General features: G+C 39.0%; 1 protein-coding gene across 2 annotated transcripts; it reads left to right on the plus strand.

Moving 5' to 3' along the window:
- The first annotated feature begins 19839 nt into the window (after positions 1 to 19839).
- Tmem65 (transmembrane protein 65) lies at positions 19840 to 70098 on the plus strand. 2 transcript variants are annotated; one of them, XM_077800950.1, is made up of 8 exons: positions 19842 to 20625; positions 36106 to 36186; positions 49743 to 49787; positions 52750 to 52817; positions 57307 to 57361; positions 58225 to 58267; positions 63248 to 63353; positions 66649 to 70098. In XM_077800950.1, exons 1-8 carry the CDS (start codon positions 20334 to 20336, stop codon positions 66757 to 66759), a joined length of 801 nt encoding a protein of 266 aa, XP_077657076.1. In that variant the 5' UTR covers positions 19842 to 20333; the 3' UTR covers positions 66760 to 70098. The 2 variants fall into 2 exon arrangements, with proteins under 2 accessions (XP_026263229.2, XP_077657076.1); XM_026407444.2 differs by lacking the exon at positions 36106 to 36186 and having other exon boundaries at positions 19840 to 20625.
- The last annotated feature ends 74081 nt before the right edge of the window (positions 70099 to 144179 follow it).

The raw sequence follows: 144179 nt of genomic DNA on the forward strand, positions 1-144179 counted from the left end.
GGGGCTGGAGAACAGAGTGTGTGGAGCTTAGCACAGGAGGAAGGCGAGGCTGGAGAGGCAGCGGGCTAGGAAGGCATATTCGTGTGTGTTAGGGAAAATGTGGAGTGTCCTGTCTGGAGAGCAATGGAAGCCATCGATGAGTTTTAGGGAACTGAATGACATCCTTCCATGTGCCTTTTAAGAGTGATCGTGGCAGCTGTGAAGAACAGGTCCAAACGCTGGGAGAGGGTTAGGAAACGGTTGTGTGGCAGGTAGGAGATGATTGTCTGGACTGGAGGTGTGGCAGTATGGTGAAGAGAAAGGGACCTGAACAAGAATTGCTTTGGCTTTGGGAAGCAAGAGCTCCCCAAATTTCAGGGAAATTTTACAGACAAACTGGCTTGAGCAGGGAATGGCAATAATGCAGCTCAACAAGCCAGAAAACAGGAAAAGAGGAAGTGTGAGAGAAAGAGTGCCTAGCAAGGTGCCCTTCCTTTATTTATCATTGCAATGTGGGCATCTTCTTGAAGCCTAAAGTTGATTTGAAGATTATTTTAATTAAAGACATTTGAGAGTCAACCAGATGCAAGAAGAAGACTTCTCTGAGCTTTCCTTACCTCATCAAAAGCAGGAATTCTTGGTATGAGGCCGCCATGAATCCCTTCTCCAGGAGAGTTTTATGATCATGTATGAAAAATAAAAATAAAAAAAACAACACAAGAGAAGACTACTCACACCGGCATAACCCACATTATTACAGACATTCTTATCATCCATTTGTTCTCCTAGAAACTCACTTAGATAAGCCCTTTCTGCCCTCAACATCCACCTTCAGCTGTTTAGAGAGCCACTTCTGTTTTCTCTCCATCTGCACATCAATAAAATTTGTTTTTCTCCTTTTAATTTCCCTCTGCAGTCCCCAAATGCCGCACCTACAAGGGTAGAGAGAAAGGTTTTCCTTCCTAACACAACTAACCTGAATGAACAGATATGACTTTGAAGATTTTAAAGGGGAGGCTTAGAAAGAAGGGCCCAGAAGGATTTAGTAACTCACTTAAGGTCACACCAAGAGTAAGTGGTAGAGTTAGGATTTGAAATTTTGTTTTGCTACCAAGTCTCATTTTTTAAAAATATATATGACAGCGGAATGTATTACAATTCTTATTACATATATGGAGCACAATTTTTCATATCTCTGGTTGTATACAATGTACATTCACACCAATTCATGTCCCCATACATGTATTTTGAATAATAATGATCCTCACATTTCACCATCATTTCTAACCCCATGCCCCCTCCCTTCCCCTCCAACCTCTCTGTACTATTTAGAGTTCATCTATTCCTCTCATAGTCCCTCTCCCTATTCCATTATGAATCAGCCTCCTTATATCAGAGAAAACATTCAGCATTTGGTTTTTTGGGATTGGCTAGCTTCACTTAGCATTATCTTCTCTAACTCCATCCATTTACCTGCAAATGCCATGATTTTATTATCTTGTATTGCTGAGAAATATTTCCTTGTATATATATATGCCCCATTTTTAAAATCCATTCATCTATTGAAGGGCATCTAGGTTGGTTCTACAGTTTAGCTATTGTGAATTGTGCTGCTATAAACATTGCTGTGGCTGTGTGACACCCTGTAGTATGCTGTTTTTAAGTCCTTTGGGTAGAGACCGAAGAGAGGGATAGCTGGATTAAATGGTGGTTCCATTCCCAGTTTTCCAAGTAATCTCCATACTGCTTTCCATATTGGCTGCACCAATGTGCAGTCCCACCAGCAGTGTATGAGTGTACCTCTTCCCCCACATCCTCACCAACACTTATTGTTGTTTGAATTTATAATAACTGTCATTCTGTCTGGTGTGAGATGAAATCTTAGAGTGGTTTTGATTTGCATTTCTCTAATTGCTAGCGATGATGAACATTTTTTTCATATATTTGTTGATTGATTGTATTTACCTTCTGATAAGTGTCTGTTCAATTCCTTGGACCGATTATTGATTGGGTTATTTTCTGGGTGTGTGTTAAGATTTTTGAGTTCCTTATATACCCTAGAGATTAGTGCTCTATCTGATGTGTCAAGAGTAAAGATTTGTTCCCAAGATGTAGGCTCTCTATTTACCTCACTGATTGTTTCTTTTGCTGAGAAGAAACTTTTTAGTTTGATTCTATCCCATTTATTGATTCTTGATTTTAATTCTTGTGCCAAAGGAGTCTTATTAAGGAAGTTGGGGCCTAATCCGACATGATGGAGATTAGGGCCTACTTTTTCTTCTATTAGAAGCAGGGTCTCTGGTATTATTCCTAAGTCCTTGATCCATTTTGAGTTGAGTTTTGTTCATGGTGAGAGATAGGAGTTTAATTTCATTTTGTTGCATATGGATTTCCAGTTTTCCCAGCACCATTTGTTGAAAAGGCTCTCTTTTTCTCCAGTGAATGTTTTTTGTACCTTTGTCTAATATAAGATAATTATAATTTTGTGGGTTAGTTTCTGTGTCCTCTATTCTGTACCATTGGTCTACCAGTCTGTTTTGGTGCCAATACCATGCTGTTTTTGTTTCTATTGCTCTGTAGCATAGTTTAAGGTCTGGAATAGTGATGCCTCCTGCTTCGTTCTTCCTGCTAAGGATTGCTTTAGCTATTCTGGGTCTCTTATTTTTCCAGATGAATTTCATGATTGCCTTTTCTATTTCTATGAGGAATGCCATTGGTATTTTGATCAGAATTGCATTAAATCGGTATAGTGCTTTTGGAAGTATGGTCATTTTGATAATATTAATTCTGCCTATCCAAGAGCAAGGTAGGTCTTTCCATTTTCTAAGGTCTTCTTTGTCTTTTTTCTTTAGGGTTTTGTAATTTTCATCATATAGATCTTTCACCTCTTTCATGAAGTTGATTCCCAAGTATTTTATTTATTTTTTTTGAGGCTATTGTAAATGGGACAGTTTTCCTCGTTTCCCTTTCTGAGGATTTGTCACTGGTATACAGAAATGCCTTTGATTTATGGGTGTTGATTTCATATCCTGCTATTTTGCTGAATTCATTTACTAGTTCTAGAAGTTTTCTGGTGGAACTTTTAGGGTTTTGTAGGTATAAAATCATATTATCAGCTAATAGTGCCAATTTGAGTTCTTCTTTTCCTATGTGTACCCCTTTAATTTCTTTCATCTATCTAATTGCTCTGGCCAGTGTTTCAAGAACTATGTTAAATAGAAGTGGTAAAAGAGGGCATCTCTGTTTTGTTCCAGTTTTTAGAGGGAATGCCTTCAATTTTTCTTTATTTAGAATGATGTTGGCCTGGGGCTTAGCATAGATAGCCTTTATGATGTTGAGATTTGTTCCTATTATCCCTAATTTTTCTAGTGTTTTGAACATAAAGGGGTGCTGTATTTTGTCAAATGCTTTTTCTGTGTCTATTGAGATGATCATATGATTTTTATCTTTGAGTCTATTGATGTGATGAATTACATTTATTGATTTCCATATGTTGAACCAAGCTTGCATCCCTGGGATGAATCCCAGTTGATCATGGTGCACGATCTTTTTGATATGTTTTTGTATTCGATTTGAGAATTTTATTGAGAATTTTTTCATCTATGTTCATTAGAGATATTAGTCTGAAGTTTTCTTTTTTTGATATGTCTTGCTTGTTTTTGGAATCAGGGTGATATTGGCCTCATAGAATGAGTTTGGAAGTGCTGCCTCTTTTTCTATTTCCTGAAATAAATTGAAGAGTATAGGTATTAGTTCTTTAAAGGTCTTGTAGAACTTGGCTCTGTATCCATCCAGTCCTGGGCTTTTCTTGCTTGGTAGACTTTTGATGGCGTCTTCTATTTTGTCACTTGAAATTGATCTGTTTAAATTGTGTATATCATCCTGATTCAATTTGAGAAAATCATATGACTCTAGAAATTTGTCAATTCCTTCAATATTTTCTATTTTATTGGAGTATTAGTTTTCAAAAGAATTTCTAATTATCTTCTGTATTTCTGTAGTGTCTGTCATGATATTTCCTTTTTCATCATGTATGTTATTAATTTGAGTTTCTCTCTCCTCTTCATTAGCATGGCTAAGGGTCTGTCAATTTTATTTATTTTTTTCAAAGAACCAAATTTTTGTTCTGTCAAATTTTTTAATTGTTTTTTTTTATTTCAATTTTACTGATTTCAGGTCTGATTTTAATCCTTTCCTGTTTTCTACTGCTTTTCGTGTTGATTTGTTCTTTTTCTAAGGCTTTGAGATGTAATGTTAAGTCATTTATTTGTTGAATTTTTCTTCTTTTAATGAATGAACTCCATGCAATGAACTTTCCTCTTAGAACTGCTTTCATAGTGTCCTAGAGAATTCAATATGTTGTATCTGTGTTCTCATTCACTTCTAAAATTTTTAAATCTCCTCCTTGATGTTTTCTGCAACCCATTATTCATTCAGTAGCATATTATTTAGTCTCCAGGTGTTGGAGTGGATTTTATTTCTTATTTTATCATTGACTTCTAATTTATTCCATTATGATCTGATAGAATGCAGGATAGTATCTCTACATTTTTATATTTGCAAAGAGTTGCTTTGTGGCGTAGTATATGGTCTATTTTAGAGAAGGATCCATGTGCTGCTGAGAAGAAAATGTATTCTCTCATTGAAGGATTAAATATTCTATATATGTCAGTTAAGTCTAAGTTACTGATTATATTATTGAGTTGTATGGTTTCTTTGTTTAGCTTTTGTTTGGAAGATCTATCTAGTGATAAAAGAGGTGTGTTAAAGTCATCCAAAATTACTGTGTTGTAGTCTTTTGACTTGAACTTGAGAAGAGTTCGTTTGATGAATGTAGATGTTCCATTGTTTGGGGCATATATATTTATAATTGTTAAGTCTTGTTGGAATATGGTTTCCTTGAGCAGTATGTAGTGTCCTTCTTTATCCTTTTTGATTGACTTTAGTTTGAAGTCTACTTTATTTGATTTGAGAATGGAAAAGCTTGCTTGCTTCCACAGTCTATGTGAGTGGTATGATTTTTCCCAACCTTTCACCTTCAGTCTGTGGATGTCTTTTCCTATGAAATGAGTCTCTTGGAGGCAGCATATTGTTGGGTATTTTTTTTATCCAATCTGCTAGTCTATGTTTTTTGATTGATGAGTTTAGGCCATTAACATTTAGGGTTATTTTTGAGACATGATTTGTATTCCCAGCCAATTTTTGTTTATTTTTGGTATTTAATGTGACTTGATTTCTCTTCTGATTAGATTTTCCTTTAGTGTAATACCTCCATCTGCTGATTTTCATCATTGTTTTTCATTTCCTCTTCTTGGAATATTTTGCTGAAGATGTTCTATAGTGCAAGCTTTCTAGTTGTAAATTCTTTTAACTTTTGTTTATCATGGAAGTTTTTATTTCATCATTAAATCTAAAGCTTAGTTTTGCTGGATATAAGATTCTTGGTTGGAATCCATTTTCTTTTTTATCTTAATAACTTATATAATAACTTTTATCTTAATTAACTAATTAATTTTTATGTGGTGCTGAGGCTCAAACCCAGTGCCTTGCATGTGCTAAGCAAGCTCTCTACCGCTGAGCCACAACCCCAGCCTGGCATTCATTTTCTTTCAGAGCTTGGTATGTGTTGTTCCGTGATCTCCTGGCTTTGAGGTTCTAGGTCAAAAAATCTGCTGAGATACGAATTGGTCTCCCCCTATATGTGATCTGATTCCTCTCTCTTGCAGCTTTTAAGATTCTATCCTTATTCTGTATGCTAGACATTTTCATTATGATGTGCCTTGGTGTAAATCTGTTGTACTTTTGTACATTTGGTGTCCTGTAAGCCTCTTGTGTTTGGTTTTCCAATTCGTTCTTCATGCTTGGGAAATTTTCTGATATTATCTCATTGAAGGGATTATGCATTCCTTTGGTTTGAAACTCTGTGCTTTCCTCTATCCCAATAACTCAGATTTGTTTTTTTTTTTTTTTTGATGCTATCCCATAATTCTTGGATGTTCTGTTCATGATTTCTTACTATCTTCACCATGTGATCAACTTTATTTTCCAGATTGTATACTTGGTCTTCATTATCTGATGTTCTTTCTTCCAAGTGTTCTAGTCTGTTGGTGATGCTTTCTATTGAGTTTTTCATTTGCTTTATTGTTTCCTTCATTTCAAGGATTTCTGACTTTTTTTTTTCAGAGTCTCTATCTCTTTCTTGAAGTAACATTGTTACCTGTATTTGCTCTCTTATCTGTTTGTTGGAGTGATCAATTTTTGCCTGTATTTGCTCATTTAGGTCATTCTTTAATTCACAGATCATTTTAATTATGGACCTTCTGAACTCTTTCTCTGACATTTCATCAACTTTGTTGTTCATGGGTTCTGTTATTATAGTATTGTGGTTTGTTTGAGGCACTTTCCTCCCTTGTTTTTTCATGTTGTCTATGTGTCTTCCTTTCTTGCAAAGTGGATCTGAGATATTACAGTTTCTTCCCTATATTCTTGTAGTACACATGAAGATTGTCTGCACCTCACCTTGATGTTGGGCTTCCAGACCCTGCTGGTGTCCCTAAATGGATGCTACTGCATCTAAAGGTGGTGGCGACAATAGTGAGGTAACTCGAGATAATAGTTAAGGTGCCTCAAGATGGAAGCAAAGTCTTATAGAGATTGGGTTGAAAGGGTGGGCTCACACTCCTTTTGGGATGCCTGCTCTGAGATTCAGCTGCTTCTAGGAGCTGTTGTCAAAAAGTTAGGGGCTCCTGTGTGGGGAGGCTATGGCGATGACCGCAGAATCCCAAGATGTTAGTGGGTTAGGCTTAAGTTCCCAGGTGTGTTGATGGGGGTGCGAACTTGGACCTACCGTGGACGTGGGTCCTGCACAAGTTGGTGTGGATGGATCTGAGCTGGGCCTGGGCTCCTGGGGTAGTCTGCTAGTGGGAAGAGGTGGTCCTATGCCAGAGGCTGGGCTCTGGAGGTTGTCTTCTGGTGGAGGGGTGGACCCGGCCTATTGTGAGCCTGGGTCCCACACAGCTGGTGTGGGTGGATCTGGGCTGCCAGGCTTGACCTCCTGGGGTAGTCTGCTGGTTGGAAAAGGCTCGTGTTTTCCTTTTAAATTATACCACATCTTTGTTCATCATGATGTCAATTTTCTGAATTCCCTGTTGTGGAGAGTGAATTCAGGGGAAATGGTGTGTGTGTCTGTGTGTGTGTGTTGCGGAGGGGAGTTGTGTGGGAGATAAGAGTTGGAAAGAAATTCCTTGCTCCAGGATTCAGAAGCAAGGTCAGTCATGCTTGTAGTGGGAATTGGGCCAATTCAGAAAACATTTCAACGTGCTGCAAAGGCCCAAAATGCTGGGTCAGAGGCACACACTGAACCTGTGGTTCAGAGATGGGAACCTGATAGCCAAAAACAACAGGGCTGAGGAACATGTGTTGTGAATAAATGGAACTTGGTCTGGGGATACTGCCTGAGAAGTCAATGGCTCTCTGAGTTTGCTTTTCTGTTCCAGCAGAGGTCATCAAAGTTCATGAGTGCCTGTACAATTAGGGGCTTCACAACTGCCTTTGGTCATTCCAGATGGCAAACAAGTGTAGTCTCTAGAGCAAATGTATTCCCTAGGAGCTTCTCTCTGTGGAATGGCCTTTGGGTTTGTTCTGACTCTTCCATTTGCACACTGGCGTTTTTTATCCTGTCTCCCATCCCAGTCCTGTCTTTTACCATCGTGGAAATACATACTTTCAATGGACTACAAACTTCTTTAAGGAAAGAATGCTGTATATTTTATTGATATTCTTCATTTATTCATGTGTGTTATATTTATCGAGGTCAGAATTGAGACATGTTCTGGGGGCATAGCTCAAAGACTTTGGGGGGCATTTATATATAAGAATAAAAAAAGGAGTGGGTTAAAAGGTAACTCCTTGGCTTTTTTTCCCCCCAGTGCTGGAGATTGAACCCAGGGCTTTGTGCATTTTTATCAACTGAGCTATATCCCTAGCCCCGTAGGTTTTATTTTTAATAGCTTTGTTGATGTATACTTCATATACCTTAAAATCCACTCATGCAGTATTCAATTCATTGTTGTAGGAGTGGGGATTTAGCTGTGAGCAAGACAGAGAGGATTTCTGCTCTCACAACACATCTCAGGAAGAGGAAGGAGTCCACAAGAATGTACCAATAAGTAAACAAGATAATTCTGATGATGAAAATTGCTATTAAGAATGAAATGACATGATTGAGAATAAAGTGGAAGGGGCAATGAAGGTGGTTTGAAAAGGTGTGAAGAACAAAACAGCTGTGGGGAGGCGGCAGAAGCAGTGGGCAAGGCCTGGGACAGGACTATGTCTGAGGGGAGTGGCCGTGGGTGTGTGTGACTGAGGAGCAGAGTCACGGGGAGGTCCTAAGGAGATGGGGCCTCAGCTGTGGACAGGGCCAGGTAGTCATATGAAGCCAGTAGGACTTTATGAGGAGTTTGGATTTTATTGAAAGTGTGGAGGAATATAAGTCTGAATGAGGCTCTAGTGGAAGTAAAGAGAACAGCTAGGCTGTCGTGACTGTGTGGACAAGACAGACATTTGTGCACCAAGATGTTTCAATGCCCAGCACAATGACAAAAACAAACAAACAAACAAACAACAACAACAAAAAACCACAACACAAAAGACCATGTATTCTGTAACCCCATTAATATAAAATGTCTGGAATAGGGAATCCAACAGAACCAGGAAGCAGGTTGGTAGTGGGGGGGGAGGCAGCTGAGGTCACCAGAGTGGCAGAGCAGCAGTCAGAATTGAGACATGTTCTGGAGGACAGCTCAAAGACTTTGGGGGGGATTTATATATAACAATTTAAAAAAAAAAAGAGTCAGTTAAAAGGTAATTCCTGGGTTTTATTTTTAATGGCTTTGTTGACATACTTTATATACCTTAAAATTCATTCATGCAGTATTCATTGACTTCTAGTATATTTAAAGATTTGTGTCCCTATCAATGTGATCTAAGTCTTAGAACATTTTACCACCTCAAAGAAACCTCCTACCTATTGCAGTCATCCCATCCTAACCTAGGGCTTCCATAACAAATTACCACACATTTTGTGGCATAAAACAACAGAAATATATTCTCTCAGATTTGGAGGCCAGAGCCTGAAATTGAGGTGTTGGCAGGGCCTCACTTTTTCAGAAGCCTCCAGGGGAGATTCCTCCTCCTCTTCCAGCTTCTAGTGACTCCCATAACTCCTGGGCTTGTGGCTAAATAGGTCTAATCTCTGCTTCCACCTTTTCATGGACGCCTTCTCTTCTCCTGTGTCTCCTCTGAGTATCTCTGATGAGGACACTTGTTACTGGATCTAGGGCCCACCTGGGTAAATGGGATGACCTCATCTCCAGAACCTTAACCCAATCTCATCTTCAAATTCCCTTTCTCCAAATAAGATCATAGTCATGGATTCCCGGGGTTAGGATATGGCCATATTTTGAGGGGGGCATGATTTAGCCCTGTACACCTATGCAGTTACTAATCTATTTTCTATCTCTGTTGGTTGATCTGTTCTAGGACAGGTCACCTCTGGGATTTTGACCACGAACTTGAGTGGATGTTAGTACCACTAACCTAGGGTTGGACTGAAGGTGACTGGTGCAGAATCAGGAGTTCTTCGCCAGTGTCATATTTGAAATGCATATTGGACATCCAAGTGGAGATGTCAAGTAAATAGCTGGAGATGTGAATATGGACACATTAGCCTGGAGATGAAAATTCAGGAATCATTGGCACAGAGATGATATCTATAGCTGTGGGGCTGAACGGAATCACCTAACGTGAAAGTGTAAATAGGAAGAGAAGCTGGCTGAGCATCAGCTCCTGGAACCCCAGGATGATGCAGAAGAACATTTAAACAAGACTTGGGAGAAGGAGCCATCAATGAGACAGTAGGGAAGCTAGAAGACTGTTTTCTTAGATGTCAACAAACAAAAAAGAGCATTTCCAGAATGAGGAATAATTCACTATTTGAAAACTACATCTTATACCTTTGAGACTTGGAGGAAAATCATAAAAGATAAATAAATACTGTGTTTGGCAATTGTATTAGTCAGGCTTCTCTAGAGAAACAAAGCCAATGGGACCAAATTTATTATGAGAACTGGATCATGTAGAGACCAAGTCCCACAGTATGCTGGCTGCAAGATGGAGGATCAGGAGAACCACTGGTTTAATTCAGCTGAGTCGAGTTGACAGGTAACATTAACCATTTCAGCATCATAGCCCTCACTAACAGCCTGATAATAACAATTCCTGGAGAGGTTGGAGTAGAAGCCCAACTCAGTGGGTTATAGAGTATTGGGAGAAGAGGAAGTAGAAATGCTGATATTAAACCTGAAGGTTTTGCCCTGAAGACAAATAGAAAAATGAGGTGTTAGCTGTATGAGATTTTTTTTTAAGGTGGAAGACAATGGAAAATACTTTTATGCTTATGGGGATGTTCAATAGAGAGATCTTGAAGAAGCAAGAAACAGGGTTATTAGGAGGGATCTCCTGAGCAGACAAGATTGAAAGAGGGAGGATTTGGTATCAAGCTGTTGTAAAAGGAGAGAAAACCCACAGGGGTACAGAAAGTTGAGCTAAAGCGATTGAGATGTTCTCCAGCCATAATTCATTGCTCAGAAGCAAGTCCATGAATATTCAAATTTAATCAGAGTTGATATTTTGCCAAACAGGATGGAGAGAGGGGGGGGAGGGAGGGAGGGAGGAGGACAAATAAGTTAATATGTTTCAAAGGGAGGAATTATGAGATCATGGGATTTGAGTTGAGTTTAACAAGGCCTAATGGATAAAGAGAAAGTGGTGGTCAATGGATTAGAGGTTATGATAGGGAAAACAATTATAGGTGATAAGGCTTAGGATAAGTGATCCAGAGGGGAAGGAAGTGATGGTCAGAGTGGATAAAAACTGAAGGTGTTGAAATGATTTGTGATGATCTGGCCATGTATGACCTCAGTAGCTGAGGCGAGAGAGAAAGATGAGTGCACCCAGAACCAGACCAGGCAGAGGGAAGGTCCCCAGTAGACAGTCACAAGATACGAAGATCAAGATCCATTAATCCTTTTTAATACTTATTGTGTTTTGGTTGATCTTAATGAAACCTCTATTTGCTGTATTATCTTTATCTTATTTTTTTTTTCCTAAAAATTATTGTCTAATGCTTCAGGGACAATATTACATGAAGAAATCATTTGAAATAGTTAAAAAGGGCAATGATTAGGGGAAATCCAAACTGGAGATTAATCAAGTTTTAAATATGAAGCTAGTCAGGCAACAGAAAAGTTATTGAGTTGCCACTGGTGCTTTCAAAAGGAAAATTAGTCTTTTAAATTTGAGAGGCCTTGAAACTCATCCAAAGACAAGGTCACGGTAACTATGTCTCCCAGCTTTAAGGTCAAGGTGTCTGAGCCTGAACTTGGCTGGGCTTTTGAGGGGGAAAACATGAACTCTGGAGCCACAGAGACCAAAGGTTTGAATTTTCTCCATCATTTATTAGCTGTGTGACCTTGGGCAAGTTAGTTAACCTGTGTGCACCTCTAGTTTCTCATCAAAAAATGGAGGTTAAAAAAATTCCAACCTAATAAGGTTATACATGAAGATAAAGAGAGGTAATTTATATTAGGGATAGAGTACAGTAGCTGCAATGATAAGCACACAATAATGGTGAGCTATTATTATCACCATTGTTATTATCTATAAACTGGAGATAACAAAAGGTACTTTGCAAGCTTCAAGAGGATTAAATGAGATGAATTATGCAAAGTACCTCGAGGTGGTATCTGTCATGCCTTGAATACTAAACAATGGTTAGCTATTACTTGTGACTGGATCAGCAGACTTAATCATCTAACTCTTGCTAGTAACTAAGAAGTGATGGAGGGAGAAGGCAAAGCTCTCCCTTTCTTGAACCCCTGGTAAATACTTGTCTTTGATGGGCTTTCCAAAGATAGAACAGAGACTCATGGTGATAGAATCAGGAAATGGTGGTCCTGATTGGGTGTGAGAAGGTGACGAAGACTGAAGCAAGCCTACCTTCATTTAGCCACATTCTGTTTGGGATTCTACAACTGCTGTCTGCTTGTGGTCAAGATATGGACCTTTACCCAAATAACCTTTTTTTTTTTTAAATAATAAGCACTCACTCCCTAGCTAATTTTCTTGTTCTTACTTGATTTTGTTGCTGCACTTGAAACTTTAGACCATTAGACCATTCTAGAAACTTTATCATCCTTGGCTTCTGTGGCCACAGTATTTTTTTTCCCCTCTTGCCATATCATTTAACATTCTTTCCCTGGTTCTTTCTTCCTCTGTGGCTGTGTGTCTTTTAAATGTTGTTATTTTCCAGTTCTCTCTCTTAAGTTCTCTTTTGCTTCTATTTACATATTTTCCACAGGCAATGTCACCCACTTGCATGGATTGGACCCCTTCCTTAGTGATGTCAACTCCCCATCTATGTCTGTGGCTCCATACTTACATAAAGCTGAGAAAGCAGACAGAGGAAAGAGGACCCTGCCTTTCTATACTTCAATCAGGCAGCAAAAACATTTTGAAACCAAAACAGGTTGCCTTTTATATTAAGGATATGGCAAGAAAGAAGGAAAGCATTCAACTTGAAAGTAACAAAGGGAGCCCTGCAGGACCTGTGTCAATCATGATAGGTGAAGTTTAGCTACAGTAACAAGCATTCCCAAACAAAAATCCAACAACATTGAGTTTATTTCTCTCAGAGAGAATCTGCTGTTGATGAGCCAACTTGCCAGGTAGTTGTTTTTCTGTATTGGATCACCATTCAAGGTGTCTTCAATTTCATGGAACTTGAATTTCAACACAGGTTGTGAATCTCACCATGGTTGAAGAGGAGAGAGCCACAAAATTGAGCATAAGCACCCAGAGGGACAAAATTCAGGTCTCTGTTCATTATCCACATTTTGGGCCCTGAGAATTGAATACCATTGGATAGCAGTAATTTATAGCATCAACAATATTTGCCCTTAAATAGAAAATTTGACCCTGAACACAGTATCTTTTAATTTTTGTACTCCCAGTACTTGCTTGATGACTGTTTCAGAGTGGGCATCAATATGTGGAATTAAGATATATGTTAGGAGATGATTTAACAAGTCTCTTTGAAAAGCTGTTCAGAGAAGTCTGAATTGGTATCTTACTTTCCTTTTCAAACAAGCAGAAACATTCAAAAACCTTCTTATGACCTTTCTTCTGGGCCAAAAGATAGAATCATTTTTCAAAAATGTTCTTATGGTATCTAAATATTTGGAGCCCAAGACTTTGAGCTTAAAGTTTGAAGAGAAGGCATTTCTTAGCCTTCTTGTTTATATTTACCTGGATCAAAATCCCTCCCCAGCTTCAAACTTGAAGGGCAGACTGGATGGGGGAAAAAGTTACAAAATATTGTGCTGAAAAAGTCAGGGAGGGCTGGGTGTAGTGGTGCTCATCTGTAATCCCACCAATGAAATTCAGGAGGCTGAGGCAGGAGGATTCCAAGTTCAAGGTCAGCCTTGGCAATTTAGTGAGACCCTGTCTCAGCACTTCTGGGTTCAATTCCTGGTACCCGCCCCCAACCAAAAAAGATAAAAGTCAGGAAGGTAGGTATGTTTGTTTGTCTGTCTGTGTCTTTGTGTGAATGTGTGCTTTTTTTTTTTCCTTTTGTTCAGGGGATTGAACTCAAGGTCTCATTGAGTTGTTGGTGCCTCATCTTTGCTGAGTCTGGCTTTGAACTTGTGATACTCCCGTCTTAGCCTCCCAAGCCACTGGGATTATAGGCATGCACCACAGCACCCAGGGTGAATGAGTGCTTTTTATGTTTGGTCATGGGTTAGTCACAGTCTTGTTTATTTACAGGCAGACAAATATGACCCCGTGAAGTATGAAATGGGGCATGATAGATCTGAGCTCCAGTTGATAGCCCATTTCTTATATTTTTCATCTTACTTCCATGAGATACTATTTCTAGCCCTGTGATTGGCACTTTCCAACATGCAGATTAAATCTTTAGAAACATAGTGCCACAGAGGTAGTGGTATTACCACAGAATCAATACTGAGTGATTGATGTAGAGGAAATTCAAGTTCAAGATTCATTTAGGATTCTCAGGTTCACACACTAAAAGCATTCCATAATGCCTTTCTTTAGAGTAAAGGTTTTGTTCAAATCATAAACACTATGAACAATCCAAGCCAGGGAGATAAGTGCAAAGGAGGAAGCTGTAAAAATCATTTAATATCCCCACTATAAAATGAGCTGAGTTACACAAGGTGAGTTACACATCACTCCAACACATGAACAAAGAGGACAGTGAGCACTGCTCTCCTCTGATTCCCCCTACCTTGCTGCCTCTTCTGTCTCTTGAAACTTCTCCTTGGTGAAAAGTACCAGAGTCAGACCCAGAACCTCCCATCAGCTCCTCTTTAATGATACATTTAAATGATATCTGGATGCTGATGATAGTCAGGTCTACATAGCAGGTCTCATTTCTGGATAAACTGGTCAGCTTAATTGCAAGGAGTTGGATCTCAGTTGGTTTCTCTTAGCTTTGAAGTTATAAGAATTTCTGACACTTCTAGATATACTGTTCACTGCTAATACTAATTCCTTAATCTTAATGACTTTTAATTTTACCTATCATTTGGTTAGCATGTACTACGTGTTAGGTAGCACATCGTGTTTTATATACATTGTCTTATTCTATCCTCATGTGGGATAGATTTTAAGAAAACCAAACAATCCAAATAACCAGGGCTTAGCTCAATAAGCAACTTGTCCAAATTGATACAGCTGCCAGGTGCAGTGGCACATGCCTGTAATCCCAGTGGCTCTGGAGGCTGAGGCAGGAGGATTGCAAGTGTAAAGTCAGCCTCAGCAATAGCAAATGCACTAAGCAACTCAGTGAGACACTGTCTCTAAATAAAATACAAAATGGGTTGGGGATGTGGCTCAGTGGTTGAGTGCCCCAAGTTCAGTCCCTGGTAATTACCACCCCCCGAAAAAAACGCAACCAAATTGATACAGCTAGTAGAGGTCAGAGTTAGGATTTGAACTCTGGGGTCTGTGCTCTTTCTGATGTGCTTCATCCATTGGCATCTCAATATGAATTTTAGTATTAGTTTGACAATTTACATGCACACAGAAACACACACACCCAGCTGCTTTGATTGTTATTGCCCTGACTTTATACATTTTTTGGAATGATAGCTAATTTTAATGTGTCAGCCTTATTGGGCACATCATTCCTGATTCTCAGGAACTTTGGACTTGGGCTTGGAACAATGTCATTAGTTTTTGAGGGCTTCCAGCTTGCAAACCACAGAGAGTGGGACTTCTCAGCCTCCATAAATCACTGTAATCCCAGTGGCTCTGGAGGCTGAGGCAGGAGGATTGCAAGTTTAAAGCCAGCCTCAGTCAATCCCTCACAGTACATCTTTCTATATATCCTGTTCTGTTTCTCAGGAGAACACTGACTAATATATTTGGGGAGAATTGACATCTTATACTATTGAGTTTTCCAAACTATTTCCTTCCAATTACCAAAATCTTCTTTAATTTCTATAATAAAATTTCATCATTTTCATTGTGAAGCAGTGGTTTATTCACCACAACTCTAATGGGTTAGGGGCCTTCTGGGCCAGACATAGTGGGGCAAGAACTTACTTCGAGGTGGAATGAAGAAGCTGAAATCAGAAGTGATGAAGGATTCCACTAAGTAAAGTTACAGTTTCAAGAGTTTTACAGTGGGCAGCAATAGTCTGGTGCATAGCATCATAAGTGATAGACAGTAGCCTTGTGCCCAGCAGCAGGGATGCCAGGGATCTCCAGAGTGATGCTGTGCTGCAGCCTACCATGTGACCATTATTCAGCAGCAATTGTTCATGAGGTCCTCCTCACGTGACTATTACTAAAGCATGATGCTGTCATCTTTAAATGTGAAAAGCTGAACCCAGGCCAAGTTCACCTTCTAGGCCCTCCCTCTTTTCCTCTCTCTTCTATTTCTGGAAACTTCTCCAGCCTGCTAGCATGCCTTTTCAGCACCTTCACAATTAGTCAGAACCTTCTCTTGCCATCCACATCTAGACCTGCCTTATCCTATACTTCTCCACAGTACCATAAAAGAACCTCAAATCCTCCTCCTTCCCATTTCCCTCCTTTATTCTTACTTAGAATATTTAGGTGTTCGGAAGAAGTGGATAGAGGATTCAGTCCATATCAATAGCTAGGTAAGTATTTCTCAAATTAGGGGTGAAACATATAATCCTAGAGGTTTGAGAGGTCTATGGGAATTATATAATGATTGTTGATATTTATTGAGCACTTACTATGTGTCAGGTGCTATTTGGAAAGTTTTACTCATTGCCTTCACTATAAGCCTATAAAGCAGATGCCCCAATCTCCATTTAACAGATTAGTAAACTGAGCAACGTGTCCCTATCCCTATCAAACAGCTGAGCAATCACAGAAATAATGATTTATTGGCCCAATATTGGACAGTTAATAAATGATAGTGTAAGGAACCCTATCCAGGCAGGCTGTGTCTAGAGTTAATGCTTTCAATTACTTTGTCATGCTGTCATTTGAGGCTTGATTGGAGATAGATGGTTTCAAGGTGATCTCGTGCATATATCTGGCAGTTACTGGAAGATGTGATATGGGACCTCCTCCTCCAAGTGGTCTTTCCAGCAGGCTATTTCAGATTTTTATATGGCAGCTGGATTCCAAGAGGGTAAATGTTATGTGGAAAAGTATCTTGATGCAATGGCAGCCTCTAACTGTACCACCAGTCTGGCTGTCACAAAGGCCACAGAACAGATAGGTACATAGACCTAATTAAGATGCTTGAATCATATTATCTATACAGCAATTTTAAAACATGCCTTCACATTATTTGACATTGTTCCCATTGAGAAGTAGGACTATATTCCCTTTCCTTGAGTCTGGGCTGGCCTTAGTGGCTTGCTTTGTAGCCAACAGAATACAATGAAAAGTAATGCTGAATTTCCAAGGATAGGTCAGAAAAGTCCATGAGCCTGGTTCTTTTCAGACTCTGGGGAGAAGCCAGTTGTCAGGTAAGAAATTTGCCATGCTAAAGGGGCTATGTGAAAGAACTTTGTATTTCCAGCCAGTTCATATGTCAGACACATGAGTGAGCCTTTGTATATGTCCAGCCCAGTTGAACCTCAGTTAATGTCTGATTGCCACTATATGAGAGACTTCAGTAAAGAACTGCCCAAACAAGCCCTTCCCATATTTCTGAGCCACAAAATCATGAGCAAAATAAACTGGTTATTTAATCTGCAAAATGTTGTTGTAATATGTTCAGAGCAGTAATAGAAATCAGAACAGTTCACCAACCAGTGTGTAAGAAGAAGTGCAGATTAACAAATTTAGGACAGGCTGCAAGGACTATAATACCTAAATTATGTTTTATGCAGAGATAATATGTCTTGTCCTTCTCTGGTCTTCCAGCAAGTTGGGTTTTTTTTTTTTCTGGAGAGTCGGAGAGTGGGCAAGGAGGTTCAGCAGACTGAAGGGCCTGGACCCAACATACATCTGCCCTGTGGAAGAGATGAGCAAGTGTGTCTGGCCATAACCGTAGCTGACCATTAGCTCAACTGTTTCTCTGTCTTTTTTTTTTTTTTTTTGGTACTCACTGGCACTTAACTACAGAGCCACATCACCAACCCTTTTTATATTTTATTTAGAGACACGATCTCACTGAGCTGCTTAGTGAGACTTGAGCTTAGCCTCACTTTTGCTGAGGCTGGCTTTGAACTCGGGATCCTCCTGTCTCAGCCTCCCAAGCCACTAGGATTACAGGTGTGCGTCACCGTGCCTGACAGTTTGTGCCTTCTTAATAATTAAAGACCACTCACCTTTCTACCCCTTTCTGTAAAGCAGCACTCTCATCTGCTCCATTCTTTTTATCTATGCTCAACACATATTCATTTATTCTAGGTAAAACATCTCATAAATGACTTGCTTCTACATTTTAGTTTTCTCACTGCTTTACAATAGAATGGAATATTCTTAAATTATGCAACAAAGGCATTGGAGTAAGCACATGCTTATCAGATAAGGTTCATGATGTCTCATTTATTGGTCAAAGCAAGTCACGACATTGACAGTTAATGTGGAAATGGACTACACAAGGGAGTTGATAACAGCAGGTGGAATTCATTAATTCATCAGGAATTACTATTGTTAACAATCTTCTATTAACACATGGCTAGGCAATGGTTGTTCCAAGGATCAAATTTTCAGCAATCTGTCTCTGGACTCCACACCCTAACCCGAAGTCCTACAGGCTGCTGGGAATGAGTTCTCACAGAGAAGCTTTTTCAAGCCTTACTCTCCAGGCCCCAACCCAAGTCCAATGAATCAGAATCTCTTAGGCATACGGGGTATTTTTAGGTTGGATGAGGTGATAATCTCAGGTACCTGAGACAAAAATAACAGCAGAAGATCCAGTAAACATGGAGGGGGATTTCAAAGACAAAGAGTTCTTGTACTCAAAAATCCATCCTTTTCTATAAAGTGCATTCATAATTATCATTATTACATAATGGAAGTGAAATTTTTAAAATTTGCTTTGCATGGTTTAGAGCAGTTCTCAAACTAGTGTGCATCAGTTTTACCTCAAGCATTTGTTAAAATACAGTGACTGAACTAGCCTACATACTTCAGATCATCTCTAGATTATACATAATACCAAATATGTGTAAATAGTTGTTATGCTGTATTGTTAAGGAAATGACAAGAATAAAAGTCTATATACATGCTCAGTGCAGATGCATCTCTTTCCCATTTTTTTTTTCTGAGGTTGGTTGAATCTACAGATTCAGAACCCCAGATAGAGGCTGGCTGTATTGCACCTACATATTTATAGCACATCTACTACACATATGGGCTGGGAGCTTAGTGGATAAGGATGGGATTTAGATCTACATTACACTTGAGCAGATTTATTGTCTAAGTGGATTTATTCTTTAAGACAGGGTGCCTAAGTATCATTAGAAGCGATCTTCTTTCCCTGTAAGAGATAAGGCAAAGCTCCATGGAGCAGGAGACCCTTTGAAACAGGCCTTGAAGTTGCCTAGGAGTCGTGGAAATCACAGAGAATCACAGAATTCTTTCTGTCCCGGCATGGAGAGAAGGAAAAATCACAATCAACCACCCAAAAAAGGTCTGTGACATTCTTGCCCCAGGCTCCAGCATCGGCAATCCTCAAGCGGCCCGCTGTCGTCAGACCAGCGAAGAGCGTTCTTCGCCTCAAGGTCTCTGGGCTCAAGCCCTCCCAGGGAACGGGTAGAACCGGCCTTGCCTTCTCTAGGGAGCACTCGGCAGTTGCCTCAGCGCCCTGCTGTCTGGCCGCGATGGGCGCTGACCCGAAGAAGGGCGCGGCTCGGGCGCTTCATTTCCCAAAGGCCTAAGCCGGGCGCTGTGACCTCACCAGGCTCCGAGTGGCCAGTGCCAGGAGAGTCAGGCCGCACGCTGGGGCACCGCTCAAAAGGCTTCCACATTTAGGATGGTGGTGGGGTGGTCCAGGCGGCAGTTGCACAACCGGCTGGCAAGGGGCCCCAACTCTTTTTCCTTGCGGGTGGGTTTAAACGTGGCGGCTGCCAGCACACAGTGCAAGCCCGCCTTCTTCCACCTCCACGCACCGAGAAGGTAGGGACGCGAGTGCGCATTCCCCGGCCCCCCCTCCCCCGCCAAGGCTTTCGAGCCTGCGCTGCGCCTGCGCGGCCCCGCCCACGTCCTGCCCCTTTCGCTTCGTCCCGCCCTGTTACCCCCTGTACCACCACTAGGGGTAGCGGCGGCGGCTGCGGCCTGAGAGCGCGGCTGCTTTGAGGGCGCCGGAGCCGCACAGAGTCGGGACAAGGGAAGGCAAGAGGGTGGGAAAGCCGCCGGGAGAGGAGGGCGGTGCCCGAGGAGGGCGGCGCGTGGCTGACTCATCCCTCTGGAAGAGCAGACTGACAGACACACTAGCCGAGCCCGCCCGCGCCGCTCCTCCTCAGCCGGGAGGCGCCCGCCCGCACCACCCGCCCGCCCTCTCCGGGAGCTCTCCGGGCCCGGCCGCCTCGGAGAAAGTTTTTCTCTTCGGAGAGGCCGGAACCGTCGCGTGCCTTTTGGAAGGAACGGGGGGACGGAAAGGGAGGCGACCGCCGCGCCGGCCCGCGGAGTGCATGGTGCCCGGCGCCTCGGCTGCCTGTCAGGAGGACCTCGGGGCGGGGTCGGGCTGAGCCAGCTCCCTGCTCTCGACCCAGCCTGGTCAGAAGTCGCCCTCCGGGACTGCCGCGGGGGTCCCCGCTCCTCAGCCCGCCATGTCCCGGTTGCTGCCGCTGCTGAGGAGCCGGACCGCGCGCAGCTTGAGGCCGGGCCCGGCAGCCGCCACCGCGCCCCGCCCGCCGTCCTGGTGCTGCTGCGGGCGGGGGCTGCTGGCGCTCGCGGCCCCCGGAGGCCCCCGGAGGCTGGGCACCCACCCCAAGAAGGAGCCCATGGAGGCGCTGAACACGGCGCAGGGCGCGCGCGACTTCATCTATAGCCTGCACTCCACCGAGAGGAGCTGCCTGCTCAAGGAGCTGCACCGCTTTGAGTCCATTGCCATCGCCCAAGGTAAGGGGGCGCTTGGGGGACGGGCCTGGGCCGGGCACCCTCCCTCCTCGGCCCCCCCCCCCCGGGAGCCCATCCCTGCCTGCCACCCTGGCCCGCCTGGCCTCGCGCCTGGGACGGTCGAGTGGGGGGGCACTTTCCACCTCCCGAGTGTCCCCAAGGCAGGTAGGACGCGCGCGGATGGTGCCAGGCAGCTGGGGCCAAGTCTGACTGGTTTCTCCCAAGCCTCAGAATCTAGAGCTTCAGCCTAGAATGCCAGCCCCACACCATTTTGTTTTGATTTGTCCTGTGCCACCCCTCCCCAGCCCTCCTGCCTAAGGCCCTTGCTGCCTTCTTGGCGAACGTGCACCTATGCAGGTGGCATGCCCTGCCTGCCCGAGAAAGTGCTGCAAAAGACAGGCAGGAAGAAACTTTGCTAAACGGTTAGCAAAGAAGATGTATGGGCTCTCCCCCTACCCCCCAAAGAGGTGTAGCTTCCCAAGGCAGTGATGCTCTCAGCTGCTTGTTTCCACATGCATCTGGTTGTATTAATCAATGTCAGCAGACGAAGGAAACATGTTTCTGGGAAATGGAAAGAATGGATCAAATCAGCAACTGCAGTTGAATTAGAATCCCTGGGAGGTTCAAGTTTAACTCTGGGTTTTGTTTCGCCAGAGTTCAAATGACATAAATAAGGTATTTAGGAGGGGGAGAAAATCTGAAGTTCTACAATAAAAAGCAGATTTCTGCTTTAAAATATTTTGGAAGGGTGAAAGCAAAGCTATTTTTAAGCAGACATGTTAAAATAGGATATTTTTAAAACAAGTGCAGCAGTGGTAGGTCAGAATTTGAGTCTAGGTGAAAAGGCTAAAAGTTCAGAAAAGCTAAAAGCTGAGAAAGTACCAAAGGGTCAAAATGGATTCAGACTTAAAATACTTTGGCCACTTGAATACTCTTATGTACACAGCAGCTTGCTGTTATTTTCTGTTACATTCTGATGTGTTTGAAAGCTTTTAGAAGTTCTTTAAAAAACTTTTTTATATGATAGGCATATAAACATTCCATAGATTCTTAAGTTTAGAGCACATTGAATTGGAACATGGCATTTGATTTGCTAGAGGTACTTCCAAGTGTATCCTCGGCTGATGTGCATGACTTATCTTTACTACTACAGAAACTTTTTATTGTACCTTTTAACCACTTTTTTTTTGCAGGGGGAGGGGCTTAGTTTGTGGTATTGTGGACCCATGTAAAGTATCCGATAGGCAAGACTATTTGAACACACATTTTGCCTTTTCTTTTTTTTTTGAAAGGTCAAGTATTTTATTTTTAAAATTTTTAAAATTCTAATTTGTTATTATGACAGCAGAATGCATTACAATTCATAGTACACACATAGAACACAACTTTTCATATCTATGGTTGCACACAAAGCAGAGTCACACCATTTGTGTCTTCATACATGTACTTAGGGTATTTATGTCCATCTCATTACACTGACCTTCCTACCCTCATTCCCCCTCCCTTCCCCTCCCTCACCTTTGCTCTATCTAGAGTTTGTCTAATCCTCCCATGCCCCCAACCCCAACCAGCCCCATTATGAATCAGCATCCATATATCAGAGAAAACATTCATCATTTTGCCTTTTCTAAGAAATTTCTTGGAAATTCTGTATTGTCAATATGTTGCTGAATTGAAATGCCCTATGAATATAATCTTTTGACAGTTATTAAAAAGCATATCCCACAATATGACTGGTTACATTTTTATCTCATTATTGTTTTTGCACATGCTTGCATTCTACATTCTCATAGGCATTCTACATTTTCCAGTGAAGATAATATTTTAAGATTTAACATAGTATAAAATATTCTAGAAAGAATCCCCAAACTTCAGTCAGTGGAGACCATTAGCATAAATTAGACTGTGTGTAGTTATATGGGAAAAAATTGGTAATTCAAATTGTTTTTGTTCAGGAGAAACAAGCAACTTCATAGGAAACAATGTAGTGGCCTAATGCTCTTCTTCTGTTTAGAAGCTGAAGAACTTCAAAAGTTAAATCGGCTATTTTCCTTATGTTACTGACTAAATTATTACCTTTTGAATTAAGTGACACTTAGAGATGTGGCTGCTTTAGTTTTTAGTGCAGTCTTGGTGTTCACTTATTATTTTCAGTATCAAGACATGTAGTAATTATGGAGATAAGTAGAATCATCATTTAGTAAATTACCTTATTCATTAATTATGTAAGGTTAAAAGGATTTTACTGTGTTGGGAATGCATATCATTCATTTTATTGCTGAAATCAACATTTTTTTTTTCTCCAGCAGACAAAAATTCCCATATTTCTTTTGTTTTTGCTTTTTGAATAATGTTTTTAAATACCCAACTAATATACTAAATGTATGTGTACTAAGTACATTTTCTAATGAAGTACACTATTTGTTAAAAGGACTGTTTTTTATCATAGGAAATTTTATGTCCTTGGAAAAGGTGCTTGTGTGATCTAATGAAGTGTTTTGACTTAGGTATGGAAAAAGAAAAAATCATCTATGCTGTGACATGGTCAATAAAATCTGCTGCAATTTGGTACATTTACTCTTATCTTTTTACATGTTTATCAGTAAGCATTTGGTATAGTTGGTGACAAAATAAAGCTTTAGAATCAATTTGTAGTATATTAGGCAGACTCTGTGGGATGTCTTATAGTTAAATAGGATATTGTGATTTTCAAATTACAGACTGATTCTCTTCCCAATTAAAACAAAAAGTGTATGTTGCCCTCTTACTTTTCCTGCTCAACTTAATTTCTTTCCTTCCAGAAACAGGCCATATTCTGCTGAACGTCCTTGGTTCATTGTTACTACAAGTAGGACTGGCAAACTAAGATTTTCAGAGCTGCCTTTCAATATTAACCAAGATTTTTAAAACACATTTCCTAATTTTTGTAATTAATAGTTCAAAAATTAAAAAAACGATTAAAATACAACATTTTGGTTCTGAAAAATGGTAGTGCACATTGTATTAATAGTTATCCATTGCTGTGTAACAAATTATCCCTAAACACAACAGCTTAAAACAAGCATGTATCATCTCACAATTTCTGATGTTAAGGAATTCTAGAGCAGCTTGGTTGGGTATTTCTGGCTCCTAATCTCTCATGAAATTGAAATACAGCTTTCTGCTGGGGCTGTATCATATGAAATCTTGACTAGGGCTGGAGGATCCATTTCGAAGCAAATCTACATGGCTATTGGCTGAAAGTGTCATCTCTTTGCTCGTGGGCCTTTCTACAGGGATATCTGAGTATTTTCTAGCCATGGCTGCTGTTTATCTAGAATAAGTGAGAGAGATCCTAAGCTAGGAATTATCTTTTTTAACACAGTCTTAGAAGTAACAAAGCTTCTCTTTCACTGTGGCACATGGTGGGAAGGTACTGCACAGTGTGTGAATGCCAAAGGGGTGGGAATCCTTAGGGGCTGACTTGGACATTGGCTCCCACAGTTACATGAGATTTGTAATTAATGCTTACCTAGAGTTTCCCAGAGAGACAAGAGTTGCTGATTGGGGTGATACAATGAGAGATACGATTTGAAAGAAGTCTCTTAGCGAATATTTTTGTTAGATGTGCACTAAGATGTCTTAATAAAGATTATTTTTACATATAGCAATATAAAAGATGTATTGAAGTGAATAGAGCAGTTTTTCCACCAATAATAGAGTTAGATTTTTTTTTGTTTCTCTGTGTAAGTCGTAATTTTGTACTTAATTTTTAAAATTATGTCTGTATCCATATACATTAACCATAGAATTCTGAACTTCAATCTTGTAGTTCCCATTTCTTGTGATTGTTTATTTAAAGATGGGATGGGAAACTTTATAACTTAAATTTTTCATGGAGTTCTGATCCATTAGGAATGTTGACCCTTTAACAGTGGTGTTGTTATTTTTTCAGCCAGGATTATGTGAGAAAGAAGCAATTCTTTTAATCTGTTAGCCTGTGTAATGGATTGGGCATTATCTTGACTTTTGCTCAAAGAGAAAAATATATCATAGTCCAAATTGAGATATATGAATGAAGATATTTTAGTATTTTCATTGAGACAATACAAGAGGAATAAAGGAGATATAGCCCCAACTAGGCCTACCAAGAGGGGAAGAACTAGGATGGGCTGGTCAGAGGATCCAAGATGGATTTACCACATATGGCTGGGCTCAGTTGGTACTGTGGACCCAAGCAGATGTGGTCTCACCAGCATGACAATCTCAGAATAGCTGTAACACTTTGATGATATGTCTGGACTCCAACAGAAAATGTTCTAAGAGGGCTAGGTAGAAGCTTTAAGACTTTGTATTAGTTTCCTGTTGCTGCTATAACAAATCACATATTTAGTAGCTTAAAACAATGCAAACTATTCTCTTTATGGTTTGGCTGCCCAGAGTCCAAAATACGGCCTAAAGGACTAAAACCAGTGTCAGCAAGGTTGTGTTCTTCTGGATGATTCAGAAAGAATCTGTGCTTTTTGTCTTCCAGCTTTTAGCACTTCTTGGTTCCTGGCCATATCATTTGAATCTCTGCTTCAGCTGTTGCTTTATCTTCTTTCTCATTGACCTTTTTGCTTCCCTCTTACAAGGAATCTTATGATGGCATTTAGTGCTCAACTGGATAATCAAGGGAACTCTGAAAATCTTTAATCACACCTGGAAAGTCACTTTGCTATATAAGGTAACATTCACAGGTTGGGGAATTAGTATGTGCACATCTTTGGGATCCATTATTCAGCTTATCACAGATTTGTTATGGCCCAGTCTTGGAAGTCCCCAGAATGTCATTTCTGCTACATGCTATTAGTCAAGAAAGTCACTAAGGCCAGTCCAGGTTCAAGGGAAGGGAAATTAGGAGATGTGGCATTTCATGTACGTAATCATAGTTTGTTCCATTTTATCAGTACAATAAAAATAATTTCTGTTGGAAATTTTCTATTATATTTTATTAATGCAGGTCATTAAGATTCTTTTTTAAATTTTTTAGGATAATGGCCCTCAATTTGAACATTTGTTCCTGTACTGGGTGCTAGTGCAGTGATTCCTTATGGTTATTGAGATGTATAGCGATCTTTCTTCTATGTCAGGATTTCTTACCTTCAGCAATATGGATATTTTGGACTGTGATTCTTTGTTGTGGGGGTTATCCCCCACACAGAATATTTAGCAACATCCCTATCCTGCTTGCTAAATGCTGGTAGCACCCTTTCACCCTTTCCATCTAGTGCTAACCAAAAATATCTCCAGACAAAGCCAAATGTCCCTTGGAGGGGACAGGAATGTGGCCTATTGGGGAAGAGGCTTAACATAATCACCCTGGTTGAGAGCCATTGCTCTATATGAAATATTATAAGCTGTTTCTTTAGTTGCTCTTCCCTGTCTCCTCTTTTGTTATGTATCAGTTTGCTATTATCAGTATATTGTCTTTGCTTCTAACTCATTGCTTTGTTGTACATATATTTATCTCTGGATAAAGACAGATAATTCTTTGCCTGTCTACTGGACTTCTCACCTCTCTAGTGAATAAATGAATTTTGCGATGACTATTTTCCTTCACTTCTTTACTAAATTCTGAATATTAGAATCTTAGAAAATGTGGCTTTCAGATAAGCCAAACACTGCTTTAGTTTAATTTACCAATGTAATTAATTTCGTGTTTTCCGCCGCAGTAGTCACTTATTACTTGTTTGTTCTAGCAGTTATGACAAGTTTTTTTAAAACAAATTTGTGGCTAAGAAAGTTTTTTTTTTTTTTTTTTTTTTTTTTTTAAAGAGAGAGTGAGAGAGGAGAGAGAGAGAGAGAGAGAATTTTTAATATTTATTTATTTTTTAGTTCTCGGCGGACACAACATCTTTGTTGGTATGTGGTGCTGAGGATCGAACCCGGGCCGCACGCATGCTAGGCGAGCGCGCTACCGCTTGAGCCACATCCCCAGCCCAAGAAAGTTGAAATAATATAAAGTCAGTAATTTATAAGGTTATCCAGAGATCTCATGGAACTAAAAGATAATAGATGATCCTGAATGTTGAGGATGATGTGATAATGAACCATTATTAGTAGGCATTGTTTTAGTTTTTCTAAAAATGATGATTTGTTTGCATAACTACACTGCTGTTTGGTTTTCTTTGTTATGTCCATGTATAAAATAACTGGAACAACTGGGGACTAAATCCCTGAGTGCAGATTTTATTAGCATCTTGCTCATGTCAGCTGAATTAATTAATATGTAGCTTTATAGGATTCTAACCTTGTCTTTGATTCCTAAGTTTATGTCTGCTTTAAGTTATTGAGAATGATCAAGTAAAACAAGTAGTTACATGTTAAAATTACCTCAAAGGATCTGATTAATAAGAAATTCTTATAGGCACAAGATTTTATAGGGAAACTCTGAAATATGTATTTAGATGGCTTTTGATGGCAATATATTTGAACATATTGCACTTTTTCTCTGCCTTAATTAAAGGATTTTGAGAATGAGCACAATCTCGTCTGTACCAGATGTCAAAATCCTTATATACTGTATTTTAATGCAGTAATTTCCTTTGGGGCTACTTCTGTTTGTAGACATACTAGTCATTATACCAAATGCCTCCTGAACACTGCTGTTTCACTTGGCTTGCTTTTTAGATTCTATCAGAGTGATAGTGAAATGTGTTTGGTTTAGTTTGTGTGTGTGTGTGTGTGTGTGTGTGTTGCGCGCGCATGCGCCCCTCTTGCCCCCATCATTCCCATTGCTTTCAGACTATTTTCTATTCTCATTCATTCCTTGTGGTTGTGGTAAACTCTCTTTTCTGCTGTGTAAGGAGGTCTGCTTCCTGGCATTCTGTTACTGTTTCTAATGTATGCCCTTCTGCTATTTGTCACTCTTCATAGTGTTTTTAATTTTCTTTTTCTTTTGTTTTCTTTCTTGCTTTTTCAAAAACATTATTTCTCTTCACTCTCCACTTCTTAGTAGGGTCTAATCTTGAAAGACACTTCAAGGACCATTACTTCTTTGTCTTTCCAGCAAACTGTGGCATCTATTACATTGTTATCGATCTTCAGTTCTTACAGTGAAGATATTCCTTGTATATTTGCTAATATCTGGATTATGGATGTTCAAAGTATTATTGTTCTAAGCATCTAAAAAGTAGTTGGCTGAGGCTGCTATTTATGAATTAAAATTTTAGGGGAATTTTAGTGTTTTAGTCAGCTTTTTCACCACTGTGACCAGAAGACCTGAACAAGAACAATTTTAGAGGAGGAAAAGTTTATTTAGTTTCAGAGGTCTCAGGCTGTAGATGACCAACTCCATTGCTCTGGGTTGGAGGTGGGGCAGATCATCAGGGCAGAAGGGTGTGGTGGGGTAAAGAGCTTAGGACATGACAACAAGGAAGCAGAAGAGCTCTGCTACCCTGGACAAAATGTAGGACCCAAGGGCATGCCCCCCTTGACCTGTCTCCTCGAGCCACACTCTACCTGCCTGTAGTTATCACTCAGTTAATCCATTTAGCTGGCTTAATGCAGTGATTAGGTTTAGGCTTTTGTATTCCCTTTTTGATATGCCCAGTCTCAAATTCTTTTCTGCATATCATACAATATGCTCTGTTTTGGATATTTTCCTCCTAAATCTGGTAATATGTGTTCTTCCATTAGCCATTAAAATAACACAATTAATTAAGCTTCTGTTTCAGTGCTATCCAGGTCATGCTGATGTCTGTAATTTTTATTTGATTATCTAATTGTATAGAAATCATGGTCACAATGTTGGAAGATAAAGCAGTACTATTTTAATACATAGCAACAGTCCACAACCAAAGTCAGAGACTTTGTTAATGTTAATTATTGATAATGTTCATTATTATAATGTACTTAAGTTATTACTTAAGTAATATTAGTAGAAGTGATGTAACATTATTAGGAGTGATGTTCTATAACTGTGAACTGTCAGTTATTGTTATTGACATTAGTGGCTAAGAAGGGAAGAAAAGATCAGTGGTTCCAACTAAGGAAGGGAGATAATCTATTCTAGATCCATTTCATACTAGAAAAAGTATTGATTTTAGCCCCGATTTTGGGGGCTGTTATATGGGTTGTATACTTTCCTCAACCTTCTTTACCTATCACTAAAAAGAGACTTTTTGTATCCCACAGAAAGATTTTTTTGGATGTAGATTCTTAGCACTGAAGCAGCCCCTGGAAACTGGATGGCTGGTCCAGTTTCTGTCCCCTAAGGGTGACAACATTTTTGCCCTTCTTTTGCAGATTACAGATTTTGATTCATCAGAGAAATTGAGAAAAGGAACGAGGTAGAATTTCATGTCTTTCTGTGCAGCTGCCATTTCCTTCCTCTAGGTCTCGCTAAGATGGACATTTTCTTAAGGCCTTTTTTTTTGTTTAAAAAAATCTTTCTTTGTGTATCTGGTAAGACTTGGGGTAAAAACCCGCAAGAAGTTATGGACACCTCTAATTAAGTGTTTTCTAGTGGCTACATTAGCCCTCTGACTTATCCTGTTCTACTGTTTAGCTGCATTCTTCTTATGGTGCAGTACAGTTGCATCTATTCCAGGAAGGCAATGCTAACATCTCTTCTATCTTTGCAGGTACCTGCCTCTCTTTTGATTGAGGGCGAGTTGTTTTCTCTTGACTTCTATTCTCTTATGGGTTCAAAATGTCTTGAATTTGAATTGAATTTGACTTTGTTTTATAGTAAAGGTTGTTTACTGATCCTTGTAGCTCTCCACATCTCAGTGGAAACTTGGTTTCACAAAGTTTAATGTGCATACATAGTCTGGGAATCTTATAGAAATGCAAATTGTTTCATTAGGTTTGAGGGGAACCAGAGATTCTATATTTCTAATAAGTTCCCAAGGATTTCAGTGCTAGAGGTCCATGGACCATATTTTTGAGTAGCAGTGTTATAAAAGGTTATTTTTTTGAGGGGGGGACGATGGGAGAGAATTGCAGTAATATGCATCTTAAACTCAGGCTTCCTTGAGTTGAGGAAGGAAATATGTAAACAAACATGATTTTAATATTATAAGATGTGGTATATTTTGTGAACTGGTACAATTTTTGTGTATGAGGAAGATTATGATTTAGAAATATTATCCTAGAAATTTTTTTTCTTGCACACAAAGAGGCTTGTTAAAAATATTAGAAAAAGGTGAATTGTTATTACTTATTTTATAGCTATACATAATTATCTTTGAAAAATAAATGCTGTGTAACAAATGTCTGGTCATTTGACACATAACAGTGTTTTAGTTAATGAGTCTATTAGTCAGCTTTGGGTTACTACAACACAATACCGGAAGCAGCTAATTTCATGAAGGGAAAAAGATTTTTATTTAGTTCACAGTTTTGGAGGCTGAAAGTCCAAATAGCACAGCTCAGGATCGGCAGCCTCCTCTTGGCTGCATCACCGCATGGTGCAGATAGTGATGGTGGGAGTGCATGTCAGAGTGAGTAATCACATCATGGTGGAGGTGCATTTGCATGGAAGAGCTTATGTCTTCAAACAGGGAGTCAGCAAGAGAGAGACTGGAGTCCCATAATCTCTTTTGGGGGCATACCCTCAGTGAACTAAGGACTTTCACAAGACCTCAGCTTGCAAAAGTTCCATCACCTCACAATAGCACCACCCTGGGACCAATCCTCTAATTATAGTGGACCTTTGGGGTCACTGAGACCATATCCATACCATAGCATTGATGAACTTAATGGTGATCTTTAGATGTAAGATTATGTTGCCTGGTGACATCATAACTCTTTGTTTAAATACACTTCACGTCTTTTGCATAACAGTATCGCCTAACAATGCTTTTTGAAGATGTAACTCTCTTAAGTAATGTGTGACTGTATTCCTTTTTGTACATCACTTTTCCTTCCCATTATGACCTAGAACATATTCTCCAGTGAAGTCTTATTTCTTTAGTAAACCATGCCCCAGTCGTACTTTTTTTTTCAGGTTATTCTCTTTTGTGCTTTCCCTACTTTTTAGTATTTTTAAAATTTTGAAACAATTTCAACCTCACAGAAAACTTCCTAGTAAACTTTTTTTTTCCTTTTTCTGAATTGTTAGAAAATAAATTTTGACTCAGTTCTTTGGGAAGCAGTCTCTGAGATAAAGACTGATTTATAAGAAACTTATTGGGTAGTGCTCTTGGAATCCTCACTTTAGGAAGGGAAAGGAAGGAAACAAATTTGGGCAGAGGTAGAAATTCAGTTATTCTGGTTTGGATGTGAGGTGTACCCCAGAAGTTCCTGTGTTAATGCAGGGATGGTCATAGATGAAATGATTAAATTATGGGAGCTGTAACCTCATCAGTTCATCCTAGTTTGAATGGATTAATTGGGTCAAATTGCAGGCAGGTGGGGTAGGCAGGAAGGTGGGACATGCTCTAGGAGGTGGGTCACTTCTTCCAGGTGTGCCCTGGAAGGGTTTGTTTTTCCTGTGGCCACTTTTCCTTTTTCTCTCTGCTTTCCTACTGCACTATGGGCTGAGCATCTCTCCTCCTCCAGGCCCTTCAACCGTGATGCTCAACTATGCCTTACCATGGGCCTGGGCAGTGGACTTGGGTGACCCTGGATTGAACCTCTGGAACTATGGGCCAAATGAACTTCCCCTTCTTTAAGTTGTTCTTGTGTCAGGTTTTATGGTCACAACAATGTAAAGATAACACTGTTGTCACACAGTTTCAACAGAAGACTCAGCTGACCCTGCAAGGAGTTCTAGAGTTAGATGACCCTTCCTATTGTTGTGAGCTGGGTGAGATTACTGTACCTCTCCTCTGTGAAAACAAGCTATTAGAGCTTGATTGCCCTGGACAGGGTGCGGGGGCTTGGACCAAGCATTCTTCAGCTGAGGTAGTTCCCCCAGATAATTGGCCACTGAGAGCTGTGTCTTAGAAAGACTTCTACCAACTAAGAGATTGTGCACCATGATGTTCATTACAACTGGAGTTAGTTGTTACATATCTTTAATTTCTTGCCAGCTGAAACAGTTCCTTAGTTTTTCCTTTTAGTATATTGTGACATGTCCTTCAATTTAAATTTGTTTCATGGCTCATGAACAGATTTCAGTAGTACATCTTTAGCAGGAATATCACAGCACTGTTATGTTCTTTTTAGTCATGTCAGTTGACCTGTGATTTCAGATTTTCCCTGGTGATTTTATCTTTGAACATTTGACTAAAAGCTGTTTGATTTATCCACTGTGAAGTTATTATTTTCCTTTCTGTAATTTTTAAGTATTTTGTGAAGTAATACTTCGAGTCTATGAAATATTCCATTTTTCATCAATTTTCACTATATTAATTTACATCAATATATAATAATGGATTTTTATTTTATTTAGTGGGTTGTGGTTTATTATTTGATCTTCTATCTGTTCCATATTTGACTAGTGGAAACCCCTTCAAGTTAGCTCTGTGTCTTTTTGACATGACTCCTTACCCATTACTTGTTGAGCATGTCCCTTCTTTCAGGTTTGGACTTAAAAGCATTTCAGGATTTAAATAACTCTGTGGAGAGAGGTTACTTTCCTTTTCCTTCCCATAAAAATTCAGTCCAAAAACCACAGATGGAATTGAGGTAGATGTCTGTGTAGGGGGCAGGGAAGTCACAGTAGCCACAGGGATTCCAGGTTTGTCTTGCACTTTTTCTGCCTCAACCCTGAATCAGCTATTTCTATAGAGAGCCTAGGTTTCTTTCAGTGTAGAATGGTATTTAGAAACCAAGATTTGGGTATTAGGTGTGCTCATAACTGGTAGGGTATGGCTGTTCCCAGGCCCTCACAGTTAATAGAGCTTGTGAACCAAGGATTGTAAGTATTTATGTACATAATTGTTTTAGTCAGCTTTTGCATTGCTGTGACCAAATTATCCAACAAGAACAACTTAAAGGAGGAAAAGTTTTTTTGGGGCTCACAGTTTCTGAGGTTTCAATCCATAGTTGACTGACTCCATAACTCAGGGCCTAAGGTGAGCCAGCACATCATGGGGAAAGGGCCCAATGGAGGAAAATTGCTCAGCTCATGGCCAGTGGGGAAGCAGAGAGGGCAGGGAAGGATCCCCAGGGAATATGCACCCCTCCAGGGTATACCTACAATGATTCACCTCCTCTAGCCACGGCTACCTGTCTGTAGTTATAACTCAGTCCATCCATTCAAACCAATATGGACTGATTAGGTTATAGCTATCACAGTCCAATCCTTTCATCTCTAAATATTCTTGCATTCATAAGAGCTTTTGGGGGATCCCTTGTGGCCAAATCATAACAATAATTTATGTCATTTCTATGTATCTGTCCCCCCTCTTTCTCTACAATACTATATATTATAAGAGTTTATAACAATTTCTCCACTACTAATTCAATACCACAAGGTACATTTTAGTTTTTTCACTTTGTATTTCTGTATTTATTCTCCGATGGAGAAATACCTGCCTCCTGTTACACTTAATATATTTCTTTTTTGGATCACTACTTTAGTGTGTCACTAATACCCCATCTCCACTACTGCTAAAGTACTCCTATCCAGATGCTCTTCTTACTGAAACTTGGACACTGACACCCTGTACCACAATCCTCTCCCCTCTACTATGGAATCCTTTCTCATTCCAATTGGGTTTTGACACTTTGTGCCAGATGGACCCTCCTATGCCTAAACACCCTCACCCTGCTTGAACTTTGGACCCTGCTTAGGCCACTGTGGCTTCCCTCTCTCCGGAACAGATACCTACTTGACTCCATTCTACCTCACAGATTTTTGATTGCATTTTATGGGAAAGAGGGGTTCTCTCCATCCACTTATTTAAATTTAAATTGGTTAAGGCCAAACACAAAGCCTTTCTCTTCTCCTCTTCTTCGGGATGTAATTTCTTTCTTCTGGAAATTTATATTTTTTTTGTTAGGGTCTATAAACAAGTCAGGATGGCGCTTGGCATTTTGCCAGAGGGAGTGGTTTGTGAAGTAATGCCAGCAAGCCATTAAGTGTGGAGATTCCTTATTGGTTGACTGCTGTATCTAGTTTATGTTAATTAAGATAAGCTGTGTGGAATGTATATATACCCCTCCTGTCCTACAATAAACGGCTCCCACTCCTGCTGCATCAATGTACACAGGTCGTTCGTCGTCACCCCCCCCACCCCCCCCCACCCCCCACCCCCCACCCCGGTTATTTTGCTGCAGCCGGACTGGGGCATTTTTTCTTTATTCATCTTATATCTGTTTATACATGCTACCAATTCTGTGTAACTCTGAGATCAGTGTTGATTTTGTGCAAGTTTTTTTTTAAACCCTTTAAGTATATATATATTTTTGTTTAGCAATGAATACAGAGGCAGTTAAAAAAACCTGAGTTGATCTATGGAAAGGTTTCTCTTATTTTTAAGCACAAGATGTTTTATAATTGAATCCTACTTCATTATAGAGCAGTAAATCTTTGGCTGATAGTTGAATAATAATAAATTCAAGTAAGTAAAATGGAAAACATTTTGCTTCTAAGTAAAAGAACATTATTCTCTTTTATTTTTTATTAATTTGTATATGTAGAAAATAGTGTGTATTAAAATCTAATGCCCTGTTTTGTTGATTTATTATGAACATTTCATTAAGTAATTATGGAAGGCAGTTCTTGTGTTGCATGTTTCCCTGTGCATGAATTTTAATAACCATGTTTTAGTTAAATAACAATTTTCAATAACACAGTTTAAAATTTATTTTATCTCAGTATATTAACTTTGAGTACGCATAAAGTGCAAACTTAACTGTAAACTTTGCTTCCATTTCCTGAGTCCACAAATCACTATTTTAAAAAAAGCTGTGTATCATGATTATGACCAATCCATCTCTTCTTTCACAGCCTGTTGTTATTTGTCGGTGTGTATCTATTCAGTTGACTCACAGAAAAGTATTGATAAACCCATGTAGTGTTTTACAAGAAATGGACCAAATGGAAAATAAAGGCCAGGCATGGTGATACATGCCTATGGTCCCAGCTACATGGGAGGTAGAGGCAGGAAGATCATTCAAACACAGAAGTTTGAATCCAGCCTGGGCAACATACTTAGACCCCATTTTAATAACAACAACAATAAAAAAGGGAAAGTATTTCATTATAATAATGCAAAAAATAAAGACTATTATTTTTTGCATTATTATAATGAAATACTTAAGACTGTGTAACTTTATATTAAAAAAAGGGTTTGCTTAGCTCATAGTTCTGGAGACTCATATAGATCTGGTGATGGCCTTCTTGCTGGCAGAGTCCCAATACAGTGCAGAGCCTCACATGGCAAGACATTTGGGAGTGTGTGTCTGTCTTTACTCTGGTGTTTTTCTTTTCTCTCCGTATAAAGTTACTAGTATTCAGTCATTCAGTCTCCTTATAAAGCTGCTAGGCTCCACCCTCATGACTTTATTGGATTCTAATTTCCTCCCAAAGGCCCCACTTCTAAACACCATAGTTGATTAATTTTTCCCTCAGTACCTCATAATGGGGATTAGCTTTCAACACATGCTGTGTTGGGGGACACACTCAAACAATATCCAAACTATAGCATTGATAATACTATAGTGAGATTTCATTCAGATATAAATGCAATACAGAAGAAATAGCTGAATGTGAGAATGTCAACACTGGCACTGAGCTGCCGCCATTTAAGACTTGAAGTCTGCTGCCAGAAGAGCTCAGGGGAGGCAAATTTATGAATGTAAATGAGGAAAGTGGGAGGTTGTGATGAAAAGATGATGTTCTAGAGGAAGTGACCCTGGCAAAAAAGTTCATTTTATTAAAGGAACTCTCAGAGATATTTCAAGACATTGAAAATACAAAGGATAAATTTGTGTGTGTGTGTGTGTGTGTGTGTGTGTGTGTGTGTGTTTCTAATCTAAGACTTAGAAAAGAATGTGATAATTCAAGGTACAGGAAGGATGCTTTATATTGTTAAGTTATATGATGAGGAAATAGTGTGAAAAGAAGAGGACTCAGACTGTTCAAGTTGCTTTACTTAAGTACAAAGAAATAAAACATTTTAATTGTCTGTGTTTCTGTTTTAAAATACAGTATACTGAATTAACATTAATTTTACTATTTTCAAGATTTCCCTTTGCATTTATACCTGTGAGAGACGTTTTTAGTGTTTTGACAAATTCTTGAAGGTCACAGAATTGAATTTTCCCCACTGCTTATATATTTATTTGACAGTGCTAGGGATTTAACCCAGGGCCTCAAGCATGCTAGGCAGGTGCTCTACCACTGAGCTACCCTCCTACCCCCACTGGTTATTAAGACTGACTGTACAGTTGAAGCTTGCAGTGTCAATTGTACAGCCCTATACTATTGAATAAATCAAAGACTGCCTTCAAACTAACATGTGACACTTAAAAACTTCATATACATTCATGAACTTTAAAAAATATTTACACATTGTAATTACTTTATTGTTTAAATACATTTTAATTTTAAAATATTTTTAGCATGCAGATATCCCAAACCTGAGATTGTCATTGTGAATCGTGCAAAGGAGATATCATCAGCAGAGACCCCTGATAATTTTGGTATAGTATAGTACATTCTTATGGTGTTGATTGCTTGTCACATGTTCATTGCAAGTAGCAAAGCATCTACTTGATGGAACTTCTTGCTTGTTTGAAATAGAACTAATTAAATTTTTTATATTAGTATTTTAGACTGTCAGCAGTATTTATTTCTGTCATCTAACCCTGGGATTTGTGGATATGATTGAATAATAATTGCATGATTAACTAAACTGAAGTATTACATTTATGACCTTAAGACAAAATCACTTTTATTTAATTATATTTAATAATGTATTTAAAAAATATAAAATAACCATAGCAAGTAAAATATAAGAAGCAACAAAGGCTATGAATTTTTTTAAGACTACGTAGGAAAAAAGGACCACATACAGACATTTCGAATATTTCAGAGACAAGCTGACAAGCTGTATTTAAGTAACTGAACTTCAGGAACTATTCAGTGTATGTATACATGCATACATAAATATGTAATACATATACAAAGATTAATGCCTGCATGAATATATATGTGTGTGCATGTATACATATTTTTTTTTCAGCACTAGGGATTGAACCCAGGGTTTTATGCATGCTAGGCAAGTAAGTATGCTTTCACTGAGTTACAACGCACCTCACCCTCAGTATTTTAAAGATATCATCTTGACTGGTTTGAAAGCTTTATATACGTTTATTCAAGGCCCTTAATGATATATATATTTTTTAGATTTATCTGCCATACAGCTTGCTGTCTAATTTTAGTTGCATGCTGTGGTGGTAATGGAATTCTGTGTGTATGAGAGAACGAGAGATAAAGACTAAAATACATATATCTCTGTCCTTATTTATTATTTAATTTAAATATGTTGTCTAAGAAATATAATGTGGTGTCTAAAAAGGAATCTGAAGTATTTTGTGGTTTATGAACATTGAAATTATGTTTGGTTAATGGTTAAATATGATGTCAAGGGCAAAAACCATGTCATAAGAACTTAAGAGAAATGTCTTATGCGTGTAATATATGTACACACATATTAATGTCATTACATTGTAAGAATTCTTCAGTATACTCTACCAGTTCTTAGGTAATTCTAAAATTAAAAAATTTAAATCTAGTAGGTATAAACATTTAATGCTAATATCTTTTGAAGAATAGTTTGATTTTGAATTACTTTGAAGATTGATTTTTTTATCTCTCATTTTTGGAATGATATAGGGAAAAGAAATGATAGTAGATTACGGTAATCAATATCACTAGGAGGTGCAGTGCTGATGAATGATTGTAGGGTTTACCTGTAAGTGCTCACCTTCTGAGAATCAGTTTTTAGTTATATCTTTAGTCATTATAATGTTCTTTCTCATGAATTTTAGGTGGCACCCCTCTATATTTAAAATATACTGGTATGCTGTAAAGAAGAAATATAAAATTAAAGCCTTAAAGGGAATGAGGGAACTGAACCTCTCATTTAATTTGTAACATGAAAAATGTGTTTAGGATTTGGTGACTAATTACATATTAGGGTAGGGACTTGTGTCAAGTCCTTTGGGGTTTTAGTTTAGTGCTCTTTCACAATAATGGATTTCTTCAGGGTTAACAGTAGAGATTAGTCCTAGACTACAAGTATCTAGTTATGAAACCATCAGAAATCATGTAATACCTCTATTCAAGAAATGTTTTAACTGGTAGCCATGATGAATCATTTGTTTTATTTCTCTTTCTCTAACTTTGATGGGTTTAAAAAAATGATGTGTCTGAACTAGAATTATTTCTTGGCAAAGAAGGGGAAAAAGGAATTTGAAGAGGATATTAGTATTCAAGTTAATTGCAGTTTTACTTCAGTTTCAAATATTAATGCAGTAGTTTGTTTGATGGTTTGATGGATGGTTGATTGGCACTGAGAATTAGACCCAATTACATACTACAAATGAGCTACATTCCCAGCCTTTCTAAGGTTTTTTTTTTTTTTGAGAAAGGTTCTCACTCAGTTGCTTAGGCTGGTCTTGAACTTGCCATCCTCCTGCTTTATCCTTTCAAGTCACTTGGATTATAGTTATGCCCAGCTTTGACAGTATTTTATATATTCACATATGATTGATATTAGTTACTTTTAATTTTAATTGAGAACTTATTAAATGAAAGAGAATTGGAAGCTAGAATATGGGTTCTGGACCTACCTATGCGTTATTAAGTCACTTTTAACATCTGAGTCTCCATCTTCAAAGTGAATTAAGTCAGTATTTCTCAGTAGGCATGCTACTGACATTTAAGCTGGATGAGTTTTTCTTATGAAGGATTATTTATTGTACTGTAGAAAGTTTAGATTCCATAATGCTAGTGGCATTTCCCAGTATTATTATATGTAAAACAACCATACATTTCTAAACTTCCTCTGGGAGAGGTCCCATATTGAGAGCCACTGGCAGTTTGTTTCTAAGACTCCTTAAAGCTCTTACATTCTATGAAAAAATTCTTATTTGGGAAATAATTGAAAGAGAAAAGGTAACACATCAACTGAAAAATCTCTGTTGCTTCTTATATGTTAAGCAATGTTACTTTAAAATGAATATCTTTTGGGTATCTGTGTAGCTATACTCATAGACATTTAAGCTATTCTATGATTATTTTTTCTAATTCACTTGAATATATATATAAATATATATATAATATGTATATTATGTATATGCATATATATATTTGTATGATTTTTCAAAACTAAATATATCTTTATACCAAATAAATGAAAGTAACAAGATCTATCTTTAGCTGGGCATGGTGACATAGGCCTGTAATTCCAGTGGCTCGGGAGGCTGAGGCAGGAGAATCCTGAATTCAAAGCCAACTTTAGCTCTTGCTTAGTGCCTTGCCACTAAGCAACTCAGTGAGACCTAAGCAACTCAGTGAGACCCAAGCAACTCAATGAGACCCTGTCTCTAAATAAAATACAAAATAGAGCTGGTTATGTGACTTAGTGGTTGAGTGCCCCTGAATTCAATCCCCAGTACCAAAAAAAAAAAACAAAAACAAAAACCCAAAACCTATCTTTAAAAGGTACTCTATTGTTTCAATATCTTAGCCTCTTAAAAAGGAATATTATTGTACATAGTAATTATTTTCTTTGCCTTTCATAGGCATAATGAAAGGGAAGTCTGTGTTAAGTAATATATATAATTGTTCCAAGTATACAAATTTGGCATGTGGAAGCAACCACAAATCAATATGTTGATTTGGTTTTCCTAAAAATAAATGTTTGGTCATCCTAAAAAGAAACCTACCATGAAATAAAGGAAGAAAAATTATTGTATCTCTAGTATTTACTTTCACTTAAGCCACAGTTAATTAATGGGTTTTGTACATATGAGTGATTAATTGAGTGGTACAGCTATGCTATCATTACCATTGGCCAACTCTTGTCTAACTGTTACACTACTGGCCTGCACCTGCCCAGAAATCTGTTAGTTTCTTCTTGTTACCCACCTGGATTGCAGTAAGGCCCCAGGAGGCACATTAGTTCACAGGAAGTTAATGAGGTGACACTGTTAGTTCTTGTGATCTAAGTAGAAATTTATTTTTTATATAATGCATATGTTATATAAAACACTTTTAAATGCTAAACAGAATTATAAGATCACACTCAAATGCTTTTATGGGTTTTACCTATGACATTTACTTTAAAAATAATTATAAATCCTTTTACAATTAAAATATTTATTTACAAATACTTGTTAATTAAAACCTACTAAATTCTTTGCTGTTTATAAAGTGTTCATTTTCAATTTTGAATGTCATTTTTTGAGAGTCTATTACTGACCTGTATTTACTTGTTTGTGTAGCTTTTAACCCCCTTTTGGTGCATGACTTTTTGGCATTTTATATGATTTACTTAAATTATTTTGCATACAGCATTGTTGCATTTTAAGTTCTTATTCTTTATTGTATATTTATTGTAAATTTCACCTTACCCATTTGATTTTGTTTCTATTAGAAAACTAAGCACTTATTTATAATGTTCAGAAATATGGGCATCTGAGACTGGATACCTAAATTATTGTTTAAATGCACTAGTTTTATCTTTGTTCTTTTAAATAATCTCTTATTAGGCCAGACTTTGCCTGCTTCCTTTACTTTCTTGGGGAAGATGCTGTGGTGGGTTTGGAGGAGATTTTAGGTGTTCAGAAATTCAGAAACTGGATAATTGGGCCCTTAAGGATTATTGAGTTATTTATCATAAAGGAATACTAGGTGTTTTATATCACCTTAGAGTGAAGTTGTTTTAATGCTTTTCCTAAGTTTATTGTAAATTATTTTTAATTTTCTCCTTAGTTTGAGATATTATTTTGGTATTTCTATACATGGTAATAGGCCATGTTATTGCCATGTTTGAAGTGGAATTATTTCTTGGGAAAGGAAGGGGAAAAAACAATTTGAAGAGGATATTAGCATAATAGAAAATGGACAAGATAAAAACTCTTCTTTTTGTTTTTCAGAATTTATTTTGTTTCACTTTGGAATTACACCTTGTAAAGTAGGATTAATTTAATGGATTGCTTAACAGTGAAAATGACATTATAGTTTCAATTAGATATTATAATAGAGTGCTGTAATGAGTTCTAGTTCTGTTTTCATTCACCATCATTGTTGTAAATATGTTTTGTGATTTGATAATGGAAACGAAAACATAGACTGTTCCACTTATACTTCTTTTATCAAAGTGTTTTGATTTTCAATTTAAGATGTGTATCTTAGTAGAGTATTTTATTTAAAAAAGAAATGTATTAGGCAGCATAAATTACCCTAAAACTTTTGTTAATATTGGACTAATGGTCTAATGATTTTTAATAAAAAGTTAATCTTAAAGGGATTTATAATAAAGAAGAGATACATAGTTAAAATCTTACAATAAACTTCTCAGACTTGTCTTACCTAATTTTTTGTGTGTTGAAATCTAGTTGTCAGTTAAAATTGGCAATTACAGCTTGAAGTTTTCTCTGGAATTTGTTTTAATGTTATTTTGCTTATATCCTGAAAACATTTCTTACATTAAAAAATAAAAATGAAGCAAGGTGGGTTTTTTTTTAAATGACATACTTGTTTCAAGAGACATTATGCAAAATTTTTAAAGTTCTATAAATACATGTTTTGTTTTATTTTTCAATTCATTGTAATTATAGGAATCTACCCTAAGGAACTTACTGAGGAACTCAAAAGATTTCAGTACAAATTAGTATTATTTCTAAATATGAAAAAGAATAAGTACTTTAAATACTTAGTAGTGGGGGGTTCATTAAGCTACTATACATCATATGATGAAATAAAATTCCTTCAAAATTTTGAAGGTTTGGGAAAATATTCATCATTTGATGCTTTTTGAAAAAGGAAAAATTAATTTTGTGTGAACATCTTTATAGGAAATAGTCAAAGGGTAATATAGCAAAGTTTTTATTTCTGATAAGTAATGGATGATCTTCTTTTCATTTTCTTCTTTTTCTCAATCTCATTAACTTCCTTGAACTTATTTGTACAATCTTCATAGTGGAGAAGTGTGACATTCTTTTAGATAAACCAAAGGAATTTACTATTTTAAATGTTACTTTTTAATTTTTATTTAAAAATTCCTCTTAAGTTAAAAAATATACTTAATAGCTTCATCTTTTTAATGTAGGTAAACACAAATGTATAAATATGTGCTATTTATATATATATATATATATATATATATATATATATTGTGTGTGTGTATGGCTTAATGTAAGATATTTTCAGTAAATCCTATTATAGAAATCAGTTTTGACTGAACAGAATGAAAGGGCACATAGGTTTTGTTAACTTCTTCAAAGTGGGTGTTTTATTCAGATTTGTTAGTATTTGATTGTGCTCTCTAGTTTTTTAACTCCCCAGTGTTTTAGTTTCACCTGTTCAAGCTAATAGAAAGAAGAGTTCATATTCAAAATTGGTGAATTTTATAATAAAAGATAAATTTGGCAAAGGAAGATAGGAAATAAACAGGTATTGCTTTCTCTGTTTTTCAGTTAACATTATCAGAGGTGGCTATATTTTATATTTTAATGTTACCATGCTTTTACTCTGTATTTATTTTACTAAAACTTTGCTGTGAGTATAGACTTATATACTTTATTCATTTTTGAAAGCAACAAAGCACATGGTCTTTCTACTACTTTTGAATAAATTATTTTGGATCTGCTTTCAGAAAATTGTTTATTCAAATAAGGTAAGGATTTGGTAGTTTCATAAACACAATTAATTTTTAAAATTTATTCTAATTTGTTTTATATGATAGCAGGATGCATTTCAATTCATATTACACATATAGAGCACAATTTTTCATATCTCTGGTTGTACACAATGTAGAGTCATGCCATTCATGACTTTATACATGTACTTAGAGTAATGATGTCCATCTCATTTCACTGCCTTTCCTACCTCCATGTCCCCTCCCTTCCTCTCCCTCCCCTTTGACCTGTCTATAGTTCATCTATTCCTCCCATGCCTCTTCATCCCTATTATGAATAAGCATCCTTATATCAGAGAAAACATTTGGCATTCGGTTTTTTGGGATTGGCTAACTAGCATTATATTCTCCAACTCTGTCCATTTACCTGCAAATGCCATGATTTTATTCTCTTTTATTGCTGAGTAATATTCCATTGTGTATATATACCACGTTATCTTTATCCATTCATCTACTGAATGGCAGCTAGGTTGGTTCCACAGTTTAGCTATTGTGAATTGTGCTGCATTGATGTGGCTGTGTCCCTGTGGTATGCTATTTTTAAGTCCTTTGGGTATAGATCAAGGAGTGGGATACTGGGTCAAATGGTGGTTCTATTTCCAGTTTTCCAAGTAATCTCCATACTGCTTTCCATATTGGCTGCACCAATGTGCAGTCCCACCAGCAGTGTATGAGTGTACCTCTTCCCCCACATCCTCACCAACACTTATTGTTGTTTGAATTCATAATAACTGCCATTCTGACTGGAGTGAGATGAAATCTTAGTACTGTTTTTATTTGCATTTCTCTAATTGCTAGAGATGTTAAACATTTTTAAAAAATATTTGTTGATTGATTCTGAGAAGTGTCTGTTCAGTTCCTTGGCCCATTTATTGATGGGGTTATTTGGTTTTTTTGGTGCTAATATTTTTGAGTTCTTTATATACCTTAGAGATCAATGCTTTATCTGATGTGCGCATGGTAAAGATTTGTTCCCATTCTGTGGGCTCTCTATTCACCTCACTGATCGTTTCTTTTGCTGAGAAGAAGCTTTTTAGTTTGAATCCACCCCACTTATTGATCGTTGATATTAATTCTTGTGCTATAGGAGTCTTATTAAGAAAGTTGGGGTCTAATCTGACATGATGAAGGTTTGGGCCTATTTTTCTTATGTTAGGCACAGGGTCTCCGGTTTAGCTCCCAGGTCCTTGATCCACTTTGAGTTGAGTATTGTGCATGGTGAGGAAATAGGGGCTTAAATTCATTTTGTTGCATATGGATTTCCAATTTTCCCAGCACCATTTGTTGAAGAAGCTATCCTCTTTCTAATATATGCTTTGGGTGCCTTTGTCTAATATGAGGTAACTGTATTTGTGTGGTTTGTCTCTGTGTCCTCTATTCTGTACCATTGCTCTACAAGTCTATTTTGGTGCCAATACCATGCTGTTTTTGTTACTGTTGCTCTGTAGTATAGTTTAAGATCTGTTATAGTGATGCCACCTGCTTCACTCTTCTTGCTAAGGATTGCTTCAGCTATTCTGGGTCTCTTATTTTTTTCAGATGAATTTCATGACTGCTTTTTCTATTTCTATAAGGAATGTCATTGGGATTTTGATTGGAATTGCATTAAATATGTATAATGCTTTTGGAAGTATGGTAACAAAATTAATTTTCTTCACTAGAGAAAATAAAAATCAATACAGCTAAGTATAATACACATGACTGTATTATACTTACAGTGGCTTGGGAGGCTGAGGCAGAAGGATCACAAGTTCAAAGCCAGTCTCAGCAAAAGCAAGGCGCTAAGCAACTCAGACCCTGTCTCTAAATAAAATACAAAATAGAGATGGGGATATGACTCAGTGGTCAAGTGCCCCTGAGTTTAATGCCTAGTATCCCCTGTAAACAACAACAACAACAACAAAACACCAGATAACTATTACCTCACCAATAAGGGGGACAATTTCCTAGAAACTGAGTGACTGCAGCTAATAAATACTTATGGAAGACCAGAATCTGTGCTTTCTCATGTCTTGATGGTATGATTGTGTGTGTATGTGGCTAGCTGAATGGTGGAGTTTAAAAAATAATAGCTTTGGGGTTTGGGGAGGTATGTGTGTGTGACCTGGTTTCCTCTTGAGAGGAAAAATGCTGTCTTAGTAAATGACAACTTTTTGTTACATTCCAGCTCCCTCTCCAGAAAGTAAATGCCATAAGTGTAGTGTTTGCTGGTGGGAGGTAGATTTTTGTTATAGGCACAGTTGTTTTTAGTTTGGTTTCTTACAGGTACATTTTCTAGTGGTCAGTCAGTTCAATTCTGGGCAATTTCTTTAACTTTCACTTACATTGGTGTTCTCAAAGAAGCTTTTAGTCCCTTTTTTTCCCAACTTATGATTGACACTAAAATTTTAATTATTTCACAAGGCAGTTTTTATAATGTATACCACAAATAGTAATCCCAGATTTATCTGTACCAGGGCAGTAGAACAGGAATCTGTAATCCTATCATCTCAGACCCCAAACCTTATGCATTCTATTTCTGTAATAAGCACTGAGTATCAATTATGGTATTTCCTTATAAAAAGATGAGTGGCCAAGCAAGACTTCAGATTGATGGGAGCACAATTAAACATGGTCAAAACTGTAGATATAACCTAACTCAGGCATGTATGCCTAAATTGTAGGCAGTTATGCTACTAGAGCTTCGGTTTTAAAACTTACATGTTCCTGAAAAGTATAATTTAAAATAAATTTCTACTTCATTTTGAGTTTTAATGTAAAATTTTAAATTTAATATGCCATAATTTAGTAGCATTAATAAAAATAATTTAATGTAAGTCATATTTCAATTATGAAATTTTCTAAAACATATTTTGATAAAACCTTGTAGGAATTTCCTAGGATAAAACCATATGGTTAGTTGTAAAATGGAAATATTTTTTTCTTATATGACTAGAGATAATATAGTAGTATAGACTTGCCTTTAGGATTATTGTCCTAAGTATGTTTCTTTGGAAAAACTTTGCCAATAAAAAACTATTTTTTGAATACATTCCAGTAGGAGAATGAAAATTTCTGATTAACTGGAGTTCATCTTATTAAAAACTACAGTTGGCCAATTTGTTACCACAGATGCTACCTTAACTTAAAATTAAGAAAAGGAACAATAGTAAATAAATAATTAGTCAGGAATTTATCTTAAACTCTCCGCATGACCAGGAGTACAAAAACCCTCTGCATTTGTTTCTCATCTTTTCTTTTTTACCTGTTATGTTTCTCATTTCTCCCCTTTGTCCTTCTCTTCATCTCTGATTTCCCCTTTTCTTTAAGTAAATACAGTATAAAAATATTTCTACATATATAGGATAAAATAGAAAATGTAGCTGAGTTAAATGCATTTTTATTTCTGAAATAGGAGAAAAAAAATTATGTTCTCTTCAGACCCTCTTAAGTCTTTGTGACAGCACTTCTCAGTTTTATATCTCTTAAATATAATAATTGAAGTTTAAGCTGATGAATATAATGTAATATAATATCTGAATCATTAAAGAAACATTATTTTTGAAATTTAATATTGTTCTATTTAGGCAGAAACAGTATTTTATGAGCTATGACAGTTTTCTGGTTGCTTGAATTATTTAGAAAACTAACTGAAATACCTCTTTTTGTACTTAAATTCATTTAAAAATATTTTTAGTTATAGGTGGACCCAATATTTTCATTTTTATTTTTATGTGGTGCTGAGGATCAAACCCAGTGCCTCATGCATAGTATGTAAGTGCTCTACCTCTGAGCCACAACCCCAGCCCCAGTTCTTAAATTCATTTTAAAAAATAAATTTGCTTTCAATATTTAAATTGTTTTCTCTAGTGTTCCTGGATTACTGAAGCAAAATAATATGTTGAAAGTGTTAAAATCTTATATTAAACATGCAAAATATTTCTCATGTTTCCAGGATTGTGATGAATGTCTGGAGTATTTTATATTAGGAAACATCACCTATGTATTATAATAACTGAATGTATATAAATTCTCAATGACAAGAAGAGTCACATTTCAAGTATTTTTTATTTGATTTGATATAAAATAAATGATCAGTTTGCAGCAATTATCTTTTATTTACCTTTCAGCTAAGAGTTTTTACAATGTGAAATCTAAAGCAAAGAAATCCTATGTATAAGTATAATCTCACAGATTCTTATGGGGTAATTTCCCTATCCTATTTCTTTCTAAACATGGACTCCTATTAAAGGTCACTTCTTTGAAAAATGAGAACTACCTAAGAAAGGGGGAAAATGTGATGAAGTTTGAATGTTATTTTTACCACTATTATGAGTAAACACTCATACTTTAGGAAGACAACAATTATCATTCAACTAAGGATTTTTGTGCTGTATTCATGAAGGATATTGGTCTGCAATTTACTATTTTTGATAATTTGGTAGGGTTTGGTTTTAGTATTATTCTCTCCTCATAAAATAAGTTGGGAAGTATTTCTTCATTGTAAGTTTTTGGGAGGGCTTTTTTTTCTTTAAATCTAAGGTGAAACTATGTGTGCTTGGGGTGTGTGTGAGTGTGTTACTCTTTGTGTTGTGATTGGGGGCCTACTCTCAGGCTGAAGGTTGCAACAAACAGGTAATTAACTCACTTTGTATCATTTCTTTTAAGTGTTGATTCCCTTCAGAATTAACCTGTTGCAGTCATTTTCTAGTGATTCTGAAATTTATTAACTCTATTTTGTCTGTAGCTTATTCTATGTAGGAGGACTGATTTGATAAGAATTTACTTAGCCATTATTGGATGAAGAACCAGAAGTTTTGAGCTAAAATAAGTCAGCAAGTATGGTATGATGAAGCAGAGTTTTAACAGCTACCTCATTATTTTAAAATACACAGAAAAGGGAGAATGTATGATATAACACACACACATACACACACACACACACACACACACACACACACTCAGGTCTACTTAGTAAAACGTTAGAGTGGAATACATTTTTATGTAATTATAGATAATTTACCATATGCCAAGGATTCTTTTTTTTTAAAAGATAGAAGAGACAGAGAGAGTTTTTTAATATTTATTTTTCAGTTTTTGGTGGACACAACATCTTTATTTTATTTTTATGTGGTGCTGAGGATTGAACCCAGCGCCCCGCATATGCCAGGCGAGCGTGTTACTGTTTGAGCCACATCCCCAGCCCTCAAGGATTCTTTTTTTTGGGGGGGAGGGTATTGGAGATTGAACTCAGAGGCACTCATCCATGGAGTCACACCCTAGTCCTATTTTGTATTTTATTTAGAGATAAGGTCTCACTAAGATGCATAGTGCCTCGCTTTTTGCTGAGGATGGCTTTGAATTCAAGGGTACTTTTCAATAAAATTGTCATGTTCTAAGGAATGTTGCCTTTATGATTCTTCTTGTACTCTTTAGGTTCTTTGTGAAGCAGGATTTTGATTTTACTCTGATATTGTTCTAGTGATTTTCCTCCCTGTCCTGTCCACAGTACTTACGTACTTTATTTATTTGGTGCTGCGGATCCCAGGGGAACTTTACCTCTGAGCTGCATCCCCAATCCTTTTTCAATTTATTTTTTTTTAATTTATTTTGAGACAGGGTTGCTAAGTTGCTGAGGGCCTCACTAAGTTGCTAATACTGGGCTTGAACTTGCTATCCTTCTGCCTCAGCCTCTTGAATGGCTGAGATTATAGGTCTTTTCCACTGTGCTGGGCTTATCCATTATTCATTTGTCTAGGCTTTATCCTTTCTTAGGATTTGTAGGATATTCTAAATAATTTGTTCAATGTATAGGTAATTTGAAGAAGTAAAAGAAAGTGCCCTATGTATGCTAACTCTATTGGGAAGGTCCTGCTTATTGAAATTTTAAGTATTTCAGAATGTTCCTGTCAGCTAACAAGGACTTCTCACAGTAATGATAATAATGTAACCAACAAATAGTTCTGATATGTATCCACTTTTGCATGTTTACTTCACTAGAAAATTCTCTGGAGTACAGTGGTGTCCTATATTCCTAGCTAAAAATTTGAAAAGCCATTTGCATGCTTTCAAAGTAGATTTTGAGATAACAGTGCTAATCAAAGAATGGAGACTTAATTTTGTCAGATGTGAAATTCTTCAAAAATTAATATATCTTCTTTTTTAATAAGGAAAAAAAGTAAACATTCATTCCTAGAACATTCTGAATAATACAGTGATTCAACTCTAGGTTTTAGTGTTTTTTGTTTTTTTGTTTTGTAAAGCCATTATGGGACTATATGCGATTTTAGAAAACACCAGTCACAAATATGGACCACATTGCTTTTTGTATAGATTATCAATGGAAATTTATTTGCTTTTTACTTTTTAAAACAAAATTGTTCAGTTCTTATATTCTCAAAAATTATCAATAAATATCTTAGAAGATATATATCCAGTTTTTAATGTGTTTCCTGAGACAATCTGGTTGAACTAAATCTATTGGAGAGTTAGCCATTGCTAAGGTTCTTCCATGTGTCCTCAATTAATTCTATATGATTGGGTGAGGATAGGAGGTAGAATTCTCTACCTTTTAAAATTACACAGGTGGTGAGATGGTTCTTGTTATGAAACGGTAGTTTTTTTGGTAACAGTTATTTTTTACATATAATTTTTTGTAATAATTAATTTTACATATATTGATGACTATTAAAGATACTTAGATTAATACTTGGGGAAACATTATGACATGTATTATACTTGTGCTTTTGAATAATAGCATAGTTTTTTGATTGTTGTATTAGGCAGAATATTATCTACTAGTATAGATTTCAAAAATCAAAATGTTCTGTATATTATCTAATGGAGTTAAAGAACCTTACCTAATCTAGTAAAATCATTGTTGTAATTACATTGCTTTAGGATATTATCCTATTTTTAAAGGATATCTGGGTGTATTTGAGTATTTTCTGCTATCAGTATTTATACATATTAAGTTTTCTTGAGATGTTACCTTAAAAATAGTAGCTAAATTTCTGAAGTGTTTTTCTACTGTAATTAGTGCAGATAGTCTCATTATATAGATGCAAGAACTTAAATAAAAGAAATACAAAAAATGTGATTTACGCAGAGCCTCGGGGCCCAGGGTAGGCTTATAACTAAAGGTCAGTTTTGTTTGCTAACTTTGTAGTTTAATCATAGAAGTTAATGTTCTTTTAAATAGTTAACTGTTGTCCATTAACCTAAATATAATTTATGAATAAACTCTACTGTTCTTCCATGTTGCATGTCTACCGGTGTTTTCTTCTTTGTAATAAAAAAATCATGTTATAGTAACTAATTCTTGCCTCACACCCTTTTTTTCCCCTTTAGAAAAATTGGAAGCTCTGCCACCTACCCCAGGACAGCTGAGATATGGTAATGGTTCTATAATTGTTAAATATATGTGCATCTATCTTTTGGACTTGATATAACTATATCATTTATTAATAGCACAGAAGAAATAGTAAATTAATCTTGCTAGAAAAAGTAGATTATCTTATTTATTTTGCAGAAGCATTTTATAAACTTGGTTTGATGTTATCACAGTACTATGGTATAGCTAATATTGTTTAATAGCTAATATGTCAAGATATTATTGCTGTCTATAAATATAATTATACTTATGATAGAATTTTTCTTAATTCCAGGAAAAAGAATGTATTTGCATTTAAGTGCGATAACTGAAGAACTAGAATTTCTAGGCTCAAAGCTAGATAGAATTCTTCTCTGATGCAGAAAATACTTCTGCTTAACTGTATGTAAACAGTGAAAAGTAAAGTTCATTGAAAACACCAGGAAGAATAACCTTATTAAAATGCTGCTTTTCTTTCTTTTCTCTATTATAATAGGAATAAATATATTGTAGGACTAACCTGGAAGTAATATAAAACAGTTAAGGATCCTACTATAAGAAGAAGAGAATTATCTAATGATATAGCAAATTTGAATAGGTTGTAAATTGAAGCCAAATATTAAATGTGATTTGCTAACAATTTCTATGTTATAGTGTTTCCCAAAGAAAATTGAAGAAATCACATATTAGTAGGAGATAATTATATACTAGAAAGCAAATTTATATCATTAGAAAAAACTATCTAATAGCCAGCTCTTTTTTTTCTTATAGGTAGAATAAAATTTATATTAGAAATTAGTAACTTAATCCAAATGCCAAAGAATTTCAGAATTTTTAAGACTATTCTTCCCACCTGGGAAGACTCTTTTCCTTATTCTTCCATCCTAATTCATACTACCTATATTGACATCACCATATAATACTGTTAGCTTTTTTTGTAGTTCATGTTTATATAGATATGTCACCATACCTAAAACCTTTGTTTATCTTTGTAGCTCAAGTTCCCAGTTGAGTGCCTAATACATTATTCATTTTCTTTTTAAAAAAATTATACTTTTTCCTTTGGGTTAAAAAGAAATCTTATTTATAGGACTTTTTTAAAAGGTAGAAATGTAAAAACGTAATGTATTTTATAGTTCAAAGTGATTTCTGTAGCAATTTGCCTTGGTTTTACTGACCAAGTTTTACAAGGATAACAATTAGACTAATCTTAATTTAATCTCCTTTATATTTAATATTAAGATGTTTGTATCGCAGACAGTTTTAGAGATGAGATCAGGTTAACTCCAAATGCTGAGTAATCTTAACTGATTTCATCATTACTCTGCCAGATGTTTCAAAGAACTTGGGAAGATGATTTGCAGTTATACTTAAGTAGCTTTTTATTTACTGTACATTTTTCACTTGATGAATTTAAAATTTTTCATTATATTATTTTAAGCTATTTGTACTTTACTTTTGGAAATTAGGATTGTATATATGTTTCTTATAAAATTTAGAATGATCAGTAGATAAGCAATTAGATAAAGGCAAAAAGTCAAAGAAGTAAGGCTAGACTCTGAAAAATCCCATTTCATTAATATGCTATTTTATTTTATCATCTTAATAGCTTTTAAAATAATATTCATAATTAAATATTTTTCTCTTAATATTGGACAATTCTACTTAATAGCAAGGAGAAATCTGAAATAACTATTATATACCTATTATGTACTCTCTTTTTTATATATAATAGTATGCATTATTATATTCTATATATTCTTTCTCTTTATCTTTGATAGTGCCTTTTTTAAAACTACTTATTAGCTTTCCTTGATTGGTACAGAACTCACTATAGTAAGATTAAACTTTCATAACTTCTAGATAATATTTCAATTATATTTTCTATGGACTTAACTGAATTAAAAGAAAAAAGACTCTAAAATCACCTAACACATATATAACCAATTGGTTTAAGGGACTATGTTTTGGATAAGGTATGAAACTGGGTTTTGATGTTTAGTGAAGAAAGCCCTTAGTTGAACTGATATTGACCATACCTTGGCAATTTTATAGTTTTAATTAGAATCAAGTCTTTTACCTATTCCCAGCTTTTAATCTGTTTCACAGTCTGCCTTCAGTTCTCTCAATATGGAATGCTCTTCTTTTCCAGGTTAGTGGCCCTCAATTATTATTTATTGAGCATCTACTATGTTCTCAGCATTATGTAATGTGCTGAAGATGCAATATGAAAATATGAGGCTAAATGTATAAATAAGTTTTAGTTCTTCCAAGTTGCACTTTTAATATTTCACTTCATTTATATTATGCACCAGATAGATGAGGTTAGGTGTGCCTTTGGCAGGAAGGGTCAAATTATATTTTGATTCAAAACAAATTGATTCTTTATGGTTTTGTAGTAGGATTTAGGGATCCTGATGAATTGTGAATGGGGAAGGACTGCATATAGATGTCTAAAAAATATGTTAATCATATTTTTCAGACTGTTTTTCTTTAAAAAGTTGGTTAGTGAATAAAAGCAATCAAGTAACTTCCCTGAAATTTGATTCTGGACATTTTTCAATATTTCTAATACAAAGATCAATTTTATGATAATAGTCTTTAGGCATAAAGAGAAACAGATTGATGTTGTAGCAATTAATCAGGTACAATATAGTATTTATATGTTTACTAAGTTGTTCCATCATTAACCAAATGTATATTTATGTGTGGGTGTGTCCATATATGTGTATTGCCAGTAAGAAAACACAAAAGACTAATACAACTATTGTTACATGTTATATATTTTTTGTTTTGTTTTTTTTCAGTATAACTTTTATAAAGTAGTTAAATTTACAGGAATAGCAGAATCTGTTGACTATGAGGGATGAGAAACAAATTCAAAAGATTATCAAGTCTACTGGAGACTTTAATCATATGGTCTGTTTTTTTCATTCTAAAGTTAAATCTTAAAATCTACTTTTTTCTGTTTTTGATGTTTTTCAGTATTCATCCACAATGCGATACCTTTCATAGGGTTTGGCTTTTTGGATAATGCAATTATGATTGTTGCAGTAAGTTCTTTCTCTCACCGCTTCTATTTTGAGTTAATAAAGAAATTATTGTGGCCTATATTTTCCTAATAATTTGTATAATATAGTTATTAATTTTAATTAACATCATAATGATCAACACTATTTATGTTTCATGTTAATTAGATTAGCTCAATTTTAAGGCTGGATATATGTTAATTATTAAGACTTTGACAAAGCATTTAGATAAGTCATTTAGGGTTTATATCATCTAATCAAGTTTCAACACTTTGAAAGAAAAAAGCATGCAAATTTTTTTGATATTCTTAGTAGTTGTCATCACTTATGTAGGTTATTTGATTAGTTCATTGTTTAATTTTCTCACTCAAAAATGTTTCAACAGATGTTTTGATATACAGTCTGAGCTTTAGCCATTTAACCTAGAAGTTGTAAAGTTTCATTTCAGAGCATTGAATATATTGCCCTTTCTGCCTTTGTTGCATTATAGTAGTCCCCTTCATATGGTCATTTAAATGTAAGGATGCTTCATAAAAGTGTATCCTAATTGATTGATATGCATTTCTTATTATTGGTAATGCCTCTTGGCAATGTATACCAACATTTGGTCCATATTTGAAACAGAAATAGGTCCATGATCAAAATGCAAGTCTTCAAAAACCGTCCAGTGTTCTATTCACTTTTCTCTTATTTTGTCCAAATGGAATGGGTTGATCATTGTAAGGTAATAACAACTTTTAGTACATAGTTTTAGAATACTTAATGTGAATTCTTTCTTCTCAGATGTTAGAAGTAAATAGATTGAAGGTCTATTATCTATTTTCTGTGAGGTGATAAAAGTAGCAATTATTTCTGGATACCAATTTAAGAATTCTCAAGTAGGGGTTTTACTTGAACTCATTTGAGAAAATCAAAGTGCTTCTTTAACTTAGAGCTTAGAGAGTTTGTTGTTAGTTTCAATGACTCTTAAAAGTTCTATTATCTACGATTAATACTATAAATATACTACATTGAAGGAGACTACTGAAAAAAAATAATCTTAGGATTATTGACTATGAAGAAATGACATGAGAGAATCAGGGTTTCTTTTTGTGTTTTTGAGTTCACCAGGATTGCAAGTGAATGTAAATACAAGATTTGGTTTCAAAGTAGATATTTTTAAAAGTAATTCACATTATGTAGATTATAGAAGTTGCTTAAAGAATACCTAATGTTGGTTCATTCTAGAATAGCTTTGTTTGCTATATAGTCTAGTTCTGATGTCCATATTGATGTAGATTAGCCACTCACGAAGTTCAGCCATTCACCTGGTGGAGGAGACTCACAGGGCTCACACAGCACATGGCATCCTGCTGCATAAACCATCACAGAAGATGATCTGGCATGCACACAAAGGATTCTTTAGTAAAGAAACCTGGCAAGATCAGATTTCTATAGGCTGACACATTTAGTGAAGGCCTTAAAATAGAATTCCAGAATGCTAGTTTTTTTTTGTTGTTTATGACATCTTCCTAATGTACACAAAAGAATAAAATTGGTCTATTTGTGTACCTGTGAATGTGAGAGATTTATTCAGCTATTTAGAACTGCACTTCTTTTCTGAAGTGACTAAAATCTGAGTTGTCTAGATTAAAGAGAAAATGTAAATCAAATCTAATTATAATGGAAACTCCGTTTTGTTAAATTTGTAACTTCATGTGCTTGTGAGTAGATTGTGCTCCAAGATTCATGTGCTCATGAATAGAAAGTCTCTGTGGTAAATATTTCTTTCAGTTTGGCATGGTTTTATTCAGCATTTTGGGTTCTCTTTATTGATAGCTAGTACCCATGCCACCATCTTTATAACCATTATGTTTTTCATAATAGGACAGACCTTAAATACTGAAAAGCTGAAGGAGTATCCTTGTTACAGGGAATCCTGTGATATATTTTGCAGGAAGAGGGGTATAGGAGTATTTTGAAGAAAGGTCAGAATAGGGAAACTTTTAGTTTCTTAAATCTAGAATAATACCTTCACAGTATGGTCATCATTTTTAAAAAAGAATAAATATTTAAAGTAATAGATATCTGTGTTTAAAAACAGCCACCAAAACACATTCAAAAGTCAGATTATTTTAGGGTTGATTATCATTTTGTGTTACTCAGGCCTATGCCTTGTTATTAGTGTAACTGAGAGTAGACTAATTATTTTAGGCCTAAAATGTTTAATTCCAAATTTGTAATAACTCCTTACTCTGTTTATATTAAAACCCAGCTTTTTTAGGGCCGAATTACTGTTTTTTACTAAAATATATATTTTAAATTACTGCCTTAAACATTTGCAAAGAGTGATAGGTGTGGCACAGATGCTCTGCAGACCAGTTCAGAGACTGACAGGACAGTTTCTGGTGAGGCATTTGTAATAAACTGCTAAGACTCAAATGGATAAATAATATAACTGTAGTCTGTGGAAAGGAAAATAAGTGATCATTACCATTGTAAGAATGTTTTTTACCTGTTTATTTTTTAAAATACTGATTTTCTCTTCATATTATAGAACAGCTGTGGCTGTTTTAAGACTTAGTAAGAAGCTCCTTGTTTATTTTGTTCTCTCATGCCATATCTTACCTAGTGTCTAGCGTGATATTTGACCTTTTCTGCCTTCCTATTAGATGTCCTTTTCTGGCTGCTACTTTTGTAGTCATAAATAGATTCTTGTATAATTGTTTGTCATAAATTAGACCTTTATTATTGGCTACTATTAATACTAATCCTTGGGTTTCATAGTTCATTATATTTTTGTATTATAGGATTGCTTTTTATTTTATTTTATTATTTTAAGAAGTGTGGATTGAATCTAGGGTGCTTTACCATTGAGCTACATCCCCAGCCCTTTTATTTTTTATTTTGAGATTTGCTAAATTGCTGAGACTGTCCTCAAATTTGTAATTCTTTGACCTCAGCCTTCTGAATCGCTGAGATTACAGGACTGTATCACCTTGCCTGATTTTTAGGATTTTATAATTTATATTTTAATGTTTTTTGAATGACTTTTAATTAGGATAGAACATTTTAGAGTCTAGAATAGATTAACTGTATTAAGTGATGAGCCAGATGTAACTTTAAGACAACTAGTATTAGATTTATTTATAATTTTTACCTTGCCTATTAATACAAAATTTGACATAACTATGACACAAAGTAAAGAAGTGGAGGGTCAATTGCTGTCCTCAAACTGTCTTTGAATTTACATGAGTCTTTTCATGGTCTTAGAAGGACCCAAATATGTTTAAGTTCAACCAAGTAATTAAGCATGAAAATATTTTTAAATACATGTATTGCAAAGATTCATCACTCTTCAAAGTGCTGTATATATTTATTATATGCTGTAGCTGTGAGATGCTTCTCTTCTAGTGTTGCTCCACTTCTTTTACATTCACATATAAAGATATGCATCTTCATTTTTATTTCTGTGCCTGTTTTTTCCTTACTTTTTTGTTTCCTTTTTCAGAAATCTGTTTCTTGGGTGCTTTTAGAAAGCGTGTCATTTTAAGTGCCAGGGAGACTTTTGTATATCAGGCACGTCCATGTCTTAAGGATTATTATTTCAGTTTCTTTTCAGTTTTGTAAACAGTGGATAAATAATGCAATATTTCTATATAATAGAACATTTTTGTATCAACATCATTGAGATTTAAAAAAAAATTTTAAAGAAATTTTCAAATGTCAGTGATTTAAGAGGGCTCTTGAAAATTAAGTCCACCTGTTGCAGGCTTGCTCATACATTAGAACTGTACTAGCACAATAGATCCTAGAATTTCCTCTTTGTTCTGTTTTAAATAGGCCATTAGAGTAGTACAATGTTCTTTATTTCAGTTCTGCTTTAAAGTGAAAGTAAATATATGAGCTTTATTCCCCCCCACCACCAGTGGAACAATAATAGAAATGTAGAAAATATTTAACTGTCTATAAATAAACTCAGTGGAAATGCATTAGGGTCTTATTTTTATTGTTAGGTCTATTATATTAAATGCTGTTACTATTTATGAATGAATCATATACTTTCACTACTTAATGGATAAAGAACTAAATCTTACAAGGATAATTTTACAAACTTCAGTTTCTCTAGGAACTGGTTTAGTCTTTTTAATCTTTCAGTAAATAGCAATAGTAGAGATATATCATTTAGAATTTAATTATGAGAGTTAGTCTTTGTGTTCAAGGAGCTTTAAACCATCTTTTTCTGTGATAGAAAAATAGAAATTCTAGATTTTTAAAATGATGAATTATATCTCTATATGGGCTATTATTTTGTTTTTTAAAAGACTTAATTTTAATAAATAAAATGTTATTTCTACATGAATGAATATATTTAATAATTAAGTGAAATACCTCATAATATGCATATTTCTCCATATTTTGCTGCACTAACATGTTGATTTAACTGTTTTACCCATTTTTATTAATAGTTTGCTATTCTTTTATAGTCACTTTGTTTTAATTTTTAAGATTTTTTTTCTTAATCATTTTTCAGGGAACCCATATCGAGTTATCTATTGGAATTATTTTGGGAATTTCAACGATGGCAGGTATATAATAATAGCAAATGTTATTATTCTACTGGGTATGTATTTTATAGAAGATTTCAGAAGGTTAGGTTTAGAAGATGATAATTTATTTGAAATGAATTTACTAATTGAAATATCTGTTTATCTTCTTAGTCCTAATCGTCTGATTCTTAGTTTTATATATGTAGCACTTTGTTCCAAGAAATTTTAGATATTTCATGTTAATTAATGGGTAACAGTTTTCTGTCATATTGTCTATATTAAAACAAGTTTGTCTGGTAATTCATGGTTACCCTGAGATCTGTTTATCCTTTGTCTCTATTAAATTATTTTCTAGTTGGTTAGAAAAGCAGAAAAGCAGAATACACGATTGAACCCCTTTCCTTGTGCCTCTATTACCACTTTGCTCATGATAGTGAAATTTTGGAAATGGTTCCTTGTTGTTTATTGTGTGAAAAGCATGAAGTCAATGAGTTCCTGACAGTAATGTTTCTTTTCCTTGACTCCCTTGAATTCAGAGCTGTATGTATGGCTTTAGTCTTTAACTTCCAATTATGTGAATATGAAATATACATTGTATGAAAGATAAAATTATAAAATATTATGTATGTGTTTTGGCATTGAAACCAAAACAGAAACTGGCTGCTTTTACAGAAAAAAGAAACTTATTACTATATAGAGGTAGAATATTATAATTTCAGAATCATACTCTATTTTGAACTCTTGAGATTGAAAGCTTTACAATGAGTTTCTAAATATATAGTTTTTAATAGTTAATGTAATTACCCTCCTAGACCAGTGCTCTGTGGGTCACATATTGATATATTATCATAATTTTTCTGACTTTTATGTAACAATTTACATGTCATTTTTCAAATTTTTAGCTGCTGCTTTGGGAAATCTTGTGTCTGATTTAGCTGGACTTGGGTAGGTCCATTTATTTATTCATTTGTGTCCTTATATTCTTTCTTTGTTCCATTTTCCTTTAATTGAGAAGCATTTAAAATAAGTTTTCTTTGTGTCTTAGAACTAAATTTCTTAGTTGAATATTCTTTTTTCTTAAATTTTTTATTCTAATTTGTTATATATGGCAGCAGAAAACATTTCAATTCATATTACACATATCTCAGGTTATACACAAAGTTTAGTCACACTATATGTCTTCATGCATGTACTTAGAGTAATGTATATGTCTTCATACACGTACTTAGAGTAATGATGTCCATCTCATTCCATGTGTCTTTCCTACCCCCATGCTCCTTTCCTTCCCCTCCCACCCCTTTGCCCTATCTAGAGTTGGTTAATCCTCCATGCTCCTCCTCCCAACCCCACTATGAATAATCCTCCTTATATCAGAGAAAACATTTGGCATTTGTTTTTTGGGGTTTGGCTAACTTCACTTAGCGTTATATTCTCTAACTCCATCCATTTACCTGCAAATGCCATGATTTTATTCTCTTTTATTGCTAAGTAATATTCCATTGTGTATATATGCCACATTTTCTTTATCCATTCATCTACTGAAGCGCATCTAGGTTGGTTCCACAGTTTAGCTATTGTGAATTGTGCTGCTATAAACATTAATGTGGCTGTGTCCCTGTAGTATGCTATTTTTAAGTCCTTTGGGTATAGACTGAGGAGTGGGATAGCTGGGTCAAAAGGTGGTTCCATTTCCAGTTTTCCAAGTAATCTCCATACTGCTTTCCATATTGGCTGCACCAATTTGCAGTCCCACCAGCAGTGTATGAGTGTGCCTTTTTCCCAACACTTGTTGTTTGTGTTCTTTTTTTTTTTTTTCTTTTTTTAATTTTTATTGGTTGTTCACAACATTACAAAGCTCTTGATTGTTTGTGTTCTTAATAGCTGCCATTCTGACTAAAGTCAGATGAAATCTTAAAAGAGTAGTTTTGATTTGCATTTCTCTAATTGCTAGAGATGTTGAACATTTTTTTCATATATATATGTTGACTGATTGTATATCACCTTCTGAGAAGTATTTGTTCGTTCTGTGGCCCATTTATTGATTGGGTTATTTGCTTTTTTTTTTTTTTTGGTGCTAAGATTTTTGAGTTCTTTATATACCATAGAAATTAATGCTCTATCTGATGTGTGAGGGGTAAAAATGTGCTCTCAAGATGTAGGCTGTCTCTTCACCTGATTGATTGTTTCTTTTGCTAAGAAGAAGCTTTTTAGTTTGAATCCATCTCATTTATTGATTCTTGATTTTAATTCTTGTGCTATAAGAGTCTTATTAAGGAAGCCAGGGCCTGAACCAACATTATGGAGATTTAGGCCTACTTTTTCTTCTAATAGGCACAGGGTCTCTGGTTTAATTCCTAGGTTCTTGATCCACTTTGAGTTGAGTTTTTTGCATGGTGAGAGATAGGGGTTTAATTTTCATTTTGTTGCATATGGATTTCCAGTTTTCCCAGCACCATTTGTTGAAGAGGCTGTCCTTTCTCCAGTGTATGTTTTTGTCACCTTTGTCTAATATAAGATAACTGTAATTATGTGGGTTAGTCTCTGTGTAGTCTATTCTGTACCATTGGTTTACAAGTCTATTTTGGTGCTAATACCATGCTATTTTTGTTACTATTGCTCTGTAGTATAGTTTAAGATCCAATATAGTGATACCATCTGCTACAATCTTCTTGCTAAGGATTGCTTTAGTTATTCTGGGTCTCTTATTTTTTCCAAATGAATTTCATGACTGCTTTTTCTATTTCCATGAGGAATGTCATTGGGATTTTGATCAGAATTGCATTAAATCTGTATAGTGCTTTTGGTAGTTTTGTCATTCTGACAATATTAATTCTGCCTATCCAAGAACAAGGTAGATCTTTCCATCTTCTAAGATCTTTATTAATTTCTTTCTTTAGCATTCTGTAGTTTTTGTTGTAGAGGTCTTTCACCTCTTTTGTTAGGTTGATTTTTCAAGCTTTTTTTTTTCTATTGTAAATGGGGTAGTTTTCCTCATTTCCCTTTCAGAAGATTTGTCACGGATACACAAAAATGCCTTTGATTTATGGTTGTTAATTTTGTACCCTGTTACTTTGCTGAATTCATTTACTGGTTCTAGAAGTTTTCTGGTGAAGTTTTTGGGTGTTCTAGTTATAGAATCATATCGTTAGCAAATGGTGCTAATTTCAGTTGTTCTTTTCCTGTCTATACTCCTTTAATTTCTTTCATCTAATTGTTCTGGCCAGAGTTTCAAGAACTATGTTAAATAGAAATGGTAAAAGAGGGCATCCCTGTATTGATCCAGTTTTTATGGGGAATGCTTTCAATTTTTCTCCATTTAGTGTGATGTTGGCCTGGGGCTTAGCACAGATAGCTTTTACAGTGTTGAGATATGTTCCTGTTATCCCTAATTTTTCTAGTGTTTTGAAGAGGAATGGGTAGTGTATTTTGTCAAGTGCTTTTTCTGCATGTATTGAAATGATCATATGATTCTTATCTTTAAGTTTATTGATGTGATGAATTATATTTATTGATTTCTGTATGTTGAACTAATTGAATATTCTTATGTCAAGAACATTAAATATTTGTGTGCATCATTTATAGGTGACTGGGTTATACTTCAATCATGTAGAATTAATGTTTCTGGGGATGGGGCCCTGGCTTTCTGATACATGCCAATATTTATACTAAAATTAGAATAATGTAAGCAAAATGGAATTTTTCATTCACTGAAGATACATTTTGTAGACATCTCTAAAGGGTAAGACAGGTTTAAAAGCAAAAACTTTCATCATTATTCCATTCCAACACTGAACCATGAATCCCAAAGATAAAAGATCTGGCCCAAATTTGAGGATACTGACTAAGCTTGTTTGCTAGAAATTGGAACTTGGAAAGGAAATAATGGCCAGAACATGTTTGTATGTGTATATATATATATACAGAGTTTGCATGTATGCATGACTGAAGTATAACCTAGGCACCTATATTTGACACAACCCAATGTTTAATACAGTTGCCATCCCAGAGGCTCAGGAGGATCATGACTTCAAAGCTAACCTGAGCTACTTAGTGAGGCCCTAAGCAACTTAGCAAGACCTTGTCTCAAAAAATAAAAAATGAGGTTGGGTTATAATTAGTTGGATAAAGTACCTCTGGGTTCAATACCTGGTACAAACAAAAACACACAAAAAATAAACTATTGCCTTAGAAATATTCAATTAGAAAATTTAGTTCTAGAACACCAAGTGTGTATGTGTGTGTGTGTGTGTGTGTGTGTGTGTGTATGTATAAACATTTATACATATTTTATGCATTTAAGTACAATATATACATACTTTGTTATGATAAACATGTGTTTTTCTACTAAGCCATGCCCTCAGCCCTCAAATTGGGGCCATTTTGTTCTCTGTTTCATGTGGCAGGAATGATGAAACAAACTTCGGATGGCTACTTGGAAAAGGGCAGCTTTTTCTCTTTCAAGTATCAAATGGCCTGGGCTGCTTTCTACATTTGGGAACCCTAAGAAATTGGCATTAATTATTATGATAAACATCTTGCTCTGTCTTTGATTTTCTGCCTTCCTTTGTTGGCTAATTTGAGTGTCCTTTTTTTTTTAATACCTTAATTTAATTTATTTATTTATATGTGGTGCTGAGGATTGAACGCAGGGTCTCACACATGCTAGGCAAGTGCTGTACCACTGAGCCATAACCCCAACCCCTTGAGCGACCTTTTTATTTTTTTGTAGTTGGACACAATTCCTTTATTTATTTATATGTGGTGCTGAGCATCAAACCCAGGGCCTCACACATGCTTAGTGCTCGTGCTCTACCACTAAGCCACCACCCCAGCCCCCTTTTTATGTTTTGAGATTTGGATATGGGTGTAGTAGAAGTCTACTTCACCCTATAATCTAGGCAAAGGTAGTTTTATAAGTGGTCTAACCTTCTGTATTAAGGCTTTTGTAGAACAGTTTGGGGCCAAAACTACTGTTAAAAATGAAATTACTTTAAGACCATGATCAGAATTTCTATTCCTGGAATTTATGACATAAATCTATCATGATATCACCCCTTAAATGTTCCATTTTCCAGTTTCCAAGTTTAAGGTTAATAATGATAATGTTATCACTTAGTAGCTTTTTGATATATTTAGTAGATCCAAATGATCTGGTAGATTTTATATTCATTTGATTTTAGATTGTTATCATAAAAGTTTTTTTTTAAATTGGAGATGAATCTTTTACTAGGATTCTTTATATTTAAGCACTGTTTCCCTTCTGTCTTATTTTTACTGCCACTAAATAACAGATCTACATTTTATGGGTTCTTAGGTGCATAGTTTTTAAAAATTTAACATATCTGACTGATACCAGGATCCATTTTATGATTGATGGTATGCATAGCCTAATTGGCAAACTTTTTATTTGAAGTTCAAAAACTTATATCTTTAAAATTATATCTTTTAAGTGATAGCAACTTAGAATTGATAAAACACTTGAGGTTAGCCTGAATATTCTAGGCTGCCTGTCTTAGTATACAAATATGATGAATTTAGAAAACCTTTTTGTTTCTGATAATAGTTATTAATTTATACTAATTAAGGTACTTTGCTTTGATTTTTGGAACAAGTACAGAAATTGTAATTATTTGTAAAAAAAATTTATGTATCTTGAATAGGTCTTTTTAAGATAATGATGGAGAATAATTGCTTTGAGTCAGTTTACCTATGAAACATGTTAATATGAAAATATTCCTAAACTGGGTATATTTATATATGCTAAAAATAAAAGTTGCAAGAACCGTTTTGCCATTTCTGTAGTGCCAGGTACACATGTAAAATTATCTTGTTTCTCTTTGCAATAATTATTGTTTTATTATATGAGGACACTTGCATGTCTTTTTAAAAACTCATTTTCTGTTCTCTTATCTTGTTTTTTTAAAGACTTGCAGGCTATGTTGAAGCTTTGGCTTCCAGGTTAGGCCTGTCAATTCCTGACCTCACACCAAAGCAAGTTGACATGTGGCAAACACGTGTTAGTACACATTTGGTAAGTAATTTATATGATCTATGACAATGAATTTGGGTAGACAAAGAATGACACTAAGTTTAGTATCTTGAAAACTCTGAGACTAAAATTGATTTCGGTAAAGTCAGTTAACAAAAATTATACAGGCTTGGAAGTCTTTATAAAAATAAGTATTTATGTATTGGCTCCTTATTTTTTATAAGTAGACTTGATTTTTTTAAAAAAATCTTTATACAATTCAGTTAATCCTAAGGAGTAGTATCTGTTATGTGCCAGAGATTGGAGAATGTAAAATGAATAATTAACTATAGTTATCCTTAAGACACTCATTTAGGTAGAAAGGCATGCAGAAAAATTATCATTTAGTATGACATATGCAGTAATAGAATTATGCACAAGGTATAACAATAGCACAAGAAGGAGAAATAACATTTTTGGGGGGATTGTTTTTTGGTAGGGAGATTTCTTGGTAATTCTTGATTTTAAGCTATTTTTGAGTTATCAATGAGACATTTACTAGATAAAACAGTTGAGTTCTGAGTATAATGTCTAGCAAATAAAAGGTATGATAAAGAAAAAGGGAATATTCAGAGAAATACAGAAAATTAGGAATTTTGTGACTGTACTATGTAGTAGTTGCGGATAGAGTTGTATTCAAAAACAGCACTGGAGAAGTAAGCATGAACCAGACAGGAAAGGCACAGTATATGCCCTGCTAAGGAGCTTATACCTCACACAACAAGGTGATAGTCAGCCAGTGAAGATTTAACTGGTAGCATCCAACTTCCTTCATATTTAAGTCAAGAAAAGGAGGAAGAGCAGATGGGAAGGGAAGATGAAGAATTCTGCTTTTGACCTATTGAGTATAAGATGCTAGCAGGATATTCAAATGGTGATACTTATTAGGGTTAGGGTTAAAGGTAAGAGATAGAGAGGTGTGAATTAGAGATGATAGGTGTCATCATCGCACTCACTTAGCAAATATTTATTGTTCACCTACTATGCACCAGGTACAGATCTCGGAGTTTTGAATACATCAGTTAATAAGAGTTTTTCTTTCTTTTTTTCTTTCTTTCTGGTAGATCTTGTGTTCCAGCAAAAGAGGAGACAAGACAATAAAAAGACATGATAATTTTTTTAGAAATTCATAAACATAATGAGAATTAAAAACAAAAGTATTGGGAGTGCTACAATAGAGTCAGATTAGAGTATTAAATAGGAAAGTCATGGAGACCCACTGAAAAGTTAGGTGAGAGTTAAAACCTTGAGAAATAGTAAGATTTTATAGGCCAGTGGTTGTCAAAGGATGGTGCCAAGATCTATAAGATCAACTTTATGTGGGAACTTGTTAGAAATGCAAACTCTCAGGCTCCTATTTATGCCTATGTATTCATATATAAAAAATTACCATGAATTTGGCAGCTTATAACAACACGTATTTACTACCTTTCACTTTCTTGGGTCAGGAGATCAGGCATAGCTCAGCTGGGTCCCCTATAAGGCTGCAGTCATTGTGCAGCCAGGACTTGGTTGTTGCCTGGAGGCTCAGCTGGAAATGATGCACTTTCAAGTTCTCACAGTTCTTTGGCAAAATTGATTTCCTTGTGCTGTAAAGGTCCCAACTTCTGGCTGTCTTTTGGCCAGAGGACAGCCACGTCTCCTAGAGTCCCGTGGCCTATGGCCCTCTCCATAGACCCTTTCACAGCATTGCAGCTGTCTTCTTCAGAATCAGCAAGGGGGAGAGAAATGAGTCTGCTGGCAGGAGGGAGTCTTATAACCTAATATAGACTCTAAAGATATATCAGTGAATACAGATGTTGAAGTCAAATAAGAATTAAGGATTAAACTTTTAAATTTTGTCTTTCTAAAACTTTGAAGGAGTTATACCTTTTAAAATTTTGAAATAATGAAAATGACAGATTTGACTATTAATATAAAGCATGGGCATACAACTATTACCACCACCACCACCAATTAAAAAAACCCAAAATAGCAAAAGTTGAAAAAATGTTACACAAGCTCTTGTTGAAATAATGTCTACTATTAAAATTTATTAGAAAAATATAGGCTCTAATAGAAAAAGATATTTTATTCAGGACTGTAGATTATGAAAATATCATAACATCTATAGTGTTTGACAGGACATATTTTGTCTTCCTTTGTATACCTAATGGAAGTTTCTGGAAAAGAAAGACAGACTACCTCTGGCCAGGCCCCAATCTCCTTGGTATACCCAGGATGGAGTCTGACACAGAGTAGATTTTCAATGCTTGTATGGAGAACTCAAACTTAATTGAAAAATGTTTAAACTTGACAGTCATCATAGAAATGTAAATTTTAAAAATGATATATGGAAGCAAACAACTTAAAATTTTCATAATGTAGGTGAGATTGCAGAAAATTTATGTATATATAAACATACACATATAATGAAATTGATATATATATATATACTGAATGTATATGTAGTTTTGTCCAGGGTAGACAGCATGACTGTAGCCTTGAAGATGCACAAATGTTCATATTTGATTTTTAAATGAATTGTTGGGAAGAAGTAAAAACAGACATATTTATTGCTGATCACTTGTAATGGTGAAAAACAGTTTAAAGAATTTTTTATGGGAAGGAAAGCTTTAAGGAGATTATAGACCATCAATTAAGTGGCATTTAGAAATCTGCATATTAAATGTATGTAACAGTTTGGAAAGTTTATTGTTACAGGGGTTGCTCTAGAGTGTGAAGTGAAGCAGAGAATAAAGCAATGTTTACATAATTATTTTTTCTATAAGTAATTGTGTATACATGGGAATAAATGTAGAAAAGAAATATATACAAGATACAGCAAATCCAAATATTTTGAGAGTAGTTGTTACAAGTTTTTTTCCTACCTTCCTATTTTCTGACCTTTATATGTACAATTTTTAAAAAGTGTTGTCAGTGTGAATATTTCTTTGATGATGTTTTTAAGATGATTAAGATGATTTTCCTGGTTACTTTGAACTTTGTTTTTAAATTTTTATTTATTTATTTATTTATTTATGCACATATTTATTTGCTGTGCTGGGATTGAATCCAGGACCTGGTGCATGATAGGGCAACATTCTACCAGAGCCACATTTCCAGCCCTGCTTCAAACTTTAAATTGACCTGTTCTGGGATATTTTTGTAGCTTTTTAAAAATATTTAAATTACTATGATCAACTGATCAAGTTAAATATTTTAGTACATGGTAATTGTCTATTGTAATAGATACTTAAGCAAGAATACCCCTTTCAGGGATATAGTAACTTTCAAATGTTCTTTTGTGTTTCCTTAGGGCAAAGCTGTTGGGGTGACTATTGGCTGCATTCTAGGAATGTTTCCTTTGTTTTTCTTTGGAGGAGGTGAAGACAATGAAAAACTGGAAATGGAAAATTCATCCTCTTAGAGTACCTATAAAAAGATGTAAACTAATGTACCTCAGTTATTAAATATATGCTGTCACAACATTTAGGAATTAAGACAGTAACAGTGTATAGATATGGGATCAAATAATTCAGCATGTGTTATGGAAAACACTAACTTATTGTGGCTTGGTCTTCTTAAGACATCTTTTTAAAAGAAACTCTTTAGTATCATTTTGTGTAAATTGTTGAGATGCTTTTTTTTCATCAATGGCTGTCAACAATTTTATCTTTTCCTTCTCTTTCTTTGTATATCAAAATATTATTTAAGTCTCAGTTGTTGATGTACTGTACTGACTTGGGGTTTGCTTATTTGTTGCTTAACATGTATACATGCATGAAAGCATTTTTTTTTTTTTTTTGCGCTGTTGTTTCTTGATAGTTGCACTTCAACCTAAGGGTATTTTCCAAAATTATTTAAGATGTTTAATATCAGTTAAAAATTTTTTTACTCTTTTTGGCAACATCAATTTTGTACTCTTTCACAGTAAACATTTACAATATATAATTTCAGTCATTTTCTTAACTCTCACATCTATTCAAAATAAATACAGGTTTTAAGTATATATTATTCATTTTAATTTTCTGACCATACTGTCTTAAGAGCCAGGGGTTAAACAGAGCAATTACAGTCTCCCTCTTTAAAAAAACATAGATGCTAACAAGTGTACTTATTTATGTTTTTTTTTTACCTTTAATTTCCTTATTGTGAATAATTACGTCACAGGTTCAGACTCTTTAGGGGCAGAAAATTATTATTTTACAGTCTTTTAAATTAGAGATTGTGGAATCAGGTGAACTAAGGAATTTGACATGATACTTGGAAATTAAGGAGCTAAAATTTCTTTTTTTTTAGAGAAGTAGAAAATAGAAAAGTTTGTGGTATAAGTGTGAAGTTTATGTTTGGAAGTTTAATGAGATACAAATTATTGCTTAGGAAGAATTTCCATCCCCCACAAAGTAGTATCTTCTCATCTGAATACCCCATCCTTATAATCCTAACCTTGTTATATTTTGTGTAGTGAATTTTATTTCTGGATAATTTCTTTTGAAGTGAAAACTGAATATTTTATATTTTGTTTTTGTTATATAGTCTAGTCAAGTTACATGAGGTAAAATCCTTTCTCCCATTTTTAATGTTTCTTTTTCTTTTGTGGCATTTAAAGCATATACTTGGTTAAAATCGCTTATTTTCACTCATATATCTGACCTAAGTATACCTGTGTCTGAATCCTAAATTTTAATTTTTGAACTGTTAAATTTTTTAGCATATAGCTTGTTACTTGTGCTAAAAATTACTCTTATTTGTAACAGAATAATTAAATACATCATGGAAGAAAAAAATTAAAATTTACTATTCTGGTTTTGAAATTATGTTGCTAAATAGATGCAAAAGACAAACTTGTAGGATGGCTATATTTAGGAATCTTATTTTGAAGTTTCATTTGCACATAATTACTTTGAGCTCTCATTTTCAGGGAGATTTTTTTTCCACCAGAAAATTTGTCATAAATTCTCTTCTCTGTACTTCACAGTAATTTAGTGCTAATGTCTATTAATCATAGATTTTGAGGGAAGAAGGAAAATATGTAACATAAAAATAAATATATAAAATTCTTAGGCCAAGTAACATGACATTCTCATTTGATCAAATTCAGATTTTACAACATGATATCTTGAAGAGAATTATCTTAAGGATATAATATTGTATCTCACATAGACACCAAAAATAATTTTTTTTAAATTTTAGTTTGCTAGGATTAGAGTGCTTATTTAATTTTTTTGATAAACATATAAGTGCTTTTGTCCCTAAATTATATATTGATTGCTGTCCTGTTTTTTTTTTTAAGTATTTTATTACGGTACTTGGCTTTTCTTTTTATTAATCAAATCTCATCTCCAGAAAATTGACCTATAAGTTTAGAAAGGGCTTTTTTTGTAACTGGGGATTGAAGTGGGCACTTGGCCCTGAGCCACATCCCCAGCCCTATTTTGTATGTTATTTCAAGACAAGGTCTCACTGAGTTTCTTAGCACCTTGCTTTTGCTGAAGCTGGCTTTGAACTTTCAGTCCTTCTGCCTCATCCTCCCGAGCCATTAGGATTACAGATGTGCACCACCGCGCTCAGTTTAGAAAGGACTTTTGATTATTGATTTCCTTTTTTTTGCTCTTGAAAATAATCCAGCCCTGTCATTAATTTAGTTAATAATAGAATCTCTAAATTGAATTGAAAATTAAAATCCAAAATTATTTAAGTGATCAAAACATGGAATATAACCTTCACATTTTAAGATGTTTTAATTTATAGTCACAATAAAAGTTTGAATCATTCAGGTAAATGATTTTCAAAAAATGAAACCCTTTTGACGTAACTGAAGGTATACATTTTTTTTCAAGGTCTTATTCTGCTTTAAGGCAGTGCTTTGCACAAAGTGATTTCTGAGAAATGGTTCTCTTTAAAGTAATAACTCCATGTGATCCTTATTTTGTTACTTGCCACAAAGAATCCTATTTCAGATTGAAACTGGAACTCTTTGTTTCTCATGTGTTAACTGTTTCACTATTAGGAACACTAGAGCTGTGGTTATTGCAACATGACCTGCTTCAGTATTGTCTGCTTGAAATTCATGTTGTCCCTGTATTATGATTTATTGACTTGTTGATGCATGTAAACTGAGTGCATTTTGTTGCACTGTATGTTAAATGGTGACCAATGTTTTTACAAAGGAATTGAACAAAAAAATATCTTTTAAGAAATTTGGAATGTGGTTTGATTTTAAAATTTGATTTTCTTTCTAATCTTAGAGAGCCTTGGTTATTCTGTCACTAAAGGGAATTGATTAATAAATGCAGATTTGTTACAAGGTGGGAATAACATCACTGAGACAGTAAATGGAACTGCTGATGACCACCTCTGATATCCACAATTGACATTATCTCCTTACAGAGTATAAGAGAAGAGTGATCCCATAAAAAAGTTGCAAAAGAGGTTGGATAAATCACACTGTTTGGGTGTTTACTGCAGAGATATCCAAACCATTTATTTAATAATGCCTGGTTTATTTTATTCTTTTTCTCTAGAAGGTAAATTTTGAAGACAATGGAAGTTTACACTTTACATCAAAAGATCATATAAACTACTTGGAAGTAAACCTGATTAATTTAAAATTATTTTTCTTCAGTGCTGAGGATTATACTGTGGGCCTCTCTCATGTAGGCAAGCACTCTTATCACTGAGCTACACCTCCAGCCCCCTCATTTTAAAATTACATATTCTTCCCATCTGAAAACAGTATATTAAAGGTAATACAACTTTTTTCTTAGTGGCTTGTCATCTTCTTCACGGATGTAATTATTGTGCTGTAATGTACCTTGGGAATCTAGTTTTTGTGTTTTTCCATCTTTCCTGCTTTTTTTTTCCCTCTTGCTTTTGGCAGCTGTTTTATTTCTCCAGTCTGCTTCTTTTTCAGTTGCATGACCTTAGAAAGTAGATAGCAGTCTTAACCATAAATTAATTGGGAAGTATTAGAAAATAGGCTATGGAACCTATGTGGGATAGTGGTAATGATATTAACAACAGTATGAGCTCCCTTTTATTAAATACTTATCTGTTGCTGTATACTTAAGTATACTTAAATATTTCACATTTAGTCACCATAACAACAACATTGTTGGTGCTATTACTATCCCTATATTATAATGAGTACATGAGGCATAGCGAGGTTATTTTCCTAATGATGTCACTATTACAAGCAGATTGGAATTCAGCTTTGTCTATGTGTAAAGTCTGCGTTCTTAACTACTATATTAAAGGGATGTCTGTTTCAAGGACTTTATCAGATACATTCTCTGTTTAGGTTTCTTATTGTCTCCATATTCAAGGGTCATCTTCTCGTTGATGACCTAGGGAAATTGTATTTATAATCTCAAGATTCCTTTAGCAGGTTCTGTGATTTTGAATGCATACTGTATGTTAGGAATAGCCCAAGGCACTAATATCTCTACCATCATGAAATTGGTTTTATGGAATGCGTTGGAAGGGCAAGAGGACAAAGAAAAGCAAATATACACTTAGGTATTTTCTTTTTGTCAGATAATGGGGAGTTCTATGGCGATGCATGAAACAAAGTGGGTAGAGGGTGGCAGTGGTCATAACTGGGAGTGGTCAGGGAAAGCCTGAAAAAAGTAAGAACATAAATGATACAGATACCTGTGGAGAGAAGGAATCCTGCTAAGTTCTATAAGACTGGTATTAAGAAAATATCATACATATGAATATATTTCACTTTGGAATGCTTTGTTAAATGTTTACTTGTTTGTTTCTTATTGCTAATGTCTGAATTAAGTCCAAAGATTAATACTTAAATGTTAAGATGAATACTTGTTGGATATTTACTGATAGCAGAAGAAAATAGTCCAGAAGCTTGAAGAAGTGACATTGAAATTCAAAAAGTCAGTGGATATTCATCAGCAAAATCCAGAGGGTTCGTTTTGTGAAACCCAACAGACCATTTGTTTTTACCAAAGCAATAAATGCTTTTGGTGTGTGAGTTCTAACTAACACTGAAATTAGTTTTTTCTTCTCTAACTTTTGGAAATGGAGTAGTAATTCAGAGATATGTACCATTTTAGTTTTGAAGTGTCAGAATTTGGGATGCCCTGATTTTCCAGTCTGGCTCACAATTATATGAAACACATGGTGTTTTGAACTGATATTCAAATGAAATTTTATGACATCAAACTATGAACGCCATTGATATGTTTACCTAAGTTTATAAATAAAAGAGTTTGAGCAAACCTTTTTCTGAGCATGAAGACTGAGAAGCTAAAGTAGGCCTTTGAGAAATTAAATTGTTTAAGTAAATGAAATAGAGGTTGAAGACTGAAGACTTAAAGGAACTCCTTTTGGGAGAAGATGAAGAAAATTCTCAAACACAGAAGGATCAAATAATTTTCTATGAGAATTGTGAAATTCAGTAAAGACTTGGCTTTTGCTAATAATATGAAAACTAAGCATTTATATAGTTTTTTTCATTTATAAAGCACTTATATAGATGTTAGCCATAAATGGGGTTTAAAAGATGATGTTAAGCCAACCCAATGAACTCAAGAGATACTGTAATTAGAATCACAGCTTTATCTTTCTCGAATGCCGGTTCCCCCATCACCACTGTTCTCTGCAGTGTCTCAGTCTTCTGCATCTCTTTCTCGCATTTGCGTTTCTTCTCTTCCTTATTTTTCTTCTTTTCAACCATAAACTTATGGGAATAGTTATCAGAATGCATTTTTTTTTGCCCCATACTGTTATTTTAAAAGCATGTGAATCAAGTAATTTTTCTTCTTCACCCCTACTTGGGAGAACGAATCTAAATTAATTTAGTTCATTTTTCTATTATTAACGCTTTAATTGTTCTTTCTTTCATATTAACTCAGGTAAAGAGTCTGCATTTTATAAGAGGACAAGACCTGACTATGCTTGAGAGTTAGTCCTGTAAAAGATGACATCTCCTCTATTGTTATGGTTTGGATATGAGATGTTCTTGTTAGTGCAGGAATATTCAGAGGTGAAATGGATTATGAGAGTTGTGACCTAACCAGTCCATCCTAGTTTGAATGGACTGACTGGGTGGTAATGTAGGCAGGTGGAGTGAGGCTGGAGGAGGTGGGTCACTGTGGCGGTACCCTAGAAGTAGGTATCTTCCTTGTGATTTCTTCCCCCTCTTTCTGCTTCCCTGATGCCATGAGGTGAGAAAGGCTCTTCTGAAAGCCCTTCTGCATGGAGTTCTGTCTCACTTTGGGCTAGAACAGTGGAGCCAACTGATCACAGACTCAATCTCTGAATCCATGAGCCAAAATAAGCTTTTCTTCCTCTAAGTTATTCTTGTCAGGTATCTTGGTCACAGTGACAAAAATCTGACTAACACATCTCTCTTGCTTGCCTCTCTGTTTAATGCTCTGTGCAGCACCTGGCATGTGGTAGATGGCTCAGTGGTTATCTGTTTGATAAGTGATCATTGCTATCCAAATCACTGATTTCTTTCTAGACACTTGAATTCTGGCTTGACTCTCAGCCTGTTCTGAGTCAGTACTACGTACTGCTTCCTGTGTAATACTCTGTACCACTTCAGAACTTGGTCACATTTTGCTTCAGGCAGATTGGTTAATCTACTACTAGTTCTCCAGACCATTATTTTATAACTGATAATCAAATGCTTAATGGGAAATACAATATGTTCATAATTTTTTTCAACCAATTAGCAGGAAAACAAATATTCCTTGGTGTGACATGATTTATTCTTAGTGAACTTGTTTTGGGAGCTAATGGTTTCCACTTTCTGTTTAATCTGTCCTAACATTTTCCCTGAAGGTTAATATGAAAGAATTTGTCTACAATTTCTAGAATCTTTCTGTCTCCCTCTCTCTCTTAACATGGTATTATTTTCCCAACTCTGGGCTTTATGGTACTTTTACTGCTCTCCTCATGTTCTCATGAAATACCAGCTTTGCAATTATGTCTCAAATCCAGTATCATAAGCCTAAGATTTTCTAGCTTTTTGTCCTCAAGACTCCTTTACTTTTTAAAAAAACCTAAGGAATTTTGTGTCTAAGTGATATATAAATATTTACTATATTAGAAATGAAAACTGACAAATTATAAAAATTCATTTACTAATTTAAAAATAAACCAACTTCATGTTGGGCTGGGGTTGTGGCTCAGTGGTAGAGTGCTTGCAAAGGATGTGTCAGGCACTGGATTCGATCCTCAGCACCATATAAAAATAAATAAATAAAATAAAGGTCTATCAAGAACTAAAAAAAAGCCAACTTCATGTTAACAAATATTTTATGAAAATTATTTTTCAGAAATATAATTTGGTGAAAATAATAGCATTATTTTATATTTTTTGCTAATGTCTTTAATGTTTGCCTTAATAGAAGACAGCTGGATTCCCATATCTGTTTCTGCATTTGATCTGTTTGATATGTTGTTTTGTTTGGAGTAAATGAAAATTCTGCTGCATACAGATATGTGGTTGTAAACTGGAGGAATATTTTAATAGCTTTTTAGTATGACTGGATTTCTGTAGTTTCTAAAAGGTTAGTTGCCATGGAGAATCAGAGACCCTATGCATGAAATTTTGCATTGAGTTGCATTAACATCCATTGTTCTGTTTGTACTTTGTAACTTTTTCTCTGTGATTTTTGTAACATTTGGAATCACCAATTCACTGGGTATGCAGATCTTCCCAAAGTTAATATACTTCAGAATATAAAAATTTTAAATCATGTTTAATATGACTGGCAATCTCATTTTCAAAAAGCCTTTTAAATATTGAGACATTGTCAAGATCAGATGGCAGGTACACATTTTCCAAAATTCTGATTTTTTTCAGTTGAAAGCTTAAATTTTATCATTGGTAGCAAATACCCTTAGTTTTCTTTACAGTGACATGCACTTTATTCATGTTTGAGAAAATGCCTGTCAGGTACCCACGTCTGAATACCCTAGCTTGTCTCACAGTTCAGAACAACCTCACAAGTGCTTTTCCTCAAGATAGCAACCATACTTTGTTATCCCCAGAAGTACTTTGTGCACACTTCTCATTTCTTCATACAGTATATTCAAGAGTCAAGATTTAAAATAAGTAAATCCACTGCCTTATGAAGAACATTGAATAAAACTTTTCCCCTTCAACTGCAAGGAAGACAATGACATTTCCCAGCTGACCATGAAGAAGAACACCGTGGCTACTGGTGTCTTGATGGGATCTCAGGTGCTTTTATCCATCATTGCTTTTTCCTTTTTCCTTGTGGGGTCTTACTATATTGCCCAGGCTGGCTTTCAGCTGCTGGCTCAAGGGATCCTTCTGCCCTAGCCTTTGGAGTAGCTAGGAGCACAGGCAGACACCACCAGATCTTGAACTCCATCATTGCTTTGTGCCGTCAGTGGGCATGTCCTTAGTGGAAAAGGTAATACTACCTTAGTACATTATGACAATGTGTTGACTTTGCCAATCCCATAAACAAAAACAACAACCAAAAAACTGGAAGTCTGCAGACCGTACCTCTGTACTTTGAGAACTGTTGTCTTAAACTTTCCTGATTAGTTTAGATTTAATTGCAAGCAATGAAACCCCCAAATAATAGTGGCTGAAACAAAATAGAAACTTGTTTCTCATGGAAAATTGTAGCATTTATCCAGAGCTGGACTAAGTGTTACACTCCAGAAAGTGGTCAGAAGTCTAGATTCCTGTCTTGCTTCATCATGTATAGCTTTCTTCTCAAAAATCACTTCATAATGGCTGCTTCAGCCCAAGTCATCACATCCACATTATACCCAGGAAGGAGAAACCACAAAGAAAGATAAAGGGGCTTGGAGCAACTTTTAAATTGCCACACGACGACGTATCGGTCAGACTTCTGACAATGAACACATTGAGCTAAAAAAAAAAGTCAATACCTCCATTATGTATGGCTAAGTGTATAGCCAAAAGCTGGAAAAAGGAATCTTGGGTGATAATTAGGTGTCTATTACAGTTTACCATGTTAGCTACCAAGTATTCATTCCTTACCTTTCCCCCACTGATAAGACACCTATCTGTTCAAGTTTCCATGCAGTGACTGCATTTACCTCTGGAAATGCACCATTCTCTCTATTCAGTCTTAAAGTGACCACTTGGTATTAGATGACTTATAAATGAAAAAATATCTGCCCCTACATACCTAGTATGCAATAATGATTTCCATTCAGACAGGGAAAGAATGGGTAATCCAACTGTTAGTAGTGCCTAGCAATAGTCAAATCCATTACCACCATCCCCTAGCAGAAAAGCTCAGTAAAATACAGAACTCATCTGCTTAAAGGAAGTAGAAAATTCAATGAGGCACATCACCAAAGAGGAGCATACATTTTAGAGTTGAACTGACTTCTATGGCTGCATTTATCTTGAGGGAAAATCAATTCTCATTGCAGCCAGGATGCTAGAAATTTTGCTTCTGTATTTTGTAAAGCTAGCTGCTAAGGGACAGAAACCAAGAGAGTATTTGGTAAAGATATGGGGGAGCCTCAAGCCTATGTTATTCCCCATGAAAAATTTTGTAAAATTGTGGAGGTGTTTAGGATGGAGTACAGAACATAAAGCCTCACAAAACAAACATGATTCAGGACCTAGCAAGAGAGGTCTGGAGACACTTAGGTGATCTTTACTAGGGAATTTGGGGCCAGAGACAAATCAAAGGTAGACTGAAACTTCTGCCAAGATTTGAAACTCTAATTTGATTTGCCAGGTTGGGTTTAATTAAATTTATGAACCTAACAGGAGGAAGGATAAACTTCTCTGGAGGAAGATGTCACCAGAACTCTGTAACATTTATATATATATAACATCTGGAAATAAATTGAAGATTCTAAGGCATGCCAACAACAGGATCACATGATTAACATCTAATAGAAAAATATAGACAAGAAATAGACCTACACGTGATTCAAACATTGACAAGAACTCTAAAATAACTATAACTAACATGTTTGAGACAATTACGGATAAAACAAAAACTTTGATTATAAATTTATAAAAGTTAAATGGACATTCTATAGCTGAATATGGTATCTGGAATTGAGAACACATTAGATGGATATAATAATGGTTTTGGCAAAAGATAGGATTAGTGAGTTATCAGTTCAGTAGAAAAAGCACACTGTAGCCTGAGAAGAAAATAATGGAAGAGGCAAGAGCTTTGGAGGCAGGTGAACACAAAAGACTTTTAGAAGCAATTAATTAGAATCTCAAAGGATGAGGTATGAATCATTTGACCAATTCCAAAAAATAAGAAGGACAAAGAAAAATAGAATTACAGTAAGCACGTCTTATAAACCAATGGAAAGTTCAATATGAAACATCTTAAAGCTACCAAGAAGAGGGGAAAAGATGTGTTTTTTCAAAGCAATAGTAGCTCTTCTCTCATAGAAACAATGAGAACCAAAATGACAATAATACATTTTAAGTACTTAAAAGAAAATAACTGTCAATCTAGGAACCTGCACCCAGCAAAAACATCCTTCAAAAAGATGAGATAAACCTATTTTTAAAAAAACAAAACCAGGGTAATTTGTTACTAGCAAACTTATAAATACTGATCAAAAGAAAACTAACAATTTTTAAAATTTATCTTATTTTTTTAAAAAAAAGAGAATTTCTTTTTAATATTTATTTTTTAGTTTTTCAGTGGACACAACATCTTTATTTTATTTGTATGTGGTGCTGAGGATCAAAGCCAGCATCGTGCGCATGCCAGGCAAGCGTGCTACTGCTTGAGCCACATCCCCAGCCCAAAAAGCTAACAATTTTATCCCAATATCAGACAAAGTGGTTTGCCTTCTTATTTACTCAACACTGTCTTTGGTTGGAAAAAAAATCCTTAATTTTAAGTAAGTCCATTTTTTTCCTCTCTCTGATTGGTATTGTTTGTGTCTAGATGAATGGTATCAACTTTAAAACAAATCAAGTCTTTGTATACCCCTCTTCAAAGATGTCCATGTTCTAATTCCTAAAATTTGTGAACATGCTACATGAAATTAAGGTACTGACTTGGTAGATCATCCTGGACTATCAAATCGAAAAAGGAAGGCAGAACAGTTACAGAGGTGCCTCAGAAAAAGAGGCAGGAGTGATCCAAGCATGAGAGGTAGTCCACTTGCTATTAATGCTTAGAAGATGGAGGAAAGGGCCATTATCCTAGGAATGTGGGCGGCTTCTGGAGACCAAGGACAGCCGTTGGCTGACAGCAAGGAAACAGGAACCTTAGTCCTACAACCACCAGAATGTGAATTCTGCCAACACCTGAATGAGCAAAGATGTGTCTCCCCTTGAGCCTCATGCTGATTCTTTGCTTTGGGCCTTATGAGACTCAAAGCTGAGAAACCAGCCAAGTCTCCCAAAGTTCCAGCCTACAGGCCTGTGACTTAATACATTTGTGTTGTTGAAGTCCTAATAAATTTGTAATAATTTGTTATGGCAATATAAAACTATAACAGTATAGGAATCTTATTTCTGGATTATCCTTTTCCCATTGGTGTGTTTAGTATGTTTTTCACCAATTAATATAATCATTGAACATTTTAATTCACATACTCTGAGATCTGGTAGTATAACTCTATCATTTTGTTTAACATTGCTTATGTTCTTCTTGTCCCTTTGTATTTCTATGTAAAATTTAAAATTGGCCTACTGCCTCCAAATTAAAAAACAGAAACCCCATACTGCTATTTCTTATTGTGATTGCATTTTATCTCCAAATCAGTCAAGGGAGGCTTGACATTATTTACAATCTTGAGTCTTCTACTTCATGAGCACAATTTATCTTTCTACATATTTAGATTATCTTCAATTTCAGTAAGGTTAAGAGTTTTTAGTATAGGAAACTAGATTTCTAAATTCATTTCCAGATTTTTTTTCATTTTTCTTATATTTTTATTAGTGAATATAATTATACATAATAGTGGGGTTCATTGTGACACTCATATGCACATAATATAATTTGTTCCATTTCATTCCCTAGTACTTCCCCTTCCCCTGCACTCCTCCCTCTTTCTAATCCCCTTCCTCTGCTCTGCTGGTCTTCCTTCTATTTATTTACCTTTTTATTTGGTGAATTATATTTGTACACAAAGGTGGGATTCATTTGGGATAGATTCATACATGTACACAGCATAATTTGGTCAATTTCATTCTGCAGTTGCTCCCCTTTCTGAACTCTCCTCTTCCCCCGTTGTTCTTCCTTTTATCCACTGTTCTCTCCTTTACTTTCATGAGATGCCCCCTTCTCCACCCCCCCCCCTTTTTTGCTCTAGCTTCCACATATGAGAGAAAACATTTGACCCTTGACTTTCTGGGTCTGGCTTATTTCACTTAGCATGATGCTCTCCATTTCCAACCATACACCAGCAGATGACATAATTTCATTTTTTTGTGTGTGTGAGGCTGAGTAGAACTCCATTGTGTACATATGCCACATTTTCTTTATCCATTCATCTGTTGGCAGACACCAACATAATTTGGTTCTATAATTTACATATTGTGAATTGTGCTATTATAAACAATGGAATGCATGCATCCTTGTTGTATGCTGATTTTAGTTCTTTTGGATAAATAACAAGGAATGTATTAGCTGGGTTATATGGTGGTCCCATTTATAGTTTTTTCAGGAATCTCCATGCTGATTTCCATAGTGGTTGTAATAATTTTTAGTTTCACCAATAACACGTCATTGCCAACATTTATTATTATTTATATTCTTAATTGCCCTTCTAACTGGAATGAAATGAAATTGCAGTGTAGTCTTGATTTGCATTTCTCTTGATTGCTAAGGATTTTAAATGTTTCTTCATATACTTGTTGGCCATTTGTATTAATTCTTTTGAAAATGTCTTTAGTTCATTTGCCCATTTATTGATTGGATTATTTATTGATTGATTGATATGTTTTCTTGAGTTCTTTATGTATTCTGGATATTAATCCTCTGTCAGAAGCATACCTGGCAAAATTTTTCTGTAGACTCTTTTTTTTCATGCTCTAGATTGTTTCCTTTGCTGTGCAGAGGATTTTTAATTTGATGTCATCCCACTTATTGGTTCTTTGTTTTACTTCTTGAGCTTTAGAAGTCTTAAAAAGGAAGTCAATGTCTGCACCTGTATATTGCAATATTGACCCTATGTTTTCTTCTATCAGTTGCAAAGTTCTTGGTCTAATTTCTAGGTCTTCTATTTTTGACTAGACTTTGTGTAGTGTGAAAGGTAGTGTGAAAGGTAGGGATCTAGTTTCATTCTTCTACATATGGTTACAAGTGCTCCACAATGAAAATTATAGAACACTGAAGAAAGAAATTGAAGAAGAACTCAGAAGATGGAAAGACCTACCATGTTCTTGGAGAGGCAGAATTAATATTGTTAAAATGGCTGTATTACCCAAAACAATCTACAGGTTCAATGCAATCCCCATCAAAATACCAATAATATTCTTCACAGAACTAAAAAAGGCAGTCTTAATATTCATGTGGAAGAATAAAAGATCCAGAATAGACAAAGCAGTTCTGAGCAATAAGAATGAGGCTAGAGTCGTCAAAACATCTGATTTCAAATAATACTACAGAGTTGTAGTAACAAAATCAGCATGGTATGGGGCTGGGGATGTGGCTCAAGTGGTAGCGCACTGGCCTGGTATGCGCAAGGCACTGGGTTCGATCCTCAGCACCACATAAAAATAAATAAAGATATTGTGTCCACCTAAAAACAAAACAACAACAACAACAACAAAAAATCAGCATGGTATTGACATAAAAATAGACATGAAAACCAATGGAATAGAATAGAAGGCACAGAAATAAATCCACACAGATACAGTCATCTCATCTTGACAAAAATCCCAACAATATATGTTAGAGAAAAGAGGAATTTTAACAAATGGTGCTAGGAATATTGTTTTTATTTTAAGTGGTGGTGTTTATTATTTTTCAGTTTATTTTTTCTAAGCTTACTTATTTAAAATGAAAAATGTTGGAAGAAAATTTAAAGCAATGATAAGAAAAGATTATGTTACTAGAGGATAGTTCCTTTGTATAATATGAATATCTCCTTGTTATTGATAAAATATTTTTCTGTAAGATATTTTCTGTTTTAAGAATCTACATAAGTATTTTATACCAAATTATAAAAAGGTGATATTGTTGTATTATATAGAAAGCCAGGAGTGATTATTGATTCCAATAATAAGCTGTCATATGTAGACACAATACCAAAATTCATCAATTTTTAAAATAAATGGAAATGAAAATTCAAAAAAAGAAAAAACACAATTTGCTATACCTGCCTTGTATACAATGACCTTTCTAAATCTACTTATTATAACCTAATAGTTGATCTGTGCATTCTTTCTGTGTTCCATATGCACAATCATGTGACCTCCTAATTATTATAGTGTGATTTAATCTTTTCCAGTACTTAGCCATTTAATTTACTTTTTTTTTTTTACTTAGTGCTTTTGCTAGGTTCACCAGCACAATGTTGGTAGTAATGAGCAATATATATATTTTGGGGCAGGGAATTTCAGAAAACAGTAGACATTTTTACTATTTCACTGTTAATTATAGTGTTTGTTGTAAGTCTTTCTTATAGATGACTCTTATTAGATAAAGAAATTCTACTTTGGTAAGGATTTAGTTTTAATCATAAATGGGTTTTGAATTTTATATAATGCTTTTTATTTATAGAGATAAATGACTTTCTTTTAAATATTTAATGTGAATTATATGAATTTATTTTATGTGTAAAAATACATTTGCACCTTGATATGAAAACTTGTTCTTTTTATATATCACTGGATTCATTTTGCTATGATTTTCCCCAAGAATTTTGCATTTGTATAAGTGTGATTAGCCTGTACTTTTTTCCTTTTTGTGTGATATACTTGTCAAGTTTTGGGCTCAATGAATGCTAAACTCATAAAATGAGTTGTTAAATATTCTTTTCCCCCCTATTATTTAGAAGAGATGTTTTTCTATGATTGATGCTGTTACTTCTTTCTTAGATGCTTGGAACAATTCATTATAGAGGCCCTCTGAGCCTGGAGATTTTTTTGTGGGAAGATTTTTCATTAAACATTTAATTTTGTCTCTATCTACAATCTATCTATTCATCTCTCTATCTACCTGACTGATCATGTTTTCCCATTTATTGCTTTAATTTTGGTAATTTGAATTTTCAAGAGATTTTTCCATTTCATGAGAATTTTCAAGTTTATTGACATATAGTTGTTTACATTGTTCTTCTTTACATTATTTAGTGGCCCCTGTTTTATTCTTGATATTGATGACTGGTTGTTTTGCATGGCTCTGTTTCCCTTTGGTTGACCTTACTTCAGTTGGTCTTGCTGCTCCATCAGTTGGTTCTGAACCTCAGTCCTTGTCTCTGGTGCCGTGGGATGACCAAAGCCCTGCTCTGCTTTTCAGAGGCTCTTTCATGCCTAATTTCTTAGGCTTCTGAACCAAACAGCTTCAGAATTTGCCCAATTTCTTGAGGGGAAAACTTGCCAAGAGTTTTGTGCTCAGTGTCCTGCTGTCTTTTCTTACCAGGCTCCTGACTCCCTGATTCTTCTTCTCTAGCTGCATGAAATATCCTAGTCATTTCCTAATTTTTCTACTCCTTGGACACAGTACTAAGGCTTGGTCTTTTTTGTGTTCTCAACTCCTAACCCACACTCAGAATTAGCAACCACTCTAAGGAAAAAAGTAGCTATAAAAAGTTGCTTCGTGTCTCTCAAGTTCCCAATTTTTTAGTCTTTGTCCCATCAAATCCTAGTTGTTTTAGAGGCTCTAAATTTCTTTGGAAGAGATTTTTAGAACTTAGCTCTTTTGTTTGATTCCTGGGGGAACATTGATCCACAGAAGTACTACTATGCCGGTAGCTTTCAACTTCCGGTTGATTTTTTTCCCCTCCCCAGGAGAAACTGATGGCACCTGAAGAGGATTCTGACTGTCATCACTTGGGGTGGAGAGGATTCTAGGCATCTGGTGGGTTGAGCCAGGGATGCTCTCTGTACCAGCCCTCCATGAAAAAGAATGATCTGGCCCTCAGTGGTCACTAGTGCCAAGGCTGAGAAATCCATTGTGTGTTGCTTGAAGGTCAGAATCAGATCTCATTCACCTTGTATTGCCCTGTAGTGATCTGTACCTCGTGCACTGTGCAGCACCCGGTGAACCCTCCTGGATGAAGGTGAGGGAAGTCAAAGGTAAAGGAAAGCAGCCTAGAGCTGAGAATGCTCCCATGCAGGGGTAGGGTGGAAAAGGGGGATCCTTCAGAGCACTTAGAATGCCAGTACCACGGCAAGCAAAGGGAAACAGCAAGTACTGACCAGCCCTCATGATGTCTTAATAATAGCATTCTTCTAGCCACACAGGTAAGGGCAATACAAACCCAGCTCTACACATGAAAGAGGGGAAAAGCTGTTTGAGAAGGTACATCTTGATTTAAATACAGCTATTCTGATTCCAAATGCCAGGCTCTTTCTCCTCCTCTTTCTCTTCTCCCTTGAGAACTCTAGGGTGGCATTGTTAGGCAATTGAAGAGAGGGGTGGATAGATAATTTAGGAGTTTTTTTTCTCATTTAAAAATTTGTTCTAATTAGTTATACATGAGAGTAGAATGCACTTCGACACATCATACATAAATGGAGTATAATTTCTCATTCTTCTGGTTGTATGTGATGTAGAGTCACACTGATTGTGTAGTCATATATGTACATATGGTAATAATGTCTGGTCCATTCTACTACCCTTCTATTCCCTACTATCCTCCCTTCACTCCCCTCTACCTAATTCAAAGTAACTCTATTCTTTCCTAGTCACCCACCCCTTATTGTGAATTAGCATTCTCATATCAGAGAAGACATTTGGCCGTTGGTTTGGGGGGAATTGGCTTATTTCACTTAGCATGGTATTCTCCAGCTTCATCTATTTACCAGCAAATGCCATCATTTCATTCTTCTTTAAGGCTGAGTAATATTCCATTGTGTGTGTATATTTATTATTTATGTGTGTGTGTGTGTGTGTATATAACATTTTCTTTATCCATTGATCTGTTAAAGGACACCTAGGTTGGTTCCACAGTTTAGCTATGGTGAATTGAACTGCTATAAACATGGATGTAGCTGCATCACTGTAGTATGCAGATTTTAAGTCCTTGAGTATGAACTGAGGAATGGGATAACTGGGTCAAATAGTGGTTTCACACCAAGTGTTCTGAGGAATCTCCATACTGCTTTCCATAATGGTTGTGCCAATTTGCAGTCCCACCAGAAATATGTGCGTGTTCCTTTTTTTCCACATCCTCACCAACACATATTATTGCTTGTATAATTGATAATTGACATTCTGATTAGAGTGAGATGGAATCTTAGTTTTGATTTGAATTTCTATAATTTCTAGAGATGCTAAACATTTTTTCTTATGTTTGTTGGTTGATTGTATTTCTTCTGTGAAATGTCTATTCAGTTCCTTTGCCCATTTATTTTTTTATTTTTATTTTTTTAGCATAGTCATAAAAGTTGTTTTATTTTTTTTCACATCTTTATACATTTTTTTGGAATAATGATGAGGGTCTCCTTTCACCATCCATGCTATTCCCCTTCTCCCTCCTTTTCCCTCCCACCCCTAATCCCTATCTAGAGGTAATCTTCTTCCCTTGCTCTCTCTCCCAACCCCATTTTGAGTCACACCCCTTATATCAGAGAAGACATTCAGCATTTGTTTTTTCTGGATTGGCTAACTTCACTTAGCATAATCTTCTCTAATGCTATCCATTTCCCTGCAAATGCCATTATCTTATACTTTTTATTGCTGAGTAATATTCCATTGTGTATAAATGTCACATTTTTTATCCATTCATCCACTGAAGGACATCTAGGTTGGCTCCACAGTTTAGCTATTGTGAATTGTGCTACTATTAACATTGATGTGGCTATGTCCCTATAATATGCTGTTTTTAGGTCCTTTGGGTATAGTCTGAGAAGAGGAATAGCTGGGTCAAATGGTGGTTCCATTCTCAGTTTTCCAAGGAATCTTCATACTGCTTTCCAAATTGGCTGCACCAATTTGCAGTCCCACTAGAATTGTATGAGTGTGCCTTTTTCCCTGCATCCTCACCAGCACTTATTGTTGTTTGTCTTCATCATGGCTGCCACTCTGACTGGAGTAAGATGGTATCTTAGAGTAGTTTTAATTTGCATTTCTCTGATTGCTAGAGATGTTGAACATTTTTTCATTTATTTGTTGATTGATTGTATATCCTCTTCTGAGAAGTGTCTGTTCAGGACTTTGGCCCATTTATTGATTGGATTATTTGGTTTTTTTGGTGCTTATCTTGTTCAGCTCTTTATATACCCTAGAGATTAGAGCTCTATCTGATGTGTGAGGGGTAAAAATTTGTTCCCAGGATGTAGGCTCCCTATTCACTTCACATATTCTTTATTTTGCTGAGAAAAAACTTTTTAGTTTGAATCCGTCCCATGTGTTGATTCTTGGTTTTCATTCTTATGCTATAGGCATCTTATTAAGGAAGTTGTGGCCTAGCCCCACGTGATGGAGATTAGGGCCTACTTTTTCTTCTATTAGGCGCAGAGTCTCTGGTTTAATCCCTAGATCCTTGATCCATTTTGAGTTAACTTTTGTGTATGGTGAGAGATAGGGATTCAATTTCATTTTGTTGCATATGGATTTCCAGTTTTCCCAGCACCGTTTGTTGAAGATGCTATCCTTTCTCCAGTGCATGGTTTTGGCACCTTTGTCTAATATAAGGTACTTGTAATTTTGTGGGTTAGTCTCTGTGTCCTCTATTCTGCACCATTGGTCTATTGACCTGTTTTGGTGCCAGTACCATGCTGTTTTTGTTACTATTGCTCTATAGTATAGTTTAAGGTCTGGTATAGCGATACTACCTATTTCATTCTTCCTGCTTAAAATTGCTTTAGCTATTCTGGGTCTCTTATTTTTCCAGATGAATTTCATGATTGCTTTTTCTATTTCTATGAGGAATGCCATTGGGATTTTGATTGGAATTGCATTGAACCTGTTTAGTGCATTTGGTAATATGGTCATTTTAATAATATTAATTCTGCCTATCCATGAGCAAGGTAGATCTTTCCATCTTCTAAGGCCTTCTTCTATTTCTCTCTTTAGGGTTCTATAGTTTTCATTGTAAAGATCCTTCACCTCTTTTGTTAGGTTGATTCCCAAGTATTTTTTTTTGATGATATTGTGAATGGGGTGGTTGTCCTCATTTCAATTTCAGAGGCTTTATCACTGATATACAGAAATGCCTTTGATTTATGGGTGTTGATTTTATATCCTGCCACTTTGCTGAATTCATTTACTAGTTCAGGAAGTTTCTTGGTAGAGTTTTTTTTGGGTCTTCTAGGTATAGAATCATATCATCAGTAAATAGTGTAAATTTAAGTTTTTCTTTTCCTATAGTTATTCCTTTAATTTCTTTCTTCTAATTGCTCTGGCCAGTGTTTCAAGAACTATGTTGAATATAAGTGGTGAGAGAGGGCATCCCTGTCTTGTTCCAGATTTTAGAGGGAATGCCTTCAGTTTTTCTCCATTTAGAATGATGCTGGCCTGAGGCTTAGTGTAGATAGCTTTTACAATGTCGAGGTAAGTTCCTGATATCCTAGTTTATCTAGTGTTTTGAACATAAAGGGTGCTGTATTTTGTCAAATGCTTTTTCTGCATCTATCGAAATGATCATATGGTTCTTATCTTTAAGTCTATTGATGTGATGAATTACATTTATTGATCTCCGTATGTTGAACCAACCTTGCATTCCCAGGATGAATCCCACTTGATCATGATGCACCATCTTTTTGATATGTTTTTGTATTCAATTTTCCAGAATTTTATTGAGGATTTTTGCTTCTATATTCATTAGGGATATTGGTCTGAAGTTTTCCTTCTTTGAGGTGTCTTTGTCTAGTTTTGGAATCAGGGTGATATTGGCCTCATAGAATGAATTTGGAAGTTCTCCCTCTTTTTCTATTTCCTGAAATAGATTGTAGAGTATTGGAATTAGTTCTTCTTTAATGCCCATTTATTGAAAGGGTTATTTGTTGTGGGTTTTTTTTTGTTTGTTTGTTTTTTGTTTTGCTGTAAAGTTTTTTGAGTTCTTTATATACCCTAGAGGTTAGTGCTTTGAGGTGCAGATGGCAAAGATTTTTCTCTCATTCTGTAGGTTCTCTCTTTACACTCTTGATTGTTTTCTGAGAAGAGGCTTTTTAAGTTTGAATCCATCTTGTTTATTGATTCTTGACTTTACTTCTTGAACTTTAGAAATTTTGTAAAGGAAGTCAGATTCTAGGCTGACATAATGAAGATTTGGGGCCTGCTTTATCTTCTATTAGGCACAGGATCTCTCTGTTCTAGTGCCTATGTCTTTGATCCACTTTGAGTTGAGAATTGTGAAGGGTAAGAGATGGAGTTTAATTTCATTTTGTTATATGTGGATATCTAGTTTTCCCAGCACCATTTGTTGAAGGGACTGTCTTTTCTCGAGTGGATTTTTATGGCATATTTGTCTAGTATGAGACAACTGTAGTTATGTGGGTTTGTCTCTGTGTCCTCTATTCTGTACCATCGGTCTTCATGTCTGTTTTGGTGCCAATACCATGCTGTTTTTCTTACTATTGCTCTGTAGTATAGTAAGGTCTGGTATTGTGATGCCTCCTGCTTTACTCTTCTTGCTAAGGATGGCTTTGGCTATTCTGGATCTCTTATTTTTTAACTGAGGAGTTTTAATTTTCAGAGTAAACATGCTGGTGATTGGTAACTTGCTTTTAGAAAATAAAAGATCTTAGAAGAACAATGATGAAGGTACTTAAAATAAACTCTCATCATTTATTCCAAATCTTTCTTTTTTTAAAAAAATATTTTATTCTATTTTTTATATATGACAGAAGAATGCATTGTAATTCATATTACACATATAGAGCACAATTATTCATATCTCTGGTTGTATACAAAGTATACTCACACCATTCGTGTCTTCATACATGTACTTGGGGGTAATGATGTCCATCTCATTCCACCATCTTTTCTACCACTTTGCCCCCTCCCTTCCCTTCCCACTCCTCTGCCCTGTCTAGAGTTCATCTAAGCTTCCCATGCTCCCCCTCCCAACCCCACTATGAATCAGCCTCCTTATATCAGAGAAAACATTCCGCATTTGTTTTTTTGGGCTTGGCTAACTTCACTTAGTATTGTCTTCTCCAACTCTATCCATTTACCTGCAACTGCCATGATTTTATTCTCTTTTATTGCTGAGTAAAATTCCATTGTGTATATATACCACATTTTCTTTATCCATTCATGTACTGAAGGGCATGTAATTTGATTCCACAGTTTAGCTATTGTGAATTGTGCTGCCATAAACATTGATGTGGCTGTGTCTTTGTAGTATGCTGCTTTTCCAAGGAACTGAACATACACTTCTCAGAAGAGGATATACAATCAGTCAACAAACATATAAAAAAAATGTTCAACATCTCTAGCAATTAGAGAAATGCAAATCAAAATTACTCTTAAGATTTCACCTCACTCCAGTCAGAATGGTAGCTATTAAGAATACAAACAACAGTAAGTGTTGGTGTGGATGTGGGGGAAAGGCACACTCATACATTGCTGGTGGAACTGCAAATTAGTGCAGCCAATTTGGAAAGCAGTATGGATATTCCTTGGAAAACTAGGAATGGAACCACCTTTTGAGCCAGTTATTCCAGTCCTTTGTGTATTCCAAATCTTTTTATTTCAGAGCAATTAGATGTGAGGATAAGCCTGTTTCAGAGCAGCTCTGTTTGGTTTACTCCATATTTCTTGGTTTCCTTTAGAAATCGCAGCCAGTGTTTTGCCTCCCTGCTATTAACACGTTACCCTTTGCATGCCATCTGATATTTGGCATGTTTTATAAACAGGCTGAAAGCTCTAGACTGGATGCTGGCTACATTCAGGCTTTATAATTATATCTTCCTACAATATTCTTCTCACTCAGAGGCTAATAAATAGTTTGACTAAGATTCATCCTTGATCTTTGTCTCAGCACAACTTAGGAATTCCAAATGCAGTTCAGAACAAGTATTTTCTGTATGCATTCTTATGGTTACATGGTTAGTGTCCAGCAGTTAGTGTCCTAACCAGGTTAGGAGGGAGGAAGTGGGTCAACAGAACCATGAGAACCAATTCTTTCTGTGAAGACCATGTTATCAGAGGGGCTGGCAGTCTTGGGTCCTCTGCAAGCTCCCCAAGTCTGTCTTTCTAAGGGAGTGACCCACATAGTTCACAATGTTGCTGTCAATTTCTTGTAATGCATAATATTATAATTTTGTTTTTACCTAATTTAACCTATTGGGCAATGAAGACATTTTGACACTATTCATATTAGTTAATCTTTACTTTGCAGTAAGACAATGTAAAATAACCTTCTAAGTGAAAACAGTGAAGTATTCCAACTTAGGAAGGTAGAAGTGAAACAGAGGGCAATCTCAGAGGGCAAGGGTCAGTGTTAAATTCTCATGATCCCATGGCTCTCTGTGGATACTATTAATACATTATTTTAAATGAGCTATGTCATGCCTCAAATGCAAAGGTATTCCCACTTCACATGCTGTAGCCTTGGTTACTATCATGATACCATATGACAAGTTGTCCCTTTTTCTGTGAGGGACTTGGCACTTGCTGTGGCCCTTTGGAATTTGCCTCTCTACAGGGAAATTGCTTATTTAATAATTTCAGTAGAAAACATTTTGCCCCTGCGGGGAAAGAATAATAGTTTCAAAAATTCTTATCAGTATAAATACAAAACTCTTGAAGGCTTTATTAGAGAACCATAAACTTAATAAATAAATTTTAAATAAATGTATAGATTTAAACCATTCACCCCTCTTTAATGGCCTTACAAACCTCCACTTCTGAGAGAGATGCTTGGCACTGATAAACCTGGCAGCCAGTCAGATAGGAAGATACCCTTGCCTGCCTGAGACACTCTGCTTTTCCTAAGTCATATTGGTGGTATTTGTTATTTCTAGTCAAACAGTCCTAGGTCAATCATTCCTAGCTGTGCAAACTTAACACAAGAGAGTGTTATGATTTCTCTGAACTCTCCTTGTACCTTGTTTCTAAAATGGGGATAATACTAGCTCTCTTACAGGGCGGTAAGGATTAAGATTACATGTGTATAGTGCCTGAGGAAATGATTGTAGTGAAGATAATAGTTTATAGAACTCTCTATTCTGTTGGCAGCAAAATATTTGAGGCAAAAAGTGGAACCTGTGAATACTTCTGAGCTGAGGAATAATGGGAAAGGGAGAACATCCTATTTTTTCTCTCTTTGGCTATTTATAGTGTGATTTTATTATTGTATTGAATTCTGAGTCCACCCAACACATCTTTGATGAAAGTTACATGCCAAATAAAAGATAACCCAGATCAAACACACAGTTCTGAAGTTAGTGTTCCACTGCTACCCCCAAAATAACTTCATTGAGATACAATGATTTGGATCCTCTCAATGTTTTCTTGAATGTTATAAACAACTCTAGTATCATGGAATAGTCTTTAAATCTAAGCCCTATGTCTATTATTTCCTTGCTGTTTGCTCCTAGGCAAGTACTGTCACTCAGCTGTGAAGGGAGTACTGTACATCATGATTATCTCTTATATGTGTTTTAATTGAATGTGACATTGCAGAGAAAGTGGATTTTTCATTTTAACCTGAAGTTATGATAACACTGATCATCTACAGGGGTGAATTGCAGGTCTTATTTCATGGAAAACTTCAGACAGGCCTCCCTTTTTTCACATGAAATTAGACTAAGTATGGTCCACTGGATTCCTCAGAATCAGTCAGGAGAGGATATTTGGTCTCTTGGAGTTTATTTATCCTTGGGTCAGCCACTACCATGGTCTTAGCCTCTCTCAATTTGAGTCTGACTCCTCCTCTCCTTTCCTGGCAGCTGCAAGAATGGCTGACCATTAGAAAGACCAGCAGAATAACTGCTCATTTGATTCCCAAACCAGATTTCAGAATTGTGAGAAAGCCAAATGATTGTCATTTTAAAGTCACTAAATTTGGGGGTGGTTTGTTATGCAGCAATAGCTAACTGAAACAGAAGTCAGGACTTGGAGGTCCTGCTGCCATAATAAACACACACACACACAAAAACGTGTGGCCTTGGCTTTTGGACTGTGGAGTGGGTGGAATCTGGAGGAGGCTCGTGGAGGCTCTTAGTGAGGGCTAGGAGGGCAGTGAGGAATTAGTATCAGCCTGGAGAAAAGACAACCTGTGGTATGAAGTGGTTGAAAGTTTGGCAACATGTTGACTGTGGGAGATAGAAAATATTTTTAAAGAACTTGGGGATCTGACTAAGAGACTATTTCTAGACAGAATGTTGGAAATGCCAACTGGCCTCTTTTAGCTGTGTATGATAGGACTCAAAGAGAGAGAAGGATCGAAAATGAAAGTATCAACACAGAAAAACTTTCCAACTCAGGACTTACTGAGCTGGAAAAGAAAACTCTTTCTTCTCTCCAGATTTTCCAGTTTACATATGGTTCCTGAATGCCTTTGAGGGAAAGATCAAATCCAGAGTGCTGTTAGTAAAACTGGATATCAATCTGGGCCAAGATCAAGTCAAGAGTATGGCTATTGCCAAGCATGGTGGTGTATACCTATAATCCCAGCTCAGAAGCTGAGACAGGAGGATCACAAGTCCAAGACCAGCCTCAGCAACTTAGAGAGACCCTTAGCAACTTAGTGAGATTCTGTCTTAAAGTAAAAAACAAAAAGGGCTGGGGATATAGCTCAGTGGCAAAGCACCCCTAGGTTCAATCTCCATTACAAAATACAAAACAAAACAATGAAAGAATGTGACTATAAGACCTTTTGGTTAAGACCCCAGAAAGATCCAAAATAGAAGCTGGTAGGCAAAAGTGATTCTAAGAATGTAAATGATGTCTTCCCATAACCTGAAGTATGAAGAGGTCAATTGCAAAGAGATTTGTAAGGCTCCTGTCTAATGAGTTGAGACCAAATATGATTTATAGGCATTCCACATGGTTATGAAGAGCACTAAACTAACAAACACAAAGAATGGGACTAAAAGGGACAGACTATTCAAAATGAAAAGAGGCCTCTGTGACTCTCTCCTTCTAAAGGCAGGAAGCAGGATGAGAAAGCTATATGAGCTACAGAAGTAGGCCGTTTCTTATGGTAAAAGAGGGGATACTCAGAAGGTAGGGCCCAGAGCCATGGAGAGCCACTCTGGGAGAGCATGACTGATATGTCCCTGGCTGGATTTCAGAATGGCTGTTGACCAGCAGCACTGCATGCCTCCCATCTCTCTTTTGATGGAAGTGCCTGCAGTGGTTATCTTCAGTTCATCTCACTAGTGTATGGGGAGAGACAATTTGTCTCTTCAGTTCATAGTTCTTCAGATCTAGAGGAAAAATACCCAAGTACCCTCATCTGAACCTGATTTAGAAGACAAGTTCCTGGACCTTGAGCCTGAGACTACTACTGTAATTGGATGAGACTCTCGGGAGTTATAGAAGAGGGTGAGAGTAGTTTGCATGTGGAGGGCTCTGAACAATTAGGGACCAGAGAGCAAACTATTACTATTTGTTTTATTGATGTCCCCAGTAGACAAGGGAACACCTTTGTGTTGCACCTTTGGTAGTTGCACCTTTGTGGAACCCCCTCCCCATGAATTTGGTCTAGGCTGGTGACTTGCTGTTACTGCTGGAATGCAATAGAGGAGGCACTAGGCCAGTTCTGGACCTTAAGGAATCATGGCAACTTCTGCTTGGGTGGTCTAGAGTGCCCTGAGATGCCATATAAAAAGTTAACTCCCTTGCTGAAGGGAGTCTGTGAAGAGTCTTGAGAATTGAGAATCCCTGTCATCCCAGAGTCTCAGAATCAGCCCCCCACTGAAATCAGCCAGTGAGTGATCAGCAGAAGCTGTGTCCATCTATGACCCATCTGGATCCCAGAGAGTGAGCAAATACAAAGGCAGTTGTTTAGGCCATTAAATTTTGAGATATTTTGATGTATAGCAAGAGATAAATAAAATAGATTCAATTAAAAAGTTGATTCATGAACATATAGAAAAAATGATTATAATAACTCCTCATTAGAATCGGAATGGCAGAAATTAATGTTTTTATTAATGTATTACAATTCCACATAATTGTGGGGTTTATTTTGATGTTTTCATACATACATATAATTTCCATACTCAGTACTCCCCACTTCCTTCCCCTCCTTTTGATCCCCTTCCTCTGTTCAATTGGTCTTCCCTCTATTAATTTATTTTTTAATTGGTACATCATAGTTACACATGTATGTAGGAGAGTTATGTCCATTGCAGGGAATGGAAATTTTTTATGGAAAATAAAACTATGGTTTGACCGAAGTTAACTGACTAAATTAATCAGGATCTGAACATAAATCAGAATGGAAAAGACTGACTCGTCAGTGGAAATGAAACAGGCTCATCAAGCTAACTATATTTAGCATCTCCTAGGGAATTGGTGTGGGATGAGAGTGAGTTTTAAAATCAGGAAAAGGAAAAATTCATCAAGTCATAGTAGAGCCTGGAGATTTGTTTATGCATTTTAATGTTGGAAACTTGAGATAGCTTTGCTTCTCCAGGAAGGAGAGTATAATCTGTAATTTTTCACAATTGAGAAGAAATGTTTTCCTGGTGCCTCCAAATCCTGCAGCAGCTCAGATGAGCCAGGGTCTCTTGCTGCTCTCTTTTGTTCACATTGGTCTGTTTCTGCTCCTTTCCCATCCATCCATCTTTAAATTCCGCCCACTTTGCTCATGTGAAAAGTATGCCCGTGAAAAAGCTTCCCTTTCAGGAAGATCTTTTGGGCAATTTTCTTGTGTCTCCAGGTAGGCAGATCACCCCTGCCTTGGGACGCCTCTCTACTCTGTTTTGATCTCTATTGGTTGGCTATAGAATCACAAGTTTCTTTGCTTGTCTTTTGCTCCTCTGGGGCCATGACTTACTACTGGGCACAGGGAGAAATCTCCAGACAGTAGTAATAGATGGCACTTACTGCATGACTAGAACGTGGCCTAACGTCAGTGTTCTTGAAGGTTTTCGTTGTATTAAGGGTGCTCCTTGAAAACGCCCATTTCAAACCCCAACCCCATCTAGTTTCATTTGGACCCGGGGGGAATCTGTGTTTTAACAAACACCTGGGTCACTGTGGTACAGTTAGTCAGGCAACACTGGTTTATGAAATGCTAGCCTGGGTTCCTCGTGTCTCCTGTAGCCCCCTGCTGTCTAACTCTGGATGTTTCCCTCCAGTAAAGGAAGGGCAGAGGAGGTCATGAGGCAAACTCAAATCAGGAGAACACACTTAGGTAAAACTGAAGTCTGTCTTGGAAGTCAAAGGTTCTGTCTACAATAATAATTCTGCATTGATGTTATTTATTCCCCTTTTCTCCGACTTCCTTTTTCACCAGCACTCAAGAGCTGGCCATGTTTAATGTGTTATGTTGGTTGATTCTTCCTCAAGGTGCCTTTGAATAGCTCTTCAAAGCTAGGAAAATTCATGCAGTTGGAAATTGAATGGTGATGAGCTTATCTGCCAACTGCATGGTGTCCCTCATCACTCTGTTCTGGGCTGTAAATCTGTAGTCATTGATGGCAAGTGCTGTTTATTTTATATGTTCGTATAGCCTGGGCTGCCGGCCCAGTCTGTTTGGATTGCAGAAATAACAGCTGTCATTTATTTTGCCTCTACTTTTTACTGGGTCTGGGCTCAGAGTTTTCCATTTTGTCCTTCGATCCTCATAAATACCTAAGATAGGCTTTACAGAGGGGAAAGTGGGGCCCAGGGAAATTTAAATAACTTGTCTGAGGAACACAGCCAGGAGTAAAATATAGCTCAGGCTGACCCCAGAGCCTAGGTGTCTGTATAGTCAGAGGGCCAGCTTCTAAGGGCACACCTTGGAATTTCACAGGTGATGGATGATACATAACTATCACACTACCTGTGTTAGTCAGCTTTCTATTACTGTAACACCTGAGATAACTTATAAAGTAAAAAGGTTTATTTTGGCTCATACTTTCAAAGGTTTCAGTCCTGATCAGGCAGGCCCATTGGTTTTAAGCCTTTGCCAGGGAAACTGGATGGCAATGGTGGGGAGTAAAGAGCACAACAAACTGTTTACCTCTGCTTGCTGCTGGCAGGAATTAAAACTGTTTCCTTTGACCATGAATTGAAAGAAAAAGGGAGACTGAGGTCCTACTATTCCCTTCAAGGAATGACCCAATGACTGGAAGGTTTAGCACTCGGCACATCTTTAAGTTTCTGCTACTTCCCAAGAGTGCCAAACTGGGGACTAAGACTTTAACACATGACACCATTGAAAATCCAAACAACAGCCACCGAAGATCCAAACAATAACAGTCTCAAAGCAAAACTTAAGCCCTGGTCTTCTGAACCCAAGCATAATTTTGTTTTCATGATCTCAACTTAAGCCCTGGTCTTCTGAACCCAAGCATAATTTTGTTTTCATGATCTCACACATGGGAAAAGAGAGAAGTTGGGCACAAAAATAATTCTGTTAGAAAAAAACAAACCAGAAAATATCGCTGATTTTCCTTTATGTGTTCAGATAATTTAGGAATTCTTGATTCTTTCAGCAATTGTAGTTTTTAAAAAATACTAAAAGGCTAACTCATGCTGTTATCTGTGGTCTCCAGACAGGTTATCGGGGCTCTGCCCTGTTTTCACCACCTGCTATTCTGCCAACTTTGGGGGTAATGCTGAAACAGTTGCAAATTCTTCTTGGTCCATGTTGCAAAACCTCCCAAAGCAAAAGCTTTATTAAGCTCACCAACCATTGTGGAGCCTTCTAATGGAGAAGGGACAAAGGGAAATGGTGAAGCCGCAGGGGTGTCTGTTAGACTGAAGGCAGGCTGGTTTTGTGGGCATTAGGGTGCCCCGCAGTTCTTGTGAATGTGAACACATAAACCGGACGTGGACAGCAGAGTACACAATGCCTGGGGCAGTCAAGACTGTGGCTAGAGCTGTCAGAGAATGCTGGGCCCCAGCATTGACCTGTCTGTGCTCTCTGCTCTGCCTGAGACTGGTGATGTCCAGGGCAAGCTCTCAGAAGTGTGGGCATGCATAGGGGTATGCATGCTGTCCCCTGGAGGTGGCCCTGACAGCCACTCAACTCAAACATGTTGCTATTTCTACAGTGCAGCATATGAACATTCAGCACAAGTCGGATAGAGTCAATAAATAGACTCTCATTAATTCAGGTCAGTTTGCAGTTAAGTCACAAAAATATTGCTTTTCAGATGATTCTGCATTTTGAAATTGTAGAAAAGACACTTTAAACCTTGTAGTAAAATAGGCCAGTGGGAAAAAGAAGCCAATTCCAGAACCTTAGACCTGAGTTATGCTTTATAGTTTACAAAACACTTTCCCTTTCATGATCTTATTTGTGAATTAAAAGGCTTTCGTATTACAGATGAGGAATCTAAAGATCAGAGAAGCTAAGTGGCATAGCCAACATCACACAGCTAGTGATCAAAAGGGCAAGAATGGTAGAGTCCAGGTCCTCCATCTCTAGATTCTTAGAACTTTCCACACCATAATGTACACATCATCTAACAAGCCCTGAAGGGTCAAGGTTGTGTTACCGCTGTTGACCGGTTCTTGCTCCCCGAGTTCTTGCTCCCCGATGTTGAAGAATAACACCAAAGAAGCACGCCGAGGCAAGGTCAGAGTAGAAATTAGAAATTTATTAAAGGACAGAAGAAAAGACTTCTCCCGGAGGAAGAAGGGGACCCAAAAGGTGGAATCCAGTTAGCGGGCAATGTGTTTCCCTTTTTATAGGTTTGGTGAAGGAATGTAGGTGGGAAGGGTTTGGGACAAAGGAGTAATCTGGTCATTTCCGAGTCAAGTTTGCTGTTCATTAACATTTCTTTGGGATGAGCTACCTCCAAATCTGTTGGGGGCTGTATCCTGGGCTTCATTAACATTTCTTTGGGATGGGCTGTCTTCAAGTCTGTTGGGGGATGTTCATTAACATTTCTTTCAGGTGGACTTTGGCCTAGGGCCTTTTCGGAACTTTATTAACATTCCATGAGTTGTCCTGTTTTCCCTGAGTCATTCCCAGCATGGCCTCCATTTTAGATTTCACTCGGTATTAGACCCGATTTACCTAACTACACTGACTACCTAACTTTAAATCTGGCTTCATTCCCCCCTCTAATTTGGGGAGCTCCTTACTGCTGTAAGGAATGGGGGCGAAGATCTTTCTGGCTTCTTCAGGCTGACAAAAGGGGCGATGTTGGGGCAAGCAGTTTGGAGTCCCCTTTTAAAAATCGGGTCTATCGAGTGGTCCATGATAGGCTGGAGGGCCATTTGAGTGATGGGCGGTCTATAAGAGAAACAAGAATTTATTAATATTGGAACTATATTAATGTAGCAATAAATACCACAGCACAGGAATATGCCAATAAGTATGATACCAAGGACAGAGACTAACAATGTTTTCCACCAGGAAGTACCAGAGAACCAGGAGCTAAGATATTGTTTCCATGACAAAGTTGCTGAGGACATGACTTATATCTGAGCATGTAAATCTTTAAGGATATTTGTTACATTGTCAGAAATGTCAGGGATGTAAACACAACATTTAACTTTTAGGGTTACAGTTGTCCTTCCCTTAAGATATAGTTTAATAATTTAATATCATCTGATCTTGTAAAATCCTTTTACTAGTTTGACCTCTGTGTCTAATAGAGAAATCTTTAATTATGTTACTTAGGGCTGGATACTCATACTAGCAAACACCAAGCCTGCCTGTGTAGGTTAGGAATATCTGTGGGCCTTAAACTAAAACTACTCTAATAGTCCCTTTGATAGTTATCAGGCATTTCTGTCTAAGAATTTCTTTTGTAGCCTTTAGTCTACTTATTTTTGGAAGTTACATTTAACTATTATTATCATTTAAAATGTCCAGGAATAGCTGTGTTTTGGCTCTTTAACTGTCTTTGCTAAGTGTTTAAGATGAAGTAAGTCAAACTGACTTTTGTTACTACCTATTTAATAGTCAGCTGAATCTCTCCTGGGAGTCCTCGGGAACTTCACAGCAGCTTTTTAGTTCTGCTAGTGCCATTTGCGCTAGGATGGGTCCAGGCCTTGCTTGACCACGTGGCTTCCCTCGGAAGCATCAGGGATGTCTCCCTCTCTGATGACCCTCCTCTTCACAGCAAATGCACTGATTGGCTTCTGTCCTCCACTGGTCTCATTAATCTCCCTAATCAGGAGGTTATGTGGCCTAGAGTTGCAGAGCTCTTTGGAGAAGTACCCTATCCCTGATTCAGACTGACTCAGAGGGCAAGAGCCAGATATTGGTTTTCTTGGCCCTTTAATTTAACTTTAATTTTAAAACTTAATCTTAAACATCTAGCAAATAAGTTTCAGTAGCCTTATACTAAGTACTGGGCTTTAGTACCTATCTCTCTATCCTGTAGGTGATAACTCTTTATCTTAAGTTAACCCAGGGTGAGTTCTTAAAGTAGTACCTCTTTAAAACATTAACAATCCTTAGACCATCTAAAAGCAAATTACAAAACAAAACTAACTAGGATAAAAACATATTTAGTTTATGTAATAGCTACCTTGAATTCTGGCAGAGTTATACATTATAATCCCCTGTTTGAGGTCCTGGCAATCGTGACAAAAACCAACTTTTGGACACAACCTTAAATGTACTGAAATCTAGCCTACTTTTTTCATAGTCACTTTCACATGAAATGGGACATAGAGCCTTATCTCAAGTAAGGCGGGGCTCATCATAAGTCTTAAATGTTATAGCTCTGAAGCTGATCTTTGTTTTTTGGACATCATTTTATAAAGCCTACATAAATTGTTGTGAACTTGAGCAAACATAACATAATGTCACATCTAAAACAAGAATTAAAGAAAGGCTGAAAGCTTTTAACCTTTTGTAGAAAAGTAGCAAAGTACTTCTGTGTTTTGCAATAAAACCTTTACATAGATTAGGCTCTCATTAACTTAAAAATACATTTAAATTGTATCTCAGTGTAAGAAGTAACATGGAACTTTACATAACTTATTGATAACAAGTTCAGTTATAGAATACAAATGATATAAATAAACTTCCAACACGTTTTTTTAAGCCTAAAATTACCATACAATTTTAGAACACCAGTTTGATATAATGTTCTTTCTAAAGCTTCTGCCTTACAGACTTGTATACCTGGAATATATGAACACAAAAATGGCACCAATTACACTGATGTTTTTATATTAACCAAGTTTAGCTTTTAAAGAAATAACCTAGCACAATTCTCTAAAACAACAGCACTTGTTCAACCAGCTGTTTAATTGATTACTTGCTCAAAAACTTACAACTTGCATAGACCTTCTTTGTATCACTTACTTAAACCCTCTTAATTGTTTAATCATATAGACTTTTATCCAGAAACACACTTTTCCTCTATTAAATCCATACCTAGAACCTTTGAATTTAAGCAGATTACTTCATAGACATCAACATTTTATTAGGGCCTTTTTGAACACCTAGATAAACTTATAAGCTAAATTTAAGACCTCCTTTTTTATCTATTTACCAAATTTAAATTGAGTCATTTGAACCATGTGAATCAAAGATATTTGGATCCATTTTTAATTTTTCATGAGCACTCCTCATCTGTCATTTGTCTGTCAATCACTGCATGATATATGGACATACACATACAGACATAGACATACAAACAACATGTAACACAAGTGTAACACATAACACAATGGTGAAGGCCTTGTAGATTTCTCAGGTGAAATCCCATTGCAATGTTTAAAAAAATCTAGTTGATCAAAAATAGAACTTATCAGAAAAACATTAACTTGTCTGTAGGAACAAAATCATGAGCTCAAAAAACATAGAATCTAAGAAAAGGCAAAAGTCCTAAAAAAATTGACCGGCCAGTAATTAGTAAATGCCATACAATTTACTTCTTGATTTGGTCTAGTTTGAGTTTAGGTAAAAAAGACATTTTTACCCCCTTTTTTTTTTACTTGGGCTTGAGCTCCAAGCTGCTTCTGTTTGCATACCAACTTAAGTCCTGGCTGAGGTCTGGAAGGACCTGGGGAAACTGGAATTCTGACCAGAAACCATATGCCTGAGGTACTTTAAAAATAAGTCACAATTTATCTTCCTATGTTAGAAAAACTTGCTCACACAACTGAAAATAGGATCCTTTTTGATAATATAAAAGCCACTATCAGAAGAAGTTCCTTCAGGATCATTAAGCTACTTTCTTTTTGAAGTTCCTAATGTAGTATTAAGTTACATTAAATCACTTGGAAAAAATCCACACAATACCATGTATATCTAAATTAAGTTTTGAAAATTTCCAAGACTGTTGCTAATTAATGTCATTTCAATAAGCCAGATCAACGTTTTAATTTAGTACTTTTTTCTAAATCTTACACACAGAGAGAAACAGATAACCAAATCATAATTTATTATCCTTGCCTAAATCAATGCACTATATACCTAGTGAAATCTCCTTAGGCTACCCAGTTCAAAAATTGATGAAAAAATAAAACTGGGAGTTACTTGCTAACTTGGAAGTAGAGTTTTTTTAATTTTCCATTCTAAGTATTTAAGTTTTCTGGCATGAATTGTCACAAACTAAACAGTTACCTAACCCTAACTTTTAACTGCAAGATTATGCAATGCTTCAAACTTATTTAGATACCAGATGAAACATCATTTAGACACACATTTAACCTAGATTATCTCCAAGAAACAATCTATAATAACCTTTAAAATAGACCAGATAAGAAAATACCTCTCTAGGTTTTGAACTTCCATTTAATTATGACTCCTATCAGTGGCACCTTAGATTTCCCATGAGTGGACCAGATGTTCTCACATAGGGGCAACTATAAGTGTAAAACCAAGGGTCTCAGTGTGACTGACTTTACTGCATTTGGGTGGAGTAATCCTTACAGTGTAGAGAAAGAATGAGGAAATTTCCCCAAAGCGAAAAAGGCTCTGGCAGCTGCTGGGAATTCCTCAGTTTCCCTTTCACTTGCAAGATTAGCTCCTTTGGATAGATCCAATCCTAGGCAATCTGCATATCTCCTAACCTTCCAGTAGAGTCAGTTTTTATCTGCCTTAGGTCTTGAAGGGGGAAGGGTGTATGTACTTTGATCAGCCTAAATTTTCTGATTCTTTTCCTCAGTGAGTCCAAGATATCATAGCTAAGTATCACTTTTTGGTGATGGGCTATTGCAGGGCACTAAAAGTTTCTGTCTTTTGAGGTTCTGAATGATCTTCAATAAACCCTTTTTTGCCTCTGGGCGTAAGGGGTATTGTCTCTGATGCGGAAAGACAGAAGGGTCTTTTAAAACTATTTTGATAGGAACTGCACTTTTTGCCTGTCCAATTTTGCCTTCAGTAGCCCACACTTCAGGGTTTATATCACATTTTAATAAAGGCAGACATAATGGTCCTCTTGGTCTTAGATTCAGTTTGAAGTTTTGAAAGTATGTCTCTTCCCAATAAGGGGCTAGGACATTCTGGGACTATCAGAAATGCATGAGAAAACATCACCCCGTCCCATTCACAACTCAGTGGGGGAGTAAGCCTTCTGGTAAAAGGCTTAGTCCAGACACCCCTTGTATAGTTAAAGTATTAGAGGAAAGAGGTCCAGGATAAGAGGTGAGCACAGAATAACTGGCGCCAGTATCTAAAAGGAAGTTGACCTTTTGGCTCCCTAAGAAGAAGCATACCCAGTGCTCACATGCGGTGATAGGAGTCACAGGAGCCAAGGTTGAGCTTGGGCCCTGTCAGGCATGTGTAGAGGGATCTGACTTCAAGGACTTACGTCCCTGGGGACAGTTATTCTTCCAGTGATTGCCTTGACATCTAGGGCAGGGCCGTGGAGGCGGACGCTTGGCCTTTGGGCAATTCCGTTTGAAATGTCCTTCCTCTCCACATTGGAAACAAGTCCCTCTTGTGGATTGAGGAGCATTTCGTCCTCTTGCATCCTGGGAGCTTACTCCTCTGCAAGCAAATACCAGCGTTTCAGTTTTCTTTCTGTCTCTAAGCTCTTTCTCCTTTTTTTCCTCTATATCTCTATTGTAGAAAACCAAAGTAGCAATTTGGAGGATGTTATCTAGAGATTGATCAGGGCCATATGCCAATTTTTGTAATTTCCTCCGGATGTCTGGGGCTGACTGAGTGATAAATTTGTCCTTTAAAAGTAGTTGGCCCTCTGTGGATTCAGGATCCACGGTGGTATGTTTTCTTATTGCCTCTTTGAGTTTCTCCATGAAAAGAGCAGGGCTTTCCTGGGGGCCCTGAATAATTTCTGAAATATTAGAATAGTTAATGGGCCTTTGTTTGATTCTCCTAAGGGCTTCAAGGATCAATACCTGAAAATATCTAATTTTCCAAGCGTCTTGCTCATCATTTGGGTCCCACTCAGGATCACTTCTGGGAACTGCCTGTGCTCCAGTTGGGTAATTAGGTCTTATGGCAGATACCATGGCTAAGTCTACTTTACATTGTTGGCATAATTTAGGATTTTTCCTTAGAGCAAAGAAAACCTGAACATATGGCACCTCACACCATTTTTCTTTCTTTTTGCAAAATTTATCAAGTTGTAAAATAGTATTAAAATTGATACTTCCCTCTGGTGGCCAGGTTTTTCCATCAGGGAGTTTGTATTGAGGCCAGACCTGGCGGCAGAAGAAAATGAGGCGCTTTTTCTTGAGTGTTTGAGGGTCAAATTTATCCCAATTTTTCAATACGCAGGCAAGTGGCGTACCTGACGTATTAGAGAGTGAGGCTCCCATCTGAGTGTGGAGAGAAAAAAACAGAACTCAGGCGCCCGCGCCGGAGAAAACTGTTGATCTCCCTAATATTTGAGCCTCCTAAACGGTCCAGAAAACCCGTCTCTCACCTGGCTTTGCCAAGGGGTTTCTGGTCCCCTTTAGCAAAGTGCTAGGGTCTCAGTTTTGCCCTGTGCCAGAGACCCTGGGAGGATTCAGACTTAAGGGCCTTACTGCTTTCCTCCCGACCACTAAAATCCTTTGTGTGCTCTTTTGTCATCCTTGCTCTGTAGACTAGCAGATTACCGGAGGAGTTGATTCTAAAAAAATGCCTCTCTTGGTAGCTTAAGGAACACAGCTCATTTAAACATTGGGCGGTAAAACAGACTAGTGATAGTTACCTATGCACCTTAGGGAACCTGGGCAGATCTTACTAATTATCCCATGCCTTTCTCTCAGCCTTACAACCTGAATTGCTAACGTCTCTGACCCATGAAGGAAGGGGAGCATCCAGGAGGAATGGATGCGGGGTTGGGAGTGTTGCATAGCCCATACGGAGGCAAATGTGATTGGGGCTTTCCCTCAATGCCGTTCATCTACCGATCACCTTAGATACCCCTGGGGGCTGTCGGAAGGGGGCTCAAGAGAAAGGAACCTTAAGAATTCGTCTGAGAGTAGCCCAGACCGGAATTCCTCAGTTGTTCCAAACTCCTTCCTCCACCTCCACGCATCCGAGGCAGATCGGGATTCCGGACACTGTGTACTCACACCAATTGCTCTCCGGGCCTCAGACAGAAAAGTTGGAAGCGGCTTTGGCAGAACCCAACATGCCTGCTCTGTACCGAACAGGTGATTGAGAGCTGCCTAGGCCGGGAAACCTCTCACCCGAGTCTTGTAGAGTGGCGGCTGCACTAGTTGCGTTTAAGTAGCCGACGGGTGCCCACCTTACCCTCCAGAAAGAAAGAGAGAAAGATGCACCTCAAACAGACATGGGGTGCGTGCACTTACCTCGGTGTAGAATCTCGCTGGGGCCTCCAATATGTTACCGCTGTTGACCGGTGACGAGTTCTTGCTCCCCGATGTTGAAGAATAACACCAAAGAAGCACGCCGAGGCAAGGTCAGAGTAGAAATTAGAAATTTATTAAAGGACAGAAGAAAAGACTTCTCCCGGAGGAAGAAGGGGACCCAAAAGGTGGAATCCAGTTAGCGGGCAATGTGTTTCCCTTTTTATAGGTTTGGTGAAGGAATGTAGGTGGGAAGGGTTTGGGACAAAGGAGTAATCTGGTCATTTCCGAGTCAAGTTTGCTGTTCATTAACATTTCTTTGGGATGAGCTACCTCCAAATCTGTTGGGGGCTGTATCCTGGGCTTCATTAACATTTCTTTGGGATGGGCTGTCTTCAAGTCTGTTGGGGGATGTTCATTAACATTTCTTTCAGGTGGACTTTGGCCTAGGGCCTTTTCGGAACTTTATTAACATTCCATGAGTTGTCCTGTTTTCCCTGAGTCATTCCCAGCATGGCCTCCATTTTAGATTTCACTCGGTATTAGACCCGATTTACCTAACTACACTGACTACCTAACTTTAAATCTGGCTTCAGTTGCAGAGGCCAAATTCTTGAACATGATCCCTGAATGCAGAATGAAAGCTTCCCACCAAAGAAATGTCAGAATCTGTAATTTCCACTGACAGAGCTCAAAAGGGAAGGATAAGAGTGGAAGAAGAACCTTGACCTTTAAATATTGAACTAGAGAGTCCAAGGTGCTTGGATAAATATCTTTAGACCTAGAACCCAGCTCAAATGCTTGTAGTCCAGTGGTATTTAGATGAACCATTGCCTACTGCCTCCAGAAATTCTAAAAGAGTATTTATTGAGCTGCTAAAGGCCAGACATCTCTCCTCATAACACTTGGAGGTGTTGTTACCACATTGCTCCCCCTTGACGTGGCCAAGGCCAAGGGCTGGTGAGTGACCAGGTGGGGTTGGCCAAGTCTGATTTTGTGCAAGGGCCTCACTCTTAGCTGGTACCCTGCACAGAGCAATGATGGATCCTGTGATTTCCCCTCTAGCCACAGGAGGGATGCCTTTTCCTCTGATGCAAGGCTGTCAATCAGTAGATAATCTAGTCCCCACATTTTACACGCCTTGTGTCCCAGAAACCCAAGTGCAAGTTGATTCAGGGGCTTGATTTTGGTGGTGCAGCTCCCAGCAGTAGGGAGGGGCCAGGGAGTTGTCTGTGTTCAGGAAACCATAGCTGACACCCAAGGCTGGAAGTCAGATGAAGTGGGGGGTGGGGTGGGGGAAGGATGGAGGCCAAGGTTAACTGTGAGGAACCTTGCTCTTCTCCCCAGGAGATGAGATTCTGTCCTTTGGGAGTAGAGAATCACTGAGTGTTTCTGAGAAGGGAAACAATGTGGTTTTATTTCCATGTGTGATTCTTATGTGGCTTGGATATCAGAAGTGGCTTCCTAGAGGAAGTGGCATTTTGGCTGGGACAGAAGGGTGAAGAGGATGTCAGCAGCCAGATGGCTGTCCCTCCAGGCCAGAAACCATTGTGACAGCCAGGGAGCGGCCCAGGTCTGTTCAGCATTCACAAAACGAGTCAAACCACTTTCCTGCATTGAGCACCTACTGTATGCATGCACATATACATATCATCTCTTTTCATCAGGGAAGAAACCCTGCGGGGAAAATCCCAGCTCCTGAGATGTGGAATTGGGGTCAGAGTCATCCCTGTCAGACCCCAGGGCCTGTTCTCTTTCCATTCCTCCTGTTACCTCTCCCCATAGGGGTCAGTTTCAACTCAGAGAACAGAGGTGGGGACAAGACAGCAGACACTCAGGCAGAAATGAAATTTGGAATCAGATTTTAAAGTGCCTTGGCAGCTTGGCTTAGTGGCTGATCCAAACCTGCCCTCTCTAGATCCCACTCCTGCCTTCCAGCAGCTCAAGGGCTGCCTTATCTGAGGGATGATTGTCTGGCAGAGGAGAGGAGCCTTCCCACAGGACCAGAGCTCATCCCCCGAGCAGCTCCGCAGGCTTGGTTACTGCTCCTGTGTCTTTGTACTACTCTCCCTTTGTTTTCTTTTCTGAGAAATCAGAAATCATGAGAAAGAATTTATTGGGTGAGCAGGCCACACAGCAGCTAGAATTGCTAAGAATGCAGGAACCTGGGGACACTCCAGAGAGCCTGGGGGTGTGGTAGGCAGGGCGGGATCCTGCTGAGCCTGCAGGAGGGTGATGGAGCCACCCACTAGACAACCCACACCCTCTGCCTGCGTCTCAGCAGAGGTGTCTTCTTGGAGTCCAGGAGCTGAGGGCTCCTGACTAATGGGCCCTGGGAGGGGGCTGCAGGGAGGGGCTCATTAAAGTGCTCTCCCAGACCCATTGACAGCAAGGGTCCTTCACACACCAATGGCACCAAGGATTAACTTGGGGTTGGGGGGGGGTGGTTAAATGAAATGTCACACGGATAGATACATGATTAGAGTCAAACCTGCCGCCTTGAGCCCCCTGGGGTCATATTAACTACCCTGAGGCTGAGTGAGGAGAGGTGAGCACCCAAAGAACCTGGGGTCACCTCCTCCCTTGGCCCAGCCTCAGAGAGGTGTGACCAGGATAAACAACCATGGGGTTGACTGAAAAATGATGTTGTCAAATCTAAATAATTCACTTTCTTTCTTTTTTTTTTTTTTAAAGAACAATGGCTCTTTGCATATGTCATGCAATTTCCATGAAAAGTCCGGGGCCCCTCAATGATCGTTTCGCCCTGGACCCTGTGTACTCTATATACTGATCTCTTCATGTTTTTTATCCCGTGGTGGGAGGTGGCTCCCACAGCCTGCCCTGGGGCTCCTCATGTCTTACTGAAGGCTCTAAACGCTGCCTCTTGAGTAACCTTTCCCCCGTGGCCCTAGAGATCAGGAACTTCCTCTTCTTGCTACCTCTAAAGAGCAGATGGATTCCTCTTGTTGGAAGATTTTTTATTCTCAACCAATCACAGTGGGGACACAGCAGAGAGAACAAAATAGCAAGCACAGGGAGAGATCTCATACAGACCCCTTCCTGTGGGGCTGAGGAGAAAGTATTGGACCAGCCTGATCAGCCACTGACTTCAGCTGTGTCACCTGCAGCCAAACATCTACCTCCTGCTAACCTCAGTCTTCCCTCTGGAAAACAGGGATGATAAGATGGGTTTACATGTCCCCAATGTGGCTCAGAATTGCTTTAGCTATTTTGGGCCTTTTATTCTTCCATATAAATTTGAAGACTGTTTTTTCATATATTTGTTGGTCATTTGTATTTCTTCTTTTGGGAAATGTCTTTTTAGATCTTTTGCCCATTAGCTTAGTGCCTAATAGGTCACAGGTGCCCCAGAAGTGACTTTGTTGTTGCTGAAATAGGATTAAATAGAATCAAATAGACCCTTATATAATAGAGATGGAGTCTGAGACTCCATCTCTCCATCTTCATCTCGAAGGTGAGGCTCACCCCTTTTCTATGGTGACCACTTTCAAGCTTGTGGGCTGCAGATGAAATAGGCAGAACCATGGAGTCAACCAATGTCTCTCCAACTGTCCTGTCTGTCTCTGGTGAATGATTTGCAGTTCTGAGGATGGAGAAGGAAGGGGCTGCGGCCCTCCCCTTTGGGCCCTGGATGCTTTTGAGCAAATTGCCCCTTGAGAGAAAGGAGTGTCTAATAATCCTTCTTTCTCTCTGAAAGGTAAACTCCAACTGTTCTATTTCCCTTTTACTTTCTTTCTTCTATCTCAGGGTAGTGAACATACAGTTTTATTATTGCTCTCAAGGTCAGGAGGCAAAGGCATCCAATTGCGTTCAACATCTTGGAACATGCTTCTTATCAAAGCTGAATTTCTGTCGGGTCTTCCACCACCTCTGCAACTCTGAGTGAGTGGTTTCTTAGAGAGAATCTGGCCAGAGCTTTGGCATTAGCTGGGGAGTGAATCACTGTCCCCATCAATGTCACACCAGCTGCTCTAGCAGGGAGCCAGTGCTGCTGTCTCCAAAGATCTAGGTCCATGAAATGCCTTCGTTCCCAGTCTCCCTGGAGATTTCTTTCACATGTGGCTGCCCCCTCCCTTTTTTATTTCCATAAAAATTTATTTATTATTTTATTGCATTCTAGTCTACATAATAGTGGAGCTCATTTTGACATATTCATAAATGCATATAACATAGTTTTTCCCGTTTCAGTCCCCAGTGCTATCCCCTTCCCTCCCCTATCCCTCCCTCTGATCCCATTCCTCTCCTTTATTGCTCTTCTGTTTATTTATTTATTTATGCATTACATTTATATATAAAATTGGCATGCGCTGTGATATATATTCATACATTGCACAGCAGAATCTGCTCAACTTTATTTATTTATTTTTTTTTTTAAAGAGAGAGTGTGAGAGAGAGAGAGAGAGAGAGAGAGAGAGAGAGAGAGAGAATTTTTTAATATTTATTTTTCAGTTCTCGGCGGACACAACATCTTTGTTGGTATGTGGTGCTGAGAATCGAACCCGGGTCGCACGCATGCCAGGCAAGCGCGCTACCGCTTGAGCCACATCCCCAGCCCTGCTCAACTTTATTTCCTGGTTCTTCCTCTGGCCTCCCCTCCCCCTCACTGCTGGTCCCTTGCATCTACCCTGCTGCACTTCCATTGATTTTCTGAATATCCCTCGCTTTTTTATTCCTTATTATGCTCTGGCTTCTGCCCGAGAAGAGAAAACATTCAACCTTTCACTTTCAGAGACTGGCTTATTTCACTTGGCATGATTTCATCCATTTACCCATAAGTGACATGATTCTGTTCTTCTGTATGGCTGAGTATAATTCCATTATGTGTCTATGTCACATTTTCTTTATTCTTTCATCTACTGATGGGCACCTAGGCTGGTTCCATAACTTGGTTTTTGTGGCTTGTGCTGCTGTGGAAATTCGTATGCAGGTGTCGGTATAGTATGCTGATTTTAGATCTTTTGGATAAAAACCAAGAAGTGGAATAGTTGGGTCATATGGTGGTTTCATTTCAAGCCTTTTGAGGAATCTCCATATTGCTTTCCAAATGATTATACAAATTTGCCATCTTGCCAACAATATATAAGTGTATCTTTCCCCCACATCCTTGCCAGCAATTATCACTATTTGTATTCTTGATGTTGCCATTCTGACTGGGGTGAGATGAAATTTCAGTGTGGTTTTGATTGACATCTCCCTGTTTGCTAAGGATGTTGAACATTTTTTCATATATTTGTTGGTCATTTGTATTTCTTCTTTTGGGAAATGTCTTTTTAGATCTTTTGCCCATTTATTGAGTGGGTTATTAGTTTTTTTAGTTAAGTTTTTTGTATGTTTTACATATTCTGGTTATTAATCCCATGTCAGAAGAATAGCTCACAAAATTTTTTTCCCATCCTGTAAGCTCTCTCTTCACAGTCTTAATTGTTTCTTTTGTTATGAAGAAGCTCTTTAAAAATGTTATTGTATTTCTTTATACCTTATTTTATTTTTTTTAATGTGGTGCTGAGGATCAAACCCAGGGCCTCACACATGCTGGGCAAGCGCTCTAACCACTGAGCAACAACGGGAGCCCCAAGCAGAAGCTTTTAAATTTAATGCTGTCCCACTTATTGATTCTTGGTTTTATTTCTTGAGCTTTAGGAGTCATATTAAGGAAGTCAGTGCCCACACCGTGCCCACACCGGTGTGCCATAGTGGTGTCCTGTGTTTTCTTCTAGCAAGTTTCACTGTTTCTGGTTTAATTCCTAGGTTGGTCCACTTTGAGTTGATTTTTATGCGGGGTGGGAGGTAGGGATCTAGTTTCTTCTACCCATGGCTATCCAATTTTCCCAGCATCTTTTGGTAAAGAAGCCGACTTTTCTTCAACTTATGCTTTTAGCACATTTGTCAAGGATCAGGTGACTCTGCTTATGTGGATGTGTCTCAGTGTCTTCTAGTCTATTCCATTGGTCTTCATATCTGTGTTTTGCCGGTATCATGCTGTTTTGTAACTATAACTCTGTAGTATGATTTGAGATCAGGTATGGTGATGCCTCCAGCCTTGCTATGTTGCTCAGAATTGCTTTAGCTATTTTGGGCCTTTTATTCTTCCATATAAGTTTGAAGACTGTTTTTTTCTAGTTCCATGAAGAATCTTGTTGGTACGTTCTTTGGGATTACCTTGAATCTGCAGACTGATTTTGGTGATTTGGGCTGCCAGCCTTTGAGTCCCGGTTAGGAGGTGGGTTTGAGTTAGGGATGAATCTTGCAGTCATTCTGGGGACATCTGCCCCCTTTCCCTCTGAGGTCTGATGGGAGATTCAGAGCTAGGGAGTGGGACCACTGTGGGCATCACCTCGTGCTCTCTCTCAGCACAAGGTGATGCCCACAGTGAAGCAGGAAAGAGACTGAGAAGGGGCAGCAAGCTTCATGTACCCTGGGACTCATGAATCACTCCTCTCTGGGAGTCAAATCAAGAGAACCCGTACCCAGGGGTTAGAAGTAAACCAAGCAATTGTCTGTAAATGAGCCACTGAAGGGTCTGGGCTGCTCAGACACTCCTGTATGTAGCTGCAGGGGACAGAAGCTGTGGGATTCATAGCAGAAATCAGTTCACATGTAGTTTCTGATTTGGTGAAAGACGAATGAACCAAAGGGAAGCATCAGGCTGGGAACAGGAGAAAGAAAACCTTCCAGGAGCCAGAAGCTGCCAAATCTTTCACATACCCCATGGAGAGTGTCTGTCTCTTGGGCATCGGTGTCTCTGTTCTTGGCTTGGCATATCTCCATCCAGCATGCAGCATCCCACAGATGCCCCAATGTGTACCCCATTCATGGAACAAGCTTTGGCTTGTAATTTTCCAGGCATTTGGTATGCAGAGACAGTTCAGAGTGGCTGAGATGGGTAACAGACCTGGTTGGCTGTTGTACTTCTCATCAACCAATGAACAGGCCTTCTGACTTCCAGATAGTCCCCAAGAAGTGGAGCTAAGCTGGGTGAGGTGGCGCATGCCTGTAATCCTAGTGGCTCGGGAGGCTGAGGCAGGAGGATGGCAGCCTCAGAAACCTAGTGAGGTCCTAAGCAATTCAGCAAGACTCTGTCTCCAAATCAAATATGAAAAAGGGCTGGGGGTGTGGCTCAGTGGTTGAGTGCCTCTGGGTTCAATCCCCTGAACCAAAAAAAAAAAAAAAAAAAAAAAAAAAGAAGAAGTAGGGCATATCCCAGGACCACCCACCCAGAAGTAAGCCTTCCATTGAAACCCTGTGACCCCTGCTCTCCACAGTTCCTTCCTGCACTGGCTCAGCTCATGTAAGCTGTAAGGGATAAGACCGTCCTGCTCCTAAGTCAGTAAATGAACTTGAATGTGCTTGGTGTTCCCTAATGGGACCAAATCCTAGCAGGACAGTCATTATTAAGTGTAAAAAATAGACGGGTTAAGGTTGTTATAAGGTATCACTCAAACACTTGAATGGAAAGAGCAATGGCAAAATCTCAAGCAGCAGCTACTCTTTCCCCTTCTCAGAATGATCTGTGCAAATCGAATCCCTTTAAATCGACTTTGCCCTCACCAGTGTTGAGAGCAGACATGCTGTGATCCGAGGCGCTGCAGCATTTCTATGATATCCTCCATTGTTTTTTCCTGTTGACTTTTACTTTTTTTCACTTAGAAATGTCAGTGAATCGATCACATTTAGGCAGGGCATTTCAGCAGCTCAGCACGGGGTTGGCAGAGAGACGGATGGCACGAGACGTGACTTTCACCAGAGCCACTTCATGCAGCTGTGCAGTATCTGCACAGCACAACCCCACAGCGCAGCGTCGCTGGCTATTCACACTGTAGCCTCCCTCCCCCCAGGTTGCCCATGAAATGTGTGGTATGTGGGCAGGGGGTCTAGCACATTCAGGGAGCTTATAATGTTGTCTTATAATACAGTTTGGTTGTGAAGGTGACAGCTGCATGTGGAGCTCCCACGGTGACTCCGATGTGACATTTTTTGCTAAGTGTCGGGATTCAGCCTGGAGGCTGGGTTCCTCCAGTGGGAGTTTCGGTGCACATTCATGAGAGGAGGGGGCCCGTGGAGTGACTGGAAGCCAACGCATGGAAAGAAATCGGGACTCGAATAAGCAGACCCTGTGGGGCCCTGGTGTCCCTTTGTCGTGGTGTGAACTGATAAATACAAATCAATGAGTGTAAGTTATAGGTTATAGATTAGTAAAAAATATGGATTATAGATAGAAGATCTTGATAAGTGAGATAAGACAATTATAAAACAGGAACTGTCACAGACATTCCAAGACCCCATTTGCTGCCTTCTGTAAATAAAAAACTGTTACAAGAGCTGTTTCTGAGAAACTGAAATGAAAGCTGTTTTCTTATAAAAATTGTCTTTCTGTACTTTGTACCCCCACAGATTCTACCCCACTCAGGAGGCAGCGGTGGTCGCGGTGAGCTACATCCTGGGTGTGAGTGCCCTTGTGGGTCTACAGGACTTTGAAGTAGATTCTCGCCCCCCTGACCCCTGCCCAAATTCAGGATGCGACTGTCTAGCTCCTGCTTGAACCCAGGACTGTGGTCACCTGAACTGCAAAGCTCATGTTCTTTTAGCTTCTGTTTGTGGCTTGCTTGCTGACTGGAAAATTCCAGACCTGCCCAGAGCCCACGGGTCCCACTTGTTAATGTCTTAATCTCTGTGATTGGCTAGCTTACAGGACGATAAGCAAGTCGCTGAGTTGTGATTTTTGTGTTTTTATTCTCTTTGGATGGACCAAGAAGCTGCTGTCCTCCCACAGAGCTTGAGTCTCTGCCACGGGTGACAGTCCCTGGCCAGGTAAATGAATCTCTCTTTTGATTTGAGATTCGGACTTAGAGTGCTTTCTGAGGCGTCTTCCCATAACACTTTCAGCAGAATTAGGGACTAGAAGAGGTGTGTACTCATGTGCTGTGACTCCTTCCTCCCTGGCATTGTGGACTGTCACCTTAAATGTGATTGGCTGGGAACAATTTCTTAAAGAGTCCTAAACAGAGTCAGTATGGTTATGTCAGCTCATGAATTGATGGCATAGATGAGTCTAGATGTGGGGGTTGGTGGGGGGGGATATATTGTTATTCAGCTCAGGCTGCCCTGACAAAGTGCCACAGACTAGGTGGTAGGACTTTATCTTCTCACACTTTGAGAGATCAGAAGTCTGGGAGCAAGGTGCTGGCATGGCTGGCTCCTCTCTGTGGCTTCTCTCTGTGATGCACAGGGTCTTCCTTCTGTGCATGTTTGTCCCTGGTCTCTCTGCATCCCATTTATCTTCTCATAAGGGCCCCAGGCAGGTTGGATCGGGGCCCACATCAAGGGCCTCATTTTAACTCAATCACCTCTTTAAAGGCCTGATTTCCAAATCCAGTCCATTTCTGAGACCCTTGGGCTTAGGGCTCAACCTATGAATTTGGGGAGGGGCACAATTGAGCCCACATCACCGCCCCTCAGCCCTTCAGGGCAAGGGAGCTTGTGCTCCACGGGAGCGGTGATTGGCTACCAGAGGTGGACTGCAGCACGCCAGACAGAACTCTCGCCAGAGGCGTATCCAAGCTCCCCAAAATGTGCAGTACCTCCATTCTGGGCCTTGGATCTAAGTCAAACCTGCCTGGGAGAATGTGACGGAACCGGAGTCTGAGGAATCTGCCAATATCATAGCAAGGCAGAAGATTTCCACCTTGGGACCATCAGACCAGGTTGAGCAAGTCAAAATCTCTTCTAAGACGGTGCCAGCCACAGAGGTCCCTGTACAGTAATATCTGACAGATACACACAGAGGGAAGTGTGTACCTCTTGTGGTGCAGAGTCAAACCGAGGTGACATGTTTAACCAGTGACATGTGCTTAAGCTGATTGTATAAAGGGTATGTTGTATTTACCCTCCTTCTATATGGCCCTCATCTGTAAAAGCAGTTAAGCAATGAGTAATTATTCCATTCATTTTCTGAGTGTTAGAACTATGCTACAGGCATTTACCTACCACTCATTACTTCCTTCAATCTATACAACTCTTTGAGAAGGATTTTAACTAACTTCCAGTACCTGAAGGCAAACAGAAAGCAGACCTTAACTCCAGGCTTTGGATCTAGCCTGACCTACTCCATAGCCTGGGCGCAGAACTCTGTAGAAAGACCTGGAAAGCAGGGCCTTGGGCTGGAATCTCTGCCATAGTCAGTTTGGCTGGCCTCCCTCTGGCAGCTCCCTTCTGTTAGGGAAAGGACCTAGTGGAGATGGATCTCAAGGAAGGCCACAGAATCCCTGGGCTCGCTTGCCAGGGTGGCGTTTCCATTGGTTGAAGTGAATCTCTGCCTGGGGACGGTGTTGGAGTGGCAGTGGTGGTGGGAGGGAGGATGAACTGGTGCCTCTTCTCTAGTTCTACATTCAGTTTTCTTGGTCAGAAAAATTAGATTACTCAAGAAGTTGAGAAAGGGAACATTGGTAATTAAGTTCAAGGAGATGGATTGCTTTCGGATGTCCAATATCCTCAGTGATTACATTCTGCCTGCGTGGCAGTGATGGATGGCCAAAGAACTGAGAATTTCAGTCCTCTTCCCAAAGGTTGGCTTTACTTGCTTCTAGGCAAAACCAGAAATGATCACTAATTATTAACCTCTTCTGCTGGAGTCTTTGCAAAGATGTCAACTCTTGGTGGGTTTCCTTTTATATATGACAGCAGAATGCAATTCAATTCATATTACACAAATAGAGCACAATTTTTCATGTCTCTGGTTATACAGAGTTACGCCATTTGTGTTTTCATACATGTACATAGGGTAATGATGTCCGTCTCATTCCACCATCTTTCCTACTCCCATACCCCCGCTTCCCCTCCTGCCCCTTTACCCTATCTAAAGTTCATCTATTCCTCCTATGCTCCCTCCCCATCCCTGTAATGAATCAGCATCCTTATATCAGAGAAGACATTTTGACATTTGTTTTTTTGGGATTGACTTACTTCATTTAGCATTATCTTCTCCAACTCCATCCATTTACCTGCAAATGCCATGATTTTATTCTCTTCTAATGTTGAATAATATTCCATTGTATATATAAACCACATTTTCTTTATACGTTCATCCACTGAAGGGCATCTAGATTGGATCCACAATTTAGCTATTGTGAATTTTAAGTCCTTTGGGTATAGACCGAGGAGTGGGATACTGGGTCAAATGGTGGTTCCATTTCCAGTTTTCCAAGAACTCTCCATACTGCTTTCCATATTGGCTGCTCCAATTTGCAGTCCCACCGACAATGTATGAGTGTGCCTTTCCCCACATACTCGTCAACACTTAATTGTTGTTTGTATTCTTAATAGCTGCCATTCTGACTGGAATGAGATGAAATCTTAGAGTAGTTTTGATTTGTTTTTTCTCTAATTGCTAGAGATGTTGAACATTTTTTCATATATTTGTTGGTTGATTGAATATCACTTTCTGAGAAGTGTCTGTTTAGTTCCTTGGCCCATTTATTGATTGGGTTATTTGGGTTTTTTTGATGCTCAGATTTTTTAGTTTTTTGTATACCCTAGAGATTAGTGCTCTATTTGATGTGTGAGGGGTAAAAATTTTCTCCCATTCTGTAGGCTCTCTATTCACCTCACTGATTGTTTCTTTTGCTGAGAAGTTTTTAGTTTGATTCCATCCCATTATTGATTCTTGATTTTAATTCTTGTGCTATAGGAGTCTTATTAAGAAAATCTGACACAATGAAGATTTGGGCCTATTTTTCTTCTAATAGGTGCAGGGTCTCTGGTTTAATTTCTAGGTTCTTGATCCACTTTGAGTTGAGTTTTGTGCATGGTGAGAGATAGGGGTTTAATTTCATTTTGTTGCATATGGATTTCCAGTTTTCCCAGCACCATTTGTTGAAGAGGCTATATTTTCTCCAATATACATTTTTGGCACCTTTGTCTAATATGAGATAACTGTAATTATGTGGGTTAGTCTCTGTGTCCTGTATTCTGTACCATCGGTCTACAAGTCTATTTTGGTGCCAATACCATGCTGTTTTTGTTACTATTGCTCTTATTACTATTGTATAGTTTAAGATCTGGTATAGTGATTCCACCTGCTTCACTCTTCTTGCTAGGGATTGCTTTAGCTATTATGGGTGTCTTATTTTTCCAGATGAATTTCATGACTACTCTTTCTATTTCTATGAGGAATGTCATTGGAATTTTGATTGGAATTGCATTAAATCTGTATAGTGCTTTTATTAGTATGGTCATTTTGAAAATATTAATTCTTCTTATCCAAGAACAAGGGAGATTTTTTTCATCTTCTAAGGTCTTCTTTAATTTCTTTCTTTAGCATTCTAAATGAGGTAGTTTTCCTTTCAGAGGATTTGTCATTGATATACAGAAATGCTTTTGATATATGGGTTTTGATTTTGTATCTTGCTAATTGGCTGAATTCATTGACTATTTCTATAAGTTTTCTGGTGGAATTTTTTGTGTGTTCTAGGTATAGAATCATATCATCAGCAAATAATGCTAATTTGAGTTCTTTACCTATTCATATCCCTTTAATTTCTTTCATATGTCTAATTGCTTTGGCCAGTGTTTCAAGAACTATGTTAAATAGAAGTGGTGAAAGAGGGCATTCCTGTCTTGTTCCAGTTTTTAGAGGGAATGACTTCAATTTTTCTCCATTTAGCATCATGTTGGCTTGGGGCTTAGCATAGATAGCTTTTACAGTGTTGAGATATGTTCCTGTTATCTCTAGTTTTTCTAGTTTTGAATATGAAGGGGTGCTGTATTTTGTCAAATGCTTTTTCTGCATCTATTGAGATGTGGTTCTTATTTTCTAAGTCTATTGATGTAATGTATTACATTTATTGATTTTGGTATGTTGAAACCATCCTTGCATCCCTGCGGTGAACTCCACTTGATCATGGTGCATGATCTTTTTGATATATTTTTGTATTCGATTTGCCAGAATTTTATTGAGAATTTTTGCATCTATGGTCATTAGACATACTGGTCTGAAGTTTTCTTTTTTTGATGTGTCTTGCTTGGTTTTGGAATCAGGGTGAAATTGGCCTCATAGAATGAGTTTGGAAATGCTGCCTATTTTTCTGTTTCCTAAAGTAAATTGAAGAGTATAGATGTTAGTTCTTTTTTAAAGGTCTTGTAGAACTCGGCTGTGTATCCATCCAGTCCCAGGCTTTTTTTGGTTGGTAAACTTTGATGGCATCTTTTATTTCATCACTTGAAATAGATTTGCTTAAATCGTGTATATCATCCTGATTCAATTTGAGCAAATCTTATGACTCTAGAAATTTGTCAATTTCTTCAATATTTTCTATTTTCTTGTAGTACAAGTTTTCAAAATAATTTTTAATTATCTTCTATATTTCTGTAGTGTCTGTTGTGGTATTTCCTTTTTCATCATGTATGTTAGTAATTTGAGTTTTCTCTCCTCTTCGTTAACATGGCTAAGGGTTTTTCAATTTTATTTATTTTGTCAATTTTTTCAGTTGTTTCTTTTGTTTCAATTTCTTTGATTTCAGCTCTGATTTTAATTATTTCCTGTTTTCTCCTGCTTTTCGTATAGATTTGTTCTTCTTTTTCTAGGACTTTTAGATGTAACATTAAGTCATTTATTTGTTGACTTTTTCTTCTTTTAAGGAATGAACTCCATGCAGTAAACTTTCCTCTTAGAACTGCTTTCATTGTGTCCCAGAGAATTTGATGTGTTGTATCTATGTTCTCATTCACCTCTAAGAATATTTTAATCTCCACCTTGATGTCTTTTGCAACCCATTGTTCATCCAGTAGCATATTGTTTAGTTTCCAGGTATTGGAGAAGCTTTTATTTTTGATTTTATCATTGATTTCTAATTTCATTCCATTATGATCTGATAGAATGCAGGGTAGTATCTCTACTTTTTTATATTTGCAAAGAGTTGCTTTGTGGCATAATATATGGTCAGTTTTAGAGAAGGATCCATGTACTGCTGAGAAGAAAAGTGCATTCTCTTGTTGAAGGATGAAATATTCTATATATGTCAGTTAAGTCTAAGTTATTGATTGTTTAATGAGTTCTATGGCTTCTTTGTTCAGCTTTTGTTTGGAAGATCTATCCAGTGGTGAAAGAGGTGTGTTAAGGTCCCCAGAATCATTGTGTTGTGGTCTATTTGACTCTTGAACTTGAGAAGAGTTTGTTTGACGAACATAGACACTTTATTGTTTGGGGCATATATATTTATTATTGTTATGTCTGTTGATGAATGGGTTTCTTAAGCAGTATGAAATCTCCCTCTTTACCTCTTTGGATTAACTTTGGCTTGAAGTCTACTTTATTTGATATGAGAATGGAAACCCCTACTTGCTTCCATAGTTCATGTGAGTGGTATGAATTTCCCAACCTTTTACCTTCAGTCTGTGGATGTCTTTTCCTATGAGATGAGTCTCTTTGAAGCAGCATTTTGTTAGGTCTCTTTTTAAAAATTCAATCTTCCAGTCTATGTCTTTTGATTGATGAGTTTAGGCCATTAACATTCAGGGTTACTATTGAGACATGATTTGTATTCCTAGGCATTTTTGTTTAATTTTGGTATTAAACTTGACTTGGTTTCTCCTTTGATTAGTTTTTCCTTTAGTGTAATACCTCCCTTTGCTAATTTTCATTGTTGTTTTTCAATTCCTCTTCATGAAATATTTTGCTGAGGATGTTCTGTAGTGCAGGCTTTCAAACTGTAAATTCTTTTAACTTTTGTTTATCATGGAAGATTTTTACTTCATCATCAAATCTAAAGCTTAGTTTTGCTGGATATTTCTGGATTTGCTGGATTTCTTTCAGAGCTTTTCTGGATATTTCTGGATTTGCTGAATTTCTTTCAGAGCTTTGTATATGCTATTCCAGGATCTCCTGGCTTTGAGGGTCTGGTTTTGAAAAATCTGCTGGGATATGAGTTGATCTCCCCCTATATGTGATCTGATTCCTCTCTCTCTTGCGGCCTTCAAGATTCTGTAGGCTAGGCATTTTCATTATAATGTGCCTTGGTGTAGATCTGTTGTGATTTTGTGTATTTGGTGTCCCATAAACCTTTTGTATTTGATTTTCCAATTCATTCTTCATGTTTGGGAAATTTTCTGACATTATCTCATTGAAGAGACTGTGCATTCCTTTGGTTTGAAACTGTGCCTTCCCCTATCCTAATAACTCTAAGATTTGGTCTTTTGATGCTATCTCATAATTCTTGGATGTTCTGCTCATGCTTACCATCTTTACTGAGTGGCCAACTTTATTTTCCAGATTGTATACTTTGTTGTCATTACCTGACAACATATTCTGGCTTCCAAGTATCTAGTCTGTTGGTGATGCTTTCTATTGGTTTTTTAATTTGGTTTATTGTTTCCTTCATTTCAAAGATTTCTGATTTTTTTTCAGAATCTCTCTTTCTTGAAGTAATCTTTTGCTACCTGTATTTTCTTCCTATGTATTTATTGGTGTAACCAATGGATGCCTGTATTCGCTCCCTTATCTGTTTTTTGGTGTCATCAACAGTTGCCTGGATTTGCTCTCTTATCTCTTCATTTTTGCCTGTATTTGCCCATTTAGGTCATTCTTTAGTTCACAGATCATTTTATTTATGAATATTCTGAACTCCTTCTCTGACACTTCATCAACTGTTTTGTCCATGGGTTCTGTTATTGTGGTATCTTGGCTTGTTTGGGGGCACTTTCCTCCCTTGTTTTTTCATGTTTTCTATGTGATTTCCTTACTTGCAGTGTGGATTTGTAGTATCTGTGCAGATTATAATCTTGTACTATCTGTGCAGATTATCTGTATCTCACCTTGGTGTTGGGCTTCCAGACCCTGCTGGTGTCCCAGGAGAGATACTACTGCAACTATAGGTGATGGTGGCAATAGTGGAAGTAACTCGAGATACTAGTGGAGGTGCCCCAAGGAGGATGCGGGTAACTACCAGTGGTGGGATGGACTCAGGCCTGTCCTGGGCCCGAGTTCCCTGTGCAGGTCAGTGGGGCGAATCTTCAGCTAGTGATTTTTCTACACATGATATTCCTCCCCTTCTGGATAGTGGGAAAGCATCTCTGTGAGTGCAGGGGTCCTTTTGAAAGTCCCACAAGAGACCAAGAAGGTCTGAAGGCTTATAAAGCAAACAGACAGGAAGAGAAACAGGAAGGAAGGTGCCTAAACCAGAGGAGAAAGGTGATTCACAAGGCCACCAGTGAAGGGCCCCAGGAACGAAGCTGGCTTTTAATTTTTGTTGTTCTGTTTTACCAGATGATTCTTTTGAGTCAGTGCTTGGCTATAAATATAGGTTAATTTCCAATTCCTCCCCCAAGCACTGGACAGATTTTGCCCACATCTTTTGTGTGTTGGAGAGGAAGGACATTCACCGTGCATGGACTGTGTGAAATTGCCAGCCGGGGGCGGTGGACTTGTCTGCTTAGATCATCTTGCAGAATCCACTGAGGTCAGGGGCATTTTCCCAAAGCCTCCTCTTGCCCTTGATCTCCTGCTGAGGACACCCAGTGGAACGTGTCTGTGGGCAGGTCCCCTTTCTGGGCCTGGCTCCTCATTCATGAAGTCAGTGGATTGACCTGTTCTAGTAACTTTGGTTCCCCCAGCGCACCCGCCTGCCTGAGCAACCTTCAGCGCTGTCATCCTGCTTGGCCTGGAGGGGCCTGGGCCTGGGCCTGGGCCCTGATGTTTTACAACACATCCCAGGTGATTCTCAGGTTCAGCTGGGTTTGGAAATACTGGACTAAATCCCCACCTCCGGTTCTGGGATCCTGTTGCAAGTGTCAGGGGCTCATCAGTTCAAACCCTTACTTGTGCATGAAAATAGCACAGAAGGAGTTTAGCACTTTATTGAGGATGTGATGGCACATTTGTGATAATTATTTATTCCTCACAATGTTCTCTAGGTTGCCATGGTTACCACACCCATTTTCATAGTTAAAGTAATTGAGGTCAGAAACTTTTTTTTAATATCTTTTTTTTTTTAGTTGTAGATGGACACAATAACTTTATTTTATTTATTTATTTATATGTGGTGCTGGGGATAGAACCCAGCACCTCACACATGCCAAACGAATGTGCTACCACTGAGCCATAACCCGAGGTCAGAAACTTTTGAGATTCTTTTGGCAATATTTGCTGAGCACCTACTGTGCATCCTACACTGTTGTGGGTGCTGGGAACACAGAGAAACAAAACAGACCTGAGGCCCTGCTCTCATGAAGATGGATCATTAGGGCTACTTAAGTCCCTGTGCTTTTAACACCTGGTCATTACTCCTAGAATACCCTTTCACTCTCACAATGTCCCAATTTGGATGATAAAGTTATATTTTTATTCCATAGATGAACAAAATAGATGGTGATGAAGACAATAAAACAACAATCCTGTCTACTAAAATATGCCATGATTCATAGGTATATATTTCTGACAGTTTTAGGCATCAAAACACTGTGGTTGACTTGTGTGGAATGGATGCTTAGGTTGGACAAAGAATACCTCTCTGAGGAGGTGACATAGAATCCAGATGTAAATAGCAAGGACTTGATGGCCATGTAGAGACCTGGGGGTGGTGGTCCAGGCAATGGGAACAGCAAATATAAAGGTCCCAGGCAGGAGACGGCCAGTCCTGTCTAACATCTCACAACGAACAGGCTCCTCTAATACATATTCAGCCCAAAATATCTTCAAAAGATCATTCTGCATTGTTAGTGTGGTTGTAAAATTGTGCAGCCAGTTTGAAAAACAGAATAAGGTTTCTCAAAAAAATTCAGAAAGATTTTCATATGATCCAGCACAATCGCACTTCTGGGTACACATTTCTGGGTGTACATATAATTGAAAACAAGTTCTCAAATATTTGCACATCCACATTCATAGCAGCATTCTTCACAATAGGCTAGAGGTAAAAGCAGCCTGGATGTTTATCAACACATGAAACAAATATGTATACACATAAAATGGAATATTATTCAGCCTTAAGTAGGATGGGAATTTTGACACATGCTCCAACATGGACATGTTGATTGAACTGAACCAGCCACAAAAGGGCACATACAGTGTGATTTCACGAGCATAAACTAGTTAACTTCACGGAAACAGACAATAAAACAGTGGTCACCAGAAGATGGAGGAAGGAGGAAATGGGGAGTTTAGTGGGTACAGAGTTTCAATTTTGCAAGAAAACTTTGGGGATAGGTTGTACAATAAGTCCTGTACACTTAAAAATGGTCAGATGGTAAATGCGATGCTAAGTATAGTTCATCACAACTAAAGAAAAAAAGATCTCTGGTGTAGGGTAGATGGAGCGCTGTTGGGTGTCATGTACGGAAGCAGGGACGCTGGTGTTAGCAGGCTATTGTGGTCACCTGGGCTGGAGGTGATGGTGGGTGGCAAAGACATTATAGAAACGGATAGATTTAGGATATCTTTCTGTGAAGAGCCAAAAGGACTCGTTGGTGGTTTGGATGTGGAGATGAGCTGATGTACCCAAGGTCACCAAGCTGCTAAATGGCAAATTGAGACCTGAACACGTGGCTGACTCCAAACCTCACACTCTCACTTCCTCTGCAAACATCCACACCTTCCAATATCATCTTTAGGGACTAGAAATATCACCTGGGACTGCACTTGTTTCCAGTAGGTCCAGGTCATGCTGCTGAATAAATGGTAATCCCTTTACAACCCTGACCTCTAAAAATGCCACTTGCTTTTCACAGACTTCAGCTTTAAAGCGCTGTTTTTATTTCCGATCATTACCCACTGAGCTGGCCTTCCTGCCAGCAGCTCACTGTTACAGTGCCTCCTTGGGCAACTGTGTTTTTGTGTGGCTTTGTGACAGCGACACCGTGGTCATTTGCCTGTGGTTTTGTGTACAGCTGGTGGATTGGGATCAAGACCTGAGTCAAGCAGCCTCTAAAACTCTTCTGAGACCACAGAAATCCCTGGTGGGCACAGCGGGGGATGGCCCCCTAGAATCTTTTGTTTTCACCTGGGTTCATTGATGTTTAGGTTGCTAGGAAACCAAACAACAGCAGGGAAAGGGCTTCCTGAGGTTGCCTGACGCCAGTTTGTGTTAATGGCCACAAACTGCAATTGTGCTCTGAGGTTGCTAAGGTCTTCTGAAGAGGTCAAGGTGCTCAGGTGGCCTCCTGTGGCCAGTTTGTCCTCTTTTTCCTGGGCTTTTCCTTACCTGGTTCAAGGAAAGGCTCTCAGGGAACTGGCCAAGTTGCCAGCTCTGGGATGCTGGTGAATCCTTGGTCCTCTGTCCTCGGCCACCCTGGAGGGTGTGGCTGGATCTGAGCAGAGCAGAAACCTCCTCCATCGCTGGAGCACACACCTGCCCAGCCCTCAGAGGAGGCAGCAAGCTTGTGTGGTGGGGCTGAGCAGGGAAACCCTCTCCCCTTTTCTTCCTGGCCGTTTTTACAAAACTGATGCTGTTGCTGTGAGCAGGCGTTTTCCAACTGTCCTGTGCCCGGCAGCAGCAGCATTATTGGGAACTCCTTGGGACTGCAGCACGCCACACGTCCTGAATGAGAAGCTCTGGGCCAGGGGCCCCGAGGTGATTCTGATGTGCACTCACGGGGACCCTGTCTTTGGAATCCAGCCTTGGCTAACTGCGTGGCTTCCGTCAGCTTAGTTCCCGTCCAGTAGCTCCCCTCAGCCTAACATGATGATACATGCCCCCCTTCACACCTCCAGGATGCCCATCAATCCTCTTCCAATAACACCCACTGTTTCATGGCTTATGATTTGTTAGCAAGTAGTCCCTGCTAAAATATGTGTTCAAAAAGAAATTACTTCTGTTAAAACTCAAGATTACCATTTTAGTGTGACCTTTCTTAACTCAATGTGAAATCTGAATCACGGTGCTTGTATGATGATTCAGAATCTTGCTTCTCAGAAAAAAGGAAGCCAGGGTCACAGGCATTCATCCTTCCTGTTGCTTGAGGTATCCAACTGAATTCTGCAGGTGGTGACTTTGCACATATAAGGGCAGGACAGCAGAAGTGCCCTCCCCCTTGGGGGCAGTCTTTAAAGGCCAATTTGCAGGGGCGGGGGGCGGGGACAAGGTTTTTTAACTGTTTTGGTGACACAGCCAAAACCTTAGAGTGAACATTTTTGGTGACAAGCAAGAGGTAAGAGAAATTATCTTTGCCTCCTCCCAGACCATTGGGTACTGTTTCCCCTTCATCTCAACTCAGGTGGGATACTGAAGTCCCAGAAATAATGCCCCCTGGAACCAGTGGGTGGGCTGGGATAGGCGAGCATAGTGATTGCTAGCTGCACTGATGGCTAGTGGTCTGCAAGATGCAAGGATGCTAATTTCCAACCCTGTCAATCAGCAACCCAGAGCTGTTACCTAACCTCCTGTGCTTCAGTCTCCTATATGTGAAGCAGACATAAGAGTATCTACCTGCCAGATGTGGTGGTTCATGCCTGTAATCTCAGCTACTCAGGAGGCTGAGTCAGGAGAACAGCAAGTTTGAGGCTAACCTCTGCAACTTAGCAAGACCCTGTCTCAAAAATAGACTAAAGAAATAGTAAGGACTGGAGATATAGATCAATGGTAAAAGCACCCTTAGGTTCAGTCTCTAGACCCCAGAACCAGAAAAAAAACATAGACCATGCACACTCACACACTCACGCACACGCGTACACACATGCACACATATATGCAAACCACCTTTCATGATTACTTCCACAATTAATGATGAACAGCAGATATTTTAAAATTCTCTTACAATTTAATGAAAACATTGCCTGACTGACTGTTTCCTGAACATCTATTAAACACAGAACAGGTCCTATGGGCCCTGGAGCTTGAGACTCACATCCATCCATTTAAAGAGCCAACCAATGTTCATTGAGCTCCTGCTCAATTCTGGGTCCTCTTCTAGGTCCAAGTGCCAGCAGGGCCCAGAGCTGGAGAGTCCCCATTGCAGACACACGCACACTTGTGCCTGAAGCTGGCCAAGGCAGGCAGGAGGGGTGGCGACTGTGGGTAGAGAACTCCTGGAGGTCACTGAAAGACCTCAGTCCCCCAAACTAGGGGGACGGAGTCTTGGGCCTGTGCCCTGTTGACAGCAGGCAAACCGAGGGGTGGATGTGAGGCCGCAAGTTAGAGTTGGAGTGCACCTAGTTGTCTGCCTTCACCAGAGGACCACAGATACAAGAGGCAGAAGCCCTGGTCCCTTGCCCAATTCTCCTTTAAACCCTCATTAAGTCCTGTTTCTGCTGAGGGTCTGACCCAGGCTTCCACTAATCCATATGGTGAGTCACGTCCAAGAGTGATGGGTCAAGTGGAAAACAAGCACACAAAGCATCAAGAGGGAAGACACACCCCATGTCTTACCCTAACTGAAGATGCCTCTCCCGTGTCCCCTTGGGTAACTTTCCCTGGATTTCCACACGAGTCCCATGAGATTGGCAGGGGCTCATGATCTCTCTTCACTGGGGTAGATCAAAGCACCGATGGTAGCTGGACACAGACACAGAGCCGGAGACAGGCTCCTGGCTTCCCAGAGGTGGCCTGGCCTTCAGGGGCCTCCCTAGTTCCCTCTGCTTCAGGAACTGCCCCTGGGAAAAGCTGGCAGTTGTGATGCTACTTGTGTTTTTGGTCACAGTTCTCTGGTTGCCACTCAGACCTGTCCAGGGCTGAAATGTCTGTCCGTCTCAGTTCTGCTTTCAGAAAAGAAGAAAAGGAGTTGGCCCAGCGGGGGCCACTTTCAAGGGGAAGGAAGGTGACTCCAGGGTAGAGTGCTGGGTGGCCACAGGAGGCCACACAGGAGAAAGGTGAGACTCGGGGCTTCAAGGGGTGGCCTTTTCTCCTAGGAGAAGGCCCTTCACTGCCCTCCTCAGCCGGGCAGTGTGAGTGAGTGAGTGTGTGTGCAGGGGACTCTGTCCCCTCATGGACGACACTGGAGTGCCAGGTCAGTGAGACTCACGGAGGAGCTGACTTGTTCCATGCTCTTGCTTCACTTCTGTAGGAGGGGCTCTCCCTGAGCTTGTGGGCGGGGAAACAGGACCTGGTCCCAGACAGGCCTCTCCCTCCCACAGGCTGATGAACCCCTGGAAGCAGGTGGGGTCACTCTGCTCTTCTGAAGGACCCACCAGAGTGGCAAGACCTCATTTCTCAGTGTTGCAGATGATTCCTGAACTGGGGGATCAGAAGGCCTGGGGTTGAGTCCTTATTCTCACCAACTGCCCACCTAAACCTGGGAAAGCACCCAGAACCTGCTCTTTGGTGTCCTCGCTCTAAAATGGTCACTAGAGTCCCACCCATCAGGTTGTGAGAATCCAGGAAGGCGATGGAGAACAAGCCAGGACACCGCAGATCCAGGCTCTCGTTGGGCATTAGGTTTCACTCTGTGAACGAACAAAACAGAAGCTCGGCCTTTTCTCCCCTCCTCTTAATGATGGAAAATCTTTGCTTTTGGGGTTGAGACTTTTGACTGAGCATTTGTGACTGTACAAGGCTTTCCTGTGTGACTTGGGTGTGTTAGTCAGCTTTTTGTTGCTGGGGGAAAATACCTGAGAAAATCAACTTAGAGGAAAAAAACATTGATTTTGGCTCATGGTTTCAGAAGGTCAGTTTGTGGTTGGCTGGTTCCAGTGATTCTGGGCCTGTAGTGAGGCAGGAGGGCAGGCAGAGCCAAGCAGGTCACTTCATGACAGCCAGGAAGCAGAGAGAGGGAGGCGTGGGCCAGGGACAAGATGAGCCCTTCCCGGGCACGCCCCTAGTGACCTGCTTCCTCCACCAAGGTCCCACCTGCCACGGTTTTCACCACTTCTTGGTAATTGCTCGTCCATGAAGAGATGAGCCTGCGATGAGGGCAGAGTCCGCACAGTCCCATGGCTTTCCTAGAGCCCCATTGCTGCCTTCAACGAATGAGCCCTTGGGGAACGTTCCAGACCCCCAATATAACATGGGGCACTCTATTTTGCAGTCACAATTCTGACTTCCATGTCACCCTCTGTGCCCATCCCCACCCATAGTGCCTGTCCTTGGTTTTAACCCTTCAGAACAGTTGCCTGGTGCTGCAAGGTGACACACACTGGGTGAAGTGCTCCCTGTACCCTGGTAACCCTTGTGCTGCAGTTTTCTCAGATGGACACGCACTAACGCTGCCCTCCATCCTTCTTGTAACGGAAGAAGTCTTATCCGGGGAACTGTGATTTGGTTGAACTCATGTGTGTGACTAATCCCAGAGGGGAAGAGTAGTTTCCTTTCCCCTCTTCTTAAAGTGACTCATCTGGACAAAAGAGGAAAAACCCCTCAAGTCTGTAAGGGTTGAAAGAACATGTTGCAGTCAGCTTTTTCGCTGCTGTAACTAAAGGACATGACCAGCACAATGATAGAGAGGTTAGGTTTATCCGAGGGCTCACAGTTTCAGAGGTCTGAGTCCAGAGAAGGCCGGCTCCACCTCTCGGGGCTCGAGGTGGGGCTGGACATCATGGCAGGGAGAAGGGAGGAGACGCCACTCCTCTGCAGGGCTTGCTGGGAACCTGGGCAGCTGCCAGGTGCTGAGTGACCCTTGAGCCCCCTGACCAAGGCTTGTCAAGGCCAGGTGGGAGGGAGCCCAGGGCCGTCACTACATTCGTGGCTGTGACAGACTTAACTGAAGGTTGGCAAAGGGAAACTTCACACTCTTGTCTATAAAATGGGGCCACCAATCAGGATGATTTTGGAGATACTTGTAGTTTGGCCTTATTTAGGTAAATTATTTTACTTTAAAAAATGAAAAATTAATATTTTATCAAGGTATTTCTGATGCTTGGTCTTTCATTTTATGCCCATGAAGTAAATAAATGAGCCTTAGAGAACTTTAAAAAATAACCCACATCTTTCTATATTATCTCCTTGATGCTGATAATATAATATGGTGTCATTTTTGACCATCCAAACCCCTAACTATACAGATGTTTACTGAGACACTGCGTAGACAAGATCTGACCTTTTTCTGTTTGTGGTAAAGGTGGGAGGAGGAAGAGATTCAGGTACCTAAGAAAAAAAACAGCACATGGAAATTGTGTTCAGTGCCAAGTAAAAGGACCGTATCAAATGTCACAGGACCCTGAGAGGAAGGAACAGAGGATGCGTTTGACTCGTAGAAAGGGGAAGCTGAGTCCGAAGGCCGGCCTTGGAGAATGAAAGCCTTTCAGTTCTGTTTAGAGAATGGAGGAAGTGATTCCAGGCAAAGGGGTCACATGAGCAAAGGTGGGAGGCAAAGACACGGGGCTTCTGCAGGAAGCACCAAGTATCCCATGGGACATCAGCAGACCCAAGGCTGAGGGTGACCAGAATATTGGCAACTAGAGCCATATTTAGTACTAATCAAATAATTATTATCAAGAGGAGATGAATTGAGTCAGGAGAGTCCGTGATGGTGGGGCCAAGCGGAGGCCTTTGGAATCTTCTAGATTTTCCATGCTTCTACTACTGTCGTCTCTGGTAAAGCAAGACGTGGTGTCATGAAGAGTAGTTTGAGCAATTCCACTTGCAGATGAGGAAGATGAGGCTGAAAGTGAGGTATCCAAGGTCATCCAAGAACTTGACCCTTGGCTCCCTGTGCTGCCCTCCAAGCAGCAGACTGAGGAGGAAGGAATGCCGGCCCCACCTCTGGCCTCGGCCAACCCTTCTCCATTCCTGGCCAGAATCATAACCAGAGCCTCAGGTACATGCTGCCATCGTCCCTTCTCTGTCCCTCCAGAGCCTTGTGCAGGAGGCAGGATGAAGTTTTCAGAAAGTTGGTCTGACCCACTGGCCTCTTGCTTGAACCCTTTGGTGGGTTGCCACTGCCCTGAGGACAGACGCAAGCTTCCCAAACGTCCCTCAGGACCCCGCGAGGCCAGGCCCTGCTGCCTCTTCCCTGCACCCCCTGCTCTGGTGCCTCTGTTCCTCCCGTTGCTTCCAGTTCTTGGTCTTCTCCCTCCAGCAGGGCTTTGCACGCTCCCCTGTGAAAATGCTCCCCCTTCCTCTCGTGCTGGTGGGCTCCCGCTCACCCTGCAGGCCTCCTCCAGCTCCCCAGCTTGCCTCCAGCTGGCCCCTCCAACGAGGTCACTCCTTATCCCAGGTCCTGGCCTTGCCCTCTCTCCCCAGCAGTTTCCATGGTGGAATTCTGTGGTGGCCTTGTGTGTGTCCTGTTTCCCTGCTGGACGGTACAGCTTTAAAGTAAGCCTTGAGAACCTCCACCCCTGACTGACCAGACATGCATGGACTATTATTAAACAAACAAGTAAGGGAGGAGACCTTATCTGCTGACACCCCCACCCCTTGGTGCTGGGTCACTGTGGGGGACCAGCTTAAAGAACTGAGAAAGCATAATAGGGAAGGAGGGAGAGGAAGGAGAAAAGGAAAAGTAATGAGAGTAGCAAGGACAGGAGGAGAGGAGAGGAAAGCAGAGGGAGAAGGTGGCAGCAGGGGGTGGGGTGGGGGATCGTCCTCCAGGCTAGAAGGAATGATGGCTGAAGGGGCTGCGGGAAAACTGTAGGGTTAGAGTGACCAGCTCATCCCGGTTTGCCTGGGCTTCTTGGTTGTGAACTGGACGTCCTGCACTCCTGCAGAACCCTAGGAGTTCACTAGAGACCGGACAGTTACCTGTTCTTAAGCAGGAGGAAAAATAAGAAGAATGGACAAATGCAGAGTAGGAAAGAAGGGGATTGGGGTAATTCATGTGTTTTGACGCCTCTGGTTCTTGGAGAAGCAGATGGGGCCAAAGAATCCTGTTTCTCTTGCCCACTTCCCAGCAGCCATGAGCCCTCCAGTAGGACAGGCTGGGAGCCATGACCCTGAATTCTGACCCTCTCCCAGGCAGCTGTGAGTGACTCCCAACCCTGTTATACTGGGTGGTTTCATACAGACAGGGAGGGAAGGAAACTCCATCTGCTTTTGGCACCACACCCAACCAGAGAGGCAGTGGGGTGAGAGTGAGACCACTCCCTAAGGCTGTGGCCCAGGCCCAGTACCTGAGGCCAGTTACCTAACCCCTTCTGTGCCTCCCATTTCTTATTTGTAAAATGTATTTTCATCATAGATGTTGTGTTCGTTAAATTGCTCCATACTGTAAAGTGCTTAGAAGCACTTGGTGCAGAATAAACGCTTAATAAGTGACCGCTGTGTCACTAACACTACAGAGCTACTGCTACTGCTGCCACTACCACTATAGAGGTAAGATTGCAGCTACTGTCACTTCTACGGTGACTACCGTGTTATTGTCACTACTCCTGCTGTTCCTGTCACAAGTGCTGCTGCTGCCTCTTCCATGACTGTCACTACCAGTAGCACCATTACTGCTACTGTTACAATGACTACTGCTACTTCTATTGTCCCTGCAATGCCATTGTCACAAAATCCCTGCTGTTTTTCCTTCAAGAAATGATGGGCCATCTCTCTACCCAGCCTACTTTTTGCAAAAGTTCCCAGACCTGGAATCAGTACCTGAGTTTCTGGGGCCTCTGCACCCTTGCCTGGCTCGAATGAGCCTGCCCTGTAGACAGAAGCAGACCAGGCAGAGCTGGGCCTTGGCCTGGCGCCACCTGCAGTCTGAGTGTCTTGGAATCAACCCACAGGTGCAGATCAGCCTGGCAGTTCACCCCATTGTGGTCCGTGGACCTGGACAGCCTGTATCCCTAGGAGCCAGGGAAAGAGATGACAGAAATGCAACCAGAAATGTGTCCCTTGCTATTTTCTTGGGAAATCAAGGGACAGGGGAGAAGTGCATAAGAAGTTGCATATTCATTTCAGTGAGAAGCACCCTGATTCATAGCACTCTAATTTAAAGGGGTAAATGCAACTCTGTGGGTCATGCATACCTCCTGTAACCAGTTACCTTCCTGCATAAGGCAGAGTCAATGAGACATAAAGGAACAAATCAGAGTCTGGCACTTTCTGATGGTTTCAGCAAGTGGAAAATGTTACTATTCATGAGAGGCGACCTTGCCAAAAGGTTCAGACAGAGGATTCCGAGAGGTTCAGACGGAGGATTCTGGAGTGAGCAGCAGGTGAGGAGTGAACACTAGCTCTGCCCCCTCAAGCTGTGTGACCTTCGGTGAGTTACACTTTAGCCTGGTTTCCTTATCTGTGAAATGGAGACAAGAGGACACACCACAGAAGGTCCTTGTGAGGACTCAGTGAGTGACTAGATGCACAACACTTGGAATGGGACGTGGCGGGGGCTCCAGGGTAGCCAGGAGGACCCGCAGGCTGTCAAGGCAGATTGCCTGGCTCCAGTTCTGGGTCTGCAAATTAATTAATAGGTTTGGATCTGAATTTCTTCGCCTTTTGGTGTTTTAATTTCCCAGCTATCAAATGGAAGGAATAATTGTACCCACTTCCTACGTTCTTAGGATTGAATATGATGGCTGTTGACAATAAATATTATATGTTTTCATTTTTGCTATTATTTTTCCATCACTAGTGCAGATCACGAGAGCCACCCTTGGGTACAACCCTGACCCCTCCAGCCTGTGGCTCCCCTTTCTACCATGTGCGGGGCCCCTTCCCATCTCAGGACATGCTCTCTGCTGGCCATGTCCACCTTGGTGGGAATCCCTGTCCCCACAGTATGGAGTCTCTGTTTCCCGGGGTAGGAGTGCTATGCTCCTTCAAGGAGAGAGTAGTGAGTAGGAAGGGGAAGCGCCAAGGGGTCCCCAGCCTCTCTCAGGGCCCCAGACCCTAACTCTGGTGTAGACTGGTCTGCCTGATTCCCTCCACGCCAATCCAGCCCAGAACATATCATGAAGGGGGTCAAGGTCATTGGAGGTGGGACTGAGGGGACTTCTCTCTTGTCTTTTAGAATTATCTGCTATTCCCCAAGTTTCTTGACCCTCTTCTCTCAGACTCTAGGTGCTTTCCTGGAACTGTTTTGATGCCCTTTGACCTCTGATAGATGCTCTTGCTTGTCTGGACTTCCTGAGAACTGCCTCAAACAGGGGGAATATAATGAATAATAATGAATTATAAATTTCAAAATAGAAGAGGAGAATTTGGAAGTTCTCACCACAAAGGAATGATAAAACTTTAAGGTGAGGAATATCCTGAGTAGATCAATAACCAAGGTCGATGTGAATCAAAACATAGCATTGTATTCCATTAGTAAATAAAAATGTCATGTGTCCATCAAAAATTTTTAATAAAAATGATGAAGGTGAAAATGAGACTTCCCAGCTCCCCTTCGCAGAATTCCCCATCTCTCAAACTCAGTCATTTTACAACCACAGCATGTATATGAGGCAGAATTTATAAAAGCTTAGATTCCAAATAGACAGACCTCTTCTCTGCATGAAAGCCTGTCACATGCCCTGATTTGGAGATCAGAAAATGAGATTCTGGAATCATATGATCTGACTGCTAATCCTATATAGACAGGAGCTGATGAAAGAGCTTCCCAGGCAAATTGTGCCTTTAATGGGGCCACCTGGGAACAGATGTCCTTAGTAAAAGGGGACAGCAACTGGCAGCACGAGGCGTGCTACTGGGGGAGATCTTCGGATGCTTTTCTTATCACAATGTTGCTTGTCACAGATTTCAGGAATAGGCCACCTCTCTCTAGCTCTACTTCTCGGCTGTTCTGAGGTTCTTTTCATGTTCTCTCTCTGATCTAGTTATATGTATACTTGTCTTTTGAACTTCCTTGTTGGGCACAAAATCTTTGATAGCTTGTTGAGATTGTAGGTCATTTTATGTATAGTCATTCTACTTTTTATGGAATCATACAATCTAAGACTTACTAAGACCATGAAGGTAAGCCATTTCAATGATGGGATATTAAATGTCATAGCCAGGGCTGAATAATTTGGATGGACAAATGGATGGATGGATGAACAAAAAGATGGAAAAGTGTGTGTGTGTGTGTGTGTGTGTGTGTGTATGGATGGGTGGGTGGATTTTTGGGTGAATGAGTAGATGGTTGAATTGATGAATTGGAAGATGAATGGTTGGTTAGGTGAATCTAATATAGGTTGAGTGGGCGAGTTGTTGAATGGATGGATGGACTGATGCTTTGGAAGATGGACAGGTGGAATGTGGGTAGATGACTCGGTGAGCAGATGGATATATTGATAGATTGGAAGATGAGTTTGTGGGTGGGTAGGTGAATGGGTATATAAACTGATGGGAAGATGGACAATGGATGATGGGTAGCTAGACAGATAGTGAAATAATCTTCTCCATTAAGGGATAGGAATAGCATTCATCCTGAGACTTTGGGATATCTGTTTTTGTTGTGTCACCCGCCCGTTGCCCTAATAATTAGCATGGATAAAGGGCAGTCCTGGGGGCATGAATGGTGGAGAGCATGATCTCTGAATGAGGCTTCCTCGAGAGATTAAGTTTCTTTGTCTATGAGACAGGCATAGAACCACACAAGCTGTCTGATACGGCGATGGCCAAATGAGCAGTGCAAGCCATGCGAACGCAAGCCGTGCTCTCATGAAGGGCTCCTCCTCCTCAGTATGTGTGTTTTACCATTAATATTGTTACTACATAAGCTAGAGACCATAGGAATGCCTGCTGTCCAGTGTCAGGCCTCTGGAATCAACCTGTGTCCAGGGAAGATTCAAACCTCAAATGAGGAAGTAGAATAAGCACTAAGCATCCCATTATTCTCAATGCTTATGTGCAATTTACCGTTGGACGTACTACATATTTACACAGCTATATGTCATGTGACAACGGCACAAGCTTGCAGTTATCAAAACTAAGGCAGGGACTCAGTTCTTGTAATTATTAGAGACCAAGGAAAGAGTGAGGTCTGGGAACAAAGAATAAGGGAAAGGTGAGGGTTAGGGGCTTGGGTCAGGTCCCTCTGAGTGTCCATAACATTGAACTCTGTCCCAGCTACAAGGACCAACACCCAAGTTGATCCATTTCTTTCTACATCAGGAAGCAAAGGCCCACAGAACATATATAGTTTGCCAACATCATTTCATTTTCCATCCAAGAAAGTCTTTGGGGGATGTTCAGACCATTGAGTTAAATGAGAAAGTGCACAGAGAGGGTTGACTAGCCAGAAAACCATTTCCACTGCTGTCCTCAAAAGCACCGTTGGTTTTGCTGCTCCCCCAGGAGGCTCTCCTTCATTTCTCTCAATGGAGACATGATGTTCAGTGATTATGGGAACTGAGACCCTTTTCTTCCTTTTACCCACAATATGGACATGACCTTTGGACATGACCTTGAAGGAGCTCAGTTCTCTCCATTCCCCTCCATATGACTTGTACTAAATGCTTGTGTGCATTTAGTACTGATGGCCCTCTCCATTCCCCTCCATATGACTTGTACTAAATGCTTGTGTGCATTTTGCCTTTGGACATACTACATATGTACACTGCCATAGCCTGCTCTTCTTCACCCCCCTGGAAGGATGGGGACATTAAAAAGTCTGTTTCGTCCACTGCTGTGACCTCAGCAGCCAGGGCAGCACCAGCTCCAGGTCCAGGAGGTATTCCTTGGAGAGCTGCTTCAGTTAGCTCCTATGTTCCTCTCGAGGACCCACGGGTGGGGGCTCACTTTCCATGTCACAGTTGGGAGAAGTGAGACTCAAAGGTTAGAAACACCTCAGATCTTAGACACTCTTAATTTAAGATATTTTAATTTGTGGGGCCACCAACAGAGGCTCCAAGGAAGGGAAATGATTCTGAAATGAATCAGCCTCACCAGGACAATATGAAGAAAGTAGAATTCCTGTAGCTCAGTTCTGCTTACGGAAGGCAGTCCTGTGAGATCTCTGCTATGGATTCCTTTCCCTGAACCCTCTACTAGATGCTTCATAGCTCCTTGGTGTTGTGTCGAGGGAGGATCCCCACCCACAGGCCCTGCGGCAGAGGAAGAAGGGAGTAGAAAATGGGGAAGCTGGCCGAGCCCAGGCTGGAGGTAACCTAGTTATCACCCCATCTCACCGATGGAGATGGAGACCAGCAGCAGTGCCGGCAACTTCTCAGGCCACACGACTAAGACGGAGCTGCCCATCTCGTCCCCTCCCATCTCTTTTTGAGCCCCATCGTGTGTGCAGCTCTAACCAAGGAGCCTTTGTCACTGCGAGTTCTGCAGCGCCCAGCAGAGCACCAGATGTATACTAGGTGCTTGATAAATGCCGACGGAGTCATGGAATTTGCCCAAGTGAATTCCTGCCCCAAACACTGTGGCTTCTTCCCCTGCCTTGGCTGGCGCCTCCCTGTGCAGTTGGAGCAGGCGGGGGTGGGGGGGTGGGGGGGGGGGTGGTGAAAGGAGGACTGTCGTGGGCTCTGTATGTTGACAATAAAGCGCAGATGGTGACTAATTTGGCGGTTATTTATTTGGGTCCTACGCAGCATTTTGTTCTTCGGGAGGCCTTTGGTGGGGAGGCTCCGAGCAGCCTGTGTGTACATTTCATGCTTCACTGGCGAGGCCCACAAAGGCCCTTAAATCGATTAAGTTGGGAGGTGGGAAAGAAGCCCGGAGAGGAATCTGTCTGTGTCAGACAAAGCCACCCAGGTCCTGGGTGCTGCAATAGGAGGGAGCTTCCATCCCAGTGTCCTGTACTCAGGGAGACAGGCCTGGGCTCTGCCTGGAGGCTGCCCCCAGGGCCAGCAGCAGCCAGGAGGTGGGGCCTCTGAACATCCAAATGGAGCCCAGGCTGAGGCAGTTTGGGTGTGTGTTAAAGAGCCAGGAGCTCCTCCTGGCTGAAGCAGAAGGTGCACAGGAGGGAAAAAATGAGGGGTGCCATGGAATAGACCTGGGAAGCCCAAGGCAGGATCCGAGGGTCTTAGGAGCTGTGACAGAGTCCGACTTTGAAGTCTGACCTTATGGATTTGGAATTTGGCTAGTTAACCCAGTGGCCTCAGGCAGCTGCCCCTTGGGCATCAAAGCACCAGCTGGCCCTGCTCTGACCTTGTCATGAAGCCTCCACAAGGATTCAAGGATCCTTGTAAAGCACTTGGCACAGGCATGTGATGAGCATTCAATAAATGGTAATGCTATATTGTTATTTTTATTGCTGTCAGCAAGACTCCTAAAAGGTTATCTTGAAACACCTAGGATAGGAGGATTCACAGAAAGAGAATTGACTTTCAAAATATTGGAGATCTTTGGCCTATCTATGGGCATCTTTTTTTCTTGGGGTACCCAGGGATTGAACTCAGGGGCACTTGACCACGGAGCCACATCCCCAGCCCTATTTTGTATTTTATTTAGAAACAGAGTCTCACTGAGTTGCTTAGCTCCTTGATTTTGAACTGGCTTTGAACTTGCGATCCTCCTGCCTCAGCCTCCTGAGCTGCTGGGATTAAAGGCCTTCACCACCACGCCCGATGTGGACATCTTTTCTAATGATACATTGTTGATGTGAACAGACACTTGTGTTTATTTTTTGATGTTTACAAGACATGACACCATTTATCCATTCATAGTCAACTGTTGTGTGTACAGAGTAGTATTGAGTTTAATTTATTTTAAAAAATTTTAGACCGTAGATAGGAAGAATGGGTCAGCTCCAAACACAATTTAAAAAGATTTATTGGGGCTGGGGATGCATCTCAGTGGTAGAGCACTTACAGAGGACATGTAAGACTCTGGGTTCAGTCCCCAGTACCACAATAAAAAATTATCCATCATTGCCTATGTGCCAAATACTAAATAAAACAATGCAATACAAAGATCAGTGGTTCATGGTCCCTGCCACTGAATGTCTCAATTGAATGACATGAAAATAAATGCGAAACTTTAGCAAACGAAGTATAAAAAGGTTCTGAACTTAGGAAATTATTTAAAGAGCTCTAGATAAAGTACATATCACTTCCTGGTGACAGCCTGCGTAGGTTCATTTTTTTGTTGTTGTTTAAAGTCATGGATAACTTTTCCATGGTTCAATTCAAAACAGGGATCGTGGTGATGAAGGCAATAGAATATAAACAAGACACCCCAGAATTCTGTTATATTTTGAGTAATTATGGTTCAAGTCTAGGAACTCTGGAGACACCTGGGACACCCTGGGGTGGAGAGATTGACAGGTGTTTGAAGGTTCCCTCTGGGTACCCTTACACATAATGATTGGTTTGGCAGGGGAAGGAGGAGGCATCTGGCCATTGTCTTGTTTGCTTCCTTAGAGCCTGGCTCAGTATGCCCACAGCACTGTATTGACACCATCTCATTTGACACTCAACAGTAATGCTGTGGAGAGAAAATTATTATCCCCATCTGTATGCAAGGTCACAGCACCTCAGAAGCAAAGCAGCTTCCCCAAGGTCACAGAGGTGATAAACGGCAGAGCCAGGGTTGGGATCTGGAGTGTCAGCCTCCAAAGCCCTTTCTGCTTTTGCGCTCCAGACCCTGTAAGATGACAAGTTGACAGAGAAGATTTTTAACGGGTTTAATGCAGATGCATTGCGCCGTCATAAAGAGGTGTTCTCTGTGAGATGAATCATTGATCACCCACTGTACTCAGGGAGGGAACATGAGGTGGCAGATGCTTCTCTCCTGCTGGGTGGGTTACAATGACATCTAAGGGAATCTGCGTCCAGCCATCACCCATGTCTGAGTGTGTGGCAGGGCTTTCTCTGATCCTGCTGCTTCTTGGGTAGCCTCCCTCCAAGCAGCCCAGAGATGCTGAAGCTCCTCGGCAGAGCTGCTCCTTGTCCTCATGGTCAGCATCCTCTATGCTGCTTGGACACCTGCACTGGGCAGAAGGTGACTCACCCAGCACTGACCAGCCCAGCTATTTGCTTCCTGAGAGTCACACAAGGAAGGATTGACTAGAGACCAGTGTGCCACTGAGAACAACAAAGGCAATAACGCTGCACATTCGTCTGTGTTTCAGTTTAAATGAGCTCTTTCATGCTTTCATAAGGGGAAACAGGTACTGACTGCATTAATCCACTCGGCAGATCTAGAAGGCAAAGGCTCTGTTATGATTTGGACATGAGGTGTCCCTGAAAAGCTCACATGTGAGACAACTCAAGACAATGCCTAACCCAACCCGGGAATTAATCCCTGATGGAATTAACTGAGTGGTAACTGGAGGCAGGTGGGTGTGGCTGGAGGCAGTGGTTCACTGGGGTGTGGCTTTGGGGTATATCGTTTGAATTTGGAGAGTGGAGACCGCTCTCTCTGCTTCCTGATTAGCATCTGAGCTGCTTCCCTCTGCCACACCCTTCTGTCTGAAGTCCTTCCTTTCCTTGATCCCCGAGGAATGGAGCCAGCCTCTTATGAACTGAGACCTCTGAAACCATGAGCCCTCAAATAACCTTTTCCTCCTCTACAGTCGTTCTGGTCAGATCTTTTAGCCACAGCAGCGAAAAAGCTGAGTAAAACATGTTCTTATTCTAATTATATGGAAGATAGGATGAAACCACAAGGTTGATCCAGTTCACAAAGGAATCAAGTGGGAAAGGTAGGATTTGGATGGGGAGGGTCTGGTCCAGTGGCCCCCAGACTGAGCCACTCTGGGTTGAGTCAGGTGCAACCCGGGACCCTTCTAGCTCTACTTGCCCGTGACTTTATTGATCAGCGAACTTCTCCCTGTTGAATGTGTCTATACCAGCTGCAAACTGGGCACTTGCAGGAAGGGCGAGGGCACCGTGAGAATGGGCATCTACCCATCTGTGGTGGAGGACAGTAGGCATGGGAAGCTCTTGACTGGTGGACAGACCAAGGTGCTGTGGGCCTGCAAGAGTCAGATTTGTCATTGTCAAATGGGCCAAATGGACACACCTTGGGAAATGTTTGGGAAGATGAAGCAGAGCAAATCAGATTCCCTACAGACGCAAAGTCCACTCACTCCGGCTCTGAGCTCATCGTCTCTGTTTAACTCCCTGGGCATCACTTGCGTGGATAGCAAGAGGATGAGAGAAAGAACATAGGCCCAGCTCCTCCACATGTGAGCTGGGATCCTGGAAATTAAATTCATTTGTCGTCCCAGTCATGAGCTGAACACTGTGACCCTGCCACATTTGCTGATGGGGTACAGGGTCTGGGAGGGATGGGAAGGTTCTGCTGAACCAGTCTCCCAGGCCTTTGGCTTAGGATGCTCCAGGCCAGACCTCTATCAGCTTTACTCCAGCCTCTTGAAGACACTTTTTGGGTGTTTGAAACTTCTCCTAATCATACAGCTTGTGAACAACTATGCACTAAATGTTTAGGCCTATTCTGTGAAAATGCATGCCATTGTAAGAGTTGCTGCCCACCCCAAAGATAAACCCAGACACTCAGGACATGCTGCCTCACAACCTCCTCATTAAAGATGGGTCCTCATCTCAGCCCTCCTTTGACCCCTCTTTTCTTTTTCATAATACTGACCCCACAGTGCTTTCCTCTTTTGGCCTTCACAAGATTTTCATATTCCGGTTTTCTCCTTCTTTCTTGTTTCTATCTCTCGTTTCTCTTATTTTCCTTCCTCTAAATGAGAGTCCCCAGTGCCGGTCCTCTGCTATCTCTTTATTTTCTGGATTCAGATTACTAGTTTTGATGGAGTGACTTCTGTTACTCTAACTTGCCCAACTAAACATGATTATGAAATCAAATATTTAAAAATACATGTGACAACTTTGGGAAGGAAGTTGAGGTGCTATGTTTCTTGAGAGAAGGACAGTAAATCAGATGTGGCCCATACTCACCTCAGATGACGGCCTGGGGGTATTTTTCATTCTCAATGAACAGAAAGAACCACTCACTCTGCGGAGTAGACAGAGATGCCAGAAAGGAGAACACCACAGAGGAGTGAGCTCCAGACATGCAAAAGAATCCTTCAAGTCACTGTACAAATCCTACACTGTACACAGACAGAGTGAGATTCCAAAATACTAGAAGAACGTAGCAGCAGGGAGACTAAAAATCTGAAGATTTCAGCAATAAACAATGCTGGAGAAATAGAGGATGGAGTCCAAATCTTGCTAAAACAGAGCATCCTTGGCAAACATCCTGAGATTTTGGTCAAGACCACAAGAAACCTGATGTAGCAGTAAGAGCTATGCCCTAGAATAACTCTTTCCAAGCAGTCACTGTGCTCCCAGAGTAAGGGAAAAATTTAAAAAGACCAGGTGCCATAAAGCCCAAAACCAAACCAGAAAGGCGAAAGGTGGTGGTCTACTCCTCCTTCATCTGCTTGAAGGAAAGGAGACCTTAACCTTTCTTGGAGAAAGATGTCATTATTCAAAGAGAAAACAGGTTTCTGATTCATAATGTCAATCATCCAATAAAAAATTAAAAAAATACTAAAAAAAGGACCAAATGTCCAAAGCCCAAGAGGAAAAACAGACTATATAAACAGACATACATGAGTTTCAGTTAATGGAGGGATCAGACACAGTTTTAAAATAACTATATTTTGATAATTCTCTTTGGAAAACTCATATCTATAAATATTTTTCCCAAGACTACACAGAAAATAATTGACAGCCCCCCAAAAAGTTCATTTGCTTCTCATATAGAATATTATACATAGAAACGGATCTCTATAATTTATTTTGATGCTACTACAGGACATTTTATATAGAATGTATAGTAAGCTCCCAGATCTATAAATTGGGATTGACAGAGGAAATTCTTTAAAAAATGGTGAGACGCACTCCAGTCTGACCAGATATAACTCTACATAGAGAGGTCGTAAATTGAAAAGGATTGGAGTCCATTAACTTGAGAAGTCTTGGAATATTGGGGGTAGAATATCTGTGCTGGCCCCTGCCTCAGATATTGAGAAAACTCAGTCTCTAGTCTTTAACCATGAATTCTATGTAGATAGTTCCCAAGTCCTTACCATTCCCAGAATTCAGGCCCAATTTCCCAGTTTCCCGATGCTCCTACACATTTGTGTGGTCTGCTGAAACCTCGTACCCAGTATAGTCTACTGAGTTGACCACTGTATCCTTCAAACTCACTTTCCCTTCTTTCTGTTAAAGGCACCAGCATTCCATTTCCAGGCTTGAAACTATAATCACCCTTGGTTCCTTCATTTCCTTGCCCCCCCACCATCTCCAACTATCATCTGTCTCCTCCCTATTCCTGCAGTTATAATCTTAGTCTTTTTGCCTTTAACTATCCTACCAATGCCTTTTAAAATAAATCAAGTTGTATTTCATACATCATATTTAAAGATTATAATTCAGTGACTTTTACTATATTCACAAAGTCATACAATGATCCTGACTATCCAGCTCTAGATCTGGGCTCTGAAGGGAGGTCTGGTATGGGAAAAAGCCAAGTCCCAGGAGAAGGTGGAAACAAGGTGGGTGGGGAGCTGGGGATCTGTCACAATCAGTTCTCCAGGACACAAGTGCCCAGGCATCCTGTGGTCACGCTGGCCTCACCTCTCTTTTCACCATTTTAAGTTAGAGCTTCATAACACTCTGTGAAGCTGACAAGTCAAGCATGATCACAGCCACTCGAGAGAAGAGACAGGGTCCTGCTGAGAGGTGCCAAGACTTGTCTGGGAATACAGAGCTGGTTCCTGCTGCTCTGGCCTGGCCTCCATCCAGCCTGGCCTCCATCCAGCTCTCCCCACGGGCCACACCTTTTCCAGTGTAAAGAGATTACATCGGACTCTATCAGAGGAGATGTAGATACATAAATTAGAAAAGGCTCGGGCTATGAAGTCAACTCTTCTCCTTAAGCACAGACCAAGTACTGAACTTGGACTCGGCCACTTGGGTTCTAGTTCCGCTGCTTCTTGGTTATGTGATCTGGAGGAAATCCAGGAACATTGCTTTTCTGAGGCTGCAAAACTGAACTGATAGTATTTACCTCACAGATCTGCTGTGGGGATCAAAGCAGGCAATGCATGCTTCGTGCTATGGAAACTGTAAAGTGTTAGACTTTTAGTGGTGGTTCTGTTTTTTTCTTTGACAATAACGGATTCTGCAGATGAGTTTACAGGGCTGTTCTTTTCTCTCTCTCTCTCTCTCTCTCTCTCTCTTTATTGGTACCGAGGATTAAACCCAGGGGCTCTTAACAACTGTGCTGCATCCCAGCCCTCTTTTTTTTTTTTTTTTTGAGACAGAGTCTCACTAAGTTGCTTAGAGCCTCACTAAATTGCTGAGGCTAGCCTCCAACTTGTGGTCCTCCTGCCTTGGCCTCTCAAGTCACTGGGAGGTGTAAGCCACCATGCCAGGCTACAGGGCTGTTCTTCTGCATGGGTTATCTCAAGCTACAGAAAGCCTATTGCTTCTGAGGCTGGCGTTGGGCCTGGAGTTGCTCCAGGTGGGCAAGGCCAGGGTGGGGAAGAAAAGATAGATGTGGAGTAGAGGAGGGTGGGGTCAGTCATTTGGAACCCACGAAGACAAATTAGACACCATGTGGGTAAATTGGAGCCCTCATCCTTCTGTCAGTGCCTCCACCTTTGATGATGTGGGCGACCTCTAGAAGAAGCTGGTGCTCTCGGCCACAGAGCTGCACTCAGCCTTGTCCCAGGACTCAGGGGTGCTGAAGGGGGAGACCCGCTGAGAGCTGGAGGACCTTCAGGCCAGCGTGCATGAGATTCATCCATACGTGGAGCTGAACTGACCTTCAGAGCAGAATGACTTCTTCCAGAGGTTGCAGACTTCACTTTTGCCCAGTTCTAACATAGAACCAGGGAAGGGAATTCTGGGTAACACAGTTCCAGTTCAGCCTGGTTGTCATAATACGAAGCCTCACGCATGCTGATCTCTTATCAAATGTATCCCCAGTCTACACACCTTAGCCCTGTGTTGTTCCCGATCACATGAGTCCATCGCATGAGTTCATCTCTGGTCTTGGTGGGAGCTCCTGCAGGGAGGGACCCCACCTCGTGGTTTTTAATCTCCCTGTCATTCCCATTCAGGGCCAGGCACGTGGTGGCTTTCAGTGATCACCCTGTGATCACCTTAGACTTTCACACCGGGTGTTCTTTAGAAGCCCCACTATCATATCTGCAGCAATTGGTCAGCAGTTCTCTCGTCTAACCCTAGTGACAGGTCTCCTTGGGTCTATCCCTTAAGAGCTTTGGTCTTAGCTTTGCAGAAAAATGAAGAAGCTGAGGAATCTTTGGCCCCTCAGCCCTGGACTCATCTAAGACCCACTGGAAGCCTGTTGCAGAGCCCGAGATTCACACAGATTTTATGTTTCATTATTATTATTACTTCCACAGTATCCTCCAAAATTTACATTCTTCCTATCTCCTTGACAACTATATCACAGAGGGCTTGAAGAGACATTTATAAACCTTTCTTATCCAGAAGTCTCATTCTGCTTTGATATTCTTAAATTTATACAGCAAATGCAATCACATTACACTTTGAAGATCCCAGTTACCTAAATGTCACATAATGGAAAAGGATTCCGTCAGCAGGGGAGTCTCAGCCAGGGCTAGAGAGGGAGAGAAAGGAGGCCTAGGAGAGCCATCTGCAAATACCTGCTCTGCGGCCACGTGGCCTTGAGATCCCGGCAGGGAGGAGGCCTGTCTCCCTGAGTTCACTCTGGCTCGTTTCTTAAACTTATGAGTCTTGCTGTTGCTTGTGTCTTAAATGTCCCCAGAAGGCATGGCACTCTGGGGAGGTGGGGGACTTTTAAGAGGTGGGGTCTGTGGGAGGCTATTGGGGGGCATGCCTTTCAGGGTACTGGGACCCCAGCCTCTTTGTCATCCTCTCCTTTCACCTTCTGGCTGCAAGTGAGTGCTTTGCCCCACCTCATCCCTTCGCCATGAATCACTGCCTCCCCACGGGCCCAGAAGCCACGGAGTCAGTCAGTCAGGGATCGAAACGGCCCAAGCTGAGCCAAGCGAACCCTTTCCCTTGGTTGTTTCATATCAGGCATCGATGACAGTGTGGAAAGGTGACCAATGTGAGCATGTCCCAGCAACAATTTCACAGTCACAGATTATTTCTCTGGAAAGAATGCAACTTCAGAGAACCCGTCTGAACCTTGTGGCCCCCGGGATGGGACGGTGACTTCACAGTGGTGCTCATGCTCATCCAGGGCTTCCCGTACACCAGGCCACGGTCAAGTCTGTGGCCTCACCGTTCAGGGCAGGTTCCACTTTAGCTCTACCTTACAGGACAGGTGCCCGAGGCTCAGAGGACACTTGCCCAAGGTCACACATGAAGTAAGAGGTAAAGCCGGGAACCAAACCAGGCACCCTGGCTCCAGGGCCTCTGAATCCATGAGCTCCACTCCAGGCTTGACCTGGGCCTTCATGCCCAGAGTGGGGCTGTGGAACCTACTCCTGTAGGCGGTGCTGGAACATGTCTAGAGCACCATGCACTTAGTAGGCACTTGGCAGGTGGCATTTTGTGAGACATATTTTTACTTCTCTCAGGGATTTTGTGCCTATTTATTTTATTTGGTCACTTAGGATTCATTAGGATAACTCACTGTCCCTCCTCATGTAACTTGTCAAGTCATTTGGCAGCCTCTTGATGAGGGCTTCTCAGTGGTTTCACCTGCCTCCTGCTCACAGCGAAGAGTATGTGTGTGAGTGTGTGTGTGTGTGTGTGTGTGTGAGTGAGTGTGTGAATTTCTCTGAGTCTCACCGGCAGGGCACCAGGACACAGGGGACATCTGGGATCTGTGTGATGCTGTGCGGGGGAGTCAATGGACAGCGGGACTGGAGGCGTCCAGGACCTCTGCCGGCCTGCCTGGGTGGAGCGTCCTCATGTGCCCTCAAGTACCCGCCCCATCCCGGCTGCTTCCCTGTTCCAAGCAGCTGTGGCTCTCTGAGGAATGCAGTCATTATCCTCATCATGACATCCTCATCATGATCCCTGAAGCAGGTAGCTGCAGCCAGCACCAGGCAGAGGAGATGGAGCCCAGAGAGGGAAGTGACCTCCCAAGGTCACAGAGCTGCCATGGCAAGGCTTCTCAGTCCAGTCTCCTTTAAAAAAAATCAAGAGACCATTCGAATGTACCAAGCCATATAAGGAAGAACCGTGTTCCCGCCACTCAGAATAAGAAATATCAACCACCCTAAGAGAAGCCCATGAGCCCCATCACGACCCCACGCTTCCCCGAGGCACCCA

The sequence above is a fragment of the Urocitellus parryii genome, chromosome 7 (assembly GCF_045843805.1).
Source record: "Urocitellus parryii isolate mUroPar1 chromosome 7, mUroPar1.hap1, whole genome shotgun sequence".
NCBI classification, from domain to species: domain Eukaryota; kingdom Metazoa; phylum Chordata; class Mammalia; order Rodentia; family Sciuridae; genus Urocitellus; species Urocitellus parryii.

Excerpts from the sequence above, each read along its gene's own strand:
- Tmem65 (XM_077800950.1), top strand. The coding sequence starts at position 20,334 with ATGTCCCGGTTGCTGCCGCTGCTGAGGAGCCGGACCGCGCGCAGCTTG. Across the intron at positions 49,788-52,749 it reads CCCAGGACAGCTGAGATATG|TATTCATCCACAATGCGATA; the intron begins GTAATGGTTCTA and ends GATGTTTTTCAG. Across the intron at positions 58,268-63,247 it reads TCTGATTTAGCTGGACTTGG|ACTTGCAGGCTATGTTGAAG; the intron begins GTAGGTCCATTT and ends GTTTTTTTAAAG.